The sequence below is a fragment of the Mixophyes fleayi genome, chromosome 7 (genome assembly GCF_038048845.1).
Source record: "Mixophyes fleayi isolate aMixFle1 chromosome 7, aMixFle1.hap1, whole genome shotgun sequence".
Classification (NCBI taxonomy): domain Eukaryota; kingdom Metazoa; phylum Chordata; class Amphibia; order Anura; family Limnodynastidae; genus Mixophyes; species Mixophyes fleayi.
Genome location: NC_134408.1, coordinates 117,513,517 through 117,618,594, shown reverse-complemented (window position 1 = coordinate 117,618,594; position 105,078 = coordinate 117,513,517). Strand labels below are relative to the sequence as shown.

Here is a 105,078-nt window from a genome sequence, read left to right as displayed (position 1 = left end):
ACCTGTTTCTACAGACAGAAATCCTAAAAACATGAACTGGATATGGCCCTTGAGGACAGGTTTGCCCACCCCTGGTGTACATGGATAAATGTATTCTACTAAAAAGACTCAAATGGTTCAGCACTTTTCAGCTTAAAAAAAAGTTAAATCTCTATGCAGGCAAAATTAAGTGTAGACAGAACATATTTTATAAGGTAAATTCCCTTTTTCCATATGAGACTGCTAATACCTCTTATACTTTGGAACTGCCACACCTGTTTATTTTTCCAAGGCATTTTCAGAAAACTACAGTAAAAGTGAAAACAGGAATATGTATTGTATAGATATAATTTTTTTCCTTTTTTTTTTTTTTTAACTTGAGCTTTGCAATACGGAAGTGAAACATGTTGCATGAGCAGTCAGTTTTTTTTTTTTTTCCTGGTCTTGTTTGAACTATGCTTAGTTTAGCTGAACACTGACCTTCAGTACACTGCTTGCATCTGATACGGTAACAAGAACAACATGTGGCACTTCTGACTGAGCGTTCACTTTAGATCTTTCTCTCCTAGGAATGATTTTGAAAAATGGCTGTAGCTTTGAAGATGACTTGTCCCTTGGAGCAGAAGGTCAGTATGTTACCCACTTATCTAGTCTTACTGAAATGGGTACTGCCTGTAGTGTCACCCCCCCCCCCCCCTCCCCCTTCTGTGAAGTGATACAGAATATCACTGGTTAGGATTTCAGAATGTTGATGTAACAGACTAACCATTGTAATCTTCTTAGGGAAGTTGTCAGGACTTCTATAGATTTGCAGTATAGTCTCCTGAGATGTCAATGTGAGAGAGGTTTAAAGTGTTCCTGGGTTAGTAACAGACCACGGCTTTGCATTGGTTATTAAAATAGGTAACCGTGATTACTATGGAATTTTCCTTATTTTTAATAACCTGTAAGGGCATAATTGTACTACATTATAGTCACACACAACATGCTGGATCTGTTATTGGCTTTAATTAAACTTTTCATAGTATAAAATCCTCCTCATGTACAGACATGCATTGTGTCCTCTGTTAACGCAATTTAGTCTTTTGCAGTGTGCATACAGAATACAGCCTTGTCTACTTATGTTTTTTTGTTTTCTACAGGTTAGACTATTATAATAAAATATCAGATATGCTTAACTTATGGTGAACAGTGCTGCATTATTTGTTAGAGAGAAACCAGCATTGAACTTGTAACCTGAGTAATTGAGATACTGCTTAACTGGAATTTGTGGTATTATTTGTGACCTAAATTGCAGTAGCGATTAATGTCATGTGCTAGTGTCTGTTTGGACAGTGTATATTTTTCAGGCATGTCTATAACATGCACATGTGAATATAACTGTCATATGGTTGACTTGGCTGTGGTTTTGTTTTTTTGCTAGATTCAGGAAGGCTACTGTTCCTGACTTATCAAATCTATTTGTACTTTTACTAAATTGTCTGCCTTATAAACCCCACGCCTATCTTGACTTGCTTTTACATTGTGTTTCAAGACCGAATACACGTCTGTTGAGTGTGTCACGTTGCTAATTGACAGCAACTATAACACTATTTAGCTGCGTGTAAAGACTGATTTATATAATGCTACAAGTTACGGCAAGCTTGGATACAGAGTAGAACTGTTAGTACGGGAGGAAAGACTTGCAGCTTTAATGTGTTGTAATGGCCGATTCATCTTGGAGGCTGTTTGGTTTGCGTATTAGCACAAGAACCAGATCTGTCAATTTGTTCCTTTTGTGTTTGGACTTAACTTCCTAGCAACCTCATGGGTGCCACACCATTTACGTTCAGGATTAGAAGAAATATTACATCGGTCACACATCTATTTTAAATGCCTATTTATTTATTTCATTACTCTACCCCACCCCAGTTGTGGAGACTAGAGGCATAAACAGGAGCATTGTTTAATAGAGATCATTACTTCTTAAGGAAGGAAAACAGTTTTTGTGACTTGCACCCTAGGAAACCTGTACCCATTTCTTTGGCTTATTCTACTCTTACTTGTAGTCCATTATGCAGCTACACTTGGTTTGTAGTACCTTTTATTTTCCACCATAACTGCACTGGTTTGTTTTATATGGGAATGGTAGTTTTAACGTTTGGATTTCTGTGATTGTGGTGTCCTTTTTCCTAAATAAAGTGTGCAACATTAAGGTTACGAACATTTCTCTGGGGGGAAAAAAACAAAATGTACACAACTGTCTTAACTTCATTAACAATCCATGAAATGGGGATATGAAAAGAATCTTCTAAATGTTCTTTATTTTTCAACTATTGGATCTGACTGTGCTATTTAATGTCTAAGTAGCTAGGTCAGGCCTGGACAGCTTGTCTCTCCAGGTGTTTTGAAACTAGAAACCTCTGCTTGCTTTACCAGCTAATTGTCGGCTGATAGTCGGTATTATATGCTAGACTTGTAGTTTCACAAAATATGTAGAGCCACAGCTGGCCAGGCCTGGGCTAGTAGGTGAAGCTAGCCTGTTTTGATGGTTAACATAGGCCAAGGCCTAGGATGTTTGGACCATAGAAAAGGTGTTGGAAAAACAGTAAATCCAGGCTGATAGGAAAGAACAGTATACTCTGAGTTCTGTTTGTATTGGAATGCTTTGTTCCCCTAATTGTGCATACTTTTTAAGTTTTGTGTGACCTCAAGCTTCCAGTTTAACATTGGTATTCCTATAAGCAATTTAGTATTTCTTAAAATTGTATCTTTGCATCATTGTTGGTAATTCTTCTGCATTGAGTCTTAACATGAGGTTCGCAAAATGATGACTGCACTTTATGACTACGTCCTTAAATAGTTTAAAACCAATGAGATTTACATATTGCAGTGCCAATGAAAAGCACACGTGTACCGACATGTAAAAGTTATTAGCTGCGTTAAAGTATATTAATGTGTGCATGCTATGCATTATCCTGTAAAAAGAATTTAGTGTTTGTTAAATCAATAGCAGGATTTATTTTTGGAAACAAAAGCGGGCTATTGGGGATTTAAGACCTGTCCTGTGAATGAAGCAGCTGCTGCTAATTGTTACAAACCTGTAAAAGAATTTTGGAAGTGGCAAGTATCTACAAATCTGACAGGTTGGGCATCTAGAAAGTGAAAAATGAAATTGTATGTATCTATAGTAACAATGAAGTATGACTAATTTCTTTTCTCTTTTTATTCATTGTTTAAAGCTAATCACCTCAATCAAAGGAACTTGCCGCTGGAGCCCCCTTTGTAAGTAACGCGCTTTATCCGCTCACTCTGCAAACTGATTTTGTTTTCATTGTTCACACTTGTATATTTCTGCTTTTTAAAGCAATGTCATGTTGGCAAAAGACAGAAGACTCCAGTTTCACCAGAAAGGGAGAAGCATGAACTCTACCGGATCGGCGAAAAGCAGCACAACTGTTTCGAGGTAGGATTGTTTCTTTATACTTGAAACCCTTGTATCCGTATTAAAGGGGTGTCTTCACCCCTATTACAAATAAGGTCAAATGGGGAAAAATGCAGTGAGAAAATAATCTGCAGATTTCATTCTCTGTTGTGCCTAAAATGTAACTGCTGTATTATGTTCAGAGCTCTGTAAAAGCATATCCTGTGTTCACAATTTAAGTTTTGGTTGTTTAAAAAAAAAATGAGAAAAAATTCTAGTGCTTAATATGCACCAGTGCAGTCTTCTGTTCTGGAAAGTTTCTCCCATAAAATGTTGGTAGTTAAAAATAACTTCTCCCACATAATGGCTGTTTTGTTTGTTATATCAACTTTTTCCTGAATGGGCTGTCTTCCTCCCTTGTGTTAATGCTGCCACTCATTCCTCCTGTGTCTTAGTGACCTGACTCTGTGAACTACCTAAGTAGTGTCAACTTTCAACATTATGGGGAGCATTTTGTGAAAACTTGTATGAAGAAGAAATGTAGCTGTCCAGAGCACTGCCCTAGAAAGATTAGTGTTATTGGCAATACCGCCATATTTATTTATTGTTTGACAGTGAATAGTTTCAAGCTTTTGTCTCTAGATGACCATGTATAGGTTTATACAGACAGCAGTATGGATGTCTGTGCTTGGTATACATTTGGGAAATGGGCAGAAGTGCATGAGTTTTTTTCTCAACTGTTGCAGGGGAAAAGAAAAATATATTTGCAAAATTTAATTTTGTATTAATTGCTTATGGGGTTACTCCTTATGATCTACTGTAGTGATTGGCAACAGGCAGATCCTTCACGCCTTCCTGCTTTATGCATTTATTGGGCACATTAAAAACAAGTAGTGCAACAGGTTGAGAGATGGAAACATGTCTGTAGAATTGCATTATACCTGTTCCAGCCTTGCACCTAATTTTCAAAAGCTGGTGGAAGATCTGGTCACATAGCAGTAGCGTTGAATAGCCTGGTTTGTTATAACATTTAACACTGTCTAACAGGCCCACTGATGTTTTACAAATTGGTGTCTGTTTAAATATATCTTCTTATTGCTGATATTCAGTGTACTGTGCGACGCACTCGACGGTCAGAAGGTTACACATGAAGTGTATCTGGTTGCACATCAGTGATCTAGCTCTTGTAAAGAAGAATGGGAAAATAATGTAATTCTCCTTCTTAGTGTTTCAGAGTTGCTAGATCTTTATGAAGAAGATCCTGAGGAAATTCTTTACAATCTGGGATTTGGTAGAGATGAGCCAGATATTGCTTCCAAAATACCACCAAGGTTTTTCAACAACTCTTCTTTTGCCCATGGGATTGATATCAAAGTATTTTTAAATGCACAAATGCAACGTTTGGAGGTGGAGAATCCAAACTATGCCTTAACAAGTAAGTGCCTGAAGACTACTGTTTACTTCTAAAGGTTTTTGACTTTCTTCCCCCCCCCCCCCCCCTTGTTTATATTCAGCATGTTGGCTTTATAGACTTTGGGTTGTATAGCTTCAACTCCATACAAATACCATGTGTGCCTACAATTGTGATGTGCATGAGAGAGGTTTCTACTCATTGAATAGAGCTAGTTCCAGGTCCTCGTGGCATTATTGGCTTTCTGGTTGGGTACAATTAAATACTTAAGTGGCATCTTTGGTAACGATAAGTCTCTTATTGGATTAAATGCTTTTCCTCACTTTCACTAAGCACTACACCCTACAGTGATTTCTGCACAGCATTATAGAAAGTGAGTGTTTAGAAAATACTAATTTCTTACATTTGAAAAAATCCTGGTACATTATGTTGCATTGACTGGAATGTGCACACATTGTCTAAGTATGACTAGGTTGTTCTCTACTCTTTAAAAATGTTTTTAAGTGTTCAAATCCAAACTATAATATACTGATGATTGTTTTGCTCTTAACGTCTGACTCTGCAAAATACATTTCTTAAATTCATCAGTGAAACGCTCACACTGTATTTAGATGACCCTTATAATGTCAAGTCTGACACTTGCATGATGACATTTAAAAACCTTGTTGTTTTTTTGTAGATTTTATTTATCTTTTAAACTCTGCAAGGTTTTGTTAAAGTTCTCATTAATGTTATGAATACTTACATAATAGAAATTTGTAATATTTTGGGCAGTCAAGAATCACAAATAAGAGCGTTTCCATATTTATTTTGCAGGTTTGAAAAACTAAACTGGTACTTGAATTGCAGTGAGCTATATTAAATCTGATTTATATTTTGAATCCAAAATAAGCTTAAAGGTTCAGTCCTTTGTACACTTTCTACTTTGCTTAAACTAGTCCTATTTGCCTGTTTTTTATAGAATCTTGCAAATAACCAGAAATCAATATTCAAATTATTTTTCTTTAAATGTGTGTTGCTGTAAACTCTCAATTGTCATAAGATCATACAATGATTTTGCAGTATTTTATTTTTCTTAACCCTTGCTTTTCCCCTTTTAATAGGTCGCTTTCGTCAGATTAAAGTTCTCACTGATGTGGCAAATGCGTTTTCTTCGTTGTACTCTCAAGTTTCTGGAACTCCACTCCAGCGAATAGGCAGCTCTAAATCTCTAACCATTTCTGCTACTGTTGAGCCCACCAAACCATCACCTCTTACTAGATCTTCAAGCCAGACTGCAGCTCGCCTGCTGGAGACCTTATCCAAGCTCAAAACTGGTCCAGTAGATGCCAGTACTGCCGCCCAGCCTCCAGATGACAAGGGGCAATCTCTGAGCTGTAATGAGGACGAAGCCAATAAAAATGAACAGAAAATGCAGAAACCATTCAAAAAGACTTCTCCACCTCTTGCTACCGTTAAAGAGGAGGCATCTAATTCTTTTGTCACAGACTTACATGGTCTTGATATTTCTGTCCTTCCAAAAGAAAATGGAGTTGACTTTGACATTTTGGCTGATCCCAGCACCATTAAACAGGAAGACACGTCGATCAACTTAAACGAATGCGATTCGTCACGTGTTGTGGCGTCCCCTGCTGATAAAGATTTCAGTGTATCCACTGACCAGGAGTGTGACAACTACCTATCGGAAGCAAATCCACCGACATCTACACCAGACAAGGAGTTGCTGTCAAACCCCTCTATAATGAGCCTTATGATGCAACCGAAGGACTCGTTTGAGCTGGAGGAGGTAAGTTGGAACCACGTCAATGTTTGGGTGTTTTGTTAGAAAAACTCTTATCTGAGTAGTGTTGAAAATATTTATTTAATTATGCCACTTGATTCAAAAGTTTCTACTAGCTCAGTGGTTCCCAAACTGTGTGCCTAGGCTCCCTGGGGTGCCTTGGAGACCTCACAGGGGTGCCAGGGCCAGCGGTAAGCAAAGCGGGGGACTACTTGGTAATTCTTTTGGCTTAGGGGCGCCCTGAAAAAACTTTGAAGACCCTAAAGGTGCCTTGAACTGAAAAAGTTTGGAATCCACTGTACTAGCTTGATTTTTTTTTTTTTCTAATTTAGACAATTTTGTAAACAATAGTTACACACAGAATTTATCCCATTAAAGTGGTCAGCTTTGGATGTTTACGATTCTTGTAGACTCTAGTATAAAGCGGGATGATTCAGTGGAGCCAATAAGTTGCTGTCCATCGGGCAAGCTATCCTTCCTAGGACAGTTTAAAGTGTGTGTGTGTTCCTATTGGTGATGAACTAGCGGTGGTTGAAATAATGAGCAGACAGAATATGGAATTGGATTGTGAATGGTTTCCATCTAAATCAAAACTCCAGACTTTCAACAAGCTTTCACTCAATCTTCCCAATCTTCCTAAAGGTACTTATGTGGATTATGTTGGTGCTGATTATGTTGATAAAATAGAATACTAATTATTTGAATTGACAGCTCTTTATTTTATTGCACCAGCTCTAAAAACTGATACTTTGTGTTCTGTCCCCCCCAGATACATAATTCTAATGTTATTGGATGCCTGCATCAAACCAAATTCTCATAAGTGGATATTTGACTAATACAACATTTAACTGTATTAATTAGCTGCATTTGTGCATATTAGAATTGTAGTCTTAGATTTCCTTACAGAATGGAGTTTCCTTTTTAGTTAGTCTCCAGTTTGCCTGATGCAGGCAAGCATTTGTTTTATAGCGCAGGTCCCACCTTTGCTCTTCAGTCATTTTTCTTATACTTAATCTACAGTTTGACAGATGGTAAGATTATATGTAGGAATCTGATAGTTTGATTAGATAGGAGGACAAGTTTTTAAGCCTCTATGTGAAACATACTACGGCAGTCTTACAAGTAATATAAGAATTTATATTGGAAGATGGTTACTATTGGGCAACTAAAGATACAGTTTATACACATTCTGCATGAAAAAGGGATTTCACCTGTACAAGAGTTTATTATCCGATACAACATTGAATAATGAGCATAAAGATTTTCTGTTTGATCTCATGTATTTTGTTTTAACTCATCATTTTACATTTGTCTGTTCTTTGTTTTTTGTTTTTTTATTTGCAATTATGTGGAACTGCTACGGGTACAATTTCTACCCAGTTTCGCTAATTTGTATTTTGGTCATTGGGAAGGACAATATGTTTACAATGTTTTATTTTTCTGAAAATATAAGTCTCCAAATGGTTAGCAATATAATTTTTTGGTGTGGAATGGTGATATAAGGGGAAACATTTTATGGAATATCTAAATGTTAATGATTTCAAGCTTAAATTTACCTACAATATGAATAAGGATAAAATAGAATATTTGGATCTAGTGCTAATGAGTGAGGACAAAATTGTTACCAAATTTTTTATTTTATATATTTTTTTTAAAGAAAATTAGTAGAGCCGAACAGCTACTTGCACTTTAACAGATGGCATGCAAACAAATGGAAATGAAATATTCCTTATACTCGGTTCTATCGCATTAAGTGAAATTGAAGAAGAAACATGTCAAGAACAATTGATCGATGCTGATGGGTTTCTATCAAGAGGCTAGCCAGATATATTCGTTAGGAATGTGGTTTCTAAGAAATAGAAAAGTTCTTATCAAATATAAAAGCAAGAAAGTAATAAAATGAATTAATTCCTCATTTTCCTAGTTTAATAGTGCAAAAAATAAAGGAAATTCCTCTTTAATAAACACTGAAAAATTCTACAGTTGGATCTTGTATTAAAGAAGATCCTTCCTAAACAACCGCATATTTTTAGGAATGCAAAAATCTGACATCCTGGCTTCTAGTACCCTATACCAGGAAAAAAGATCTGAGATGTAAGAGTTAATAAATGTACAGACTTTTTTTTTTTTTTTTTTTTTTTTGTTAAAATATATTCGGTCCTTTTTAATGTCTGTAGATTTGTGAATGATCCATTAAAAAAAACAAAACTTTTTGGATTATTAAAAGTTAGATTTTTTTTTTTTTTAATATCAAGGAATTTATGACACTGCTTGTTCCGTGATATACCTCTTGGACTATAAATGTGGGCTTAAATACCTAGGTAAGACTAAACGTGCCCTGATGTTGTGCATACAGAAACATGTGCGTACTATTAAAAACAAAGTTGAGCCATTCCTTGTCCATACGTTTTTTTATTTTGTTGCTGATATATATCTGAATACATGGAGCTGAGATCTATGAGAAATACTGGATCACCATGTTATACAGATGGGCTGTTTATGATCGTTTATGTGGTACACAATTTTTATTGTTGGGGTAATAAGGTTGCAAGTTATGAATATTGCACTAGAAGACACCGTTCTGTAATTTTCTGCATATTTGATAGTATCCTGGGTGAACAAACAGAAGTGGTTAAACGACGGCAGCTACCTTCATACAGAGGAGGCATTTTAAGAATTGGGCTACTATATCACTGAGGATTACAATCTACTAGTCGCCTATTAAAGTAATATCACTAAGACTTAGTGGTTATACAAGGCAAACGCACCAGTTACTACTACCTGGTGTAGATATAGGTGTGTATATTTTTCCATCCAGCACATCCCACAGATGCTCGATCGGATTGAGATCTGAGGAATTTGGAGACCAAGTCAATATATTAAACTTTGCCGTTTTCCTCAAACCATTCCTGAACAATTTTTGCAGTGGGGCAGGGCATATTATCCTGCTGGAAGAGGCCACTGCCATCAGTTACCGTTGCCATGAAGGGGTGTATTTGGTCTGCAGCAATGTTTAGATAGGTGGTATATGTCAAAGTAACATCCACATGAATGCCAAGACCCAAGGATTCCCAGCAGAACATTGCCCAGAGCATGACACTGCCTCTCCCGGTTTTCTTTCTTCCCGTAGTTCATCCTGGTGCCATCTCTTCCCCGGGTAAATGACTTGCACGCAAATGGCCATCCACTTGATGTAAAAGGAAATGTGATTCATCAGACCAGGCCACCTTCCTCCATTGCTCCATGGTTCAGTTTGGGGCCGACATGCCCATTGTAAGCATTTTTGGCAGTGGACAGGGGTCAGCATGGTCACTCTTACCCGTCTGCGGCTACGCAGCTCCATATGCAGCAAGTAGTTGCTGTTTTGGAGATGCTCTGACCCAGTCGTCTAGCATCACAATTTTGGCCTTTGTCAAAGTCGCTCATATCCTTGTGCTGGCCTTTTTTTTTCTGCTTTCAACACGTCAACTTCAAGAACTGACTATTCACTTGCAGCCTAATATATCCCACCCCTTTACAGGTACCATTGTAATAGATAATCAATGTTGTTCACTTCACTTGTCAGTGGTAATGGTCATGTTGTGGCTGACCTGTTTTCTATGATGGAAATTACTTTAATACGTTCTCTAGTTTATACAATGTGTCAATATTTTGGGGGTTTCAAGTACATGTAATATCCTCCTGCATTTGCCAAAATAGCTGGTGATGTCGCTCACCCCCCCCAGTGAATTCCAGCAGCTAGATATGTGCAGCTTCAGTACAAGTAATCTGAGGAAATTGAAGTTAAAATATTTACTTGAAACCTTATGCATTTTCCACACTGTAAACACTACAGTAAAACAAATCGACTAAAACACAGCTTCACATATCCTGGCTGAATCCTACTGTTTGGGGAGAAAAATATGTGTTTTTATTTTGTTTTAGCTATTTATTATATAATTGCTTTCTGCAGTGTGACAATTTCTGTAAAATTTATTTACTCAGAGGAGTTTCAACACCCACTAGTGGTATATGGACCTGTGCAATGGCAATCAATATCCCACTGAGGTCCACACTGCCTGTAATTAAATATGCAGCATACTGTGTCTATTAGGCTCATCCATTATTTTGAAATCTGTTCAGTGTTTAGACTGTGCTCTTGTTATAGTGATCTACCTCCAGGTGAACACAGAGCAACCTGCCGGGATGGCTGTATAACCGCTCATAAATAACCCTAAAAGATCATTGCATAACCGTTTCACCTGGTGATATCTCTTGCTCTATATTTTATTCACTCAGGGCTCCAAGAACAGATCTATAGACACCTCTATTGGCTAATGTTTAACACCACTGTCAGTAGTTTGTTTCAAAGTCATGTAAAGTACATGGCGGTAAGGCCACGGAAGAAAAGCTACAGTGATAACACTTGCAGTTCTGACAAGTAGGGACATTTATTTTAACAATCAATCCTTCAAATTTTACATTACGGAAATGTCCCCTTTTAAGATGTATAACTGTGAATCATTTCAAAGGACTTAAGATAATGCCATTTGACTTTTATTTTTTTTACAGCTTGTCATATCCTATTTTTGTTTTACATGCAGCCATCAGTGTCTACTTGAAGTCTGTCTTGATGCATGAAAACTATTTAACTTTTTTTTTTTTTTTTTGTTATGCTGGTGTGAGTATACCCAATAAACACTCAGACAAATATCAAATGGCTTAAGCCAGGGTTTCCTAAACCCAGTCCTCAGGGCTCCCTAACAGTGCATGTTTTCCATATCTCCTTGCTGGAGCACAGGTGTATTCATTACTGACTGACACATTGTAACAGATCCACAGGTGGTCCTAATTATGTCACATGTGATCCAGAAAACCTGCACTGTTGGGGAGCCCTGAGGACTGGGTTTGGGAAACCCTTGCTTAAGCTATAGAAGAAGTCCCCTCCATGTATACATTCTGCAGCATACCAAATACATACCCCCCTTCAGCCAATTCTTGAGCTCCATGTTTGCCGGGTGCAACCCCCCTGCCGCATATGAGCTATTGATTCCCCCCCCCCCCCCCCCCCCGGCTAAATTAAAGAGCATCCAAAATGCCATGCTCACCCCTGTCAAATGGGTGACTTGTGCCTTAAAATACCTTGCTACCTTCAGGTCTCAAAGGCCTTGTGGGCAGTTAGCACTCCCTGCATTATGCCCCTTCTGCCTGAGTGATCCCTTCTGCATGAAAGTGTTGCTTTTCTTTTATGGATGGTTCTTCTACCAAACACAATGCTTTGCCCAACAGCACATATACAAGATAATATAGGCAACAGTGCAGACTTGCATTCTTGTTATGCTGGCTGACCACAACATCCTGAGTTCTCCACCAGGATGTACAGTAGCAGTGATCACTGAGCCTTTGAGGATTGTGAAATATTTGGACAAATTAGCCTCTATCACGTCTATGCCATCAACAGAAATTGTCAGTAGCTCATTCCTTTTATTGTCAGATTTCTTTGTTATAGATTGGTGTCTTTCTTTGATTAAACTTATCTTAACTTATTACTGAGATTAAGGGTAATGTGCGACCATTCTGAAGGTTAGCGGGCCGAACCATGAGGACCCAGTGTTTCAAGTTGCCCATCACTAGATCATATAGTTGGCTAAATGGCAGCTACTTACAACATGTTAAACACTTTTTTTTTTTTTTTGTACATTTGTTTGATTAAAAAAAACAAACAAAAAAAACCCACACATTTAAAGTCCTAATTAGTTAATAAACAAACTGGAAAGCATGATGGAACCGGTTACATTTGGCTATACATTATGCTGTATAAAAATGATGTAAAAGCCTGTGACGATTTGAGGAACAAAACTGCTACTGCCCTTTCATCCAAACCTGTATGTACCAGAGCATGTGCCAGGGGTCATTGGTTTTCCATCTTTGTGCTGTACCCTGGATTATTGTGAGCGCTAGAAATGTTCAGTGTTCTTGACCGTGGAAGATTGTTGTATAAACAAATAATCTCCCTGCATTGGGAGCTACTCATAACTACTGTAGTGTACTGTACTGCTTTTCTCTATTCCCTCTTCACCCTATGATACTGCCCCTTGTACTTGCTAGCATAAACCAATGGACAGGTGTCCTGCCTTCCACATGATTGGTGCTTTCTGATTGGCTGCAGGTTGTTATAGCCCCACCCACGTTGTGACTGAGAATTGTGGGTACGCAAGTGATGAAGGCTTGGGGGTATATTTACTAAACTGTGGGTTTGAATAAGAGGAGATGTTGCCTATAGCAACCAATCAGATTCTATCTGTGGTTTTGTAGAATGTACTAAAAGATAGCTAGAATCTGGTTGCTATTGGCAACATTTCCACATTTTCAAATCCGTAGTTTAGTAAATATACCCCTTAGACTAGCCAAATTAACGTTAAACCCACAATTAAGTGAAGATGGAACCTTAAGAAGTTTGACGTTGTATTTACACTTGCCTTGTAGCTTGAGTGCAAGATGTCTTCAGTCATTTCAGACCAAGGCCCACTGTCTATATTCTTTAATGTTCGAACGCTTACTAGTAATAAGTATATGGTGTAACATTGTAAATACCTAATCAAACTTATGCTTAGGATATTTCTAAGAAAAAAAAAAGCACAGGGGAAAAAAAAGATTGAATAACCAGTTTGTAATACTGTATGCTGAAACAACTACAGTAAAGGAGACTGCAATCTATTAAACATCTCTAGCATAGTTAAAGTAAGATTAATTCATAGGTAAATTTGCTTGAAAGGGAAGACACTTGTGATATCCTTTATTTCTATTATGTTCTTTCATTGAAATGCTGAGGCTGTGTTGGGTGAATTGGTCATATACCGGCAAGAGCATAGGACACTCAAAATTACATAGTGTCTTTAAAAAAAAAAAACAACCTATTAAAAATGTGCCTCTTTGAATGCACAATATCCTTTTTAAAATGCATTGGAATAAATAACCTCTTCGTCCTGACTGCTTTTGTTTAACATTGGTTTTGCCATAAAATAGAGTAGGTTTTGTTTTTTTTTTGTTCTTGAAACAAAGCCGCTTCTAATTTTAACTCTGGCCTTGTACGTCATACATGAGGTATAGACAGTGTCTGTTTCCTAGGATGCTTTAAGAACCCGTTTTTACTAGTTTAACTTCTAGTACGGCTTGCAGGGGTTATACAATGGTTAGTTTCACCCAAGACCTAGAATCTAGTTCTTGATACTGGAAAGGTTTCAATATTAATCTGATGTAATATAAAATTATTAGCTGCAGCCTTTATGAAACCTGAAGACATGCAGCACTGTCCTGAGTGAATCATGCAGTATTATCACGCTGATCTGAGTGAGTCATTTTATTTTAAACTGGTTTGCAAGAGAAAAATAAAGTGGGTGGAAGTGACAACCTTATGGGTATAAATTGCTTATCACTTGCTGCCACCCACTTGCCCCCCTCCCCATTGTTATGGGGTATTGTTTTATTTTTGTTTCCACTCTTATCTGTACTTAACCATTACTCCACCCTTCCTAAAAAGAACAAGTCATACAATTCATACGAGTCATTCATTTTTACCATTGTAGTTAAGGTTTTGCTTGTACTTTCAGAAACCTCTGTTGCAATTGCTAAGCCCTAGTGAAGTGGGAGCTTCCAATAAACAAGGTACAAATTGCTTTCTATAAAGGAGCAACAATATTAACATATATGTTTTATGTACATCAATCTTCTTGTTCTCCTTGAGCACTCTGCGCATTTTCTCATGTCTTATACCAGTATTTTCTATACGTTCGATATGGAACATTTACACTGTTGAGGATAAAGCAAGAGGTCCATGGTTGCCAGGACCATGCTTTGTAATGGCTTTTAAAAAAGAAACACATTTTTCCTAAAATGTGGCTTTTACAAGGGAAAATGCTTTCAAAGCTCCAAACGTATTGCTAGGTACTTTCATTGGGGAGGAAATATTGATACATGGCATGACCATAACCTCCCCCCTTCCCTGGCTGTTATCCCCCTCTACTTAAAATCTATGATTGCACCATCATAAACGAATAGTCAGGGGTGTGATCTTGACATACACCAAGGTTATAGCACTCTGACCACAACCTTTGCCACAAAACTTACCTATTACATCCTTTTCACCCCTATGTAAACTAGATGTGTTCTTCCACTGCCGAAATAACTTTGCCCCTTTCAGCATCTGTATCAGAGTTTAAAAATTCTTCACTAGAACTGTACTGTTGAGTGAATGGATGATTTTGTCTCTGGCTCCAAGTTTGGCTCCAGAATTGTGCCACCTTTGTCCGCCACTGCAGTAGTAAGCATTTTGTTACGTCTGCTGTTCTTATTTGGCATATTGACTGACACTACTGTTCTGGGCATCCCGGTTAGCAGGATAGTTGGCATATTACTGAACTATAGTGTCATACTGAACATTTATATTGGCATATTGCTGGACATTTCTACAGGTATTTTCATTGGGCATTAATGTTTGTTTTACTGAGGAGTTCAGGTTACTGGACAGTAATATTTGAATAATAAGTTATACCCTGTCTCGCTGCATATCGGGCATGCTGCGTCCGTGCTTATTACAGTACTAAATAATGAACGCTACCACTTGGCACATTGTATTATTATAGATTTGTATTATGTCTGTGCATAATTGAGTCAACCCTCACTGCCACCAGCTGATGGCCCCAAACATTGCATAATGCCGCCTCCTATATTTAAGCCACTGAGCAGCGACACTTGACTTATAGGTTGCTTTGGTGGCATTAGGTGACTTTTTTTGCTGAGAATTCAAATATCTTACAAATTATTTGTACAGTAGCCACCATTTAAAACGTATTTGCTGAAAGTACATATTCTGTATGGCAGTGTTGAATTTAAAGCTTGTTTCATGGTGCAGTATAACATAACTGCACCTAGATGGAATCACTCTAATTATATGCTTATTTCTTATGCTTGCGTAAGAAAAGCAAACAGTGACTGACCTACAACACCGCCCACGCAATTATGTGAACCAGTTTAAAGGGCAAATTAAAGCTTGTACACAATGCTTTCTTTTATAGAAACTATCCTTTTGCATTTATTTTGGTTTTTTTTTCATTAAAAGTTCCCAATTTTGTGACTTTCCCTCATTCTTGTTTTTTTTTTTTTTTTTTTTTTTAAAAAATATTTCTTGACCCTGATGTATACTTTACACTTCAGTTTTTACATCTACAGTGGTCTACTGGAGCAAGTGCCCACTGTCTTATGAATGGGCTTTGTCATTACTTGAAAATTCTGCTTTTAATAAAGGCTGCTGCGTTTTGTTTCATCGCTAGTGTGACCACAATAGCATTTCTTTAAAACCAGACTTGTTCATGCAAATTTTCTTTGAAAGTGCCAAATGTGCCCCCTCCTCCGGATGCATCCCTTCCGGGTAGTTCTACTCCGCTTTTATGAGAAATAAGGACGTTTTTACATCTGTGTAATAATGACATTATGTACTTTTTCTAAATCATGCTAAATATTACAGCTTTTCTTCCCCTATTTCTGAAAAAAAACAAATGGGTCTTTCTGACCCATTACTCACCCATTCTTTGCTTTCTACAACTCAATGCAAGTTTTTCAATTCATCTCATAAATTACAGCTGACGTTTAACTTTTGGGAGTAATTTTAATTTGTCAAGGAATGCACAAGTCTGAAGTCGAAATTTTGTCCACTCTCTAATGACGAGTTATGCTAATCTGAAGTGCTAGTCTCTCTACCAAATGAACTATATTTCAGTAATTTCACTCATCTTAATGGCTTTCAACAGGAGTATAGTTAATTGCTTATACGTAATAACTATATGTAAACCGGGAATATTCTCCTAGCCCCCGCCCCATTAAAATAAAGTCTGCAGACAAGCAGCCTTATGGATAACGTCGAGTTTCATTTGTGTACTAGAACAGTGATGGACACTCTCATGCACTTCAGGAGCTACGATGGGCATTCCTCCAACCATTAAAAGGGACACACATTATCCTTTATCTCAGTAATATGTAAAACAATACATTAAATCATGGAAAGACACCCCTATCTGTAATTTAGCTTGGAACACTTGTTTTAAAATGCCTGCTGATAGAAGAAACCTGGTCATAAGACAGGTAGGAGATATTGGGGAGAGGGCCGTCTGTCCATCGCTCTACTGGACTCTGTCCAAGTACCAATGTCATACTTATCTCTAGGCAGTGTTGCCAACTATCTTGTGAGATTATCGTACACAGATAACATTAACAAGCAGCTCTCGGAGGAGCTATGGAGATTGTGATGGAAACTGTGTCACTGTTTTCTCTGTAGGCATTGTGAAGTCTGGTTGAAAATTCATAGGGTTTCCTTTAAAACAAACGTTAAGTTTCAGTTCATGCACAGCTTTGAACTTGAGAAGAACTGAAAGGTTATTAAGCCACTGTGACATAAAATGTCATAAGCTTGTTTCTACAGAATTGAATGTTCTATGTTCAACTCCCCTGCAGCGCGTTGCCATATTGCGGGGGGTTTCTACTCTAACGCATGATGAGTTGATTCCCTCACAGGACAAGGCTTGTGATAGTATCTATTCACCACTTCTTGACCTGTATTAAACCCCAATAAGACACTGTCCTAAAGATGTGGCTGCCTAAAATGGTGTAGTGAAGAAAACATAATATAAATTAGTTTATTTTTGGTATTTTTCAGAACTAATCTTGAATTTCAGACTATCGCTGAACAATGCATTCTACATTCATGGTCCATACTTGAATTAAGATTGGGTGTCCCAGCTCCCTGTCTTGTAGCGGTATTTCCCCCCCCCCTCCCAAAAAAACATTTGCTATGTATCGAATAACCTGTATAGGTCATCAGAATAGTATCTAATTCTGCAATGCTTACAGTAGTAGGAAACCTGGAAATGCATCTGGGATATCCCATAGATTCAAAGCTTGCAAGCAGGGCCCTCTTGCCTTTCTGTATGTATTGCCCAGTATAAATCTGCTGGAGCTGTATAAATAAATGATGATTATGTAAGTGTAACTGTTCTATTACAGCCATTAAGTTTTCTGCTGACCTTCCTGAAAAGTCTTCTGACTACAGTAGTCTGTCCAGTACCTGCATAAAACAGTAATTTCTAATGTTAAATATTTTGGAATAACTAACTACCACTGTACCTGTAGAAATGGACTGGTTCATTGATCTAAAAATGACACGGTTTCCTCCATGCGTCGTCACTATATTTTTACAGCTCTAGTTGGAAAACCTCTGTCTTGTTGTTTCATTTCTTTTAATTATGAAACCTACAAGGGTAATATTGACAGGAAACAGAAGTTTAGGTTGGTAAGAGCCCTTTTTTTTTAAACAAAGGAAGTCGTCTCCCTTATTTCTGTAATTTTTCCAGAAACTGTAAATGTCACTTGTTTTTTTTTATATGGGTTTGGTCACTCAGTGTGTGGTGTTCTCAGCAACATTAGATAAGCATACATTTCCTTTTTTAATATACCACTGTAATATCTTAGTTGTACAAAGCCTGCCACTGGGAAGTATAGAATGTAATGCACACCCACAAATGTTCATGCAGCATAAAGTAATTGTGTATGTATTTAGGTACACCTATATGGATGCTGTCTACAGCATGGCAACCAGGCAGAATACAAGAGTGAAGGGAGAATGGCTATATGTGGTTTGTTTGTAACCCACTAATACAATTTTTGTACTTATGGTGTTGTGTTCTAAGTTTTGATTTTGTTGGTGGTTTAAGGCAGCGGTCATAACATGCAGCCTATTTATTTTGTATAAAGATAGTTGCCTCCCTAATATTTTCAGCCTTTGTAAAAAGGCCAACTATAAATTAGCAGTTGTATTTTGCTTGGACGGCTGTTCTGGTTCAACAATATTAAGTGTAACTATACAATAGATTGTACTAAAATCTCATGAACTATGCCCTGATGGTCATAGCTATCAGTGCTGCAGTATGTCGCAAATAGAAACTGACTCTAGTGCACATTGTTCATTAATCTGGAAGTCTCTGGTCGGATACTTTGGATTTGACCACACGTGCAGACACATCTGGTAGTGTTTGTGGACATAGATCTAGTTTTGTTTTGGGTTTTTTTGTGAAAATTTGGAAAGGGTTTTTAGCTCAATGTAATATAGATTAAAACTAAAATAGTACTTCACAAAAATATAGCTGTAGCTGGTGTTCAAAGATAATCCCCACATCCTCCCTATGTCAGATGTTTTAGAAGTTTAGTGGTAAAAATCACACTACATATTGTAGACTGGAGCCCTGGCTCTCCCTAATGTTCATCTCACTATCTATGTGTGGACAGTATTTGCACATCTTACACAGTTTTGAAATACTTTTGCTCCAAACTGCTACTCGCCCTCCCTCCCTCTCTTTGATCCATCAAGGATAGTTTAAACCAGTGCTAGTCAGACCCTAGGCTGTGAGGAGTGTTAGTTGGAGGGATGTAAATTTAATTTAGATATGTTTACCTAAAAGAACAATAAAGGTAATAGACGTATTTCTCGAAATGGGTGTGTGGTCACCTAAGAGAGGCACTGCTTAAGTCGGTGGGAAGTGAATGGAACACGCCGAGTACTTTCTAAATGGTTTCAAATACTTTTGTATTGTGAAAGAATCCATTCACAAACAGCTTATTTAAGCTACAGTTTTTCATAACTGACAAGGAAGAGGCTGGTTATGTTGCATAAACTATATAGTTCTTTTAAATAGGTGTGCCTAAATGGTATAGAAAGTATAGCCTGGCAAAGTGCACTGTTGGAAGTTCCTGAATCTGACAGTTGACAAATTATACAAGGTTTCGGAGCTGCACTGAAAAGACTTTAAAGTTCTTTTGTGAGCTGCCTCTTTGCTAATTTTAACCTTTTTAAAGAAACTCTTCTGGGTTAAATGTATAGCAGAACCCTATATTTTGCAAGTGTAAAATTTTGTTTTAATTATTTTTATTTGCAGACTATGTTAGGTGCACTCTGACAGTGTGTAACAATTGAACCATGATAGCCATGTCTGTCCAAAAAAGAGCTCACAAGACAAGCTCATACTATTTAAATTAATTGAGAATTTTGCACACAAGAGAAAATGCTTATGTCCCACTTGATGGGTTTAGGCTGTTTTTTTAAACCTATTTTTACATATGCATTTACAGAAATGGCCAGAACTTTTTGCTTATGATTGGTAGTAGCTTTGCTTTCTGCACCTATAAAATGTCCCCAATATACAGATATATTCTATTGGGCAGGAGATAAAACAGAATGGGGACGTTATACCTTTTTTGATACTTGCATAGTTCAAGATTGAAGCATGGTTGGTCTTTCTGGTAAACAGTAAATCTAAACAAATGGTGTATGAGAAGGGTGAGCTATTCTCAACATGTTTGGGATTGTGTTTTCTTGGTAATTAAATAGGACATAATACTATTTAAAACTTGTTTATCACTTGGGAATTTTCCCATCTGCTAGTTTTTCACTGTTTGGGGAATGTTCTTTGCAGAAAAGTTGGTTTGACAGCTTGCAGAAAACCTTTACATTCACTGGTGAATACTGCTATCTTGTGGCTGTGCTGTGTAAATTGCCTTTTTGGTTGAGCTAAAGAATGAATTCTCACTTTCTTTAGCATCCGTATGGTGAGGTAATTGCACAGTGGGGAGAAAAGTTATATTAAGTGATTTTTGGTATAAAGTAGCTTAGTTTATTGCCATACAATTTTTATATGGATTTAGGAGAAATGTTTACATGCAACTTTCATCAGAGCTCTATATTCACCTTTTAACTGGTTGCATAGTGTGAATATGAGCAGGAGGACCAATCGCAAGCAGCTCTATTGCGGGCTTTAAATTGTCTTTTTTTGCCAAAGCCACTTTGCAAACTCTGCCAAACGCTAGTGGGCTACTAATGTTATGGGTGCAGTAGTATGCATCCTTCATTGGTAAATTATCCATGTCCTAAAGAGACTATGCATGCTAGAGTCATAGACCCCCTAGTCTGGGGGGAATCTTTGGGTTTTGAGACCAGTTCTAATCAAAAATATTTTAGCTTTCACAAGTACTTAAGTAAGGACCTGCTCTTCAGTAGATGTCACTCCTAAGAAGTGTTAATTATCAGAGCATGACCAGACCCTATGCTGAGACCATGTCTTCCACAGACACATTTTTGAAGTTGAGCTGGGTACACACTACAGCTCTTTTTAACCGATTATCGTGCCAATCGCAGATAAACAACTGTTGGGTTCACTATCCCATTAGTGTGTATTCTCCCACAATCATGTTTATCGCATCAAAGCACATCCTGTCGTTTGATTTTTAGTCTGTTTATAAAATCACTCACCGATGTTGGAGTTTAGAGTTGTGATCTTTTCAGCTAATGGTTATGACAGATGGAGTATACAGATCTGAAGGTAAATTGTTTAAGTGTGTAGGCTTCAATCTGCATGCTGATCGGAACCTTCAGTCGTTGGTAAAATCGTCGGATATTGCAACAGGAGACATTTTCTGAAGTGTGTACCCAGCTTGTCTGTGTAGAATAGGGGTCTTCATCCCACATGTGAAGTGCTTCTGGAACACTGGAGAAGTTAGAGAGAGGTTTAACCTATCATCTTGTGAAAATAGCTGACTTGTTGTTCACAAACCCCCTGCAGCAATAGAATTTTGATGGTTTTTTTTCTATGCAGGGAGTGCAATAAATCTAACATTCTATGCAATCAGATTGTCCTTTTTGCTGTGCCAATTTTTAGACTAAATGTAGCCCTTGTCTGATCAAGACTGGAGCTCTAATACTGCCCATTGGAGCTTAGTCTAAATTCTGTGTCTCTCACACACACACACACACACACACACACACACACACACACACACACACACACACACACACACACACACACACACACACACACACACACGCACGCACGTGTCAATTTTGATAGCAGCCAATTAACCTACCAATATGTTTTTGGAGTGTGGGAGGAAACCCACGCAAACACTGGGAGAAGATACAAACTCCACACAGATAAGCCCATAGTCGGGAATCTAACTCATGATCCCAGTGCTGTGAGGCAGAAGTGCTAACCTTACGGATCATGCATGCACAGTGGCCTAGTTAAGTACTGGCAGTTGTTGTATCCTTCATGAGACTATCCAGGCAATCCATTATTTTTGCTGTGTATGAGAATAACATACACTGTAATTAGGTCAGTATTTTTAGATTGACAGGTTCAGACTTCCTGTGATGCACTGTATGGTTTTAGATGGACATTCTTTATATGGAAACACTTTTTCTGGAAGTACAACAGTCCATGTTCCATTTTTATGCTGTGTAATGTTTATAACCGGTTTTACGCTTGGAGCAGGCACAGATTGTAAAATGTTGGTAAATTAGGCTGGATGAATATGTAATATTTCAAATTTAATTTATTTTTTTGTGCTTATAAGCCACTCTCAGAATGTACCATATTTGCATTACAATTACACCCTACTTAGCACCACATACGTTTTTAATCTAGGTCTGAATGTTTTGTCCACTTTAAATCAATAATTTAAACACAGGGCAGATTGAAAGCTTTTACTGCCCACAATGGATGTTTACCTTCAGGTCTATTACAGCTGCCAAACTATTGTACTACCTCAGTTTGCCGTACAGGAAACGGTGCGTGATTCATATTTTCAGTAACTGCCTTTTACAACGGGATATCTTTGTTTAAAACATGTCACAAGGTACTTCCTTTGTGCTTTTGGAAAATATTGTGCAGCTTTATTTTTTTTTATATCCTATGGTTACATTTTATGCAGTGCTGAATATTTGTCGCATGTATGTGGGTTGTTCAAGATCTGAGGTTTGTTTCTAGTGGCTTTGTGCTAGGGAGACATTCTCTCTGCACAGCACTGACACTCTTATCTTGGCAGCCAGGTTGTGAGATATTTATAAATAGCTGCAAGTTCCTCTTCACACACACAATCACCCCCTTCTGATCATGTTGTTCATCTTTTGTTTTAGTTGCAGAGCACAGAGGAGGAGCCTCACCAAGTCCCGCCCATATGTCCATTGGCATTGGAAAAAATAGGCAAAGGTAAGAAGTTTTTTTGTTTTACTTTTACAGTCACTATTTTTGTATGGTTGTCATGATGAGAAACTCCTACTAGAGATGCTGTAAGTACACGCCTGCAGCAGTGGCTCTAATGATTGTAAACTTTTATTTGTTAAAAAGTATAGTGTGTGTGTGCTGTATTTGCTACCACTTGTACTGCGCCTAGACACTGGTTATATAGCAGTCTACATATATGAATAATGTCCTTTAAAGCAGCGTTCTAGATTTCCGTACAGCTATTTTTGATGCCTGCAAACAAATGGAAAAGTGTACATTAAAAGCGCACAGATACACACTGACAAGCGATCCGTATATATACAGAGGCTAGCAGGCTTTGTGCAGAGCCAACATCACTTTTAATTGTCTGCTTTCCTTGCTGTCAATCACAAACTCCTGTCCCAGCCACACAACCAGGAACCGTTATCTACAGTGCTTGTTCACCCAGATGTAATTGCTGTAAGCTGAAGTGAACAATATGTACATCCCAGTGTAAATGCCTGTCATGTCACAGTGCTGTTTTCATGTATTTCTCCGTGCTGACAGATAGGGAGACCAGAGACTGAGTTGCAGCTGACACTGGAGCTAGCAATGCTTTGTAGTAGGCGACATTAAAGAAACTTTAATCTAATCTTATGCCTTGCGTACACCTTTTTGTATTGTTTTCTATGTTTTGAGTATGGGGTAACGCTTTGGGTGTACAAAGTAGATAAAAATAATTCCATTTTTAACCTACACATAGAAAAACTATAATGTGGTCTGGTTGTGAAGGGGTTAATAATGCTGCCTCCGATACAGATCCTCTGCTTTCTTTAAACAAAAAAAAAAAAAGCACGAGTGGTATTTATCATAAAGAGCCGTTCTTTATCTGTACATTTATTTTACAAGTAGGGTTTATTTCTTGAAGTGTGAACCACTATTATATTTTTGCATATGTACCTCAGTCTCTCCTTCCTGCTTGTATTTATGGGACCTGTCAATCTTCTTGGTCTGCTCCAATAAAACAGCTCCCATGGACAAATCCTTAAAAGTGGTCCAACTGTTGCTTGGCTGTACTGCATTGGTAAAGGCTGGAAGCCTCATGTTCAGGGAACTACACATGTGGTGCTTTCTGTGCTGGAAAAGCACAGTACTGAAAAGACTGGTGTGTATGTTGACTGGCTGGGGGAAAAATAAGGATGATAGTCACCAAACACAGAAATATCCAGGGATGAAGTGCTCAGCTGTTTTTTAATCTTGACACCACTATCTTTCTACCATATGGAGGATCACAGGGCTTGGATCTTTTTTTTTTTTTTTTTTTAGTTTGAAATGTACATACTGCCACAGGACAGTATTACCCGGCACAATGCCAAGGCTACCATAGCCTTTCCTGAATAAATGTTAGTCGTGTCTGTAAGTAATAATCTGATTTCCCCCCTGCCCCCGAACACCCCACTTGATATTTTAACAGATGCCTTTTTTATCTTTACAGATAATCTGCTAAGAACAGCAAGCCAGCATTCTGATAGCAGTGGATTTGCTGAAGACACGTCTGGTGACTGCCTCCTAAATTCCCTTCCAGTAAGGATTCACCAGGGATTTGAGTCATAAAAAACAATCGTATCTATGTAAATTGTCAGTTTGTTCTTCTGTGCACTAACTTTTATACAAGACACCCTTTTCCTAATTAACAATAGATTTGCCCTGAAATTACAATCAGCGTTATTGAAGTTTATAAAGTACAGCAAATTAGTGTTCGTTTGTTTCCTGTAATTTTTTTGTAGGGCTTGTTCTTGCTGGTAGATGCACATGACATTGCTGGTTTTTCATGTGAATTACGATGAAGCATCTGTAGACTGATGCCCACACCACTGTAAACGTATATACTTTTTATTGTGCCCATATATAGGGTTATTGCAACAAAGTAGGTGCCCCCTCCCCCCCCCATTCTAGGAAGAATGTAAATTCTTCCAAGTCTAACCACTATTAGACAAACTTTAATACATTCAATACTAGGCTGCTGTGTAAAGTCTAAATTATATTGACGAATAGCACCCCTCGCCCCATTATAAACCATATGTGTATGTTCTCTTGCAGTGGCCCATTTTCTAAAATTTCAAATAGAGGTTAACTTTTTAGAACAGCAAAATATGCCACAGTTATTCCCTAGATTGCTTGTTTTGCCCCCAATAATCCAAGTTTCATTTGGACATTAAATAAGTGGTTATATACAGCAGTATCCAACTTTGTTACTGGCACCTGGTTCATGATGCCTCTTTTCCAACTTGTTCCCAGAAGTCCACCTGGAGTTGCAACTGTTCTCCACTCTTCGTGTACAAACACCTATCATCTGTCTAATGAGTTGGTTAACGCTGAACCACTGTCAAAAATTTTCATACGTTTCCAATTTTAATGTGGAATTTATATATTGTATCTTGTTTGATAGGTTCAAGACTCTTTGCAGGCCATGGGAAGTAGTGCGGACAGTTGTGACAGTGAGACAACAGTAACGTCTATAGGAGAAGACCTAAGAACGCCACTAGCACTTGATCAAAGGGAATCCATTGACTTTGACAATGATGATGAGTTCTTGACACCTGTTGACATAGACAGAAAAGTGTTTTTTGGGGAAAAGGAGCTAAATTTGGAAACTTTAAAAACTGAAACTCGAAACATTACTCAAAATGAGGAGTGTAATTATAGTGAGAGCCCTAACTTGGCCGTAGACAATACTCAGGACATTAGTGAGGAAGACTCCGAATTACAACACGAATGTACAGCGGATAGTAGTGAGTTGGAGACTAACAGTGAATATGAAGCCATTTCTTATACCACTCACCATATTTCAGAAGTGGACCGTTTTTCAGATTATGATCGATATTCTGATTTGGGTAATGAAGACCCCCGTTCCCTGGATCGAGTTAGTGTGGCATTACAGAGGGCACAAAAGAAAACGTTTGGTTCTTCCACAGGAAATCGAACTGGCCGCAGCACTGTCACCTCAAAGGACCTACTAAAGCGGAGACACAAGTTTGCAAGCTCTGGATACCCACTCAGAAGGACTCAGTCGCTGCCCTCTGCACTATTAAGTCCAGTGAGAGTGGTATCCAAAGTAAACATTGTTCTAAATTCTGGCAAAGCGACGGTGTGTAGCCCTCCATCATTTTCCTACAAATATACACCGGAGGAAGAAGAGTGCATGGATCAAACAGACGAAGTAAACGCTACCAGTAAATATACAGTTTTCAGGTCTCCTGGTTCTGACACAAAAGAGATCCAGGGAAGTGGCTCGGGACAAATGGTAGAAGAGCAAAGCCAGAGACCACAGTCGTGTTTTGTGCAAGCCTCATCGCACAGGTCACAGTCGTCCTGCTCTCTGCATTCTCTGCAGTCTGACTGGCACGACAGACCACTGTGTGAACATGCAAGGACTTGGAGCACGCACAGTGTTCCTAACTTCTCCGCTGCATCATGTGGTCCTATGATCTCCCCGTTTTCCTGTCCGCTTAATCAGCGACTTGCCTATGGATCTCTTAACAGATCGTGTTCTGGTTGTTCTTTACCTATAAGCTCTCCTCCTTCCACCACTGAAATGCAACTGCGCCGAGTACTACACGATATAAGAAGCTCACTGCAAAATCTTTCTCAGGTAATGGAAGGTTGATGCTATAAATGGGCAACCCCGAGTGAAACAAATGTTATGATTTTCAGAGTAGTAATAGTTATGTAGTGTTGTCATTGACTTTTAAGATGGCACATTACTTCACAGTGATGTACAGTGGTGAAATATAAATGCAAACCTGAAAAGTGTGTAGGAAGGGGACTTATACTCTGGGGAAAGGGCAGAGTGGGCTGTGGCTCTTGGTGGAGATAGTCACTATGGTGTATTGGAGCTCACTCTTGTATTACAAGAGTAAGCTCTTGTAAAGAGTTCCGTTTTCAGAGGTCTGAGGGGGAGTTTGATCAGGTATGGTAGGTAGTTTGATGGGTGGGTAGCGGCATGGGATTTGGCAATGATTATCAAACCGGAGGTGCAGGTCATAGGCAAGGGTGCCTGTATTTAAAGATGTTTGAGCTGTAGAAAGGGGTGGTGAGGGCTGTTGGGGTAATATTTAGGACTGTTTGAAATTGAGAAATAGTTGATGTGAATGCCAGATAGGTGTACACATGTACCACACAAACCTTTAACTGTATGGTTCTGTACAGAATGCATCCTAAAACTTTCTCTACAATTAATACCTGGGGGCAGATTCAATTTACTGCATTACTGCGGAAAGTAATGCGGCCCACACATTATTACTGTCAATACGGTAATTTTAACCCAGAATTGAAATTACCGTATTAACGGCAGTAATGCACACTTTACCGAAGTAACGGTAATACTGCATGGGACGCATTACTTAAACACTAGGGGGGAATTCAATTGGCTGCATTACTTGTTGTTGTGATGGGGGTTTAGATAATATACTGCTGTTAGATCTTTATTGTGTGCAGCACATTGCATACAATTTTTAAAGCGGACCTTTTTGCTGTGTTGTAACCTGTTCTTTAAGTAAGTAACTGACTCTGTCCCCCTCCCCTCTAGCATTACTACAAGTTTTTCTGCATATCCTGCTGTACACACCCTTGCTATGCTGGCTAACTGGCACCTAGGATTATGCTAGTCAGGGGAGGAAAGTTAAACCGTACAATAGTTCTTAACCTATATCAATATTATACTGTTGCTTACACAGCAATAATAGAATTTGTTTAACAATAATCTGTTTAGTAGCCTAAATATGTCCATGATGTCACATTTTACCTTAAGTGTATAGATCATTGTTCACTCTAACTGTGTTAATTGGCAAATTAATTTATTTTCCCTTAGCATCCTGTAATGCGGGGGAATGACATGGCAGCTGGTGGGTATAGTACCCAGAGATCGTCCATCTTATCTCTTTATGAAGTGAGTTCTTCTGTGATAAAGTTTGTTTAGTGTGTGTTGATATATATTTTTTTTACCAACAGAGGAAACAATATTTTTCTTTTAGAATACTTTCCAGGAGCTACAAATAATGAGAAGAAGCTTAAATCTATTCCGCTCACAAATGATGGACTTGGAACTGAACATGTTGCGGCAGCAGACTATGGTTTATCAGCATCTAACTGAAGATGAGAGGTAAGCATGCTTACTGGACTGTAAGATATTGTTCTTGTATGGCTCAAGTCCTTAATTGGTCATTTGTGAACTTTCAGAGGTCATTTGACACAACCCAATTAAAATGTTATCTTGCCCAGTGGATGCTATCAATCCTATTTTATTTTTGTTTTTTCATTGTACACCTCTTCTTTTGGGGCACTAATTCGCTCATTCGGCCTTCAATACCATCTCTACGCTGATGACACCCAAATCTATCTCGTCCCCTCACCTCTCCCCTTCTGTACTATCTTATGTAACAAACTGTCTTTCTGCGATCTCCACATGGATGCCCCAACGCTACCTAAAGCTTAACATGTCCAAAACAGAGCTTATTATCTTCTCTCTTGCCAGAGTCGACACCTCCCCTCAAAGCTCCCTCACTGTTAAGAACACCACAAGTTCCTCAGTCTCCCAAGCTCGCTGCCTTGGTGTCACAATTGACTTCACCCTCTGCTTTTTTCCTCACATCCAGGCTCTCTCCCAGTCCTGTCAATTACACCTTAGAAACATAGTAGCATGCCGAATAAGAAAAGGGCATATTCTGACTAAGAGCCTTATCCATTCTCTCATCTCCCTTCTTGACTACTGCAACCTCCTGCTATCTGGCACACCCATATATCCACACTTCAATTCACCCTAAATGCTGCTGCAAGGCTGATTTTCCCCTCTCACCACTAGACATCTGCTGCACCACTTTGCAAATCCCTACACTGGCTCTCTGTGTCCTTCAGAATCAAATCAAATTATTCACCCTTACCTACAAAGCCCTCAACAACAACACCCCTGCATACATCTCAAATCTCCTATCAAAATACTCTCCCTCATGCCCTCTTAGATCTACCTCTGACCTGCGCCTTGTCTCATCTCTGATAACCACCTTACTTGTGCCTACATGACTAATCCTGTGCTGCTCCCCACTTATGGGGGGGGAAACAATTCCCCCCCACCCCCTCCTGAAGTACCGGCGCGTAATAGATATTACAGTTATAATGGTAATATTAACCCTGCTCCCTGACCTGGTGTTAGAACCACCGTAATAACTGTAATTGCGCGCACTATTACCGCAATAACGGTAATAGTTTTAGCGCGGCGGTACTTCTGGGGGAATTGAATCCCCCCCCCTTCCCCCATGGAATTCCCTACCACGCTCGATCAGACTTTCCCACAGGTTTCAAATATTTAGATGCTCTTTAAAAACCCATTTTTGAGGTGACCTCATCCCCCAATAACACTATTCACACTAATGCACCCTCGCAACCGTCCCTATCTCCACTCTGAGCCACAATTGCTCCTCTTGTTTCAGCTGTGCTCTCTTCAGCTGTCTAATAAGCAGGGTCCTTCATACCCTTTGTTTTCATGTATGCATTTATTTATAGCTTGTATGTCCCTGGTATGTACTGTTTTCCCTACTGTACGGCACTGCGGAGCACTGTGGCATCTTATGAATCTACGATAACAATAAAAAACATTCCGTGTAGTATGCATGTTTAACTTTAACAATAACTGTCCTGAAAGTGGCATCTCTACATGTTACATGTAGAGCACCCAAGTCTAAAAGTATTTAATGCACCCCAAACAGGACCAGACAACTGTTTTTTTTGACATATAGTATGTCTTGCTGAATGTTGAAACTTGATGTTGCGAGTGTACTACATTCAGTATGCTGGGACCGGTACTAAAGGTAGCGTAGCGGGAATTGTCCTGCTACCACAGCATTGTAAAGGCAACCTCTCTTTCCAATCACACGAGAATGCACATGTAAAGTGAAAATAAAGAGTGGTTTCACACAGATACTATGTGGCTGATTGCAGGTCATGGTGAGTATTAAACTAGCAAATGGGCTAGGTCATGAGTTTTGGCTTTGTTTTTAAAACTAAATACATTTTCAATACTGTACTTCTACTGCATCAGAATACAGATGACACTGAAGTTTGTTTACAGGATGTGGTAGTGGTATTGTGTAGTTGATCATTATTAAACAGGAACATAAGCTCCTTCAACTGGAGATTAGCATATTATTAGAATCAATGTTGATTGAGCAAATTACTTGTATTATACTCAACTGTGCCAAAGTAATTAATGTGACTCCTACAATTTGCTAGACACATCAATGCAGGTTTTGTTTTGCAATTCATACCCTCGTCATCGCGTTCCTACCCACAATCAAGCTAAAAATCCCATTTAAATAAAGGATTATTGTGATTATAGGTCATGCGCAATTGTACTCCATTATTGGAGTATATTAAACTCTAACCGTATGATATACCAATAAAGAAAGGAAAACTGGTGCAAAAATGGTGCATTGGAAGCCTATATAAACATGCGGCAAAACCTACCAGGTTTATTTGCACTGTTGAAGTTTCAAAGCAGCAGGGATATCTCTTCAGGCGAGTTTTAGTCCGTTCATATAATCTGTATTTAAATATGATTACAGAAGTCGCTTTCTGTTTGCAGGTATGAAGCTGATCAACTGCAGGGCCTGAGGAACTCTGTGCGGGTGGAACTACAGGAGTTGGAGCTCCAGTTAGATGACAGACTGCTGACTCTTGAGGAGCAGCTTCGCAGTTTTCACGTTTCATCTCCATTTCAACGACAGCAAGCCATGGTGCGATTTTACTATATTTTTGTTCGTCAGTTTTGCCACTTTTTAAATTAAGGCTGCTTGAAGTTATAACTTTAGAATTACCTTAAATACTTCTGTTTCTTTCCTCCCCTTTCTTTGTAGGGAATGTATGGAGGAAGAGGAAGTACAGAAGGCCTTATGTTCTCATCTCCCTTGAATGTCATAGAACCAGTAAGACATTTAAATATTGGATGTATATAAAAAAAATCAATCTACAACCAGTCTGCTATGCACAGAATCCCTATTTTGATATTGTAAATGCTGAAACCTAGAGGGTGATTTACAAAAGCACATGGGTTTCAACAGCTTTGTGAATCCGAAGTCGCCTCCTACCCACCAATGTGAGCAAAGAAGACCTGACCTTTTTCCTACACTTGATTGTAGGTATTGGTCTCTGATTCACCAATCTGTTGGAAGATACTTTGTTGAACACCCTCTTGGAGCCAGTGCTCGTGAGTTTTTACAGAGGGAGCATTATACAGGAGCTTGAACAGCAGTGATGATGGATATCGCCAAATGTTAGGTTGTCTCGTATCCTCCATATCTTGATTGTACTTATTTGCCTTGTAGGTGACTGAGCTGATTCGAGAGCAGAGTCACCTGAAATCGGAGTTGGTTCTAGAAGACATGAGATTGGAATCTGGAGCTGAAGGTCGTGATTCTGCCTGGTCTCAAGTAGCTTCTGATTCATCCTCGGTTTGCTCCAGTCCACGTTATAAAAGTAGAAGAGCTCCATTAAATGTCTCTGACTCGGACAAACCAAAAGCCCAAACACCTCCTAGCAAAGCGGTGTTTTGTGCTTCTGTGTCTCTGACACCAAGCGCTCCTGTAAGACCTGGGGTCAATCAGAACGTTGCTGTGGATTCACCGGAGGAACAGGGAAAACAGGGAAGTCTTGCATTGGAATCGACCGAAAAGAGAGAGTCTGCATCTTTGGCGCCTGTGACTGATGGGAGTCCAAACTGGAGTGCTGAAGAGAACAAAGAATTGCAACAAGTAATTCGTGAGGTAGGTCACTGTACCTTAAACTGAACTGGAGTTCATTGGTTTGCCTGTAGTACAGTAGTCTGTCACTATTGACAATGACCAAGAATATATATTGAAAAACATGGTTGCTGCATTGGTAACACTATCTTGTGCCGCATATATCACCCAAGTGCTATGGTTTACTAATCCATTTGTCTATTTTCTGGAAGAAAATAAAGTTTAACCTGTACTTGTGAGCTAAAGATTTCAGCTGACACATTTCAGCTTGCAAACATAGCCTGGAAGCCAGGACTTAATTTATATTGCAAGGAATTTTCAGTTCTATGTAAAAGCTGATAATATTTGTAGCTGTAAAGGGAGCAGGATAATGAATGTGTTCAGTTTTTTGTTTTTACTTGGGGAATAGAATTTCTTTAAAAATTGGACATATGCTTTAAACTTGCACACACACCCAAATGGTTGAAGACACATTGCGCATAGTAAACTAATATATAATGCCCCCTATGTGCTTATATGGCATTTATTTTACATGGGCATGTTCTGGAAACTAAACATGGACAAAAGCCTGGCCTAGTATTAGTATTCCTGTGTACATTAATGCTGTACATTAATGCTCCAGTTGAAGGAACAACTGTTCCCTCATAGGGCGATAAGATTATATCCGGTTCATAACTTATAAATGATTTTTCCCAAAACAAGCATTATTAACCTTAAATTATGACCAGTACTGCATAATGAGCACAGGCAGGCAATCTAATGTAACAATAAAACATTTCAGCTACTGATATGTTGTTTTCTTGGGAGCCTAAGTTCACCAGGTCACTGAGAAGGAGTTTACATCTTGTAGGAATATTTTTGCATCTATTCAGTAATTGCTCCATTTTACGAACGTCTGTGGGAGCTGGTTTTGCATGATACTGATGTAACATTGTATAGTACAGTTTGTTTTGTTCCCACTCCATTTGCAGTTATGAATAGTAGGTGACAGAATAAATCTGATCTAGTTTTACACCACGGGTTCCATTGTTGAGGCTGTTATTGAAAGTCTTACTCATCTCACAGGTCATATCTTGCCTGGGGGTGCATGATGTGCATGTGAGACCTGGATGCTGTCTTCTCTGTACATTATATACTGCTTTATATAAAAGATATAATCTGAGCTAGTCCGTTTTTAGATGGTGTAAAATATACCCGTCCTACCTGGGGCTGGATCAGTTATAAGTAACTTATTGTATACATTTGTTTTAGATAATTGCACAGTAGGCCAATGTATATCTTTGCAAATGTGCTGATTGTTTATATTGGAAATTTATTGATTTTTGATGCAGCAGGCTGTGTTGGAGGAAGTTTTCTTTTTTAAGAAAGGAAATTCCATGCTGGTAGTCTTCATCGAAGTGATCTAAACCTCTTCTTAGCCTGAATGCACAGGAGGGCCTAGTTAGACTTTCATCCTGTGTCTTGGAGGATAGGGAACCTAATTTAGGGAATCACTGATGTGAAATGTGTTTAAACTTGAATTTAATGCAATTTAAACTTCACATTGAATGTAATATCTCAGACTTTGTGATGCCAGGTACGAAAGACGGCTGGTTTGCTCCCTGCCAACGTGTGTACAGAAACAGTATATAAAGAGCTGTATTTTGTATTTCAACTGTTTTCTACCATCTGGACTTCTGGAAGATCACTAGTACCTGTAACTAGTGTGTGTAACCAAGGACCTTATTATGAACAAATAAACATCAGTGCTTCAAGAACCTCCTTTGCCTACTTACCTCTGTAATTCCTGTGACCTACAGATTAGACCACTCTAATCCATTATCCAGCTGTTCTGAGGTTGGGACCCAGCAACTAGTACCAACGCTCTGCCCGCTACCCTGCTGTTTGGCCATTGTGAGAGGCCAGGGGAAACTGTTCACAAGAACCCTGATCTGAAGGAAGAAGTCAGTGGTGCATGCTCAAGTGCCCAGCAAGGGGGTACACTAGCAGCAAAAGTTACCCAGAAGGAAGTGGTTCCAGGTGCCAGAGGAGGAGCCCGGTGGTGGCAGCAGAGCGCCCCCTATAGCATTTAGAGTGGTTCATTTGGGTAAAGAAAGGGGACGTGGGCAAGACTTGTTCAGGCAGTCCCAAGCACCATGACACGGTGGCATAGGAGGTTCATCCAGTGTCTCTACCTAAATCACGGTTTGGCTTAAATAAACCTTAGTTATCAGCCTTTTAATTGTGAGATGCAATTATAAGTTATTACCTGTATTGCCAGAATTATTGTAACTATATTGTACATGGTTGACACCATAGTATTCCTGCTCATGTTACTACTCAGTTTGGCTACTCGCATCCGCTACATGCTAACATGGCTCCCTCATACAGCAGAGCTGAAATGGTCTGTGCTGCTGTTTTTAATATTGGCTACAGTAGCTGGTTCTTCTAGCCCACACAACTTAATGTTATGCATGTATGTGTGTACATTGTTTTGAAGTGCTATAGAATATAATCTTGTGAGCAGGGCCCTCCTTATAGCTGTTTGGTTAATGAGTCTTGCTAATTATGGTGTTTGTTTCTATTTGTAAAGGGCTGGAGAGTATGCTAAATGTTAATAAATAGATAGGTGCTCTTTTTTATATTCGAGCTTTGCAAAAAATGGAGGCTACACACGCGCACTGATCTTGTACTAAAGTGCTGTCGGCCTTAGAAATATTATAAACCGAGAATGAAAGCGAATGCCTGGTTGCTATGGACTCTAACTGTTGTACACAAGTGTAAAGGCGTTCTAACAGATCTTGGGTACTTTTTTATTGGACAGTAAAATGTTTCATACCCTATATACTACAGTTTAAAGGCTGAGATGATGTATAATTGCATAACAAAAAAAATGACACTTATACTGCAGTTTAAGTGGATAGTAGTAATCATTCAACAGTGTACATTGTCTCTGGAAAATACCACTAAAATATTTGAAGGCCGTGTTTGTGTTTCAAAGAAGTGTGTACCATTTGCACACACAGGTTACTAACGCCATCCAGTTGACAATTCTGTTTGTTTACTTAAGTTGTGTTCTCTCAAGCAGTTCTGATATTGCTGTGCAGGATTCCAAGCGAAGAATCGTTTCATGGAAACTTCTTTCTGGAGACAGTAGGGCATCCTCCCATAAACTTTATTTATATTTCACTATTTGTTATTCCTAGGTCTTTAGGCCAGCTGTTGTTTCTTGGTTTATGAGGCTGGTGTCGCCTGTTTTTATGGGTCTGTAAAAATCAGGTGATATCTGCTGCTGTTTCACATCCCTAAAGTCCGAGGGATCTGTTGGCACGCTTACCATTATCTGCACATAGTTTGAAGTATTTTCACCTTGCAGATAAAGCTGTTGAAATCCAGGTACATTGAAGTAAATGTAGAACCTTCTAGTTTGCAGCTTCAACCGCTCTACATAATTTGTGACCGTGACCTTTGTTTCCCCTAGCCAACAAATGTTAAAAACATTTCTAAAGTTTGTCTGTTTTTAAGCAGCAGAAATATGCTGCATCTAGATCACAAGTGTTCCTAGGGGTCCAGCAAGTTATCACCTGCGGCCGAGAGCTCTAACTCGGGCTTATTCTCTTCTGTGTTGTAAAGCAGAGAATAATAATTGAACAGGAGCAACTGGCTTCTGCATCACGTGACCACCTCTGCCGCTTGGACACGCAGCTCATCCAATCGGAGGAGAGTGCGTATTTTGCGCCATGTGATTTCCCTCCTTCTGTTGGGTGGTGACTGTCAATGTAAGTATCTTTAGCCTGTCAGTGGTGGACATGTCTGGGAATTTTGGAGTATAGAGTTTGGAGGATCTAAGAGCTTGTGGAGTTCTGAGGCCACTTTGTAGCAAGTGAGGTCTGAGGGCATGTGAAGGAATTTTGGAGCAAGTTAGTCATGGGGCATTTTAGGATGAAGAGTGGCTGGTGGTGCTGAGGCCATGTGGGGATCTGTTATTTTAAAATGAAGGTTTAATATGTAGTCCTTTTTGAAGGTTGAGGGCCCTCACATGGGGCCTTAAAGTATATCCAGTTGTCCATCACTGCTCTAGTGGCTCAAATTGAATTTTGTCCTTTCGATGTGTATATTGTATCTGTTGTAGATCATTGTGGATTGCTGTGTGCTTAATTTAAATAACAAAAATAGTGTAATGCAATTTAAAGTGGAATTTTTCTTTTTTTTTATTGGGAAGTTTTTCATAACATTCTGAAGAATGTGATTGTGGTAAGAAAATGTAAAGTTTTGACTATGCAGAATTAGACTATGCCCTATACTCTAGCTCACATAATTGAGCTCAGGGGTTTATTGTACATGGTGTCATAAGGATCATTTGAGTAATTTTTATGCCAAAAGTTTAATATAGAGAACAATCCCATTGCCACTTTTAGAAACAGGAGTGGAAAGTTTATATACATTTATTTTTTTTTTTTTTTTTTTTTATTTTGAACCCAGATAAAAGAATCTATTGTTGGAGACATCAGACGAGAGATTGTAAGTGGACTTCTAGCAGCTGTATCTTCTCCAATGCGATCATTCGATGGAAAAACTGATGGGAGGTTATAAAGGGTAAGTTGTCGGAGCATAGGATTCTTGGATGCTTTTAAGGTATCTTGAATTAGGACAACTTTCGTTTGCATTGTTTCCTTCCTTCCTAAAGTTTAAAACTTGGACTGTAAGTTTTTTTGTTTTTCCACAATGCGGGCTGCCAGGTTATGTTCAGGTTTAACAAAGCATGTACTTTGACTGATGAACCTAGAGGTACAGTACTGATTTGTCCCAGGTCTAGAACTTGCAAAATAAGGGGATAACTATCATAGTAGCAGGGAGTATTGTTGCTATGGGCCAAAAAAAATTACAAAAATTAATCGGGCGCTAAGAATCATAAATAATAGTATATGATGGAACGCAGCTCCCTACGATAGATATCTAGATCTATCAATAAACAAAAATGTAGTGATTAATAGAGGGGCGCTGTATCCAACAATTGACATTTGTTAAAATCAGATGCAATTGAATTATAACATTTAAAATTAATATATGTGCAATAAATTGTAACTGTCACATATACACAATATTGGTAAACATCAAGATTGTTTCACAAGCATATATTATAAGCATATATTATAATACAATCGGTATGTCAAAACCCTAATTCACGGAGACCAAAGACAGCTGTTGCAGAAGATGCTCAAAGCAAATGTGTTATTTGAATCAATGAGTTCATTTGAAAAAAAGGGGTAACACACATTTCCTTGTCCTGAGATAAAAAGGAAGCACGCTAAGTGAACAATGGTGCACACAGTTCTTAAATTGCTCAATAGCATGCAGATATTTACTGTAGCAAAGTGTAACACATGAGTCCTTTTAGTTGTGGATAAATGACAACAAGTGGCTGTCTTGAAAAGAATAATTACGCTCTCCTAGATTCCACAATCATCCACCAGCCAAACAAATTGTTAGCATGCAGGGAAGCTGCAGCAGCGAAAACAAATAGTCTCTAGTAAGACACTTCATACGCTTGGCGGCCGGAAAGAATCATACGGAGGCAGTGTGTAGAAGCTCCACTATATCCACTTACTTGGCATCCAGCTGATTACCTCGGGGTATAGGAAGCAGACATCCGATACGTAACTGTGCTTGAAAAGAGATGTATAATTGCAAATAACCTGACGCGTTTCTCCGTGTATAACATGGTTTCATCAGAGGAATAATGTTATTACATTTGCCACATACTATTTAAAGCCAATTGGTAGATCACATGACGACATCTGGCCAATCAAAATGTGATTCCGATCATCCATTTTGATTGAAACAATGTGTGGGTAAAGTTTGTATAGAGACCTTAAAGCTGACTAATATGTGCATATATAGGGAACGGATGAAAGTTTCCCCAAATGCAGTGGTCAAACAGACAAATATAAATATTGCAGCATACTGACATCACAAAATAAATTCCACAAATAAACAACCAAATACACTTGTATATACTTAAAAATAAATAAAATAAATAAGAGGAGTCTTGAGCTACATAGTCCCAATATGATTAAAAATCAAAGTAGATATCCATATCATAACATCAATAAAAATAAAGATATAAATTTGCAAAATTATATAATACCACTATATAGAACAGCTTTGATTACAGCCTCTGGAGTGTCCAGGGTAAAGTGGCTGTGAAAGAAATACAATAAATAACATATATAGAAGGTTACAAAAATCCTAATTTGTAAATACACATGTGTATACGCATGCACACACATGTGTTCACACACATGCACATACCCATATATAATATAGAATGAATGGCTCAACATGGCAGACAGGTATATATATATATATATATATATATATGGAAAGAGACATCATTGGACAATTATTATATATTGTTCAACTCTATACTATCATTAAGGCCTCGGGGAACCATGGTGTTCAATCTAAATATCCAATATGCTTTCCTGTGGCACAGAAGATTGAATCCATCGCCCCCTCTGGGGGGGGGGGGGGGAAGGAATATCTATTTGTTCAATTGCTCTAATTTGAAGTCCCTCTAAAGACTTCACCAGCTTTTGCAGAACATCTTGCTTGGTTTGGGACCATATATGACTGACCAGGGCTATCTGGAATGTTGACACCCTAATAAAGCTACCATGTGATAAATCAGTATTGTATATGTTCAGTATTGTCTGTTGCCATTGTTTCCACATAAAACACAGAAGTAATATGTATTTAACATAGTTTTGATGGAGTCTCTTGGAGTTTGAGAATACTAATTTTACTAAACACTTGCTGATGTATTGATCTGTTTTTTCTATTTCCTACATGTAGACTGCAAGTCACATGGCTTGGTGACCTCTTGGGAACCCGTAACAACAAGAATTCTTGGATGAAGCTGTTTATTATGTCAAGTTTAAAAATCCAGGAGGACTTCTTTGCTGCTGAAATGATCTACTGTCTTTGTTTTTGTTTTGTTTTTTACTGTACTTGTGTGTAGTTTGGGCACTTTGCTTAGCTTTCTGCCAGAAGAAGCCTGTGGTGGTTTCAACCAATATTTATTTTAATTGTTTTTCTATTGTGTGGTAGTTTTTTGTTTTTTGTTCTTCTTGATTAAATTTTGGCTACTCCGCGACATCTGGATTTTCTCTGTAGCAAATGTCGCCAAGGGTGAAGTAACTAATATTTAAAGTGCATCTGTTTAAGCTTTGACACTGACCTCCATGAGGTATAGACTGTGCAATAAGTGATTTAACGCTGAGCTTGTAACTAACTTTTTTTTTTTTTTTTTCTCTTCTCCTACTGCTGTGTAGTGCCACTTTAAAATGTACCAATCGTCTACATACAGTGGAGGCTGCCCTGTCATGTGATGGCACTAAGGCATGAGGCACTGAGTGTTGGTGTTTGGTACAATATGAGCAAGCCTTCTGAAGAGTTGCTGGGGCTTATTTGTTTGTTCCGTGTGTGGTAGATTTCATACATTTACCTAAAACTACTTTTTTTTTTTTTAAGTTCTTACACTGAAACCTGTATAGCCTCATACACAGGATTATTTAAACATTTTATTCAGTTTGCCTTGGATCATAACCTACTATGATGTGCCATATTTTAACACTATTTTTTTTTTTCTTTTTTTTCTTTTTCCATACTGTATTGTTCATTTTTCAATGTGATTTACATGTCTTTTCCATTCCAAGAGCCATCTCTGGCTGTGCCATTCCCTTAACACCATCTGCTCTTAGTTGTTAAGTTTTGTGGCAGATATGTAAGAGCCAGGTATGTCATGGCACATAGATTGGAACAGAATTATCCCTATTTTGTTTGTTCTGTTGAGCTCTAATAGGAATAGTATTTCAGAATATAAATATGTTGGAAGTCTAAAACTATACATTTGTGTTACTCCATACACAAGGGCTGATTTCTAAATATATTAATAAAGTATTTATTTTGCATATAAATCGATCTGTCGCTTTATGTTGAAAATGGAATAGAGCTATGTATTTAAAACCCTGGATGTATCCCCCAACTGTAAAATAAGGACACTCGCTGAAGAGTTTCCATGTCAAACTGGAGCCTCCAGGGTTCTATCTATTATCCATAACTTAAATGCATGCATGTCTGGGAGATAGATATATTCTCTCTTCTACTATCTGTACAGGTACAGAAACCACAAACACATCCATAAAGCTATTGCAGATATTGCCCCCTTTCTTCCACACAAACCCAGGGACTCCCCTACACTGCTGGGCAATCAGAAGTTGTTTCCCATACTGCCTGCTGGTGGTGAAGTGGAGTCCCAGGAGCTCCCTGCTTTAATACCACATCTATCTAAACTAAGTGATTTGGCCCTTTTAACATTTAATGGAGCTCTAGGTAGCATTTACCACTCATTTCAATGTGTACACACTGGAAACTCCTATTAATATAAAAAAAAGGTAAAATTTCAAAATATTTAAAATATCCCTGGTATTTAATAATATTTATATTTTTTATTATTATTGAAATTGCACAGGAGTGAACTGTAAGCAAATCTGTGTTCTTCATTGCTAAATTTTATAAATATTTTGTTTCAAGATTTGGTATCAATTCACCTTTTCAGAACCACAATATTCAGGATTTGATAGCACCTTGTAAAGGAAAACAAAGTTTGTGTTTGTTAGTTTGCATGGTGTCTAGTGAAATGCATATGATGTGAGGAATAATATGGGTAGACCAACAATGTATACCACTTGGAGAACTAGACAGCCTACTGCATCAAATGAGGGTTCACTCACTTTTCTAGCTCAAGACATAATGCACATTTAATCTATTTACTATAAAAAGTGGTTTAAAGAGGGGATTGTTTTGTTTCTGAACAGATATTGGTCTCGCACAACAAATGACACCCCATTTGTATAGATTAACTTGACATAAGGTTTGCTAGTAGTTGAAATATCCCCCAAATATGACAAGTGCATTTTCAAAGGGACATGACATATATGCATAAAAACAAAGAAGGGAAGGCTGGCATGGCATTTTGTAAAGTAGACAACCTGCTTCACCAATTGAGGGGCAAGTGGACCTCTAACCCAATCCTGGAATGCACAGTAGTTCCCAGAAGGTGGCATAATAGCAGTAAAAAGTCATATATACTATACAAACCTTGGTCAAAACGATGAGGTGGTCTAGTCTTAGCTTTCTGAATAGCTGCTAGTCTCTCTCCACAAGAAAGGTACTCCATTTGTATGGGTTGACTTACCATAGATAACCTTAGTATTGGATTCACAGTATCCAGAAAGCGGTGGAATAGAACATAACACTGGGGTGTCATGAGTATAAAACTACAATAAAATGTCTCATTTGTTTCATATATAACTTGTCTGCTCACATTTTTCTGAGGCTCGTGGAGCACTTACCTAGAAATACAGGAGTACCCTCATTTATTAGTGTAAGAGTACTCTTTTTAAACTAGGGCAACGTCCTTCTAGGAAGCATAGTGGCAAGATCTGGGTGCCTTTTCATTTTTCAAATGTAAGGGTTCACCTCTTTTGGAACCGTAAGAGGGGATGAGATCTGGTTTCTAAAAAAAAAAAAAAAAATCTTACCCCTTTCATTTACATAAATGTGCTTCTTTGTGTGGTGGTCAACAGAAAATGGAAATGGAGGCACCCTTTTTTGCAAGAGAGGACTCCCCTCTTTCAAATGTGGGTGCCACAACTTATTTAACAAATGGGGTGGCTTCCCCTTTGTATTCAGGAAAAAAAAAAAAAAGACTAATCACCATACAAGAAATTTGTGGAGACCATTTTTCTCCCATCCCCAATAAAATATGGGGCACCCTTATTTAAGGGAACTCCCCTCTTACACATGAGGGTTTCCCAAATGATTTTGGAGCTGTGGGGGGAGAAATCCCCCTGCCCCCTTTCCTTCCTCTACTATCTACAGTAATGTTTGTATCAAAAACGATCAGCAGGCAATATATGCCTGGTATTGGAAGGGGGGGTGGGGGACTTCACTCATTCAAATGTGGGTACCTATCACAGTGCTGGAGTGGATCCTTTGCTCCAGAAATTATAAGAAAATCGGCAGATCAAAATGGGGAGTGATCTGTGAGGTTCCACCCCTTAAATGCAACAAACAACTTGAATATGTCAAAACCACACACACACACACACGCACACGCACACGCACACGATGTCACAGGTGCTACACCAACAGCTAAACTAGATGGCATTTATGACACACAGGGGTGAATGGTTTTGTAGCTGTTTTTCCTTAGTAATGATGTGTGGTAATAACTACATTGCAATTTGGCTTTTACGCAGGGCCTACTATTAATGTGCTGTTTTCAAAACTACATGACCGCTACACTTTAAACTGGACACAGAGACTTTTATATCCAACATTCTCAATTACACGATGGAGCATTATATTCAATAGTTTTATAATTCATTACAAAAATGACTTAAATTCATTAACTGCTGTTAATGCATTTACTGTTTTTAAATTGTACTGCTTTGAAAACCATGAGTAAACACTACACACATTGTAATGGGAATGTAAAATAATTTACTTTTTTTGTTTCTAAATGTTAGTCGATAAATTCCTATTTTTGTGGTTATTTCTTTGTTATGGTCTATATTTATGTGCTCTCTATCGGTATCTGTGGCCTGGACAACTGGAAGGCCGTGTATACCAGGATGACCTTGAATTAAGCAGGCCAGCAGCTCAATTGCCATTGTGTATAATGCAGGAGAGAGTGGGCATCCTTAATGGGTACCCCTTACAAGACCAAACAGGGCCTAAGTGTACCCATCCACACATACCTACACCACTAGAGTAAGATATAATATGTAGGTCCATTGAATAAATGTGGGTCCAAAACCAAACCTAAGCACCTCCAGAGAGCGAGAGATCAACTCCATTGAGTCAAAAGCCTTGGCGGCATCCAGAGATATCTCCGAGCCGGGGGTTGCGGTGGTATGAGCCATCTGTAGGCGCATGTACATGCGATGTAGGTTGTGGCAGTGGATCTGCCTGGCATGAAACCCCCTCTGGTCTGGATGAATGATCTGATTTATGACAGTAATGAGCCAGGTAGCTAGAATTTTAGCAAGTATTTTAACATCCGATCCCAATAATGAGATCAGGCGATAGGAATCAGGATATAGGAGGTTCTTGTCAAGTTTGGGCAAAACTATAATTGATGCTTATGAAATTGAAGGGGAAATAGTATTAGATTTCAGTAATCTATTATAGTGAGCTAGAAGTGGAAGGGCAAGAAAGCTTTCAATTTTTTTCATACAGTGCAATTGGAATACCATCTATTTCCGGGGCCTGGCGATAGGGAAAGGAGGTGATTGCCAGCTCTACCTCCTCCACTGTGAGGGGGGCATCCAAGAGGGCAACAGCCTAGGAAGGTGGATGGAGTCCAGATATGTATTAAGTTGCACCTCTATATAAGATACCTTGGATTCATAAAGCGCACTATAGTAATTTAGAAAAGTGTTAGCAATATCAGTTCCCATGAAATGTTTTACATGGTTGTGATCAAAGATAGTTGTGACTGCCCTATCTGCTCCACCCCCCCCTCCCGAGCCAAGGAAGCCATATAACTACCACCCATGTCTGTCCCAGTGTATTGGGAATGTCTAGTAAATAATAGCCGCCTCTTAACCTTGTCAAATAGAAAATCTGACCTCTCCCCACTCATGCTATTTCTATCCGATACAGATGCGTCTCTGGACAACCTATTAGCGGTTGTAAAAAAAACTTTGGCCATTATTCTGGTTTAAAAGTAAATTGGGTAAATCCTGCGTATTCCCAATCAATGGTGTCCTCCCGCCTCTATTTTCGCCTGGCATCTCTCTTCAATGGACACTGCATTTCACATACCTCTGCATCTGAATTACCCTTAACTCAAACGATTTTATCAAATTAAATATTAACCCCGATACAGACCACTTTAAGCACAGGTCTCGCACTTGGTAGCGGCTCCCGTTGACTGTGACAGGAAGAATCAACCGGTTTAAAATGATTATGCAACCCAAATATCTTTATGCTTTGCAGCACTCGCCAGTATATATTCCAAATCGTATTTTTCAGCTGATTAACTCTTCACTCTCCTCATTGATCTGGAGTGAGACGACCCAGAATTAAACTGAATACTCTTTGTAAATCTAAAATGGAAGGTGGCATAGCATTGCCCAATCTTAAATTTTATTATATGGCAGCTCAATTATCACATTTACATGACTGGTTATATACCGCACCAGATAGCGCATTAGTTGGTTTCCTTGGTGAGCGAGCAGGGCCTCTGTTTTCCCCACTCCAGGTTCTTCTGATAGGTAAGCCCACTAGGTCGCATCCCCCCATTGTGTCTTAGGCAATTAAGATATGGGCTATGGCTCATGAGTTATTAGGGGGAGAGGGACTGGACCTGGACACTCTGATTTTGCACAATACTATATTACCTGAGTGATGATATATTTTTACGCAAATATGGCATGTCCGCAATAGGTCTTCTCTACGAATCTGGGGTATTTAAAACTTTTGCTCAACTTGGGCGGGACTTTGATTTACCACACACTGCATTTTACCGTTATTTACAGCTCAGACATGCTATTCAATCACAGTTTGGTGACTCTCCTCCCACAATTCTAATCTCCTTCATTAGAACTTTATTACAAAATTTGGGTGAGCATAGAATTATCTCCAATGTGTATATGGAACTAAATTTCTATCACACACCTGATAGTCTGCTACCCCTTAAAACAAAATGAGAACTTGATTTGGGAGCGTTGTCGGAGGAAGAATGGTCGCATATCCTGAAAAGTTTAAATGAAGTCACATCATGTATTCCCTATCAGCAAATCCATGTATACCTATTGTATAGGGTCTATCATACTCCATGTTCACTGGTTAGGATTGAGGGGAGACATGACTCGACTGCCCCAAATGTGGGTCAACATATTGTAACTTCTGACACTTGCTATGGGAATGCCTAAGGGTGAATGATTTTTGGACATGTGCTTGTGATACGGTAATTTGGTATTTCCCTTGATGATAGTTTCTCTAAAACTCGTTGCCGATATATCTTTATTCTCACAACCTTAGCCAAGTTTATTATAGCAGCACATGGATGGCAGTAGATGGCCCTGATTTTGAGAAATGGAGAGTTCTAGTGAATGACACTATGAATCATCAAAGATTTATGTATACGGAGAGACGTGCAAGACATAAATATAAAATAATATGGTTTCCTTGGTATTCCTCAAAATACACATTATACACATCTGAACTAGACCTTATTTAAGTTTGCGTTTCCTGACTTGCCACCCCCCCCCCCTTCCCCTCTTTACTCTGTGCACCATGGCTGTGGCTGCCAGATACACGCTCTAAATAAAAGTCTAAATCCGTTCTAGCCACTTCTTCATAGTGGGAGCTGATGGAAAATCTTAAAAGTGTCCTATATATATATATATATATATATATATATATATATATATATATATATATATATATATATATATATATATACACACACACTTGTTTACTTACATATATCCGTGTATTCACCTGCTCTGCTTGAATCAATTGAAACTTACCTACATCACATAATTATTTACACTATATGGCGTTGTTTTTGTTTTGTTTTAGTTTAGTTTACTGTATTATACTATGTCTAGAATTGTTTTGTTTCTTGTCTAAACTTTACAATAAAAATTACTTGATTCAATATTTATGCGCTCATGCAGCTACGTGTGTTTACAGGTCAGTAACTGTAAACACATCAAACTCCTCATTTCAGAAAATGAACATTTTTGACCATTTGTTTAGAACATAAGCCGCCGGTTTCATTCACAAACAATGCTGGACAGCAGAACTAACCACACTATTAATAACATTCTTCTTCCGTTACTATTTACATGTAAGAAAGGGAATTAAGTCTGAACCATTGAAACTCAATTTTTTGAACAGATACTTTGGTTTGAGACGAAGACGTCCCGGCTGTAATCATGACACTTGGGACTCAGGAGTGAGCAGCGGGAAGCTGCCACTCATCGCTCTGTCCTCTAGCAACGCTCACTATAACCTGCCTCTAGAAGCAACGTCTGCACAAGAATTGTTCCCCATGGATCGGGTTTCCATGGCTGAGAAGCAACACACAAGTCTCGGATAACTGCAGTGCCAATCATCGACTGGAGTGGTGCAAAGCACACTGCCATTGGACTCTGGAAACTTGTTCTCTGGAGTGATGAATCATGCTTCACCATCTGACAGTTTGATGGACAAATCTGGTTTTAGCGAATACCAGGAGAAGGCTTCCTACCAGAATGCATACTACCAACTGTAAAGTATGGTGGAGGAGGAATAATGGTCTGGGGCTGTTTTCTACGGTTGATATGGGCTTCATAGTTCCAGTGAAGAAAATCATAATGTTACAGCATACAATAATATTCTAGAGATTTGTGTGCTTCCAACTTAGTGGCCACAGTTCGGGGAAGGTCTTATCCTTTCAGCATGACAAGGCCCCCATACACAAAGCAACATCCATCACAGAATGGCTTCCTGTGTTTGGGTTTGAAGAACTTGACTGGCCTGCACAGTTTGGACCTTAAATCCATTGAACATTTTTGGAATGTTGACTGTGAGCCAGGTCTTCTTATCCAACATCAGAGCCTGCTCTGAGAATCTCAGCCATGGTACATAATCTAGTGGAAAGGCTTCCCAGAAGAGGGGAGGCTGTTATAGCAGGAAAGGGGGGACCAACTCCATATTAATGCACATTGTATTGAAATGAGATGTTCAACAAGTACATATGGATATGGTATTTAAGTGTCCACATATTTTTGCGCATGTAGTGTTTATGTATATACCACATAAAGACACAGGGCTCTAGTGGCTTCTAATATATGTAATAATTTACAATATGAGGTGCATTACTCCTTTTAATACACAAGTTTTCCTAATGTACCCTGAAATTACATCAGAATTTACCAATTGTACAGATATTCTATATAGAAGTTTGACCATATAGTTGTCACGGCTATTGACATAAGCTTGTAGAACAGGTGGTAGAAGTCTTCACCTTTAGCAGCCGCCTTTCCCGTAGAGTTTGTTGCACTCGCAGGTACTCAGATGTCTCTAAGTCTTATGCTTTGCATAGTACAAACTTATGGATATAACCATAGCGCGGGCAAGGGTGGCGACGGCTTGTGCAGAGGTCATAGGGCACAAGCAGGCAGCGAGGTGAGGTCCAGGCAAAGGGTCAGGTCCTGCAAAGAGACAGGATATCTGAGTCACAGGCAGAAGTCAGGGTCACTAGCAACATCCCCACTTTTTCAAATCCGCAGCTTAGTAAATCTAGCTCTTAGTCTGTGTTGGAGTGTGTTAAATGGTTCATTAATGTTTGAAATAACAGTACTCTGGTCATGCCTGCTTCCTGGCTATGAAATTCTGGTCTGTAATTGTACTATTTATCTGAGGCACTGGAATGACCTGTAAGCATAGCTCATATTAATTAGGGGATGTGCACCGGCCACTTTTGGTGTCTCGTGTTTTGTGTTTTGGATTCGGATTTGCTTGAGGTTTTGGGTTCGGATTTGTTTCGCAAAACACCTGACGAAAGGTTTTGGTTCGGATTTAAGGTTTTGGATTCGGATTTATTTTGAAAAAAACATAAAAAGTGTTAAAAACAAGTTTTTTGGTTTATTTTCACTCCTACACTATTATTAACCTCAATAACATTCAATAACAATCATTTCCACTAATTCCCAGTCTATTCTGCAGAATCAGTGAACTTTGTAATATTGCAGTACCAATGGACTTATACTGCAGGATTGTTTTTGGATATTTTTTTTTAATTTCTTTTTTTTATAACTTTTTTTTAAAATTTTCCGTGCTGTGCTGTGTCCTTCTAAGGGCATTGTTATTTCCCCAGCACAGCACAGCACAGCACGAGATATAGCAGGACAGAGGACCACCTAACACAACCTCCCTCTACCCTGATCAATGCCCGAGTGAAGATGGCGGCGGCTAGCGGGGAATTTATAGGATCCGAGTATCGCGAGATCCGACAGCGGGATTATGACTCAGAGCCTCGGTTTCAGTTTTGCAATTGGCGGGAATACCCGGATCTGTCTCGGATCCGGCTCGGATCGGCAACGTTCGGGTGGGCTCGAATTTCAGATATCCGAGCCCGCTGATCTCTAATATTAATTGATCATAAATCACTACATATTAAATTATATGCCTTGTTCAGTAAATAGGTAATGCTCTGATCTTTTTGTATCACTTCTGATTTATAAAGGTTGTGTTGTTCCGGCACAGTTCTGTGTACATGAGATCATCAAAGCCTGATCATTTAGCGTAACTAGTTACAGCTTTCCCTAACAATGCAACATAACTCTTATCAATGACACATGAGATTTTTACTTAGTATTTGAAGTACAATTGCTTGTGGCTGTATAGTTCTACTTTTGGAGAAAATATTTAACTGATCAGAAACCTGTAGATGCTAAGCTTTTCATCAAGTGTCTAAGGCTGGGTACACACTATCATCATCATCATCATCATCATCATTTATTTATATAGCGCCAACATATTCCGTAGCGCTTTACAATTGGGGACAAACGTAATAAACTAATAAACAAACTGGGTAAAACAGACAAAGAGGTGAGAAGGCCCTGCTCGCAAGCTTACAATCTATGGGACAATGGGAGATTGACACATGAGGTTAAGTATACATTTTGCATCTTGGCCCAGCCAGACTGCAAAGGTAGGGTGACTCATAAGCTAAATGATCCTGTCACACAACAATGTTGGTCCGGGGGTAGTTGTCTTGTGTGAAATTGTGTAACAGGCTAAAGGTAGTGAGGTTAAGATGGTGGTTGAGGAATATTATAAGCTTGTCTGAATAGGTAGGTTTTCAGAGAACGCTTGAAAGTTTGTAGAACAGAGGAGAGTCTTATTGTGCGAGGGAGAGAGTTCCATAGAGTGGGTGCAGCCCGAAAAAAGTCCTGTAACCGGGAATGGGAGGATGTAATGAGGGTGGATGAGAGACGCAGATCTTTTGCAGAACGGAGTTGCCGAGTTGGGAGATATTTTGAGACAAGAGAGGAGATGTATGTTGGTGCAGCTTTGTTGATGGCCTTGTAGGTTAGTAAAAGTATTTTATATTGGATTCGGTAGAAGACAGGCAGCCAGTGTAGAGACATACAGAGTGATTCAACAGAGGAATAGCTATTTGCAAGGAAAATCAGTCTTGCCGAAGCATGCAAAATAGATTTTAGGGGTTTGAGTCTGTTTTTGGGAAGACCAGTAAGGAGGGAATTGCAATAGTCAATGCGGGAGATGATTAGTGCATGAATTAAGGTTTTAGCAGTGTCTTGTGTGAGATATGTGCGGATTCTGGAAATGTTCTTTAGATGTATGTAACATGATTTAGATATAGAGTCAATGTGGGGAACAAAGGATAGGCGTGAATCAAGGATTACACCTAGGCAGCGAGCTTGTGGGGTGGGATTTATGGTCATGTTATCAACAGAGATAGAAATGTCAGGTATGCTCTTGTTGGCGGGTGGGAATATTATTAACTCTGTTTTAGAAAGATTAAGTTTGAGTTGACGAGAGGACATCCAAGATGAAATGGCAGAAAGACAGTCAGTTACACGGGACAACACAGATGTCGAGATATCAGGAGAGGATAGATAGATTTGGGTATCATCCGCATAGAGATGATACTGAAAGCCAAAGGAACTTATTAGATTTCCAAGAGAAGCGGTATAGATAGAGAACAGCAGAGGACCTAGCACCGAGCCTTGTGGTACTCCAACTGATAGGGGAAGCGGAGCAGATGTGGCTCCAGAGAAATCAACAGTGAAAGAGCGATTAGAGAGGTAAGATGAGAACCAGGATAGAACTGTGTCTTGAAGACCTAGGGATTGCAGCGTTTGTATGAGAAGAGAGTGGTCAACGGTGTCAAATGCAGCCGAGAGATCCAGGAGAATTAGGAGAGAGTAATGGCGTTCAGTCTTAGCAGTGATCAGATCATTAACAACCTTGGTCAGCGCAGTCTCTGTGGAGTGTTGAGAACGAAAGCTAGACTGAAGAGGATCCAACAGGTTGTTTGCGGAAAGAAAGCGTGTGAGGCGAGTGTAGGCAAGTCTCTCTAGAAGCTTGGAGGGGCAAGGGAGCTGAGAGATGGGACGGTAATTTGAGAGAGAGTTTGGGTCGGAGTTTTGTTTTTTTTAGAATAGGAGTAATCACTGCATGCTTGTATAGTGATGGAAAGATGCCAGTAGAGAGTGAGAGATTACAGATTTGAGTTAGAGGTGAAATGAGCACAGAAGACAGGGATCTACCAATTTGCGAGGGAATAGGATCAAGAGGACAGGAGGTAGAGTAGGAAGATAAGAAGAGCGTAGAAATTTCCTCTTCATTTGTGGGGTCAAATGAAGAAAGGGTGTCAGAGGGTAGTGGGAAGGAAATGAGCTGATGGCTTGTTGAGGAGGAGGATACCATTTCTAGTCTGATCTTATCAATCTTGTCCTTGAAGTAGGTAGCAAGATCCTGAGCACTGATAGTAGATGGAGGGTTCGGGGTGGGAGGATTGAGAAGATGATTAAATGTATTGAAAAGGCGTTTGGGGTTAGAAGCCTGAGCATAGATAAGAGATTGAAAGTATGTTTGTTTTGCAGTGTCCAGAGCATTTCGATAGGAGTGGTAGACAGAAGTATATGTGAAGAAGTCATTAGAGCTTCGAGATTTACGCCAGTGACGTTCTGCTTTACGGGACAGTTTTTGAAGATTTCGTGTTGCTTTGGTGTGCCACGGTTGACATCGAAGTCGACGTGTAGTATGAAGTGTCGCTGGAGCCACTTGATCAAGGGCTAAAGAAATATTTTCCCAATGTGTTATCTATAATAATTTTAGACTTAAAAAAAAAAAAGTCTCGATCAGCATGTCATTTCATATGCACACACTATACATGTTTCACACAATTTACCGTACCTCTAGATCTGTGCTCTTCATCTATTGTAACCATCGGCTGAAAAGATCATGACTCTGTAAACTTTATGGAGATCCTGATCGTGAGTGCATACACACTGCAGAATTGGAATGACGTTGTATCATCGTTGAGCAAGATTTTTTAGTCCGGTTTAAAAATCAAATGGTACAATATAATGTACTTTGAAGCGATCTTTGTTCATGATTGGAGCACATACACTAATGTGATATCAGGCTGAACACTTGTTTATCGGGTGATTGGTCCGAAAATCAACTGAAAACACTGTAGTGCATACCCAGCCTAAGGGATCTATTTATGACCCATAACATATTGCTCATGCTGATTATTTCTTATCACAGTGATAAGAAATTGACGTGGCCATATTTAAAAATTGATTAGGCATGACAGCAGCTTGGGATTACAATCACTTTTTTACCAGGTCTTACGGCCTTGGAGAGGAGCACAAAGCCTGTTGGGGAGGAATCCGAAGATTCCTCTGTTGCGATGTTCTCCCCATAGGATGGAGTGGCTGTCGAGGAACCTCTGAATTTCAGAGCTTTTTAATAGAGCATTTTCATCGGTACACCTATACACCTATGGGGACTGCATTTGCGATCAAAGAGGCTGGAGTCCTCTAAAAATTGTCTCTATACTTTAAAATGCAGTAATTTAAATTGCTTCAGAGGTTTATAAATAAGCCCCTGACCCTTTAGAAGCTCTGTCCCAAGTAAAGAGTTTACCATAAAACTGTAAATTAATTGTAACACTAGAAATTACATTTATTTGGTTACATGTTTGACATGTCACATTTCATAGGTTGGACGCCCCAGTAGTTTCAGATAGATACATAATATTGAACTGCAGAAAGAAAAGTGACTCCTAAAAATTCAAATCTAGGTCTTCATTTTCATCGACATTATGATACTAATTTATATTATGAGAGTAGAGTAGTGTTACCACCAAGAATATATTGATTTGTGTATTTATTTACAAGGCAGCCACAGGTTTCAAATGCTAAATGGCAGATAATATGTTTGATGAGCTTAGGCAGGATAGACCTCTCCTAGTGTAAATGTTGGCACGTTTCCACAAGCAATCAGTAACTGTGAAACAATCCAGTAAGTAGGGTGTAACCAGCCCACAGCTAGTTTTATTTTGCAGGCTGCAAATCAACAATAATTTTAAAATTACAATTGAATGAACCCCTATGCCTGGCTTGTTCTAACTATACGGTAGAGTTTCTCTCTCTACTATGGGAAGGCCTAATGCCCAGCCCAGACAAAACAAAATAACAATAAACAAGTTTCTCCAACTTACAGATCAGCAATCTCTCATTCAGATGTACATTCCTCAATTTTTCCACAGACAGTCCCATCCTTTTATATGTGTAGGTATATGCAGCTGTAGTCTGTTAATCATGTTACTAGAAAACTAGGAATGGTCTGATGAAATAGAGGCCCACCCACTCTCCTCCATTCACTCCAGGACCCTGTAAGCAGGTCTGGTGCTGAGATATCCAGCGCTCTCCTGCCCGATTTGCTGCCCATCCAATTGTTGGTAGATAAGCTATAATCTACTATGCCTCTGCCTGGAGGAACAGGAGCGCAGACATACATCTGCCTAAGCAGCTCCTTAAATCTGACACAAAACAAGAACCCAGCCATATATAAAAATATAATATAACAATCCCAAGTGAAAACTGTTCATTTCAGTGCTTTCGCCATCTCTTGTCTCGTTCACCATTTAATATATATTTATTATTACTTGTGTAGTGCTGACATATTATGCACCACTTTACAGAGAATATTCAATCATTTAAATTAGTCCATGGCCCAGAGGATCTTGCAGTCTATATCCCCTACCACACAGAATGGTTAATTTTGTCAGAAGCCAATTAACCTACCACGCAAACACAGGGTGAACTTACAAAGTCCACACAGATAGGGCCCTGGTTAGAATTGATCCCATGATCCCAGCTCTGTGAGGCAGCAATGCTAGCCGCTGTTCCGCCGTGCTCACCATAATACAGAGTGCAGGGAGGTATCAAGAGCACCAAAGTTCTCTTACCTCCCTTTGGTAGGAGAATTTGACTGTTAATGGTTTGCTGGGGGTGACTATTTCAAGAACCTCAGCAGTCTTGGGGTTAAATTTATCAAGCTGCGGGTTTGAAAAAGTGGAGATGTTGCCTATAGCAACCAATCAGATTCTAGCTGTCATTTATTTAGTACATTCTACAAAATGACAGCTAGAATCTGATTGGTTGCTATAGGCATCATCTCCACTTTTTCAAACCTGCAGCTTGATAAATTTACCCCCTGGACATTATAACACTCAACTATTCTGTTACTTTTGGGTGAGGGTATTATACCATATTTGTGTGACCAGAGCTGTTCTTTTAGTTTCTGGCAATCTTTTACAAACAAGTACAATTATATAAAAATGTATATTTGTCCTGTACTGTACTTGCTAACAAGCAGTAACACGTGACACTAGATCAGTATTCTGTAGGGAAGATGACTGATCTCCTGTATAAGAATCTAAAACTTACCCATAAATAATCATTGAGCTTAAAATAAAATGTTAATAATAGTGGCCTTGGGTGATGATTGTAAATTGACCTTAACTAACTAGATGACTAATGTTAGATTATCAGATAGGCAAACGTGTTTCTGTCAATTAATATCAATTTGTTTTCCTTGTACAAAAGATGAGAAACCTTTTTGTCTAAACGTCAGGACATGCTAAAAGTGGTGAGAGAGATATATATGCCTATATTACCTAGATCTTACTAAGCCTACTCACTTTCTGATTTGTCATGATCAAATATTAATGGCCCATCAGTAATGCTCAGAGGGAGCTTATATTGCATTTTTGAGTAGACTGATAGTAATGTACAGTGGATCTATCCCCTTTTTCAAATCCCCGGGCACCAGGCCATTCAAGGCTAGCACTGCATTTTCAATTAGTTTCTGAGTGAGTCCCTGGCATGTGCAGAAGCAAAACTGGTACACAATTAGCTTATTGTTCCTTTAGCTTTGTGCGAAGAGGATCTAAAGGACTGAAGAAAAAAAAAAAAAGTAGAGCACTGTTACAAGACCTGTTATTGATGTGGAATAAGGGAGTTGCTCTTTTCATGCAGCAGCACTGGGTATCGGTGAATATACTGCTCACATCAAATAGCATTGCGAGTTATTTTAAAGGCGTGTGTCAGAGGCTAGGCACTCGGACTGTTCAGCTTTATTGTGGGGTGTCATATTTTTTTTCAACTGCCATCAGTACAAAATGGAACCCAATAGTCCCAAAAAGATACAGTTCGCCGTTCCACTGTTTCAGAGTCAGCTGGACCCCGAAGCTTCAGAACAGGTATTTAAATCTCACTCTTTTATTAACTAATGTTAAAGGTGATAAATGAAATACTAATTTAATATTAACCTCAGCTTTCTGTTTAACTGTTACCTGTCCCTCTGGTATAGCCAGCTTAGATTGCTGTAAATGAATGCACCTGCCATGCTTAATGACGAAGTTACTATTAGAACGTAAGCTCCCTGGTGCTAGGCAACACCCTTTCTTCTTGGTAGAGTGTGCTGAAATTACAACCTATTATAGTATGGGCTAATTCCATATATGTCTAAATTATTACAAAAAATAATAGTGTTATGTCCATGTTGATATGATATAGATTGACTTTGTATACGTGAATTTACTGGGTTATCTTTAGTAAAAGTGTCCTTAATATTTTCACGGTATAAATAGTTGTCGTAATCTATGACCACTAGGAAGTCAAGGAATGTGGTCTTTATCTTACATGAGCAAATGACTTTAAAGAATGGGTGGGTAGTTCATGTCTTCAACATGATTTAATGCAACATGGAATGCTAATGCTATTGTTTACATATATATATATATATATATATATATATATATATATATATATATATATATATATATATATATACTTATATGTTATATATATATAGATCCTAATGATATTAAGTGGTAATAATTATGGAGGAGAGTTCAATTAGTACTATTCTAATTTAACTCACTTAGATGATAATAGTGACTTTGGCTCTTCACATTAAAATTATAAAGCTTACAGTCTTAGAAAATCGCTTGGTATACAAGAAGTCATCTTACATATCATTGTTCATGTCAGAAATAACAATTGTTTAATGGCTAAAGAGGTTTCTGTACATTTTCAAAGACACTAATGCATGATTTGTACAGGAGAAATAATGTGTATATAACATATAAAGCACACGTGTATTTATTACAGCACAAAAAAATATGTTGTGGACAATTTCTTACTTAAATTGTTCTTTAACATATGATGATTTATTTAGTACATTATATCACTACTAATATACTAATTCACCAATGAATGTTGGTTGTTCTTATTATGTAATTACATTTTGGTGCCAATTCTAGAACTTGCATAGACCATTTGAATTTAGTTTACATTTGGTTAACAACATATCAAAAGCATAATGAGTGAGATAAAGTGTATAGCAAATTAATCAAATACTAAACATAATATTATCTTACAAGAAACCTACCATTCTAGATGTTCTGTAGATCTAGACAATGATAACACATTATTGTATAAATCATCAATGTACTGACAAAGTAGATTGTAGGTGAAAACCAAAGCACATTTGTCTTCTATTTAATTCTCTGTCTTTGATAATTGTATGTCATCAAATAATGTTGAGCTAATCTGTAATATGTACATCTCAATTAAACACTCTTGGTGATAAATGTCAATATATTACGTGTTATATGTTATTGTCATGCATTCAGAAGTATAATAGTGTTTGCATATAAAAATGTAATTAATTTATTGTTTAAAACATTTTAGATGCTATTTGTCTCCTGTCCAGAAAATGTAATATATGTCAAATATAAATAAAATATATTTTATATTTAATATGATTTAATAACCATGTTTTAATACATACAAACCAGTGGTCGAAGTGGACAATTATAGGTGGAGGTATGAAAAATGTAATGCGAATGTCAGTGAATGGAACTTGATAGGTTTACAATGAAGGCAGTAGGAGAAGTGGCAGCGTGTCATACCACTGTATACACCCCCACTTCAACCACTGATACAAACGTTATTAATGTATGACATCACAATGCTAAGTCATTAAGAATGAATAGAAATTTCTGTTACATGAAAGTACAGTCAACTGCTACATACAGGATAACAAATCAGGATTTAAAGGAAAACAACAAATAACATTACAGGAACATTGAGCGTATAGTATTTTTGTTAATTTAATCAAATTATTAAACTGTTTAAAATTAAAATGATTTTCTCTTTGAAAATGTAAAGATTAGAGTCCATAAAAAGACTGTAATGTGTATGATCATACATGGATGGAGAATATATCCTTATGTATTCAGTGATAATAGGAGCAGCCATGTTTGCAATACATTTGGCACATGATAGCTAATATATGACAATGACAATTCCAATAGACAGTGCAATCTACATTGCTACAAGTCTTGCCTAAATAGTTATTATTACAGGCAGATAGTGGATGTTGTTGACATAAATCAGATTTTATATATATATATGAGCCACTATTAGATAATTGGCTATGAGAATAGAGATATTTACTGGGTGATAGTGATCTCGGAATTGTTGCATGAGGCTAATAGGTTTTGAGCTGTGGGTTGAATGAGGGACTGGCTGGGTTCCTGTAAAACCACAAAACACTAGTGATGAAAATGATATTATTTTTTATGTTCTGTGCCTCTGTGTCTTAAACAGATCAGAAAGAGAAGGCCTACACCAGCATCACTGGTTATATTGAATGAGAACTCACCACCAGGTGAGTAAAAGTGAATGTTATATAACAAAGGCTTATTATGTTGTAAATATATCACAATAAGCTTAATAATAAGAAGCTTCCCTATGTGATGTTCTTATATGTATGTTTGAAGGTTTTCTATTTCATGAAATGACATATGGACATAGCTGGATCAGATGAGCACCTGCTTTTCATTATTATCATCATCATCATGTTATTTATATAGCACCACTAATTCCACAGTGCTGTACAGAGAACGCACTCACATCAGTCCCTGTCCCATTGGCGCTTACAGTCTAAATTCCCTAACATATACACACAAACACACATACATAGACAGAGACTAGGGTCAATTTTGATAGCAGCCAATTAACCTACTAGTATGTTTTTGGAGTGTGGGAGGAAACCGGAGCACCCGGAGGAAACCCACGCAAACACGGGGAAAACATACAAACTCCTCACAGATAAGGCCATGGTTGGGAATTGAACTCATGACCCCAGTGCTGAGAGGCAGAAGTGCTAACCACTTAGCCACCGTGCTGCCCTTCTATTATATGGGTGGAAAACTTAGTGAAATGCATTTATTATTATTAATTATCATTTTTTGTATAGTTCTACCCTTATTATTTTTCGTATAGTTCTACCCTTATACACAGCACTTTCCAGGGCTTATTGAATCGTTCACATTTAGTCCATTATCTCTTTAAATAAAACAAACGGATGTATTTTCTGTACTGTTTCTCCTTTGGCACTTCCTTTTATGTAATGGCTACAGTATATAACTTTCCTTGGTGTTTAGGTAATACACCTGCCTGCGGCTTACACAGAAGCCATCCTTATATAGATATATCTGTCCTGACAGGAAAGAGAAACAGACCTTTGACCCCAGCTGGGTTTGACCATACTTCCCGCCCCAGGCATTATCCATACTTGGCCCTGTAACTGAAGCACAAACATGTAGAGATTTGTGTTGTTTTGGTCACAGCTGCCAACAGAAAGGGGTTGTTGGTTTAAAATGAAACTATCGCTTATGCACAGTGTAAGCAGCCTCTTTTCAGTCTGAATCAATATTCATCATAATGACACCAGACAATTAACTTGAGACTAGTGACACGGCTGGAGAATATCATTGGTGCATGTTAATTACTTCATTAAGAGAATGGGAGGAAACATCTGTCATGCAATCAATAGAATTAGGGGGGAGGGTGTAACTTGATATGTCACATGACATGGTTCTGTAAATCCTATTGAGTGTCCTAACCAGCTGTCACAACTGAGTGCTGATTCTGATTGGTAATATGTTCAGAACCAATTAAATTAGATTAGAAATGTACCTTTGTCCTGTAAACATGTATTACATTTCAATTACTTGAACAGACATCATTAAAGCCATAATGGAAAATTAGAAAAATATGCTGGTAAAATATGAGGGGGATCTGATTATCCAGGGTAAAATTTATTTCCTAAGGTAATTATTTCTGCAAAATAATTACAAGTATTTTATAAGCATGTCATGTCATGAGACCACAGTCCAGAGAAAGTTGAATGAATTTATTCAGTAAAATATTGTATTAATATACAATTTGCTAGCTCAGTACTAGCACACATATAGTAAGAAAATGTGTATTTATTGTGACTAATTTACCAAATGGAAGCTTATTCCTATAATCAATATAACAGCACAAAACCTACCAGGTGTTGTTGGTGTCTAAAGCTCCATTGCTGCTTGGCCGGATCCTGGAATATTGGAGTTACTATTCCCCTCCTGGAAAGCTGAGTAGTGAGTGAACAATCTAGGCCTCCCCAACCAGCCGGCCATTATATTTTGTTTAATAAACAGGCCTCAAAGCACCCATGTTTAATAATCAGGCCTACTTCCAGAGATTAAATTAATATTAATCACATTTAATAAATAGGCATGTTTCCCGCTACCAGCCCTGATGTTAAATTAACAGCATTCACATTTCATAAATAGACCTCCTTGTACCCCAACTCAGTCAAACATTCATTTAAAAGCACCTAAAACTCCCCTGTATTAAAAGTTCCATCACCTCACCTGAAAATAAGAGGCACTACCGTGACCCCACCATTAAATAGCCCACACCATCACAATCTTCCCATAATTAAATTAATAGCCCCTATCCCTGTTAAATTAATAGCCGCTACCCCCATTAAATTAATATCCCTACCAATAAATGAATAGCCCCTGCCCCAGTTAAATTAATATCTATATTAAATTAATAGCCAGAGAGGATGGATGAAGAGGATGAAAGAAGAAACTCACATTCTGAGGGGGAGAAAGGTTCACAGGTTGAGGGGGATACAAAGGAAAGGGGGGGCAGACTCAGAGGCTAAGGGAGAGACAAAGGCAAGAGGGGGTAAAATAAACTCACAGGCTGAGAGGGAGATAGAAGGGAAGGAGGGGGAGACAGACTCACAGGCTGTGCGGGAGACCGAGGGAAGAGGGGGGGGACAGACTCACATGCTGAGGGGGAGAGAGAGGGAAGAGGGGGGCAGACTAACATGCTGATGGGGAGACAGAGGGAAGAGGGGGGGCTGACTCACAGGCTGTGGGGGAGATAAAAGGGAAGAAAGGGGAGACAGGCTGACAGGCTGTGAGGGAGACAGAGGGAAGAGGGGGTGGTACAGACTCACATGCTGAGGGGGAGTGAGAGGGAAGAGGGGGTGGTACAGATTCACATGCTGAGGGGGAGACAGGCTTGCAGGCTGAGGGGAGACAGAAGGGAAGGATCCCCTTCTTCAGAGGGGAAAAGGGGAGACAGAGGGGAGAGGGGCACAGGCGCACGCAGGGGGTTTCTGGGTCTCCAGAAAACCCCTCCCCTCCGCTAAAGAAGTGCCCCTACATAGCGGCACTGTACTATATAGCAGCCGCGGCGCTGTCAAAGAAGCATCCGTGGCGGTGCTGTATTGTACAGTGCTGCTGAAACGGAGCTGCTCTCTCACTTTTTTTTTTTGGTGGGGGGGGAAATCCTGCCTGCGCCCCTGAGGGGGGGATCATACTCACATGCTGAGGAGAGACAGAGGGAAGGGGGTGGGGGCAGACTCACAGGCTGAGGGGGAGACAGAGGGACGGGGGTGGGGGAAGACTCACAGGCTGAGGGGGGGACAGAAGGGAAGGAGGGGGAGACAGGCTCACAGGCTGTGGGGAAGACTCACATGCTGTGGAAAGACATAAGGGAGGGTGTGGGAGACAGGCTTGCAGGCTTAGGGGAGACAGAAGCAAGGGTTTGAGATACAGAAGAAAGGGATGGAGAAACTCATGCTGAGGGTATTAGAGTATTACTTAATCGCAGGAGGACTGTCAGCTCTAGACTGGAGGAGCAACTGGTGGGATGTCGAGGGGCCGGAGCATCATCATGCAGCTTGTGGGGCTAGAGAAGATGGGATGTTCAAGGGGGTGAAGCACCTTGTCAAAATTGCTCCTTACCCCCCCTACAGCTGAACAGCCAAAGTTGGAGGGCAGGCACACCATCCTCGGAGAAGCATTCTGTGCTGCACTGCACAGGCGTTCCTAAATCCACCGTTGTATGGCGGGCATAACGGCATGGTGCCACCCCTGGCCACTGCTCTCTGGCAGCCCAAAGCAAGCCCTGGAGCTTGCTTTGTGTGACAGCAAGAGCCCTCTTTTCGGCCCTGCTGCAAACTATTGGCCTGTGTGTATGGTCATTCTCCAACCACACATAAACAAGAATTTACCCTGCTTCTTACCGTGAGCACTGACTGCCTGGATCTTGTCCAGACAAATGAGTGCCAAATGGGACAAAGATCATGTCATTCGACACATGGGCAGGTTGTGCTGCGTGTGCCAAGGTTTGTTCATGTCTTTCACAAATAGTGCTTCGCTGAAATTATATAGATGACACAATATATTTCCATCTGGATAGTGTTTTAGATACACTCAGGAATTAGGAAAAAAATATTTTACATTTAGTAATATGTTAGATTTTGAGTGATTCTGGGATCTTGAACTACTCATATTAAGGTACCCATGCACTCAATGGTTTATTGTTCAATTAAAATAGTTGGGTACCTTTGCTAAACTCCATATAGTATAACTATTATCCTATACTTGTACAACACAAACAGAGTTTGCAACACTGTTATAGTTAAGGGAAAAACTGAACATATATTGAATGTACAATGAAACAGAAGGTGAGAGTGGTCTGTTTTGGCAGAGCATGGAACCTAAGACACAAGGAATCACACTGATGACTTGTGTCTGACTAAATTGTAATCCTGTGAAAACCCTATTTCTAATTATGGGGCTCCCTTTTCCTCTAAGATCCCATATAGGCTTTTCCAAACAATATCCATAATAAACCACATGGATTAAAAAAACAGGTGGGTGTAAAACACCACAATAATTATTCCTTCAACATAGTCTTAGACCCTACTTTTCTATGCTTCCTTTTTAAATTTGAAATTTTCAAATTAATGTTATTAACGTTTCTGCTGTTTCCTAGTAGAAAAAAAAATATGTATAGACATATATCAAGTTTCTTTGTAACCTATTTACTTAATTACAGCTAATGCAGTTTAATCTCACATCCTCCTCTCTACTCTATTCCCTACAATAGAACGTTTGATGCAGCCAAAACTACTGTTACTTTTTTTGCAAGCTGGCTATTTTGAAGCCGCAATCCCTTGACAAAAGTGAAGTAGGCAGGCTATATATTGGTACTTAACATTTTTCCTTGGTCTGTTTCTTCAGGCTGCTATTAATGATTAATTCTGCAAAGTGTCATGGACTACCATGGCAACCACAGTCACAAGACATATGAAGTACTGAGAAGAGAGGCTTTGGACCCCCAATGAGCACTGTCTGCTATGTGTACTGTAAAATCCTCCACCCCCCTCTGACTTCACATGACATTATGAGAGCTGTGAACTTGTGTGGCTGGCAGCCTTACTTTGAGCCCTCCGGAGAGATTTTACAAAGGAGATAATGATGAAGCACATGCTTAAAAGATACTAAACTTTCTATTTAAAGAAAAAAAATCCTTCAATGTGGGATTGCTGTTTTAAAGGTGATTTTCATCCACAGGGGGAGGAGAAAAAAAGGATTGCAAATCATCCTATTAAAAATTGGAAGATCTAAATGAAAAAAAGAGGATATTTTGTTTGATGATAAAACAAGCTCAATATAGTGATGATAGAATGAGATGCAGATCACCTCATTGAGTAATTATTTGTCAAGGTTCATATGTTCTCACGGCAACACCAGTGCAAAAGTGATCAAGCACATCTTAAATGGGTATGTTTAAAGTAATTATAGTATTAAAGCAAGCTCATGGCTGAGAACATAACATGTCAGAACAGAAGGCAAGTTGTGAACATGACCTCTCCTAATAAGCATATATATATATATATATATATATATATATATATATATATATATATATATATATATATATATATATATATATATATATATCACCACTGGGCATATTGAAAGAAACTGTAATACATATATATATATAAATATATATATATATATATATATATATATATATATATATATTATGTCTGTGGTCACTCCTATTTTCCACGGAGAAGGTAAACACCAGCAGAGTTTGGTCTGGGCCTCTTCCCCTTCCACTTCCCGATCTCCACGGGGAAAGCAAGATTCCTAAAACATCAAACAGACAGGGGCACTTCCATAGTGCGTTATCCAAGATACACTTTATTCAAATGACAGAATTTGCACGTACCAGAAAAGAAAAGGTTTCAGGGATAGATCACAAAGGCAGCTAACTTCTAATTTCCGATCCTGGACATCATGAGAGAGGTAGCTCTTTGTAAAATCATTTCCACAACCACCTCTACGTGTTTCGTCTCGTAAGACTTCGTCAGGAGGGGTGGACCTCAGCACAGGTGATCACCGTTTTAAAGGGTTGTAGTGTTTTCTTCACAGGTGAGTGTCGATGATCGCTCATTACCTGCCACCATACATATCACTTAACACATCATTTATATATTGTGCACACATAAATCAACACTTTAAGGGGCATATTTAACAATTGACGGTGTTGCACTATCGTGCACTTACCGTGTAATTAGGTAATGGAAGTCTCAAATTGATATTTATGAAAGCTCCATCGGACTGTTCAATCTCGAAAACCAGTAATTTTCTCTGCACTTCGTTTTTGCTAGCAGTCACCATACAACAGTATGGTGACTGCTCGGGGCCGGCATTTAACAAGTTCCGAAAAAATATATTTTTCGGGAACTTGTCATGTTAGCTGAAGCTGGCATACATCATCCTAATTGAAGAAATCTAATGCTGTCAGCTCTGCTCCGAAGAGCAGAGCTGGACAGCGCATGTGTGGAGGGATCACATGATCCCTCCCTGTCTCTCAGCGCTCTCTCTCTGCAACTATCGTTGCAGAGACAGAGAGGGGATCTATGTGCGCATGTCCAGCTCTTGGAACTGGACATGCGCAATTGAAGAGTTTTTCGGAACTGCTGTTTCTGTGCAGGGCTGTACATAAATGTGAGAAGTAGTTCAATCCTTATCATTGCGATAAGGATTGAAAACTACTTTTCACTTTATGTGAATATTGATAAATGTGCCCCCATAACATATACACTTGTTAATCTAACATCGCATTCCAATAAAAACATAACTAGACAACAAAGCCTAACATATAAATAAAACAAAAAGCATGGCATCAGAAAGACTTTTTTAAAGAATTAAAAAATAACAGATGATAAAGATCCGCAATCATGTGAAAATAAGCTCATCACTATCATAAAAATCATAAAAACGGTGTGACTTCACAACCCTTATTCAATCCCCGAGGTACAAAGGTATTCAAGGTATAGATCCAAAAGGTTTCTCTTTGGGATAATTTTAGCAAGCGGTCTCCTCCCCTTACACTCATCTCAACGTGCTCTATTGCTTTAAATCGTAAATATTCCCGATTTGCATCATGACAAGTATAGAAGTGTCTGGGAATACTATGATTCTCTAGCTTATGCTGAATATTCCGCAGATGTATTACAGTTACTTTCAGTATGCCCAATGATGATCTCATTGATTTGTATTGGATTATATTGGGCGTCGCAGAAGTATTAACAAAAATGCTTGAATATCAAATTGCTCAATTTTAATTGTTATATTGTAGTGTGTGGCCATTATAAGGTTTGGGATCCAAAATTAAAGTCCAGCAACACAGTTCTATACAGTGCAGGACTAATAGTGATCTGGGGCATCACAATGTTTAACAAGCTAGGGAGGAGAACGTTAGATTATCTTATGGTGTTTACATGACTCAAGTGCTGCTGTTTATTTTTCCTGACTTCACCTCAAGGTAGATGTTTAAATGTTAAGACTCAGTGAATGTAAAGTTTAGAATGTGGAGGCCAAAGTTTAATTCCTGGGATGTGCCTGACAGTTATACACTTTTTGTTTATGTTTGCCTTGCATGACCCACAATTTAGAATTTATTTAAAGAATGTGTCAAGCTACATTAACTCTTCATATGTTGTGCTTCTATGACTTGATTTCACAATATTCAGTAAATTAATTGTTCAAAACTATCTAATCTATGTTGGACTATCTATTATATATGTGTCTGACAGTTTCATAATTATCTATATTTAGCTATGTATTATCTGTTAAGCTAGGTACACACTACAGAAAATTTCTCCCAATGCAATATTCTTAACGATTTTACCAACGACTGAAAGTGCCGATCAGCATGTCAGTTCATGCGTGCCCACTTACACTATTCTACACTATTTACCTTCACCTATCACAAACATCTGTTGAAAAGGTTATGACTCTGTATTCTGTATGGAGATCTGCCTACACTGCTGGTCATGAGTACGTACACACTGCAGAATTTCCCCAACATCTTCCATCCTGTATAGAGATTTTTAGTCCAGTCATATAAATCAAATGAAACGATACAATGTGCTTTGGTACGATAAAACACAGGGCCGTAACTAGGGCTGTGCGATAGGGGCAACCACCTAGGGCGCAACGCTGAAGGGGGGTGCAGTTTAGAAATATTTTAGGTTCATTTGGTTAAAATTGAGGGCATTTGTCTTTCTCGCCCCAGGCGCTAGAATTCTAAGTTACGCCTCTGATAAAACATGATCAGGGCAGTGTACACACAATGCAATATCGGATCTAACAGTAATTTATCTTGTCATTTGCACGATAATCGGGTGAAAAATCTGTATTGTGTACCTAGTTTAAGAGATGAGTGAAATTGCGGTAAATTATTGGTATATAGAATGGCTTGTTTCACAGAGGCGCAAAGTTACAGTGATGCAATCGAAAAGGTCCTCTTTTGCTTTGTCATGGAAATGTCATTCTGCACAGTATTGTAAATTTATAATTCATTTAATTTAGGTCAGTTCATTAAATTGCACAGTTATGGTTGATAGGTAAAATGCAAGATCATCTAGTCTATCTTTTACAGCTATTTCGTTTTTATTCTATTTATCACTGTACTATAATATATCCTTGTAATTAACTTTTTTTGGGTTAACACATTATATTCACCTACCTAGTATCTGAAAAGGGTTAAACGCCAAAATAAAGTGAACTCCTCAGTGGTTAAAGTTGGTATTATAGAACAATGACACAGAGAAACTTGCTGAAGATCAGGTGAATCCTTTGTGATTTATTATGGACAGGTCACTGTCAGGTCAATTGGACAGGTACTCTGTGTCCAGATATTTATATATATAGGGGCATATTCAATTCCGATCCCGATCCGCGGGATCGCGCCGGAACGGCCGCGAACCTAATCCGCGGTACTGCAATAACGTGGATTTTCATTCGCAGCCCACAGGGCTGCGTACGAAAATCCGCGTTATTGCGGTACCGTATTACCGGCAGTACTGCGCATTTTCCCGCGGTAACGCGCGTTACCGCGGATCGGATCGGAATTGAATATGCCCCATAGTGTGCATATTCTAATCGTACAACAATGTAAAACAGAAGTAACTGGTCACGCTAAACAAAGGCAAAATGTGCAGTGGCATCGTATGACACAACAATAGATCTTTCTGGACTCCAGCCAGAAGAGCTTATATTTTCAGAGAGTTTAAGCATTTGGCGCGTATAATCTAAATATTTTCTATAAAGTTGAGCCTTCCAACAAATATACCTTGCGTTTCTACCTAGTAAGGAATTCTAACGAGAATATGTAACATCATAAAGACTAAACTGGTGGGGATCAAATTCCATATACTTGACACTTTGTAAATGTTTTCCCTATATAAATAATTAAGCTTTTATTTCCAACATCGTATACTGCTCTCCAGATTGACATATTAAGTTTCTAAATATGTTTTGAATCTTCTTTAAATACTATAATTGAGACAAATATATTTATCTTTATAAAAATCGATTATTATATTTTTTGGGGTAGATTCAATTCTCTGTGTTGTTCTTTAAAACAACACGGGGCAGGCACAATTACTGTTACTATGGTAATTGCTGCTCATTATTATCGTTACTACTGTAATTTCAGCACTGATTTTTGCTCGCAGCTCCCTGAGTCGGGAGCAAAAATCTGTGTTCACATTACCGTAGTAACGGTAATAACGTGTGCCCCGCATTCTAAAGAACAACGCAGGGAATTGAATCTACCCCTTTATGTTAATACAATTGACTGTATTTAGTGTTAACTTTATAGCATGGTTTAAATAGCAAATTATTACTGCAGTTCTGAAATATTTTTTGTAGGTTGCAATACATTTTATGAAACCTACACTGGAAAATATGTATATATTATGCAATATTTCAAGAATATTTTAAAATTGAAGAGTTATTATAGCAATTTTGCTGTAAACAGACATGCATAATATATGCAGACTTGGTACGTGGGCACAGAAAAATATTCTAGCATAAATTAGCAAGGTCAAAGTGGGAGATGTGGGTGTATTGTGCAAGTATAGGAAAAATTTATCAAAAATCAATGTTTTCTTTGAGATTTGAAATTCTGCAAATAGAGATGCGATAAGTACAAATAGGAACGTTATAGATAGGAGCTTAACCAATAATAACCTGGGTCAACTTGCAGAAATTGGGTGAGACTTATATCTAAATGATTTAAAAAAATGATGTTTCTATTAGAAGTCTATCCTTGTATGTAGGTTTGTTTTGTCTTTACTGACATTTACATACCCATCAACAGTGCCATTATAAGCAAGACACATCTGATTTGCATGCCCAAAACAAGGGGGACTAGTTAGAAGTGGAGCTTCACAATTTAGAGTGGGATCTCAGTGGATTGGATGTTGTTTGAGTGGGTCGAGGGTGAAGCCTACAATTTCTAAATTCCCAGATGATAAATGCTTGGTGGTATGCATTCCATCATAGAATACTTTTACAGAGAGTCATGTGACACAAATGGATGGGAAATTGCATTAGCAACAAACACACAGACTCTTGGAAACAGTGCAAAATACCTAAAAATAACTCACTATAATGACTGTGAGGCAAGATGTAACTAAGACTCAACAGTTTTACATTTTCTCCTTAAACACCCCCAAGAACAAACAAACAAGGAAATCTAATAAAATGTTAATGAATAACCCATGTATAAAGCGTCTTTTTTTCCATTTTGGGGAATGTCTAAAAATAGCAGAGATCATTTTCCCAAAGAATTGCAAATATATGTCAGATAGCACTTGCTGTCATCCTTATGGGCAATTCAAAAGAAGCAATTAAAACTGCATAGCAAAACAATAAGATTAAAGTAGGTATTGCTCGCAAACAGGATATTTAGCAAATTTATGCTGCTCTTACATTTCTTGATGCTGAATTGTGCAAGGCGCTATAGGGAAATAGGAACATGTTTACACTTAGCTTTTCCATACTTTATGGGGTAAACCATGAAGCAGTTTCGCCATATGTCTCTAAATAAGCCCTAAATCAGTAAAATAATAGCATTGTCAAAACAAGGTCTACTATTCCTATTGCAGCTGCTGCAACCCCACCCATTATATGTAGTGTAAAGGAAAAATTAAATCTAGCTGGAGTTGTGCAGGTTAAGATTTTATTTACAGTGCAGGAATACAGTAACCCCTAGCAACCAATCAGGTGTTAGTTTTCATTTCTCTATTGCAGCTTAGACAATGAACAGTAATCCACCATTGGTTGTTATGTTTGCACATTTGCAGTTCTGCATTTTTTTTAATAAACAACCCGACATCTTTATCAGTCTTCATTAGCAAAACAAACTTTAGTTTTTTCTTGGTAGAGACTGATGGTGATTTGTAGGATTTATTCTGCTACAATGGAAATATTAAGCTAATATGTGTAAATTTAGTTCAAATACAAAGGGTAATTTCTTTTAAAAAGTTACAATAATGTAGACACACAGTGAATGCATTTGGCACAAATGTGTCTATTGTTCCTGCCGTGTGTATATATTGATACATAATGACATTCTGGTTTTTGGGACATGCTTCTATGCTAATGCTTTGTCCAACTATTTGCGGGATTGTATTCTAAGATGTCAGCAAAAGTAATAACATGTCTAAAAAAATCTTATACTACATGTTAATTAATTACAATATTAGACAACAGACCGTGGGTGTGACTAGGAATCACTGGGACCCATAGCAACATTTTTTGGGAGGGTGGGGGTCCGGCAATGTTTATCTACTTACAACTACAGAAGCCCCTCATGGAATTGAAAGCCCAGACTCCACTGCACATGAGCTGGTTGAGAAGATCAGAGCTGTAGACCCCCAGACCGGTAAGTAGATACAATCGCCAGGGCCCTACCTCGCTGCTGGGCCCCATGGCAGCCCTATGGACTGGTATAGCAGTAGTTACGCCCCTGCGACAGACCCTTCATGTAACTGAAGGAAGCTTTGTTTCCTCTGTGATTCCAAAATACATCTATTTAAATAAATATAACATAGTACTTTAAATGGTATATATTTAATAATAATGCTACGTTATAAATACTAGTCTTATTGTATAATGTATACAGTAATCCACTGTTTAAATTATTTGACTAGTAGTTTTGACAGCAGACGTATCTCACACTTACAGTTTAGAATGAACTCTACATAATCACAATGTTGTGTTCAAAGGAATCTGTTAAGATTACAATAATGCTTCAGTGGAATTCTTCTGCTCTTGTGAAGTTGCTATGCACTGCATTTTTTGCTTCACTCAGAATAAATCATTATTAGATGAATGGAATCGTCTACCTTACTCATATTTTCTTCTACAAAATCGTTAGTAATATGTGTTTCTCTCATGTCAAAGGTTTGTCTAAGGATTTGGCTAGTCATTCACAAATATTATGAGAGGTTTTTATTAATGAAAAATGGTTAGGCCTTTAGCCAAGCAGAAGGAGAAAAAGAAAGGTGGGGGCAATGATCACACAGAACTTTTCTACTAGACTAATTAAAGATCATTGCTGACTGGTTGTATGGTTATAGTGGTGATTTGCACATTATGATCTACTCTCCTGGAACATCTGGGAAACATTAGAATTTCTGGGAGTTCTCCCGGACTTCCAGGAGACTATGCCACCCTGCCGGATCCCGCCACTCCTTCCTGTAATGAGGATGGGGCCTTGAAGATGCCATTTGCATAAGAGATCTTTCGACTATAATTTGCGTTGGCCCAAACCCCGTTGCATGATGACGCAATAATTGTGCAGGGGGGTGATCTGCCACGCCCCGCACACTAGCCCTTTGGACCTCATCTAAGGGATTTCAGGGAGGAGAGATCCAAAATGTCAGCAGCACGGCGGCTCAGTGGTTAGCATTTCTGCCTCATAGTACTGGTGTCTAGAGTTCAATTCCCGACCAAGGCCTTATCTATGTGGAGTTTGTATGTTCTCCCGTGTTTGCGTGGGTTTCCTCCTGGTGCTCCGGTTTCGTTCCCCACACCAAAAACAAACAAGTAGGTTAATTGGCTGCTGACAAATTTAACCCTACTCTATGGGCATGTTAAGGACTTTAGACTGTAACCTCCAATGGTGCAGGGACTGATGCAAGTGACAAATATTCTCTGTACAATGCTGCGTAATTGGTGGCGCCATATAAATAAATGATGATAAATAACCCTCTTTATTTGTCAGAAATTTTTGACTGACTCTTATATTCCACAAAGCATGAAAAAACTGCATGGTGGAAAAATAATTGCATTTTCCCAACATAAAATTTGTTGCACGTTTTCATTTTGCCAGGTGGTATTTGCATTATGTTACAAACACATTACAAGTAATCTTCGATCTACAGTTTGACTTGCCTGAGAATTAAGTGTCCTGTCATGACATACTTTCAAAAGTGGTCATGTGACACGAGTGGTTGTTACCTTTTTCTTATCTACAGATAGACAAACACACAGACGTTGTTATTTATGCCTTTATCAAAATACATCCAAAAAGCAATGTAAAGACAGTTTGTGTTTATGTAACAAGCAAATGTGTATGTATATTGGCTGAGGTGTATCATGTGCACTGTGGCCATCAATGAACAACGTAGAGTAAATGGTTGACATATAGTTACTGACATATGATATAAAACATGTAAACATATTCATTTTATTCAATTTATTTTAATAAATGTAATATAATGTAGTGTTTTAGTCATAAAAAGTTTAGATATCCAGTACAGTCTTAATGCCACCACCACACACTACCCTTCTTCTCTCCCACAGCAATCCTCCTACCCATGTTTATGTCTCTGCAACATCAAACAAGTGTAATTCGTCCTTGTAAAGCTTGCTCCTCCTGTCATGCTGCTATAGTGAAGATGAGGGGAGTTATGGATATTGTGGATGAAAATGGTGTCACTTGTTCTGTGTTCCAGACTAAGGGGTAGATTTACTATACTGAGGGTTTGAAAAAGTGGAGATGTTGCCTATAGCAACCAATCAGATTCTAGCTGTCATTTTGTAGAAAGTACTAAATACATGAAAGCTAGAATCTGATTGGTTGCTATAGGCAACATCCCCACTTTTTCAAACCCGCAGCTTAGTAAATCTAGCCCTAAGTGTATCTAAGGCCACTCCCAAGACAATACTAAAGAGTACTTTAGAACAGCAGAGCACAACCTCTGGTTCATGGGGTCCCAGAATCTGACTTTGAAGTTTCGGATTGTCAGATTAGCAAGACTTTCTCTTAGGAACATTTTGCTGTCTAAGTACAATGGCATACTGACATTTAGGTTCCCTTATCTATGACAATTGGGGATCCCAATTAAAAAAAGACTGAACAATGCGTTTGTGCAGTGGATCCCAAACTTTTTCAGTTCAAGGCACCATTAGGGTCTCCATAGTTTTTCAAGGCACCACTAAGCCAAAATAATTACCAAGTAGTTCCCCGCCATGCTTACCACGCCGAGGCATCCCAGGGAGCCTAGGCGCACAGTTTGGGAACCACTGCGTTAGGGTATGTGAATTACCTCAAACATGGGAACTTGGAGACCAGGGGGTAAATGTATCAAGCTGAGAGTTTGCCGGGGGGTTTGAAAAGTGGAGATGTTGCCTATAGCAACCAATCAGATTCTAGCTGTCATTTTGTAGAATGCACTAAATAAATGACAGCTAGAATCTGATTGGTTTTTCAAACCCGCCGGAAAACTCTCAGCTTGATACATTTACCCCCCGGGTGTTGATGTGAAGGAATTGAGTTGGTGTCTACTTTTTTTATGTTTGGAACATTTTTGATGGTGAGTACAAATATATAGGATGCCAAATCCTGGACAACTTAAGGACAAGGCATTGTACAATGCTGCAGTGACAAAGTAACATGTGTTTGTGGTTAATATAATATCCAGCATTAATTATAATTTGCTTACAACAACCATTATATTATATTATATGAACCCCATTTATGTCTTGCATATAATGATCAGAAAAGACCAGTATATGAAAATTACAGCAATTTTCACTAAATAGTAATTCGGTCTCAAGCAGCGGTTTCCTGGGTCACATGTCAATTTTATACAGAGGATTCAATTGTTGGAACAGTTGCTGTCACTGAAGACCAGACGGTAGTAGAGTCCCCAGAATGAAGCCAGAATAGAAGAATGATCCTCAGGCCCAGGGGCCAAAGCAGGAAAAAGCTCAAGTTTTAAGACTGAAGAAAATAACCATAGGCAGTACCAGGGACCACTAAAGGCAGGGTAACATCATGGAACACTGGCAGCTCTGTAGCTCCATGGTCCACTGGTGGCCGGGTAGCACAATGGACCTGCATGTGAGCACAGACATATTTATGACACCAGATTTGACAACTGCCACTAAGTTCTAGAGACAGTCCCTGGAAGTTTTTGTCTCTGAAAAAGGTCTGATATGTAACACTGACCATATACTGTACGAAGTAATTGTGTCTCTTGTGCTGTATACCACGCTCAATTTTTAATATCTGCTATCCTATGGGCAGCTCATGCTAGTATTTGTATTTGCATTATATTCTTATCACATTCAGTATTTCCTATACACTGCGTGCTACAGTGGGCTATGCCTAGCTGCACAGCATTGTGTACAATTGACCGGATTTAGAGCATACTTGCCAATTTATGACAGTCAGTCTCCAGGAGCTGCGGGACAGGGGGCGGAGGTGGTTGTGTGGGGCTCAAAAAATTGCGTCATTTTGGCCCCGCCCCTGTTATGTAATGACACAAACAGGGCCAAATGCCGCGATTCCCAGTGAATGGAAGCATTTTGGATCTAAATCTGCCCATTTCACTAGGAAGTGGGCAGATGAGGGAGGCTGCCAAACTCTTCCGGGAGTCCGGGAGACCCACCCGGACTCCGTGAGTCTCTCGGACATTCCAGGAGAGTTGGCAAGTATGTTTTAGAGTAGGATGAAAGTGTCACTGCGGACCACAAAAATCTGCTTTTCTGCACAGCTCCCTAAGCCTTGGTATAAAGATACATGCTGGTGTTGATGACTTATCTCAAGATATGGGCAAAAGAAAATACAAACAGGTGTATGCCTGCTGCAAAATTGTAGCCTATTCTAAATAAGGCCCAATATGTATAGATAAAGCTGATCACAAGCAAAGAGCCATGGGAAGTGTGTTCAAATATAGTAATACTACTTAAAACTAGCCTACCTACCACTGCTTCTTAATTAGTTACAATAATATTCATTAGCACACAACCTTTCTTTTCCCTCTTGAAATAACTGACACCTATATCCCTAAAACAGATCCACCCTATCCTCTTCAATTTGCAGATTGGGGGTATTAAATAATCAGTTTGCTTGCAATGTTTGAGAAAATGTTATTCTTTAAAAAATTTAAATACTGTCTTCTGCAAGCAATACCTAATAAATGCACAGAATCACATATACACTATACCTATATAATACCCATTCATAGTATATCTGTAAGTTCTGGGCGGTGTAATTTAAAAACGAATAAAATATTCTCAATACATCCTAGGTATCTTTAACATTAAGCTGAAGCTAAGAATTATTTTTCCAAAGGTTCTCCTATAACCAGTGTTCCCTTTGTATAATCTGTGTGGCAGATTTACATAGCTGTCACTGCAAAGTGTCTCTCTCCTGAGATATTTAGTCTGGAAGCTTTCAGTGATCATGTGATAGCAGATTGTTAAGGGTAGAGTAGCGTGAGATCCTCAACTGCTAGAACCGCCACAGCATTAGAACTTCCACAAAACTAAATCACCCAATAGCCAAATATATTATAAAAAAATGTACAATGCTAAACTAAACTGTTACCAATAAGTGCACCAGAACATTCAAAGTGCTAGAGCAGTCTGCAGCCAATCAGAGCCGTAGAATATTCACATGGCTATACTAACCTGTAGCCAATAAAATCAAAAGAACTTTAACAAAAAAGTACTGCACTACATACCCAGCAGCCAATCTGTGATTTGCACATTCGGGGCCTTATATATAGTTGGATGCAATTTATGCTTACAATGTAGGTTGGCCTGGTCTACAGATGATTATGTTTCTCTTTTTTGGAGGGTGGAGGGAGGGGTACATGCTTATTATTATTAGTATTATTGTTATTGCTATTATTATTATTAATATTTTTTTTTAACACACCGCAAGGTCTGACTGATGGTGATCATCATCATGGATCTTGTACTGTAGGAAAAGTAGCCGCTACTTTCTTCTCTGCCTGGTATGTTAATTAATACCCTTACTCAGAGGCGTAACATAGAATTCTAGTGCCTGGGGTGAAAAAGACAAATGCTGCCCCCACTCAGTTTTAACCAAATTAACCTAAAATATTCCTAAATTGCTCCCCCCTTCAGCATTGCGCCATGGGCTTTCGCCCCTGTCGCACAGCCCTAGTTACGGCCCTACCCTTACTGTACTATGCCTTCACCTGCTTGGCCATTCTCTCTCCTGTTCTGCCGCTCTGAGGGTAGATAGACACAAGGGGGAGATATGTCTCCCCTGTAAATATAAATGACGTAACTGTTTGTACTGCACATGTGCAGTAAAAAAAAAATGCTTTTTGTGTTCACAAATCTACATGACCCCCTCACATTATTAGACAAAGCTATTGTGAATTGGAGCACTGGAGGATTCACTAATCTAGACCCACTTGCTGCCAATCAAGTCAAAGAGCTAAAGCACTCTAAGGGGGGACTTCAATTTAATTCAAAGTCCCGTCGGAGCATTTCATGATGTGCACTTCTTACGGTAAGTTAAGCAAGTAAAAATCGGCCAGTCTCACCATGCAAGGCTCCAATGGGACTTCACTAGTAATTGAATTCCCCCCTTTATGTCTGTCACAACATTAATCATGTTCACAGAGCTAGGCCAATCTGAACATTACAATGTTAACAGCACTGCCTATAGTCAATACAGCAATACAGCACAACCTATAGCCAATTTAGAGCATTAGAACTTTCACAAGAAATGTTAACAGAGCTAACTGCTACAAAAATATGAAAGTGATGTTTCAGTTGACCCTCTAAATGACACAAATATCATACAGACAGCTTGTGAAAGGACAGGGGCATTTTCTTCTCAACTTTCATATGCTCCAGACTTTTGTCTATGCCGTTGATGGCTAACCTGTGACACTCCAGGTGTTGTGAAACTACAAGCCCCATCATGCTTTGCCAGCTATCAGCTAGTTATCTACTGGCAAAGCATGCTGGGACTTGTAGTTTCACAACACCTGGAGTGTCATAGGTTAGCCATCACTGGTCTATGCATTACTATATTTCTGGTTGCTCCTGATTGGTTGTGTGTGAAGTCATGTGACACTCAGAAGCTACTGACTGCTCCTCCCACTGGAAGACTTTCTATTCTTCCCAGATGTGAGAGCACCATAGTCTTTAACGCAAAAGGCTGAGTGAAAGCGCAGAAGAAATCAATTGCCCTTTAAAAAAAACGTTAAATGAAACAAAATCATAGCCAACCATTTATATTTAATGTTGTTATTATAAATGCAAACAAAAGTGTCAACAATGCATTTCAGCAAGTACTGTATATTTATGAGAATGGAAAAACTTTGTGCTCTGCCAATTGATTTCCAGTTAACTCCAAAGATACGTACAGCACGAAATCCATAATATTTCCATTTGTGTATCTTTTATGTCCAGAACACACATAATGCAGAACTTCCAAATGAATATCAGAAAAAGAAAACAAAAATACATGCTATGTACATAAAAGTGAAGTCAAACTTAATGTTTTACAGTAACAGAATAAAATAACCTTAAACCTTGCCGTTAATACTAGCACGGTCCCTGAAGACCTATGTTGAACGATGTATTGTGTGAGTTGGTTCTGTGCCAACCTCTATGCCTTTATCCTTGGTGTTCTGCTTCCTCTTAATATTTTATGGCTGACAGTTAAATCTGATATCTTACTGTATCTGGAAGGAAGTTGACTTCTTAGAAGCAGATGAAAAAAATAGAACAGCTTGGGAAAAATAATGTTTCTTTTTTTCTTTTAGTTCTTTAGATCTGTCTATAAATAGTACTGTGACGTGAAACTTTTTGGACAAAAGTAATTTTCCCACTTTACATTGGGGTAGAAGTATTATAAAGAGAATATTTAAGAAACATAGTAGAAAAAAAATCAATAGATCATATTTTAATATAATTTAAAATGTCATTTATGTGTATGTACATGTCATGTGTTGGATTCAGGGACCATGGTGTTTGGGTCTGTGCCTAGACAGTTTCATATTATTCAAGTGCATGTTCTGTGAGGTTACAAAGCCAGAAAGACCAAGCAGAAGGCAGTCTCAGGGAGACCTAAACCAAGTCTCCCATGCTAAGAAATATTAGTGGATATATGTAATCAGAATTTAATAGCGTAGATCCATTGAAGTAACAAAAAACAAATTTGTACATACATCTACCGCAAACTTTTGTAGCACATCAGAGTTGAAGACACGTCACCTGGTCTGGGAATTTCAGACAAATCTTGAAATCTTTCAATCTTACACTAGAACTAAAAATAAAACACATAATAGTGTAATATGTCACATATATTTCTATAAAAGTTCCCAAAGGTGTAGAAAAGAACTTCTATTAATACCGTGCAGTTCTTAACAGGAAACACCAATGAGAATCTTGTGTTCTTCAAAGACAACTTGTCCCCACAGGACTTATGCTTACAATGTTTCCAATTTGAAAGAGCCTTCAGTAAAGACAGATTTTCCTCCTCTTTTTTCCATTTAAAAAGCCACAGCTCCCTCCACAATGAATACAAAATAGGAAAGGAAAATCTGGTGCATTATCTTTTAATCATATACATAGTATAAAATACTGACAAAATAAAATCGTAAACAAATAAAATTCAGCAATTTATAAAAAAATGGACTCGTACCAGACTCCTCCAAATCAAAGGCAATAATATATGTCCAATTCAGATTCTCCGGAGATCAGATCGGGTCCCAACCTCAACGCGTTTTGACTCTAAGCCGTGAGTCTTTTTCAAGTGAATTTTATTTGTTTACGATTTTATTTTTATTAAAATAAATAAAACTGTTGGGTTCTTAATAAAGTTCAAGGGCTGGCCTGGCAGCAGCCATACCGTGAGCGTTATCAAAGAGTAAGCAGTGCTATTGTGCATTGTATTAATTTAAATGGCGCCAGGATGTAGAGTCCTAAAGTAGAGACCATTGCCAGTCCTGACAGGTGGGAGTACCTTGGTGAAACTTCTGTACATTAGGACCATATGGATTCTGCCACCAGCAATTTATTTTTTTCCACAGCCTCAAATGACCTTTACTACTGCAAAAGAGTAAGGGAGTTTAAAACACTAATTTTTTTTGCTGTCTGGCATTTGTCTGCAGGTAATGGAATATAGCATGGAGGGGGCCACCCTGGCTTCTGTACGCAGGGGTCTGCTGAGGGGGGGCTGGCGATACCAGTCTGTCCACTACAGAGGCCTCTGTTTAGCTCTTCTGAACATGCTTTGTGGCCAGCACAGGTACAGTGAAGCCCATGTTGTTCTATGTTATGCCCCTTGGTGGAGCCATGCTTTTTGGGAAGGGATTACCCAAGAAATAAATAGCTGTATTTTGGAACATATTATAGGGTGGGATATTCTGCTAGTATAATGTGAATGGGCAAGTGCAGTATTTACACCAAAATATTCACAATATTCGCTATACTAATACATCTATCTTTCTATCTATCTATCTATCTATCTATCTCCTGCTCTGAAATCCTTCAAATCACAATGCACTGCACAAAGATCCAATGCAGTGCTTGAAAGCTCAGTGCAAAATTAAGCTTCATTTTTTAATTATCTAAAGAGGAGGTCCGAGCACGCCTATGCATTTGCATATGTGCGGCCAATTTCTGTTATAATAAGGGGTAATACTGGAGGTGAAACATAACACTAATAAGTGCCTCAATTAATTTAAACGAGATGTATTTATTAAATGTAAGTATTATAATAATTTATAATTTGTTCATTTTTGACTTTGAAATGTATTGCTAAGTATTATGCTCTACCTTCATTTAACATTTGAGAAAGTTGCAAGGGCGCAAGGTCAGCACCAATACATAGAGGGCAGGTAGCTTGTAAGTCATCGGCTCACTATAGTGCTATCTCCATTACATGTTCTCTAAGGGTGTATGCTCACAGGCTATTCCCCAATGATGCTTCACCATCTGTGCTCCATTACATTCACTTGGCATCGAATGAAACTGACAATCACATCTCATGCACCTCAGTGCTTGCTAAATGTAATATATTTGTATGCAAAGGAGAAGAATTGCAGGGCATGGGAACAGTCACCACAAGCCTCAAAAATCTTAAGTACAGAAATCACTATCCCCAGTGCTTTTATTAATACAAAATACACAAATTTATTTAGACATTAATACAATTTAGTAATATTTTATAAATGTTATACCAAAATATAATTTGTGACACTATTTTAAGTAATATAATAATATAGCATAAAATGGGAAGGGAGACACCTAAAATCTATAAAATCTACCTCATAAAACAAACTGAATTTAATTGACAAGTTAAAAACAGATGAGTGTATATATATTTGAAGGTGTCCTGTGGTATCTGGCACCAAGAAATTAGCAGCAAATCCTTTAAGTTCTGTAAGTTGCGAGGTGGGACCTCCATGGCTTTGTCTTGTTGTTTTAGTACATGCCACAGATGCTTGATCAGATTGAGATCTGGGGAATTTGCAGGCCAAGTCAACACCTTAAACTCTTTGTCATGTTCCTCAAACCATTCTTGAACAGTTTTTGCAGTGTGGCAGGGCGCATTATCCTGAAGAAAGAGGCCACTGCCACCAGGGAATACCATTGCCATGAAGGGGTGCACTTGGTTTGCAATAATGTTTAGGTAGGTAGTACGTATAAAACTAACATCCACATGAATGCCATGGGCTGCGTAGCTGCAGACTGGTCAAAGCACCTACAAATGGGCATGTGAGTGCCATAACTGGACCATGCACTAATGGAAAAAGGTAGCCTGGTCTGATGAACCATGTTTTCTTTTACATCATGTAACGGCTGGGTATATGTGTGTTATTTAACTGGGGAAGAGATGGCACCAGGATGCACTATGGTTAGAGGGCAAGCCGGTGTAGGCCGTGGGATTCTCTGGGCAATGTTCTGCTGGGAAATCTTGTGTCCTGGCATTCATATGAATGTTACCTTGACACGTACCACCTACCTAAACATCGTTGCAGATCAAGTACACCCCTTCATGTAACGGTATTCCCTGATGGCAGTGGCCTCTTTCAACAAGATAATGCGCACTGTTACACTGCAAAAATTAGCTTGAGGAATTTCCATTTGGGTTACTGCAGAAAATAGGATTTCGATTTTATTTTTAAAGTGGAAATTAATATTTAGCTTTATTTTAATTTGTATTTCGTATTTGTGTTTGTATTTCATTTTACATTTTATATGGAAAATGCGAGTTTCACATTTATTACTGACACAGTTAAGATGCTATTCTCTCTGTTTTTGGCACTTTCTTATATTATTATATTGTGTACAAATAGAGTAATGTGAATTTAGCATTTACTACTAACACTATCAAGCCACGTCTCTATGCTTTCTCTACGATATCATTGTACGTCACAAGTATACACATCTGTTACACCTGACTTTAGCCTGGTCAGATGCTACTGTTTTAGAGTTGGATGTCTGAACATATGTACATAAATGTGCTTTTTCTTTTGTGCATCTTTTCCTACATATGATCACAATACAAATGCATCTACCTCTAAATGAGGCTCTAAATGTCTACATTTTTGCTGTATTTCTTTTGTACTTTAGCAAGCATGCTAAGTATCCACTCCTATGCTACAATAAGTGCCTGATTCATTAAGGAAAGGAAAGCAAAACAAATAGTAACTTTGCACCTTGACAAAACCATGTTGCATTGGGGGAGGTAAATTTAAAATGTGATGGCAGATTTATAGTTGGAGTAAGGCATGTTCTAGATCAACTGTGCTACACTGAAAAACAGCCAGTATTTATCTTATGTGCAAAATAATAAACTCATTTGCACCCCTTGCATTTTGACATGGTTTTGTCCAGGAAAAAACGTACTCATTTTTTTGCCTTAGTTTCCTTAATGAATCAGGCCCTAAGTCTTTTTCTACAAAAACATGCTTGTCAGGTTTATATTTAAGTATGAGTAAATAATAGCATGCTAGTGTAAATTTCGGCGGTGTGTTTTACACGTCACACTACTTTACAGGATTACTCTGCCATCTCCAGGGCATTATATTCTTTTTTGCCCTAGCAACTTGCTCACTTTTGCTGTTTTGCTCTAATTTAATACATTTTATTTTAACAACATGCAGCACCAAAATAAAATTGCCCAAGGGTTGCACACATTTTGTTTCTTACCCTGTCACCATACTTATTTGTTCCTGACAATCTCACTGTATAAAATTTAGGTTGGCATGTCTGTTTAAATCGTATTTCAAATATTTATATTATTTGAAAATATTACTGAATTAGGTCAAACTCTTGAAACTTTGCACACATGTCAAAATTAATTAGCCTTTATCAATTTCAATAAGTCTAATGCTTCTTTAAGCAACACGCGTCCATTTGATAACTGGAGACACAGATTTTACATTCTAAACATTTTTAGGTCAAGTTATTCTGGGATGCTCATTTGGTTCTGACATTGCAGAGCTTCTCTTGAGGGAATATTATATTTAGGCAAGTATGTGGCAGCGTTCCAACAGTGATGCTCCTAATTGATCCTTGGTAGCCAAAATTACCTGTACTTGGGATAGATTTAATGACATCCTAATAAAAGTTAAGGCTATTTTTTTTAGATCAATATTAGCACGTGTCTGTGAAAAGATTATTATATTAGGTAAGGAAACTAAGAGGTCAGGGATATATGTTTCAATGCTGACTTGTAGTAGAAATTTGTGCAAAGGAGCAATTACAAATGGCATTTGGAGATTCTGAGAAGGGAGGCAGACATCCAGAGGGAGTCTCCTGCGGCCTGTCAGAGATAGAGTAACAGGAGTCTGAGAGGTCTGAGAGACAGAGGATAAAGGAGAGAGAGAGAGAGAGAGAGAGACACCCTGAGAGAGTGGAGAAGTGGAGAGTGGGAGAGATTACCAGATACTTGAACAGAGAGGAACCATCTTGGACAAAGATGCTGGAGACCAGTGGGGATAAGTAACCCATTGTTATATTTTTGCTGCTCTGTGATTTATTTTGCTGCTCTGTTGTCTCAGAAATCCATTGCAGATTTTGCTGTATATCAGAGTTGTTGTGTCTGTTGCTGAGCAACCTTACTCACCCTGCTTCCTGAGCTAACGAGGATTCCACATTGCAACTCATTACGAATTCCTGCAAGACTCATCACTGTTCATTATCTAGCAGCTGAGCAGTCAACAATCTCTGCTCACATGATTTCAACCCAGCAGCTGATTGGTCAAGACCTACATAAATACACTTATTGCCATTATTGCCTTGCTGGCATAAGGTTTACCTAGACTAGTTTCAGTATCTTTATCCTGTATAGATTGGTATATATTCTGCAGCTGGATTTCTGTGTTTGACCTTGGATTTGTTTACTGGACCTTGCAGTTGGATCTCTGCCTGCCCTTGAACTCTCTGCCTGTTTATTGACCTTGTGTACCTCCGCTGTCCTCAGACCTGGCTTGCTAATTCATCATTCTCCTTTGTGTCCTGTTTGTCTTGCTTTGTCTGCATGATGCTCCATAGCGGCATGTCTCCCTGGTATACCTCATTCACAACTGTTGACAACTATACACTACTGGGATTCATCCAGGTGGCATCCGAGTACCAGTGAACAGTGTGGTTCAGCGAAAGGCAGCTGCTAATGGTGAAAAACATCCCGCACCATAGATTCTATATAGGGGTTATCAGTTGCTGATTGGGGAGTTCATAACACCCATATTTACCTTGTCATTGATCTACTTGGACTGAGTATTTTTATTACTAGTCGGGTAGGGAACAGATGGGGAGACCTGAAGAGTATTTGTAAGGCCTATTTGCAAGGACTGTGAGCTAGTGACAAGGGTGAAGTGTAGGGAAAGGTAGTTAGGTGACAGAGACTGAGTCTAAATTGAGGATAATTGTACTAAACTCTAGGATCATATTCTTTATCTGGGGAAAAACACTATAACTGTGAGTTATGGAGCCAGCGTTTACTAAAGGAACTGTATGCTTATGCTTAAAAGGAAAGAGGGAACATCATGTATATTACTTGTGTTCTGCATTCCTATTAAATTGGAGTAAAGACAGGCAAGAGAGTGTGCTTTTCTAAATCATCAGGAGAAAGTAAACATTTTGTGGAAAGCAGGAAAATTGCAAAGTGCTGCTGTGTGAAATTATATATGTTAAGCTGATGTTGAGGAATACAGATAACTGTGACATTGCTATGTGCTATTTGGAACTGTGATGCCTGTTTGCTCTGTGAAGAAGAAGAAGAAATCTACATTCAGTGGCGGATCCAGAGGGGGGGGGGGGGGGGGGGGGGGGGGGGCGATGAGGGCAATCGCCCCTCCCTAGCGGCTGCTCTGATTGTGTTTTAAACACAATCAGAGCAGTGTTTTAGATTTAACATTCCTTAATTAAGAAATTATTGATTATTTTTACCTTGCAACTAGGCTTGGGCACCAACATGCTAAGTTTCAAGCACAATACCCCAGTTGTCTCACCACTGCACTGCCTTAAGCACTATCCTGACAAAAATATATTGTGTCCAGTGGTTTAAGTGGAAATTTAGTGAATGGAATGTGATAGTTTTACAATGAAGGCAGTAGGAGAAGTGGGGGGTATGGCATACCTCTGTATACATCCCCACTTCCACCACTGACTGTGTCCACACTAATGTTACATAATAGAGTAGATATACAGGTCTGGGTATATGTCAGAGCAAGCATTTCTCCATAGTTGTCTTCACAGGTGTCACATTTGTGTAGAACTTTCATGGGCTGAGCAAACCTTGTCATATTGGCGACCTAGTTTTCATTTATATATAATTGGATTTCTGCACTTGCCTGAATCCCTGTGGTCTGTTATTCATTGACAGTTACATGATTAGTGTTCAAAAGTTTAAAATAATACCCATTACCCCTCCAGACATTTATACTGTTACCTATTTTGGCTTACTTTAGCTTTCCACATTGTATGTATGTATAAATTGTGTGCTGGTACTCTATAAATAAAGTTATTAAAAATAAAAAATAAAATAATACCCATTATTAGGTACGTTCCTAACAGCACACCTCTTGTGCCCTGCTCTAATAGTCTAATAGCATCCAGATCATCTGAACCGCTAATACTTTGCATTTTCCTAAACACTGTATCTTTGAACACAGCAGAATACAAGTGTTTCTGCTGCTTTCCAGAGAAGGAAATACATTCAGGAAATGTTCAGGCGATTTGTTTGTGGGTTACAGTGTGAGCAAGGACTGTCCATACAGCCAGCTCACGTGATTTTACCACCTGAGAGGCGCGGAGTCTAACGGTGAGGAAGGTGTTCACCATGGACTTCCGCAAGGGAGTTGGAGTTACCTGCTCCCAGACCGCAGGTCGCAGCCCTCTTAGGGGGTGATGAGCGAGGCTGTATTGAGGACTAAGATAATAACTGAAGATGCCACGGATGATAAGTAGCTCAATGACTGAGAGATTAAGAAGCAGTTTCCCAGGGCAACAGTAGAGCCAATCTACTGAGAGTAAGGAACAGCAGGTGAGTGTGCAGGGTATGCTGGAGACTGGTAGCGATGATCTATGGGTAGATGTGCTGGAGACTCAGAGGACAGGTAGCAATAATCTGCAGAACGTTATCACAGGATAGTGGAGTAGATGCAGAGACAGTGATTACATGCGGATAGATGTGCTGGAGACTCAGAAAACAGGTAGCAATAATCTGTAGGCAATTACCACAGGATAGTGGAGTAGACACAGAGGCTGTGATGTTCTGCGGATAGATGTGCTGGAAACCCCAGAATAGACAGCAAACAGGAGCCAGGGAACAGGACATCTGGACAGGAGAGTAGACCTGAAGATCTGGCAACTTGGTAGAGAAGCAGGTGCTTTAAGTAGACAGAGCTGACAGGCAATTAGCCAATCAAGAGGATGCAGGAAGTATTGAGCAAATCAGGTGTGTGCATGCTCAGTTCAGACCAGAAAGTGAATGCAGGAAGTGGGAAACAGGGGAGAACAGTGACCATAAAGCAAGTTTAGCTGGTGCAATGTGTGACAATCGGACACTTCAGTAACACCTTAGTAACAGTTTCCTATTCAGCCAGACACTCGTAACTCCAGGTTGAGAGCAGTGGCGCACGCAGGGGGGGTTTCTGGTTCTCTCCCCCTCCCCTCCCCTCCGCGAACCAACGGTACTGTACAGCAGCCGCGGCGCTGTCAAAGAAGCGGCCGCGGCAGTGCTGTATTGTAGTATAATACAGCACTGCCGCGGATGCTGCTTGACAGCGCCGCGGCTGCTGTAGAATTCAGATTCACCGAAATGGAGCTGCTGCGCTCCCTCTCGCAATATTTTTTTTTTTTTCTGGGGGGGCGGAAACCCCACCTTCTAAATCCTGCGTTCGCCCCTGGAGAGGTCTGTTTTAGGACCCTTGATCAGCTTCTCATCCTCACATAGTACCACATGTTAGCCTTTAATAACTACTGTATATTTCTAAAGATTTATTTAACTGATTTCATGCTAAGAGTACACTGTGACTATTTTATACATACCTTAGGTCCTAACTTTTCAATGGAAAGGGGTGGAAAACAACATGCAGCTTGAGCAATCTGCGCTTTGTCAAACCGCAGCTTCATAACTCAGATTGGTTGCCTTGTTATCATGTTAAAAAATCAGAAGGGGGATGTGTAATGTGACACTTTGTTGAACTGTAGTTTTCAGGTGGTTTTCTAGTGAGTTGGCCTTTAGTAATCCGGTGATTTTGAAACCGCTGAACAAAATCCGCCTTTAACAAGCCTCTCTTCAGTAAATCTAGCCCTTTGACTTATAAGCACTCCTGGGGGTAAATGTATGAAGCTCCGGGTTCTTCAACACCCGCGAGTTCGGCGTCTTCAGCGCTTAAATTTAAAGCGGTGCTGCCTTGTAAAGGGAAACTTCTTTATATTTAAGCGCTGAAGACGCCGAACTCGCGGGTGTTGAAGAACCCGGAGCTTCATACATTTACCTCCTGATGTCCCATTATGGTTATAATTTATTTCAGTGGTCGAAGTGGAAATTTAGAAATGCTGGTATGGAACTTCCACTTTGAATTGAACGACCAGACTCCCCAAAGGGTTAGGGATTTTGATAGAGTGAAGTTAATTTTTTATGCATTTTTTTTTTTAATTCTTTATTTTGAATGGTCAGTCAACAAAAGGTGTATACAATACGAATTCAAGAGTTTACAATGTATACATGGAAGGACATTAACATGGTAATGGAGTCTTTAGATGCATGTTAACACTCTATAGTATAATATAAAACATATTAAATGATGCAGGGCTATCCACCCTGTGTCCCCCACCTCTCCTGTGTCCAATTACCTTTCCTCTGTGTCCCTCTGCCTCTCCCTCACGTCTCCTTTGTGTACTTACATTGTCCCCTATATCTCCATAATATAATACCATATTCCAAAACAGCTCCCTTATATCTTCCTTGTTACCCTTTACCTTTTTCTTATCTATTTCCTTTCTCTGTTCCTATGTGCCCCTATCTTCATTGCAGATATCCCCCACTTTCACACCCTGCTCTCCCCTGTGCCTCACATCCTTCTCTCACTCCTCCCTTACTGCTTGGTCCTCTCTATCAATCCCTGTTCCTGCTCCTATTATTCCCTCTCACTAGTGAATTCACAACTTTTCCCCTCGATCATCACAATGCACTCTCCTTCATCACACTGTCTCCTCCTTCATCGCAGTGTGCCCCCTCCATATCACACTGTGCCCTCATTCATCATACTGTAACCTCATTCATCACACTGTTCCCTTCCATCACTCTATACCCTCACTCATCACATTATGCCTTCCTTCATCACACTGTGCCTTCTTCCATCCCCCTGTGCCCTCTTTCATCCCCCTGTGCCCCCTTTCATCCCCCTGTGGCCCCTTTCATCCCCCTGTGCTCACCTTCATCCCCCTGTGCCCACCTTCATCAGCCTGTGCCCCTAAATCACAATGTGCCCTCCCTCATCACCTTGTTTCCCCCTCCATTTCTACTTATCTTTCTATGACCTTCTTTCTTCTGTCTTCTCTTCTTCCTTTCTTCTGTCTTCTAGCTACTCTCTCTGCATTGCGCCCCACTGGCAGTGTTGGGACATTATGACATCACCCTCATCACTGTCATTGAGAATGGATCAGAGAGGAGCATGGACAAGTGGGAAAGGCAGGGTGAGTGGAGCGCCTCTCCAGCATGGCGCTCCCTCGCCTTGCTTTCCCTGCTAACCACTGGCACTGGATGCTCGAGAAGAAAAAGTGCCGCATGTCATACCGGCAGATATCGCCCCACTTCGAATACTGATTAAGACATTAAAAAAAAATTCAGTTCAGGTCAAAAAGTGATTGTGCACAGTATAAACCTTTGAGGTGACGTCTTACATAGAATAGGTGTAATTCTGTCTTAAAAAATTTATTGCACGTTTTTTCTGATTTGTAAATGACCTTTCCTGTACTTTTTGGTGTATGACACAATGTAATTTCCTCCTTAAAATCTGCCTTTCCTCTCAAATATCAGTTGTATTAGGATAACCACGTTTGGGAGATAGCTCAATAAAGGACCATTATATATGAAATGGAAATAGTTTTAAATGTAAATTCGTTACCAGCAACATTCACAAATATATGCAAATACAAGAGGGAAACATCACAATGGAATATGTCTGTGTGTTTTTGGGAACAATTTTCCTACGTGACACTTCAGACTCTCTGTATTAGTTAAGACTAAAAGAAACACATTACATGTTTTCCAATTTTAAATAAAAAAATATTAAATATTAGATAAACTTAATGTAACTGGCTTTTAAATTGCAGTTTAAAAATTATGTTACTTTCTTTTGTGCTGTTGTCCATAGTCACAAATTGTGCTTCATTTTAGTTATAAAAGATAATTTGCATTTAGATTTTGGAAAAATTGTGTGATTAAATATATTTTTTTCCAAATTGCTTTAAATGGTAAATAATGTTGAATTTACAAATTAGGTGTCTATACCTTTTTAAAAAATGTTTTTGTCTATTTCTTCTTATTTGTCATCAAACTGAACAACTATTGGAAGAAATAAATGAAAGTGAAAGTTTCTTTTAAAAGTGTTTATTCCATCTGAGTTGCTGTTCATAAATATGTAGAATATGTGGCCATAAAATATGTTGTTGGTCAAATGATTTTGATGTATATTTGTTATAACATATATCTATATATTTTTTTTACCTAGAAATAAATGACAATAGGACAACCAGCACACATGAAGAGGTAAGTTGCTAGCTATGTGTTGCATATCCAATATATCTTTTCTTTCAATTATTTTTTGTGTGTAATTTTTAAGGTAAATTGGTTTTAAGCTGTGTATTTTATTAATCGGGAGCATAGGTATAGTACTCAACAGTAGCTGGAGGCTGATATTTTTTTTAAATGGGTCACGTTATGTGTATGCTTGATGCCATTTGCCAATCACAGCCTTGACTTGGCAATACATGGCATGCTGGTCACCAAGATTCCTTCCCATTACAGCAAGCAAAATAAAAAAAAAGACACACAATTTTAATATAAATTTTAACGGAATATAAGACTTCACCCACAACTTTGTTCACCACTTTATTAAATTAAACATCTTGTTTCCTTATTTTTTTAATCCGTTATAGTCCAAATGAGAAAATAAAACCTTTCTTGATCTCTCGTAATATACCTGTCGGAAAACAACCCACCGGCACACTATGGCTAACAAACTCTACATTACTAAAGTCGGGAGTAACTGTGACTCACTTTCACCAGACAGCCAATCACAGAAGTTTTCAGATGCTGGTTGTAATTGGCTGCCTGGGTCTCGCCTAAACAAGCTAGCCAATGAGACATATCAGTGTGCTAACTCCATACTTATTAGTTATCATGCACTCAGATATACATTACATGTGTGAATAATATAAATATAAAAATGAATGATGCAATTGTAAATACATTCTTATTTTTTATATTTTGAACCTAGAACGTTTCTCCCAAACAGAGGAAGCAAAGTGTCTATTCTGCCCCTGCCATGAAAGGTACTGTCCAGGTACTGTTTACTGTTCTCTATATTAACTCTTATTTATATCCTAATTGGATGTGTTTTTGTTCTTTACATGTAACTATCTTTTTGTTCTTATCATAAGACAACAAATCTTGGTCAGCCTGACATTTTGTTTTCTAATATTTTCCACAACCTCCTCTATCATTTCTATTTATCATATAGTGATGTCACTATTCCCACATGGCTTTTAATCTGCATTTTTATGTGGCCTAAAATATACTAAACCGGTACAAGGGCAAACCAGGACAATGTATTGTGGTAAAGAAAATCCAATAGGAGCTAGGGCTGCATTCATTTATCAATGTCCTGGAACAACTTTCTTCATAGTATGGTGTTAGTAGATGCTCGGATGACAGACAGACAGACGTCACCTATCAAAAATATCAGACAAAGAGGGAATAGTGGGAAAAAACAAAAATGTAGCATAGAAACAACAGTGCATCTAGAGCAAACATGGTGTTGATGAGGTTTCTATGCATTAGTCCCTTCACTCATGGGCATAACAGAACTGAATGACAGTAATGAAGGCATGACAACTATACAGTCTCTCTTTAGTCAGAATATGAATAATGTTCCATATAATCCTAAAGAGGAAACGTTTCCGTTTCACCGTAGAAACAACATAATGTATTTCTATATGTCTCAGTCTCACATTAAAATGACATCCTGGTTGCATATGTACTTCATGTAATGAGCGTTGCTTATCTATATGTGCAAATGTGTTTCGCTGTGTGTGTGTGTTGCTGTTTGTATGTGCTTACTTTTTGACCACCATATCGTTGTATGTAACATCTTAGCCATTTATCGTATCATTGTTGGTTTCTATGCCGGTTCCCTCTTCTCTCTGCAATAAATCCTCATTGTAAACAAATTAGGGAGGGGTATTGGGTTGGTTTAAGGATCTTGAAAATTCAGAAGCACTTTAGAGGTCCAGCCGTTATCACTGTCACTTCAGTTCTGTCTGAAAGCTGACTTGTGATTGTCACCTCCCAACTGAATGTCTTTGTTTTCTGCTTGTCACTGAAATAAGTGTGGGCACTGGGCATGCTAGATAACTGATGAGAACACTTGGACAGTGCAAACTTGTATTCCAGGATTATTGCATAGGTTTGAAATGGCAGTGAGGTCTTATTTTTCATTGATGTGCCTATATATACCATATTTCTGCAATGACCTGCATAGGAAAACATTATTAATTTACAGGTCAATTTATTTGGGATTTAAGTGTCCTGTATACTTGGCCATAACTACAATATATATATATATATATATATATATATATATATATATATATATATATATATATATATACAAGTTAACCCGTGCATGATACTCATGCATTCTAGTCAAATCAAGCTACTTAAGGTGTTAAAAAGGTTCTTGTCATGCATTTGGGCCCTAGCCCAGGCCTCCTCTGGGGAAGAGCGTTACTTCCCGACGCAAGCGCCCTTTTTTAACGTGGTTTTGTCCACATGTCATCACCTCATCATTCTTCTCCATCACCTCATCCTTCATTTTCATCGCCACATCTATCCAGATGTCTATCCAGACACAGGGATCTCTCTCAGCGGTCCTGAGTATCACACTCCTCTCGCTCTGTCACCCCCGGCAACCACCAACCACTCCCCACTGTCACCCCCGGTAACCACCGAACCACTCCCAACTGTCACTTCTCCTTCAAGAAATATATATATATATATATATTTTAAATCTTTATAAACACTTTTAACAATTAACAAATTAAATTAACAAATTAAAAACATCTTAGTATACCAAATTTCAGCCCTTTCTGAATTTTTTTCCCCACACACACTAAGAATTTAGTAGGTCAGTGTATAACTCTGCCCAGCAGGTGGCGTAGCAGCTTGGTTTTATTTTTTCCACACACACAGAGACAGACAGACTAACACACGCCACTAGACATTTATATAATAGAGATATATATATATATATATATATATTAATATATACATACACACACACACACACACACACTGTATCTCTACAGGCTTGTAGAGAACTCAGTTTGACAACATTTCACTACACAGTTAGAAATCAAATTAGCCATAACCATGGAAACACTAAGGATTACTTATAAAATGCAATGTATGTAGACCTGCAATGCTGCATTTAGTACAGAGATGCGCTTACTTGTCCACTAAGCACATACAAGGTGCACACCCATTTCATCTGTCTGTGTCGGGGACACCCATGTAAATATTCACTCTCTAACCTCTCATTTAAATGATGCCATGCTGCAAAAAATACCACCTAATTTCTGGATTTTGGTGCATATATTGCTTATTGTGCATTCACTAGAGCCTCTTTGCTTCTAGAAAGCTTGTCACGAGGTGTACCTCCGGTGGGTGCTGGAGGACTGGTGCAAATTTACACATGACCGTGACAGTTGGCAGCACTATCTAGACTCTTCTGATTGGCTAATTATATATAGACCTCCCCCAGCTGATAGTACTTAATTCATTAGTATCGTGGCTATAACACGTGGTTGTCTATTCACATTACTTGATTGACATTTCTATTTGGTCTACTGCAGAGAAGAAGATTGCCATTGAGTTTTTAAAGGCAAAAGCAAAAGATCTTTTATTTACTTAATTTCATGTAATTTAATATGTATTTGTGTTTGTATTTAATCAAATTTTATGGGGAAATGTGACTTTTATTAATAACTGTCAAAACACTTCTCACTCTTGTGCATATAACACTTATGTATAAATAGGGAAATGCAATTTTAGCATTTGCTACTAACACTAATGTCTGATTTATCACTAATATGTAAATACAGACTTTCACTGTTGTGCAATGTCAGAGCCTGCTTATACTTTAGTGAATATATGAGAAAAAAATGAGGCATAGAGACAGGATGCTGGCTAAAGCTACCAATCGCTATCTCTTTGGATTTCTGTAGGAGTATTGCAATCAGGGCCGGACTGGCCATCTGGCACTTCTGGCAAATGCCAGAAGGGCCGATGGCCAGATGGGCCGCTCCGCAACATGCCCGCCGAGCAGCAGCACTCTGCGCGCTAATCGGCGGACGGAGAGTCAGTGACAGCCGCCTATGCGAGTAATCACATGGGCGGCATCTCATGACAGGTGCCGTCCCATGCGATTACTTGCATAGGTGGCTGTCACTGACTCTCCGTCCACCGAGCAGCGGGCAGGAAGGATGTAACAAGGTAAGTGTTGTAGTGTATGTCTGTGTGTCTATAGTGTATGACTGTGTGTCTACAGTGTGTGTGTCTGTGACTACAGTGTGTGTGTGTGTGTGTGTGTGTAGATAAAAGATTATTATGGATATAATAATTATAGATGATTATGGATTATTGGAGATTATGGATTATTATGGATATCGTACATTCACAGCATTGGATGACTGTACAAGGTGTCTGAGTTTAATCAATTCCACTAATCAGATTAGAGGTTGTTTGCTCTATTTTATTATTTAATAGGGTATCTCTCTTGGTTTATACTACATTGTGGCTGAACACACACTTCCAATTGGATTGTGTTTATATGCTTATGCGGATTAGTTTCAACAAATCCAGTGCACTGGTTCAAAATAAATTTATTTTATGCAACATTTTAGCAATTTACTTCTGCGCCTGGGAAATCTTTTATCTAGCATTTATTATTCTTGGGGATTGGGATGCACCCCATCACCATTCCCAAAGGCAGCAATGTACACTAGGTAAGGTAGCGCGGAACCATTTTACTTAGTGTGTGTGTATGGCTACAGTGTGTGACTACAGTGTGCGTCTGTGTGGCTATAGTGTGTGGCCCCATGTGGCTATAGTGTGTGTGTGTGGCCCCATGTTCATAGAGTGTGCGTGTGTGGCCCCATGTTCATAGAGTGTGCGTGTGTTGTCCCATGTTCATATAGTGTGCATGTATGTGTGCGCGCAGTTTTTTTAATATAATATATGAGGAAAGGGAGGATCTTAATATACTGTGGGAGGTAGGCTTTTTAATGGTCGAGTGTAGGTGGGGGCTAATTATTTAAGGTGAGGGGGAAGGAACCTTTAATTTAATGCTGGGGTGGTTTAGGGCTATCAATTGAATATGGGTCTGATTTTGGGGAGGAGGGCTATTTATTAAATGTGAATATGAATTATTTCCAGGGATAGTTGTGGAAAATGGCTATATTTATTAAACTTTAATGCTATTTAATTTATTGCTGGGACTGTTTGGAGGGAGGGAAATGGGTTTTGAGTAAATGGGTATACTGTTAATTTAATGTTGGGGCTGGTTAAAGGGGAATATGTCTACTTATTAAATGTGAATATTATTATTGTGGGGACTGGAGGGAGGCCTAATTATAAAACGTGAGTGCTATTGTTTTAACACCGGGGCTGGTTGGAGTTTTCTAAATCTCATGTACCCATTTTTTTTTCAAAATAGGGAATCCGATATTCCAGGATCAAGACAAGAAAGAACTGAGCTAAAGAAACCAGCTGCTACAAGTGGTGAAAGTGACCAAGACAGGTAGGAGAGAGCAGGACAGTCTGCCAACTGTCCTGAATCTGGTGGGCCAGTCCTGAATTTGGGTGACTGTCTCATAAATGTAATGTTTTATTATAATGTGTGTATCAATGCCCCATGTTGGTCACACTCACAACACAATGTGGTCACACCCATTTCGGCGCTGCACGGCAGCACATAGTTTCATTCCTACTGGGACTGTGGTGGGCCTGTGTACTTTAAATGCCAGGGCTGATTTTTAGTCCCAGTCCGGCCCTGATTGCAGTGTTTACTATGCACAGTCATACCTGATGCCAAGTCTAATATGCAGAGCCTTAAACAGTCAAAATAATTGTACTTACCAATACCCTTCCTCTCTTCTCCTCCAATGTTTATGAAGCATGCTAATTTCTTCCTCGGCCTATTAGCTGATAGCACTTTTCTCTGCCCTGCAATGAACTCTGGCAGCCAATCACAGTTCATTCTAGGACAGGAAGCACAGCAGCTGTCAACCAGTGATGAAAGCTGCCTCCAGGAAGAGCAGGACAGCTTTCATCACTGGTTGATAGCTGTTATGTACAGTTGATTGTTTCTATGCTTCCTGCCTTAGCATGAACCAGTAGTATGCAACCTTCTAAAATAAATATTTTCATTTTTTATATTTGTTGTAATTTTATTAAGCATATTAGAATTTAAATTTTATTTGCTATGTTTTCTTTTGTGTTTTAATTTGCTTTATTGCATGTACAGGCGGCAATGAGCAGGCTAGATCTTTTATTTATACTGATGATAGACATCAGTCCTCCAGCCTGTCACATCAGCAAATGGTAGCAGAGAGCACCGAACTTCTTTCGAAACCAAGACGGAAGGACACTCCATATCATCTTGACTTGCCACTCTTTCCAGGTAGTGTACCTAGATTACCAACAGGTATTACGGAAATATGTCAGTGGAGAAAAGCTGTAAAAACAATAAACTTTACTGTTAATATAGTATTTAAATATAGTAGAATATTTGGGCAAACATTCCATCTATGTCTACTTCCAGCCAACACCCTTTCTTCCCTTGATGCAAGTCTGCCTCATTGCCATGCTCTCCTTACTTCTGCATTTAATTCCTCTCCTCAATGTCTTTCTCTCTACCTGCTTCCTCTTGTCATAGCCATACTCATTTTACACTTTGTTCTGAGTGTCCTTCTCTCTCCCATTGTCTGTTTCTGCCTGAGATCTGGAAATGACAGCTATGGTGCCCGGGGTGTGGTGAAAGCATATAATATATATATTGAGCAGATATGATTCAGATAGTGCAGAGGTACAAACCAAATATTGCAGACACCGAACAATGGATCTTTGGGTTAGCAGGTAACAACAATAAATATGGCTGGTACAGGTGAATAGGCTAAGTGGACAGAAACCTGGATGTCGGCTAGCAGCTAACAGTAGTCCCAGGGACCATAAGAAGTAGCAGGAGTGACAAATGAGAACAACAATATCAGGAAAAGCAACGTCAATGACCAGCAATGGGGAACTGAGGGAGGCAGACATAAATAAAGGAAGAACAGGTGCAGATAATTAGCAGGTGCAGCAGGTTAACCCCTGCTAGTGAGAAAAAAGGCAATGCATGATAGCAGCACCTCTGGTGGTTCAGAGGTACTGCAGGGTACATTTAAATAATATCAAGTCTAGAGTAGTCCAATAGACAGGAGCTGCCAAGATAAAGCAGCATGCTGAAGCAAAGGCAGATCCTGATACTGCCTCCCCATTCACCTGTCAGTCATCCAGATGGGTAGCAACAGGAGTTTAAGCTGATGTATTAGTAACCAGGCCTCTAGAGTGTGCATCTTCCATAAATGATGGGCCCTTTTGGGCGCTGGCACATATTATGAGAACCTATTAATAATGATAATAATACTGTCCAATGTCCAGGAATGTCCAGTACAATAATCTACTTCACATCTCTACAAGTGCCAGCAATTTTCCTCCTTCAGAGACTGGAAACTATTTGGAGAGAGCTGGACTAAAAATTTGATGGGCACTTCACACAGGGGGTCTCTATTGTCTAAAATTAGATTGTATATATACATGTTAAAAAATATATAAAAATAATTAGAAGACAAAAAAAAGATCAAAAGATTAAAATTTATTCAAAGAATAAAACCTTAAAAAAAATGCTTCTGATTTTCACAGAGCAGGTATATGTGTTAAGACAGGGATGGAATGCTAACTTGGAGCAGACACCTCTTTTACTGTGCACCGCAATAAAGGCACTCACATTGAATTCTGTCGGGCCCAGCCAATTGAGGAAGCTGAAGGGAGCAGAAGACGGGAAGTAGATGTGTGGGCGATGAAACACAACTGGCAGCTAGATGCTGCACTGCATAAATGATCCTTCCTGTGTAAATGATGACATGCGTGCTCCAGCATACGGAAAGGACAGCCAAAACCGAGAGTACACTTGCCCCCCCCCCTAAACTCGGCACTGTATATGGAATAATGAACACCATTTTGTTTGTGATTTTCATGGTCAGAAACCACAGACAGTAAGGCCATGTCAGGGTTTTTTGGGTGACATAAATGAATGTGGGCATATAAATATGGTGTGGTAAGGTTCCACATATAGAGTTGGCACTTCAGTGATATTAATAAATGGATGTCGGGTAACTCCAGAGAAGCTGAGATATGGTAGTGTCTTTCCTTGGCTATGTGCTACCGTCCTCTGTCATCCCCTCCCCCCATAATTAATTGTCCATTATTTAAAAATAAACATAAAAACATTTATTTGGCTGGGTCTATCCATGCAAACCAGTCTGTAAAGACTTTATCTGATCACTCACAGAAATGCAGGGGGAGCTCAGTGACAGGTAAGGAAGTAGACCACCACTGCCTGTTGAGCGAGAAGGCAAGAGAGAACATGGTAGAGCTCTTATTATGTATATATTCAGAAAATGGTGATCTGGTCATTCACTGACCTGTCCTGCATCACTGCAATGCACCAATAACAGACAGCAGAGATGAGGAGGCCAGTAGGTGATTGGATCTTGACAACTCTCCAAATTTTCACTAATTTTGACCAAAGTCTGCAGCGAGCTGGATGACTAAAATTAGTCAAGATAACCACAAAGAAACAACAGAAAAGAGAGATATAAAAAAAAAACAAGTAGTTACCTGACTTCTTATGCAGTCCCTAATTGTCTTAAGTTGCAGCTCATGATTCATCAAAAGGTGATAAACTGCATATGATTGCAAAATATATGAGGCAATTGCTGCCTTGTATTCTCTGAGGCACTCCAGACCATCTGCATTCCACCCTGGAACGCATAAACCGGAAGTGCCAACCCCGGAAGTGCCGAAACTGGAAGTACACAAACAACTAAAGGCAGTGATTGCAAAGTGAGTTACTGGGGCACCTGCCTAGCAGGTGCGTATTCCCCATGAGTACCTAAGACATGTACCAAAGAGGTGCAAATAACGCACTTCCACTATCAAATGCACACTCCGACGGGATACGTTCCAGCTTGGAAAGCATGAACCGGACGTGCAATGATGCACTTCCTGTATAACAAGCGCTTTGGTTCCATATTTCCCTGGAAATACGTATTGCCTCATTTTCAGATTTTGGCGCGTAGAATCTCGTCATGTATTGAATCTACTCGGAACCCCAAACCTCGGATCTGTCGGATTTCTCAGAATCCGAACCTCTCATCTCTAGTATGCACCTTGCTTTCTTGGAGAAACAAACTTTCTCATCTTGTGAGAATGGGTCCTACTCCAGTGAGTAGCTCCGTATGTATCCAGTTTGGTGTAAAACATTATTAGCTTGTGCCTATTGTCAATGTTATTAGACATTAAAATTAAATAGTTGCTTAATAGTATTAAGTGTTTTACATTGGTTTTGAGGTGCCTATAAATGGTATACTATTTTAAATTCATTTGGTATGATGTCATTGGTTCAACGTGGACAAAATGGTTGCCTCTATTTATGAAGATTATTTCAAAAGTGCAAAATACCCAATGATCAGTGCAATAAACAGATTTAGACCCACTGTGCACCTTTATTTGCACAAGTGTTCCTAGATTTCTGTCAAAGCACTTGGTTTTATGGAGCAAGATGGCAGCATTAGCGAAGGAGCAGACAGAGGGAAGGAGTAGGGAGGAGTGAGGCAGTTCTTTGCAAAGTACAGTACAGACTGCTCTAGTTGTGCAGTGCAGAAACAAGATTTCTGTTTGCAGAATGAGATTATTAAACTTAGATATATGTGCACTATTAGGCGGGAATTCAATTGGCCACGTTACTTGTGAAAGTAACGCGGCCTGCGCACTATTACCGGTCATACGGAAATAGTGCGCATTATTACCATTAATTCGGTAATCTTTAACGCTGATTTTTGAAATCCAGGCTAAAATTACCGTATAAACGGTAATACCATTAGCGCTGCGTTATTCCTGACCAAATTGAATTCCCCCCTTAGACTATGATATAGGTGCACTATATCTACACTTTTCACTCTGCAAAAGCACTTGAATTTTGCACCAGCTCAGAGCTGGTAGTTTTTGCGTTTTGTCCTATACTTTTAACGGGACCTGTTTTTCACCTCCATGTTGCAATTCAGCATAAAATTGGCACATATAATAAAGACAATCCCAATGTCCCTTTTCTCTCTTTAGTATTAAAAGCAATAACTGAGGCTGAGCAGTATTTTTAGTAGAAGAATCCAGTTAAGCACCGAGCACCTCCCTGACATCTCCCAGTGGTGATGGGTGGATCATCTAGACATAGCTATTCAGAACCAAGGTGGTGCCTATCTTCGTAAATGACCTCCACTGTGTGTAGCTAACAGGTGCACTTTAAAATTGATCTGCGGAAATAAAAACGTCCTGCAGTACTGTGTATATATACTAAACAAAGACTTTAAGAAGGGGCATAGACGGAATTCTTTTCATGGGAAAATGTAATTAATATGCAAAAAAAGCATGCTTGAAAATAATTATTTTTCAGTTGCTTCATGTCAGATATCTTATTGTTATACCTTGTGACATGTCCCCATTACATAGCATTTACATTGTTGAAAACTCTAGTACAAGAAATTTGGGAAATGGAGCCACTTATGATAAAAGACATCAGAGTCTAACGCAGAACAAAGAAAATAGAGCGCCTTTGTTTATATAGCAGAAAATAATAGCCTTGTGGAAAGAGCAGTAGATAATCAGGAACAATACAACTTTTGACAAGGGTTGTAAAACAAGCCAGAATAGTCAAACTAGATGCCTGAGACGTATTAGAAGCTATCACATATATATAAAGCTTACAGATTTGATAAACAGAACAGAATGACCCACTGCTGCTGCCAATAACACCAGGATAAAACATTAGCAGTAAGAAGAAAATAAAGAACAATACTAAAAAGAACAAAGCATTCTCCTGGAATAATAAAAGTAAAATGTATTATTTGCTAATAAAAGTGAAATAAGTTTGTTTAATAGGGCAGAAGGTATATTTTTATGTTTTAATGAACACCATTTCTTAACATAGACCTCAATTAGGATTCTAGGCCATTTAGCAAAAATTTTAGAATAGCTATAAAAGGCAATGTTAGTGGCCGAATGGTTAATATATGGTGACACCCTATAATAGTCTTCTCAAAATCAACCAGATCATTATAGCACACATGCATAAATGTGGCTACAACAGGATTGCTATTGTCCTGTCTTTTATCATTCTACACAAAAAGGCTGATCGGGCCACGTGTAGGTGGTCACGTTGAAAAGTGATGCTGTCACACAGTGCTTGGACTGAGCTGTAGGTTACTAGGTCCACCACTGATTATGCCTAATAACCTCTTGAAATTAAGTTTAAAATAAAAGGCATATAAGTGTATTACAGATAAAATGTGAAAAGTGTTTAATATGTGGTTGATTTTGGAGTGACTGGTTTGGCCAGTTGTGTCAAACTGTCTTCTCAGTCATGTATGAAAATAATTGAAAATCATTAATGGGGAATAACAATAGGATTTTTGTCAAAGCTTGTTTGATCTTATGATTCATGTTGTGCTCTACGTGTGACTGTGATCTGCTTGAATTTAGGGGTAGATATGAGCAAAGTTGCAGCCAAGTTTTGCGTGAACTGAGTTTTTCAGCAGAACATGACGCTACAATCCAATGTTTTAAACTTCATGTACTATGATGTTGTTATTGTTAAGCAAGCTCTCCGAGGTGTAGTTGTGAAGGTCTGATTAACTTTCCAAGAATACGAAAAATAAACAATTGATTTTTTTTCTTAAGCTGGAGACGACAGCATGTCTGGTCGGGAAAAGAAAATACTTTAATCCGATCTGTATCTGTCTATTCACAGGGGTTACACAGATAAGAAACCAGAAGAATTCTTCTTTTCCCGAGGAAGAAGAGCAGAATGATGATGATGACAACTGCGACCACTGAACGTATATATAGCCACTTTTTTATTAAGTCTAAGAACTATAAACAGCGGCATCATTGTCAGTTGATACCAACAAGGGTGGCATATCATCTCTCAGCAATTCAGTGGGCTGTTTTCTTAAGAGAGATTTATTCCATGAACTTTAGAGCATCAATATACAACCTCATCATAATCAACTACAGAAATGATGTGACATCTTCCATATTTCATGCATTAACCGATTTCACTTTATTATTCTTACTAACTTGCTAAAGAATGTTTGCTGTGAGAAGACAATCATCTGTAAATAATGCAAATATAATAACTGCTGTATAAATAAAACTAAAATTAATTCAATATGTGCGTTTGAAAAACAATGTTGAGATATGAATAAAAATAGGCTTTAAGGTATTGGAAAGAAATGTTTTATTTCCACCGACAGTTGCAGACAGAGCAGAGATTAAAGCAGAGAATGGGTAAACGTAGGGTTGCCATCAGTCTCAAATTGCCTGGGACATCTTGAAAAACAAATTAATTTAGTCCTCGATGGAACACTGTAGGTCCTGAATTTACTTATCTCACCGCAGCGTATTTTTTCTTTGAGCTGTGAAGACGAATTGCCATAGACAGGACCGAGATGAAGGAGATACCAGGGAGTCTTGGATGCTATAGGACTCTGGTTAATTGACGGTGTATTGCATTTTATTATTTGGAATCCAAGAGACGGAAGAGTTTATTACCCATAGCATGTATTCTGCTGCTCTGGGTGTTCAGCAGAGATGTGATTGTTACATAAGGAGGAGCTTCCAGGAAAAGTACCCAGGGAAAATGGTTAGACAATACATAAGTGTGCACTGTATGGAATGTACCATGAGTGTTAAATTTCTATACATTTTTAAGCCTGTTTTTGTCCTAGAAAAAATGACATTTTGAGAAAAATTTAAATATATGTAAAACGTATTTTCTTAGGACCCTTTACAGATGTAAATTCACATTTCTACTTTAAAAACATGAAATGCATCATATTTGGCATATTTCTTAAATTTAAAAGTGGAGTTTATTCAAATTGACACACTTTTTATTTTAAACAGTTTTTTTTTAAAAAAAAGTTTGTTAGAAATGAAAGTACAAATTGCTCAAGAAACCATTGTCAACGTTGTAAAAAAAATTATTAAGTAAATCATAAAAACAGTGTGGGTAATGACTCATTGAATAAAATATTTGCCACATCATGAAACTTTGTATTATCAGTCTAATTTTCTGAGCTGTCACTGTCAGAGGTTTCTGTTTTCTGATGCTTTATTTTCAATCTTCATGAACTCAAAAGAATTTAAGTTTTCTGAGGATAGAGACAAGTTTGCTAACTCTTTCACATGTTAGTCTATTGATTGATTTGGAGTAGGTATTTCAAAGTCTGGTTTCTTTCACATGTTGCAGAAGATGACAGCAGATGAGACTCCAAACACACAAAACTTAATTCTTATAATAAAATGAAGACCAGGAGACATATTTGTCGAAAATAGGTCACATCTTAATTATCTCTGCAACGGTGGGCAAGAAAGCATGAGCAAACCATTAGCCAAACAACAAATGAAGTATCGGGACCAGGCATACATCCCCCACCCAACCAGGCCATGAAGTACCCACTCTTCCTGGCTCAGCACTGAACAAGGGTGGTGTCACAACCACAGCCGCACTTTGAAGAAGAGTACTCCACTCTCGTCCCTTGCGTCCACCCAATGCTTTCCCGCCAAAGCAAGGTTACCGAAACCAGAACTGTAGCCCACCACCATCCTCGACCTCTTAACACCCCACTGAGCATACTGAATCATAGAATGCCTCAGTACATAACCACCTTCCCCCAAAAAATACTTACCTATTACTGCATTAACTTTCCATCATCCCTCTCCAAAACCTCCTCAGTTTAATAGCCGACCAAATAATCTGAGTACTGGACCACTGAGTCCTATCAGCAGTCAAATTGGCCTTTATATTCAAAATAAGATCAATTGTCTTCCTCTTCCCAGGTAGTACCTGCCAAAGTGCTAAAATGTTGGGAATACCAAACTTCTAAAGTTGCTGCAACACATGCAGCTCCATCTCAACCATCTGATACTTTAGCCCCAGGGAAAATTGTTCTGTCCTTCACCACCAAATTTGTGGAGGCCCAGAGAACATAAGAATGTCCCACAATCAAGTTTGCCAAAATTTTGAAGACCCATCTGTTTAATTGTTAATCACTGTACTACTAAACATACCTCATAGTATAAAAATCTAAACAAAGCACTGCCTAACTTTATAAAGGGACAGTTAATCCATATGAAGGCAAAAAAACCCTTTAAGGAATCTGAGACCAACTAGCCAATCAGGATCTCTTCTAGAAAGAAATATTAGGTCAAATTCCTTCACGACCCCACAACCAACAGTGAGAACAGCGCTTGAGTGTCTTTATCTCTCCTGATGTATCTTTTGCATAAGTTAGATTTCCAGCTGCCCAATTCTATTCTGTCACGATCTGCCTCCATATGCAGTAACAGCATTTCCCCTGGATACTGCTTTGTCTTTTGCAGATCCTGCCTGCTAAGCTTCCATCATTACATCAGGATCCTAATTACCTGTCACTGGCCTTTAAGAGACTGCCTTTCCCTACAACCACTGCCAGATAATCAATTTCCATTGCTGCTGCTGGTCTCTCTGTGTAAACCCTGCAATGTGATCCTGATCTGCTCTCTGTAATTTGACTTCAGCCTCATTTTGACCTTGCTTCTGCTTTCTCGCTGATATTTGTGGATCTTCCGGCTTCTGACCCCTGGCTTATCTCACCTTCTTTTTGCCTGACTCTCCTGTGGTTCATCTAGTGCCTCCTTCCTCCTGGATAGACTTGGTAATTTAAGCTCCTTGTATCTGCATCTCCAGCCTCAGAGCCAAACCTGGTAAACCTGCTACTATGTGCTGCAGTTCACCTGATGCTTCTATGAACTGAGTTGATGTTTATCATTTTATTGCCTTTCAATCTCTGCTTAAATAAACGCACTTTGTTTTCACATTGTTACTCCCTCTGGAGTTCATGCTAATATTCCTGACACATTCCCTCTCCTTCTACCACTGTAGACACCACAATCTGGAACAAATATCATAATGACCAATACTTAGCCCCACTCATTCTATGTATTTATTAAAAACAACCCTGAACTAATACTTAATCAGTGTAGATGCATACTTATGTATTAACCAAAAATGCCATGCAGGGGATCTAATCTTCAAACATACATGTGCCAGGACATATGGATTTGTTTGCATTGACTATCAACATGACCCATCTAGCCAAGCACAGCTGATCTGTCTTGGATTTGTGTATTTTACAGATTATGGGCTGATCATTCACAACCACGTTCTTGGAAAGTATAACTGTCACTATTGAATTTTTTGAGTATGCAACTAAATCACTCATCTTAAAAGCTCCAAAGAAAGCCATGGAGAAAGCCAATTGAAATTTACAGATTCAAACAAATCGGTTGCCACTTCCCCGACAACAGAGGTCAACCAACCCAATAATTCCTTGTCTATAGGCCGCCTACCATCTTCCATAACCATCCTTTCCCTTAACCAATCCTTCAATGCTTTTCTTATCAGAAAATTTCTTATGCATTAACTTTTACTTTCAGCTTAGCAAAAAATGATATCCCAGCCAGAATCCTGCTCATTGCCACCTTAGTTCTTTCGCCTTATAACAGTCCCAAGAATGCATAGCTTGTTGTTGTCTCTTACCTTAAATGCCCCTTGCCTGTCTGTACCTCACCCATTCCTTCTATGTTTAGCCATATGATTTCATAGTTGGGAGGGTGACTTGATAATCTACCAAATATAATAAGGATATGACGTACCCACAGGATTCGCCCATGGCACTTATTTCTTGAATATACTCCAATTAAATGTAGATAAATTTATATGCTATAGAGTTCTCACCCCCCGGAACATACTTATCCTTAAAAAAGATATTCAAACTCAAGCACCAGAGAGCCAGGTGCATGATCAAACATCAAAGCTGGCGGAGAGTATGCACGCTGATTACTTATAGCCTGACCTACCTTAAATTTTCACAACAAAATATTATATCCTTATCCTTCAACTTACCCCTCATAACTCTAACGCCAGAATGATGGGAAATTGCTCTAATAAGAGAAGGTCAACCCGTCAACCATCTACAACCCACACTATTCACCATCCAAATAAGCTCCAAAACCTTTGGAACCTGCTGCGTCAGTAAAGAGCTGCAAATGCCTGCTAGACAACAATGGGGACACCCAGATAGGGACCTCATTAAAATTTTCAAGAAATGACAACCAAACTTTCAAGTTCTCCCTGATATCTTTTGTCAAACTAATAAAATTGGGAGACTTGACCACACCCGCTGTCACCTTCTCTAGATTCCTACAACAGATCCTAACCAGAAGGGTGATCCGACATACAAAATTAAGCATGTCAAGCATGAATTTTCTTTAAAGTGACCTTGTGTGCATTATAAACTAAGCCAATTACATCATGAAATTTCTGCAACTGATCAATGGATAGCCTACAACAGCCCTCCTCTGAATCTATTCCTAGTTGGGCCTTCTGTCTTCTCTACTGCTGCCAGAATTTTGAAAATGTAACATAAGCTGAACCTAAAATAAAACTTCTTTGCATTTTCTCGAAACTTCAAGTACAATTACTAAAAAAATCATCCAAATTGTGTGCTACCCCTTGCTCATCTGTACCTGAAAGTACCAATGCACAAAAGTACTCAATCTTTCAAATAAAGGCACAAGAAACTGCACAACTCATAGCAAACAATGGTCTACATAGTAACCTTCCTCTAACTTAAACACTATGGCTCTTTATCAAGGAAAGCAAACAGCACTTTTGTGCATACAATCTGCAAAATCACTCTGCATATGCCCAGAGAAGGCTCATATGCCACCGAACGCAGCCATGTTAAATTAATCTTCCAATGCAAAGGACACTTACTACAGCCTATGATTTCAGGAAGGTAATGGAGCAGGGATGGAGAGTTTGACCGTAGTCAATGTACAGTAAGAGTGTGCCAATCTTGAGCGCACGCAGCAGCGTCCTATCCAAGCTCCAAGCTCTGGGATCTCAAGGTACTTGTTTTTCAGCCGTATTCTCAGCCACAGAGCTGGTCTAACTGGTGATTATAATGATGATGGCTGTGTATGCATGCTACAACAGGTGTATGCAATCAGTAGCAGCTGTTAAAATGTATTTTATATGTATTTGTAGAGTAGACATTAATAACATCCTAATAAATGTATTTCATGGGGAAAAAAACATTTTTCTTTAAAATTTCAAAGTTTTGCCATTAATGGCTATATTATTACTAATGGTGGGGAGGGAAATGGACCACGCATAGGGCCTAACTAAACCTATTTATTTAATTTTCCTTTATCACCATCATTAATTCCAAGGCTGCTCTTAAATTCCTAGTTGTAACTTGAACCTTCCCACTAACAGGCAACTGAAAGCCTTCTTTGAATCCTTTTAACAAAAATGTCTTCATCTTCCCTGTTAGGGTACCAACTTAGGTTATTGTGCTTACAAAAGCAAATAGCTGCACCGGAATTAATGACTGATTATTTATTTTATGAAACCAGCACTGGGAGGTGCCACCTTAATGCCCTGTAAAATGGTTAATCAAACACAAAGGATAGACAAAATGGGTGCATTACGTAAGTGCACACTCATGTCCAGATATTAAAATAGTCAGATTTTATCGATATGCATTAAAATTCATAGTATACCTGTCTAACACTCAATAGTTAAATGCAACAAATTATGAAACAAAACATCAAAGAAATAGTGTATCAGAAAAAAAGACATTTTGTGAATTAAAGGCCACTCTGCAAAAAAAATAATTATGGTAACTGTGTGTTTCGAGGGTTGTTTTATGATAATGATTCTGCTACTTGTTTCATATTATAGTCAATAAAGACATATTTACTATTAATCCAAAGGGAAAAGGTTGCACTTCATGGAAAAATCACCTTAAGGAAATTCAAGTCCCATCTTCTTCTTTTAATCCAAAGGGAAATATAAACCAGATCTTCTTCATGTAATTTGAAAAATAAAAAAACTCACTGCTGCCTTTCTTTGTGTTATATCCAGGCCCGGCGCTCCCATTAGGCAACCTTAGGCAGTTGCCTAGGGCGCCGGGACCTGCAGGGCGCCGCTGACTAGATTTTCTAATCTAGTCAGCGGCTAAGGAGAGGGTTGCAGCGGCGGCGGGGTGCCGCCACTGTTTTTCAGTGTCCGCGGGGCATCTATGAAGTATCACACTGTCAGACAGACAGTGTGAATAAAGTTCATTCCCGGCGCTCCCCTCCCCTCCCAGAATGCATCACTCCACCTCTGTGTGAAGAAGGCGCGGATCAGCTAGAGAAAAGGTAAGTAAACTCTACTTTTTTTTTTAGTGTGTTCGCGGGGGGGCGGCGGCGAAATTTTGCCTAGGGTGCCGTGAACCCTAGCACCGGCACTGGTTATATCCTTTTCTCTTATACCTTATTCCTTATCATATTTTTGTGCCACTAACTCTATTCCTATATCTAACTGACTTCTCCAGATTATTTCTAGTCCAAAAGTATTTAACACTTAGATCATCTGCATTATCTACAATTCTAATACATAACCTGCATTTAAAAGTTTTGATATACTAAATTATTTTCACTACTGCTATCTTAATAACATGCTACTTGTATAATATCCCTCCTACT

At 38.9% G+C, this 105,078-nt stretch overlaps 2 protein-coding genes across 2 annotated transcripts; both read left to right on the top strand.

The window, feature by feature from the left end:
• The first annotated feature begins 489 nt into the window (after window positions 1-489).
• ITPRID2 (ITPR interacting domain containing 2) lies at window positions 490-39,378 on the top strand. Its single transcript, XM_075180498.1, has 15 exons — window positions 490-605; window positions 3,201-3,243; window positions 3,326-3,424; window positions 4,609-4,817; window positions 5,897-6,579; window positions 22,565-22,637; window positions 24,127-24,215; window positions 25,081-26,283; window positions 27,502-27,579; window positions 27,665-27,792; window positions 30,268-30,418; window positions 30,539-30,607; window positions 31,007-31,444; window positions 35,882-35,995; window positions 38,255-39,378. Exons 1-14 carry the CDS (start codon window positions 551-553, stop codon window positions 35,990-35,992), a joined length of 3,429 nt encoding a protein of 1,142 aa, XP_075036599.1. The 5' UTR covers window positions 490-550; the 3' UTR covers window positions 35,993-35,995; window positions 38,255-39,378.
• A 13,989-nt stretch (window positions 39,379-53,367) lies between these two features.
• PPP1R1C (protein phosphatase 1 regulatory inhibitor subunit 1C) lies at window positions 53,368-99,336 on the top strand. The gene is made up of 6 exons (XM_075178649.1): window positions 53,368-53,774; window positions 56,191-56,251; window positions 86,576-86,613; window positions 87,344-87,398; window positions 92,651-92,806; window positions 98,249-99,336. The coding sequence occupies exons 1-6, from the start codon at window positions 53,694-53,696 to the stop codon at window positions 98,332-98,334; spliced, it is 477 nt and encodes a 158-aa protein (XP_075034750.1). The 5' UTR covers window positions 53,368-53,693; the 3' UTR covers window positions 98,335-99,336.
• The last annotated feature ends 5,742 nt before the right edge of the window (window positions 99,337-105,078 follow it).

Bases quoted from the DNA above. Each gene is read 5' to 3' on its own strand.
- ITPRID2 (XM_075180498.1), top strand. From the start codon at position 551: ATGATTTTGAAAAATGGCTGTAGCTTTGAAGATGACTTGTCCCTTGGA. The intron at 4,818-5,896 runs GTAAGTGCCTGA...CCCTTTTAATAG, and splicing joins TCCAAACTATGCCTTAACAA to GTCGCTTTCGTCAGATTAAA. The intron at 27,580-27,664 runs GTGAGTTCTTCT...TTTTTCTTTTAG, and splicing joins CCATCTTATCTCTTTATGAA to AATACTTTCCAGGAGCTACA.
- PPP1R1C (XM_075178649.1), top strand. From the start codon at position 53,694: ATGGAACCCAATAGTCCCAAAAAGATACAGTTCGCCGTTCCACTGTTT. The intron at 53,775-56,190 runs GTATTTAAATCT...TGTCTTAAACAG, and splicing joins ACCCCGAAGCTTCAGAACAG to ATCAGAAAGAGAAGGCCTAC. The intron at 92,807-98,248 runs GTAGTGTACCTA...GTCTATTCACAG, and splicing joins TGACTTGCCACTCTTTCCAG to GGGTTACACAGATAAGAAAC.